The following is a 143,793-nucleotide window of genomic DNA, read 5'->3' as shown; positions in this document are numbered from 1 at the left end:
GATCCCTGGAAGTGTCCAAGGCCAGGTTGGACGGGGCTTGGAGCAACCTGGGCTGGTGGAAGGTGTCCCTGGGTGGCACTGGATGGGCTTTAAGGTCCCTTCCCACCCAAACCATTCTGGGATTTGCTGAACTGCTGCTCCATGTGAAGGTTTCACAGAATCATGGAACGGCTCCGGGATTTCTCTCTCTCATGATAGAAAGAACTGTTCCCATCTCCCAGCAATAGTCCTAATGCAAAACTTGCCTTTTTGCCTGACAAAGCGTGGTGACTGGGGCCTTGTTTGGGATAACTGGTCCCTCTGGGATATCTGTAATTGCACCATTGTAATGACCAGAATATCCCTGGCCAGCTCTGGGAACACTCTGGTCGCTCTCTGGTGACTCAGCTCGGAGCTGCAAGAACAGCTTGGGGATGGTTTTCTGTATTCAGTTGCCAATTTTTTCTATTTTTAGAAATCTGTTATTAAGAATTACCAAATCCAAGCATTTCCCCCCTTCTCCCCCCAAAAAACAGAAATACCTGAATGAGCTGAGGGAGCTGGGGGGGCTCAGCCTGGAGAAAAGGAGGCTCAGGGGGGACCTTCTGGTCTCACAACCCCCTGACAGGAGGGGGGAGCCGGGGGGGGTCGGGCTCTGCTCCCAGGGAACAAGGGACAGGAGGAGAAGGAATGGCCTCAGGCTGTGCCAGGGGAGGCTCAGGTTGGACATCAGGAGGAATTTCACATGGAAAGGGTGATCAGGCCTTGGCAGGGGCTGCCCAGGGAGGTTTGGAGTGCCCAGCCCTGGAGGTGTCCCAGGAAGGCCTGGCTGTGGCACTCAGTGCTCTGGGCTGGGGGACAAGGGGGGCATCAGGCACAGGGGGGACTGGATGAGCTTGGAGGTCTTTTCCAACCTAAATAGTTCTGTAATTCCTTCCTATATGGAAGAAGATCATCTACTAATAATCTTCCCTTGGTCTCTGAGCTCTGCAGTGAGCACTTCATCTTCTCTGTGTTCCCACCCCAAATTTACTCTGTGACTTAAAACTTTACAGATCTATTTTCATTACACTATTTTCTATATTAAAACAACCCTGCAAACGATGCAGGTGGGTGTGAGGGGACACTGTGTACTGCTGTGACATTCCCATTTTGTTCCAGTGGGCATTTACCCACGTGATGCCCAAGGAACCTGGGCACTGCTGAGTGCAAATGTTTTCAGCCCCTGAGCCAGGAAATGTCGGTGTAAGGAGCCTTGTCCTGCCAGACCCCGCAGGAGAGCAGCCCTTCCCTTTCCTGACTGTCCCCACCTGCTCCAAGGTGTGGGATTTCACTAAAAATACTGTGAATTCAGCGTTGCTCTGTGCGTCAGGCGGGGCTGAGTGACAGCCCAGGGGCTGGGGGGGGTCAGGAGCCCCTGTGAGGCCACAGAAGGTGCTGCCAGGACCTGCTCGTGGCTGGGCAGGTGGTGCCCAGCAGTGGGGCATCAAAGCACAGCCATCCGTGTGCTCTGAAGACATTTGCAAAGGGAGGGGGAACATGGAATATTCCCCCTTTGGGCTGGGGGCTGGGCAGGACGGTTTCCCTACCAACCTGGAGTGTGGTGAAGGGCACAGATAGAGGAATGACAGCCCAGATGGAATGACAGCCCAGCAGAACCTGCCCAGACGAGCCCAGTTCACTGCAGTTCCTCACGTTAAGGGAACGCTCAGCACTGTCCTTTCCGTGCAAGGTGGTTTCCATGGCAACCGGAGGGATGGCTGGGACCGGGAGTGTCTCTGCTCCAAGGGTGGGAATTCTGCTCTGCCCCTCTCCCCGGTTAAACAGGCAGGGGTTGCAGTCAGGGCAAGGGATGGGGACAATCCTGGATCTCCAGAACTTTCTCCTTTGCTCTGTCTTTGCTCACTGGAGAATTGCTCGGATTTTGGATGTCAAAACCTGCAGCCTCGTGCTGGGCTGAGGGTCAGTCACGGGTTTGGGGTCTCTGTGGCACCTTGGCAGGCTGTGTCCTATGGACACGGGCTGGGAGAGCTGGGGGGGTTCATCTGGAGAAGAGAAGGCTCCAGGGAGACCTGAGAGCCCCTTCCAGGGCCTAAAGGGGCTCCAGGAGAGCTGGAGAGGGACTGGGGACAAGGCATGGAGGGACAGGACACAGGGAATGGCTTCCCAGTTCCAGAGGGCAGGGAGAGATGGGATATTGGGAAGGAATTGCTGGCTGGGAGGGTGGGGAGGCCCTGGCCCAGGTTGGGCAGAGAAGCTGTGGCTGCCCCTGGATCCCTGGAAGTGTCCAAGGCCAGGTTGGAGCAAGCTGGGCTGGTGGAAGGTGTCCCTGCCCCAGGCAGGGGGTGGAATGAGATGATCCTTAAAGTCCCTTCCAACCCAAACCATTCCAAGATTCATCCATTTTCCCAGTGCCAGAAAGCCCTGCTCCCTCCAGCTGCAGAACCTCAACCCCTCTGCCACCACTGCCCACGACAGCCTTCAAAATGCCCTCAGCTCATCCAACCAGAGCAAGGCCAGAATGCTCCCAGCATCCCTGGGAGTTCCTGCAACGTCCCTGGGAGTTCCTGCAGTGTCCCTCAGTGTTCCCCTCCCTTTGCCAGGTAGTTTTGCCTTTGTTTCCAAAGAACAGGTTGGAAAGGTCTGTTGGCTGCAGGTGACAGGGCTGGATGTGCAGTGGAGGGTCCTCATTTCAGAGGGGCCAGGAGACACACTTATTGTCTGGCAATTAAACTGAACTAATTAGTGCTGGATCCACAGTGGGCAGCAGGCACAAAGCTCTACCCTGTTACTGGCTCTTACAGGAAGGGTATTTAATGAGTTTTTGGGGTTGCAGCAGGGCCACAACGACCCCAACTGCTGCTGTTGTGCCTCTTCACTGCCCTTTTAACAATAATGTGAAACGTGGACACAACAACTCTTTGTTTGCAAAACTTGGCCATGGAAAAAAAAAAAATCCTTCCCTCCTTCCCATTGCTTTTGAAATGCACTTTAATCAGGGTTACTGAGGTGCTGCCTGTGAAATACAGCCCTTCCCTGGCAAGGGATTGCAGATTCGGAGCAGAGCTCTGATAAACGGCTGCTCCCCATCCCCAAAGTGCTGAGGAACATGCAGGGGGTGGGACTGGATCTCCCTGCAGTGGATACTTTATGGGATGTGAATCACCCGCAAATGTCTAACGAGCCTCAGCCCGTGGTCTGAAAAGACAAAACAGGGAAGTAAATCTTGCCCGAGGAGTGTGATTTAAGTGCCTCCTGGAGCAGGGAGCGTTCCCACAGCTGGCCAAGTTCAAGGAGTGTTCCTGCATAACTCAGTTCTGGGCCAGGTTTAGCTCCAAGGATTTGTGGGAACTGCGGGGTGGCAAAGGTGGGGATTGTCTTTGGGTGGGGTTTTCTCTTTGATTCCAGCGGGAATGGCTTCCCACTGCCAGAGGGCAGGGTTAGGTGGGATATTGGGAAGGAATTGCTGGCTGGGAGGGTGGAGAGGCCCTGGCCCAGGTTACCCAGAGAAGCTGTGGCTGCCCCTGGATCCCTGGAAGTGTCCAAGGCCAGGTTGGACGGGGCTTGGAGTAACCTGGGCTGGTGGAAGGTGTCCCTGCTCATGGAAAGGGGTGGGAATGGACAATCCTTAATTTCCCTTCCAACCCAAACCGGTCTGGGATTCTGTGTAGGGGTTTTTGGTGGTCTTCTGTAATTTTTTGGGCAAATGCATTCCACTCAGTGGTCCCAGGCAGTGCTGCTCTCCCAGTCCATCAACCCTCCTCCATCCCTGAGGTGTCCCAGGGGAGCAGCAGGAAGGGGGACATGGGACACTGCCCTGCTCTGCAAATATTTATTCACTAATTAGGCTCATCTGTAAGTGCAAAATCTCTATGGGTTGCAGTTATCCCGAGTGTTTAATCATGGAATAATAGAACCATGGGCTGGGCTGGGTTGGGAGGGATCTTAAGGACCCTCTAGAATTGCTGCCCATTGTCCTCCTGCCTGTCCTTTTTTCCTCCTCTCACAGAGCTCCCCGTGAATCCAGGCAGACCTGTCTCTATAGAAACAGGTCCTGGGGTTTTCTGCACTCAGTTCTCAAGTGGTTCATTTATTAAATGTTCTGAAATTTAAAGGCAGAAGGGAGATAAAACAAGGGGTAAGGAATGATCAGCTGCGGAGATCTCGAATTTATGGATTTAGGGAATGTTTTACCCTAATGCAGGGGGGAAAGGGGAAGAAACATGGTGGGTAATATATATTTAATCAACATTTTAATATACATGAAACAAGTATTTAAATAGCTTTTGAATCAACAACAGCCATATCAAATAACCAACGTTTGTTGGAAAACAAACACAAATTCAAAAGAGTGTCAGTCACTGACAGATTTATCTCCCTGTTATCAGTGTTTTCCCCTCTCTGAAGACAATGGTGAAATGTTTCTTTGGTTAAACCCTCTACTTATTTATATATTTTTATATATTTATTATTCTATAAGGTTTATTATACTGTGTTTTGTTTGGAGTACCCTCAGTCACAGAATTCCTGCTCCATTCCCAGCCAGGGCTGCAGTTTATTTCCATATTGGCTTCACTTCACCACGGGGGGAGGACACAACAAACTCTTATTTCCCTTGGAAAAACTCAGTTAAACCAATCAGCCCTCGATCATCCCCCTGTCTGCAAAGGGAGGCTGGAGGGGAAGGCAGAAACCCAGACATGTCTTTGGTTTAAGTTCCAAGGATATTATTCAAAAGAGCGACTTGACTACGTTTTGGGTGAGATTAATCTTTTTTTAGTGCATAATTTAGCAAGTGATGGAAAAATCTAATAAGTGCTTGTAGAGCCTCTGGTTGAAAATACCCTGAAACAAGAATGGAAGGCAGTGTTGCAGCTCTGCCACGGGCAGGGGCTGTGTGGGCAGCTGTTGTACAGAAACAGCTCCACTCTCTTTAATAGCATGAGGAAAAGAAAAATGAAAATTAGGGCTTTTTTCCTGCTGTAAATGACTGATTTTAAAGAGCCTTTATGTGCAGCATTGTCTACTGCACGAGGCCAGGGCTTCTCCTCAGAAGGTTTTATGTTAGGGGCAGTAATGTCTCAAATAAACCAGGGGAGAAATATTGAAGGTGTTCATACAAAGCTCACTCTGGAGGGTGATTTCACTTGAAAGTTGTGCTGTGTGGCCTGTTTTCTTTGGAGTCACGTGTGTGCCTTGTTCTAGATTCTCCGGGAAGGGGCAGGTCTTGTCCAAAATGCCTCGTGGGGAGCAGAAACACTCCGGCATTCCTGGGGTGAGGAATGAACAGCTCTTTGTGTGTCGTGGGGAGCTGCTGCTGTGGGGGGACATGGGGGGGTCCTGAGAAGGGACTTTCCAAAATTTCTAGGAAATCATAGAACTCCAGAATGCCTTGGGTTGGAAAAGCCCTCCAAGACCATCAGGTCCCCCAGCACTGCCCAGGCCACCTCTAACCTGTGTCCCCAAGTGCCACATCCACACGGCTTGGGGATCCCTCCAGGCATGGGGAATCCACCCCTGCCCTGGGATGGACAACCCTTCCCATGAAGGAATTTTTCCTACTATCTGACCTAAACCTCCCCTGGCACAACTTGAGGCTGTTTCCTCTTGTCCTGTCCCTTCAGAGAACAGCAGACCAGGGAACTCTGAAGGCACAACCTGGAATTAGTCGGGCTGAGCTATTTCTCCAATTACTGTTATTCCCGGGATGTGAGTTGATGATGTGGCCATCAAAGGCTGGTTCTGGGAGGCTGCAGGGCCCCTCTCAGGCCCTTCCTGCCTCCCAAGTGCCAGCCCAGGGAGCCACAGGCTCTTGGGATCCAGCCACATCTCTGCCCAGCTTCACCGCCTCACGTCTTCCCTCCTGGAAGCTGCAATTTCTCCCTGAGTGAGTGAGCTCAGAGAGAATAAACTTTCAGCTTTCACTGAAGTGTCTTCTCTTCAGACAGCTCTGCTTCCATCAGAGTAATTCACCCAGAGAAATTCCCTTTGCTCTCCGACTGGCACCTGCATTTCAGACACAGTCTTTGCTCGGAGCCGTCGCGTTCCTTGGCTTTGTCTGCACAACCAAAGGGCTTTTCTTCTCCTCTGAGCTCTTTACCTTCCCTTGGATGAGATTTTCACAACAAAGACGGGTTTTGTAGGCTTAGAACTCATTCTGGAAGCTTCCTGCTGGCCCCCTTTAGGTACCTCCTCTTTTGTTATCAGGCAAAACACCTGCAAGCTCCTGCACTTCAAACCCTGATCTTATTCTCTGGGAAGGAGAATGGGCCTGGTTTGCTTTGTAACCTCTTTGAGACTCTCTCAGACTTTGGGTGCAAACCTGCTGAGGCACAGCCTGCAGTTGCTTCTGCCCGAAATTCTGTGGTTCTGTGAGTAATTTGGGTCTGTTTCTCACATCTGGAATTTAACAGCAACTTCAGACCACGAGCAGAGTTCTCTCAGCATCTCTCACGGTGGTCAGAGCTTTTATTTCTAAATTAGATTTTCAAAAATACATATTAAAAACTCCATTTTTTTTTTTTGGACACTTTCAGGCTCTGTTAGAATTTGCAAATTAACATTTCCTTCCTCAAGGAGGCACGTTTTGTTTGTGTGCTTCTAATAGAGCTTGAAATGACAAATAAACAGGCTTTGGCCTCGTATACATTGGTACCTTTTAATATTCCAGACATTACCACGTAATAACTTCATAAAATTCTCTCAGTTAGGTGTAATATGTGCAACTGGAGCAGGCAGAGCAAATGCAAATGACCAATCAAGCAGAAGATTTAAGATCATCCTTTGTAGTGATGGATCTCGTGGAGCTGAGCTCAACAATTCATCACTTGTAGGAGGGAAAAACCAAGTGGTTAAAGTCATGGCTCCCTGGAGAGAAGGGAATAGGTAAAGGGAAAATAGAAGGTTAAGTGAGTCTTATAATAGGCTGGTTTTAGTAATTCTTGTTTCAACCAAAAAGCAGATTCTACCAAAATTCTCCCCACCCTGCAATTTGCATTCTTAAGCCCATAAATAAAAAGAGGAGTGATATAAATTACCGTGCCCTGGGACCAGGGGCAGTGGGATTCAGAGCAGAGGTGTGTGCAGTGGCAGCCCAGGCTGTAGATCTCAGTTTAAGTGTTTATTGCAGGTGTGAGTCAGGGCACCTGCAGTGACAAATGTCCCCCCACGCTCAGCCATGTCCCCAAAGGAGGCTGTCACAGGCCCCTTGCAGGAGGCCCAGCTCGTAAAGTATCCATGACAAGACCTTAAGTCTTGAATTTTCCAGGTAACAGACCTGCTTTGAGCAATAAAACTCCTTTAAATGTGTTTTTATTGTGCTCCAGTTCCCCGGGGATGCTCAGCCCGACGCCTGCTCTGCCCCGGAACTGCAGTAATTAAGATGTCCTGGGCAAGTGGTGGAGGGAAACCTTTTAACTTGAAAAAGTACCTGTATTTTTAACAAATGGGTTCTGTTCTGGCCACCAGCATCAATTCCCCGTTGCACCTCCACACTCCAAATACAACTCACATAAAAACTGCAATTAACTCCTCGCTCTGCTCGAACCTCGTGTTCCTGCCCCGGGTCAAGAGCTGTAAATAGGGAGGGAAATCTCTCCTGGAAATGCCTGATGCACAGAAGGCCACGGAGGAGGGAGAGCCAGGTTTGTAAGGGCTCCCTCGGGGCCACGTCTTTGTTTCTGGTGAGGAGGAAACAAATCCTCGGGAAGCTCCCTTAACCTGAACCTTCAGCCACCAAGGCCTGGCTCTGCTCCCGGGCTTGGTTAGTCCTGTCCCAGCACCCAGACCCTCCCCTGGGGCTCCACTTGCTCTGGTGCTCTCCTGGTCACACCGAAAGGATGGTGCTTTCCCTGAGAAATTCCACCCCTGTGTTTGCAGCCTTGCTGGAAAACAGGGAGGGCACAAGTGGGAGCTGCTGCCCTGGCAGGAGGATGGATCCTTCTGCTGCAGGAGACGGGACAAGGGGGGTGGTTTGGAAGGAAAAGAGGAGAGATTTAGGTGGGATACTGGGAAGGAATTCCTGGCTGGGAGGGTGGGAGGCCCTGGCACAGGTTGGGCAGAGAAGCTGTGGCTGCCCCTGGATCCCTGGAAGTGTCCAAGGCCAGGTTGGATGGGGCTTGGAGCAACCTGGGCTGGTGGAAGGTGTCCCTGCCATGGCAGGGGTGGGACTGGATGGGCTTTTAAGGTCCCTTCCCACCCAACCCAGTCTGGGATTCTGGGATGATTCTCTTCAGCATTTTTCAGTGAGAGGCAGTGAAAGCAGGAGGGTCATTTCCCACATGACTGGATTTCAGAAGCAGGTGTCTGAATGCAATATTGGATAATGATGGAAAGGAAAAGTTTTTTCAGCAGCAATGTGACCCCTCCTTCCTGTGCTCAGCCTTGGGTGCAGTTAGCCCCTGTTGTGACCAGTGCTGGCCATGCCTGGGAATATTCAGAGACTGAGCTATTCCAGCTGGACCACATATTCCCTTTGCCTGGGTCCTGCTGCTGAATCCTTACCGGGAATTCCTGTGTGTGTCTGGACATGAAACTCTAGAAATGCTCCTTTGTAGAGCAGGACTGGGACCCAGCCTGGCTGCCTGGGCTGGGCTTGGGGTCCTTCTGAGCCTTGCAGAGCAGATGAACAGCAAACCCCAGACTTCACTGCTGAACTGCTGCACAAAGTGAAGTCCTGACCTCGCTGCAGTCGGTGGCCAGAGCGTTCCCTGGCAACAAGCCTTCACCTCTTCCCTAGGGATATTTCCTGCGGGGGATTTGGAGGAGATTTTGGGTCATGGTTTCCCAGGAACCTTTTCTTCTCCAGGTGAACCCCCCCCAGCTCTCCCAAACTGGCTCCAGAGCAGAGGGGCTCCAGCCCTGGGAGAATCTCCGTGGCCTCCTCTGGACTTGCTCCAGCAGCTCCATGTCATGGAACTGATGTTTTCCTGCTTTTCTCCTTTGCAAAGGATGTTCTGGACACAGGACCCGGGAGCAGGACAGTGAATGTGCACAGGGAATGTGCTTCCTTTGGGAGCCCCAGGAAAGGGAGGGAGGGACCCCTGCAAGCACCAAACCCACAATTTCTGTCCCTCTGATCCCCCCGCTCTGCCATGGAAGGGCCCATCCCGTAGCAGGAGCACTCAGGCTGCAGCTCCAGCAGAGCCCCTAAAAAGCACCATTTCCAGCCCATTGAGCTGAATTAATTTTCCATTATCCCTGCTAAGTCACCTGTTGGATGGAGAACCTCCCTTCTTCGGGAGGGATGGGTTTTCTTTCTGCCCAAGCATTTGCAGCTCAGTGAACAGAGTGAATCTCCAATTTTGGCAGTTCATGTGTCCTCCAGCTCTCAGGGAAGGGAAAAGAAAGCTTATTAAACTTAATGGGGTTTTAGGGTTTTGTTATTTCTGCTCTAATAAACGCAGGGAAGGAGAGGGCAGGAATGCAGGGGCTGGGGAGGGGTTTGCAGGGAGGGTGGAGAGGGCTCTGCCATCCCAAAGGAGGGATGATCCCTGTGGATGGGATGATTTCCCATCATAACTCTGGATACTAAATACCAGACTGACCCCAGTGCAACCCCTGCTGCTATGCACAAACCCATATATCTATGGGTTTATACATATATATAAAAAAATAATCATCAGAGAGTCACGCATTCATTAAGCTTGGAAAAGACCTCCAAGATCATCAAGTCCAACAGAAAACCATCATGCCCATTAAACCATATTGGTTTTAATTACACTTGACATCATTATACTAAATACACAGAGTAGATTTTATCTGTATCTTATATCACATTAATAATATGTAAATACATATATATATATATATATATATAAAAGTTTGGTGCTGTTTATCAGCATCACTCCTTTCCCAGCAGCTGTCGGTATTTGGGATCTTGTTAATTAGTCTCACAGTCAGAGCTGAAGTTAATTGGCACTCAGTCAGATATTTTACATTCTCTCTGCTTCTCTGTTGGTTTTTTTTCCCTCCCTAAGCATCTGATGTGTTGTCCTAAGGTGAGAAATTCGGGACTGTGCCAGGGTTCTGCTGCCCGGCGTGTGGGTGCCAGGGTGGTCCTGAGGGCAGGCAGGGGCTGTGCCAGGGTCATCATTTAGGGTCACTTCTCACACTGACCTTCTGGAGCACGGACTGAGTGTTGTCACCTTGGAGATGGCTGGGATTGATCACCCTCAGGGACCTGCAGCAGGGCCAGGGCAGTGCCCACCCCGTGCTGGCACTGCTGGGGCACCTCCAGGGCTGGGGCAGTTCTGGGACCTCGGACAGGACACGGAGGGGCTGGAGCGTGGGCAGGGAAGGGAAGGGAGCTGGGAAGGGGCTGGAGCAGCAGGAGGGGCTGAGGGAGCTGGGGGGGCTCAGCCTGGAGAAAAGGAGGCTCAGGGGGGACCTTCTGGCTCTGCAACCCCCTGACAGGAGGGGGGAGCCGGGGGGGGTCGGGCTCTGCTCCCAGGGAACAAGGGACAGGAGGAGAGGGAACGGCCTCAGGCTGTGCCAGGGGAGGGACAGGTTGGATACTGGGGAAATTCCTTCATGAAAAGGGTGGTCAGGTCTGGCACAGCTGCCCAGGGCAGTGATGGAGTCCCCATGCCTGGAGGGATTTAAAATCCCTGTGGATGTGGCACTTGGGGACAGGGGTCAGTGGTGGCCTGGGCAGTGCTGGGGAACAGTTGGGTTCTTTCAGAGGTCTTTTCCAACCTAATTCCTGATTCCAGCCTGTCATGATTCCATGATTCTGCAGTCACAGGGTGGGGCTGAACAGGCTTTGCAGCCTCTTCCCCCCCCTCTGTTCCATGTTCTCTTCCCCTGCTGAGTGATTTGTTATCAAACATCTTGGTCTGGATTATTCATCTTTCCCTGTGTCCTGGATCCCTTTGGAACCAGATGAAACAACACCAACGAAAAAAGGCCCTCAGAAAGGCCCAAAAAGTCTCCTTTGTGAGCTCACTGTTTTAAGTGCCACCCAGGATTCTCACAGAATTTGGCTCGTGCATGGAAAGCACTGGTGGAAAATGCATGTAATTCAATTTTTTTTAGGAATTCATATGGGAATTTGATACAAGTATCTGCAGAAAGTTAATAAAGACAAAGCTCCCAGGGTGCCAAGAAAACCCAAAGATTATGGGAACATATGGACACATTTAATTACAGTGAAAAGTTACAATTGCAGTAAAAAATTACTTTTCATACTCGAATGCTTTTGGAAGAGCTTTGGATCCTTTAAGTCCAGAACCTCAGGCTGGATGATTGAGTTGTCATGGTTGGATTGTTTTTATCACTGGCCACTTTCCAAGCCTCTTGTGCAACATCAGCCATGGACACTGGGAATGTCTGCTCCACAGACAGACCCTGATGGCCCCAAATTTTTATTAGTTGGGGGTGGGGTGGATTGTGGAGTATCACCAGGACACCAGGGGGTTTTGAGGAAGTAGGGTGGGTTAGATGGGATATTGGGAAGGAATTCCTGGCTGGGAGGGTGGGGAGGCCCTGGCACAGGTTGGGCAGAGAAGCTGTGGCTGCCCCTGGATCCCTGGAAGTGTCCAAGGCCAGGTTGGAGCAACCTGGGCTGGTGGAAGGTGTCCCTGCTCATGGCAGGGGGTGGAGTGGGATGGGCTTTAAGGTCCCTCCCAACCCAAACCTTTCTGTGATTCCATGATTCACTGGCTGATGGTGTCTGGTGTTACTCAGCCAGGAATATCTTAAACTTCAGTGGGTGGATCTGCGCTGGAAACAGCGAATAAAAACATACTGTGGGCTTTATTGGGGAAAAAATAATTAAAACTAATAATTTCATGTAATGGTTTTGGTCCTCTCTTGGCAGCAAGACCATTGATCTTCCTCCTGTGTGGAGAAAGCAGAGAAAGAATGAGAGAGGAACATCTTTTGCAGCATTCCTGTGAGGAGGGGTGTGATGCTGGAAGGGTCCTGAGCTCAGGAACCGAATTTTCCAGCGTATTTCCCAGCTGTTTTCATTTCTGCTCTTCCCATTGAATCCCTTTCCTGCTGCCCAAAGGCACAGGGACTATGTGTGAGCCCTGTGGCTCATGGAGATAATTCACTGAGGGACGTTGGGCAGCTGCCGATGGTGTTTGGGGTTTCCTGTGGCAGAGAAATGAAATTGTTCGTGTGCAGCAAAGGATGGCAGGGGTTGGAATGGATTTGGGATCCTTCTGCAATTCCCTGGAATTATTCCTTATCAGACACTGCCCTGAAGTCACTGTGCTTTTGGGAAAAGATTAGCAAACAGCTCTTTTAGCTCAGTCACTGTTCCTGTGTCCCAGAGGTTCTCCTTTGCCTGTTCCAGTGGGAATTTTGCATTTGTGAGGAAAGTCAACTCAGGCACTGGATGCTGCTTTATTAAAAATACATTTCTTGTGAATGTTCTTAACTAAAAGAAATATGTTGACCTCAGGGATTCATTTTTTTTTTTTTAGAAAGAACCTCTGTAATGCAAATGCTGAGTCTGAGACCTCTGCAGACCCCACCACCAAAAATGGTTTGTTCTCACGGGAGTTTTGATCAGTGAAATGTCCCCAGAAATGGTGCAAGAGGGTTCTGAGGAAGAGCCTTTTTGTGCAGAGCAGTGTTCTGGTTTCCTATTTCCATCCTCACCTGTCTACCAGGGAAAGCAGGAGCAAATATTCCACATTTGATGACTCATTCCACGTACTTCCCACTTTTTCCTGCTCCCAAGCAGAACTTCTGTTGGGGGCCTCTCTCTGTGCAGCCAGTTTGAAGTGTTGTCTCTATTTGTGCCAGAGCTTTTCCCAGCATTTTGTGGGATTGTGTGGGAGGCTGTGAGTCGGGTTGACATTAATTAGAAGGATGTTAATGCACCAGATGGGTTGTTTAAAAGGCCTCGTGGAGGAGCAATTGTGGAGAAGTAGGAGTAGGACCTGTTAGCTGTGTGTGTGCAGCCCACATGGAACAGCAGAGGGGAGAGCTCCAGGATATATTTGAGAGACTGGGATAATGCACTTTATTAATAGAGCTGAATTTGAGCCCAGATCCCTCCCTTGTGATGGGAATTTCTCCTCCTGTGGCACTGGCACCCTGCCCCTGCCACCCCACAGGCAGAGCCTTCTCTGGGGGCACAGCTGAAGGGGAGGGAGAGGGATTCAGAAGGGAGGATTCCAGTGCCAGCCCTGGGTTCAGTGGATTTGAAGGTGTCTCCAGACTTTTGTGGAGCTCTGGAATTGCGAGGATGATGGATGCAGCACAGCCTGGGCTTATGGTGAGGCACCAGCCAGAGCTGCATCCCACCCATCCAGCCATCCCTGGGAACCTCACCGGGCCTGGGAATGTCATCCAGCCATGGGATGTGCAGCTCCCAGCCCCTCCCAGCCGCTCCTTTCCCCCTGGAAGCCGAGGTCCCTCCTGCCCGGAGCCGGTGCCGGGTGGTGGGAAGGGCCGGAGCCGGCCCATCCCGCGGTGCCATGGAAACGGCTCCCCTCCTTATCCCGGCCTTTCCCTCCCGGCTTTTGGGAGTTCATTATTCAGCAGAGAGCAGGAACAGAAAGGAGATGACCCACCCTGGGCCAGCAGGTGTCAGGGAGGAAAGAGCTTCCCAGGGGAGACTGGGATTAGGGAATGGTTTGTCTGTAGCTGTTCTCCTGACAATCAGCTCTGAGCACCCAGTCACGTCCCTGTGAATCCAGGGATTTAAACACCACACAATTTATCCCGTCTTTACTACGTATTTGTTTTCCCAGACATCTCTGGACCTTTGGGAGTTGGGTTTCCAGGCCCCTGAGGTGCCTGTGATGATCCTCCAGGTGGCTTCCGAGCCCGGCGGGATTTTGGGATGTGCAGGGAGAATTGAACATTGGATTGGTAAGAAGTTTTTGGGGGAGGAGGTTTGCCAGCTTCCCTTTACCCTTTCCTTTTTCCATTCCTTATCCCATCCCTGAGAAATATTTTAGGGAATGGCAGCATAGGAGCCACTGGAAATGAACTTCCCGAAGTGGTTTGGGAAACACTCTATATGGGGTATATATTATACCATGGAATGGCCTGGGCTTGGAAGGGGCCTTAAAAATCATCTTGTTCCACCAATATCCAGAGTAGAGACGTTCTCTTTTGAGGCTTTTGGAATTCCACCAAGGGAATTGTGTAAACCAAGGGAGCAGCCTGTCCCCAGTGGCCCCTGGGGATGGTGAGGTGGCCTCTGCTCCTGCAGCCAATGGCAATTTTAATTTTTTTTTTTAATTTTAAATTTTTTAATTTTTAAATTTTTTTTTAATTTTACTTTTGTAAATGGTCCAAATATTTCAGCCCTTTGCTGTTCTGTAAGTTTGCAACTTGAATGCTTTTTCACTTTTCACTTTGTGTTTCTACCGACGTGCCCATCGAAACTGTTCTTGGATCCACAAACCCTCTTTTAACCAATATTCTTTTACCAAAAATATCACCATTTTTTCAGTTCACTGATATTTCCAGACCTGATTTGACAATAATTTGAAAATATTTCTGATAGATATTTCACTTAAACCACTTTTCTTATTTAAATACATCATTTTGAATAACGGCGGCTTTGCCAAACATTTTGGAGGTTGAATTATTTTAGGAGTGAAAATATTTTTCTCCTGATTATTTTTAAAAAAAAGTAAAGATAATTTGAAGACTTTTAAAAGCAAACTGAGCTTGCCCAGGTGGGAAGGGAGGATCCTCCCTGTCCCTCCCCACCCCCAGCCCCCAGAAGTGACAATGTGGTAATTTTGAGGTATTTAATGGAGAAAAGGTCAAACCTCATTTATATTACTGCAAAAAAAATCAATGACCACTGGGGCTTTCTCTTTTCAGCCTTCAGCCCATGAGCAGGGCAGGAACTCCTTCAGCTGACAGGGTTCATCTTCGTCCCTGACTCCAGGTGAGTGTGGACACTTCACACCCAAATCCTGAATTCTCCATCATTTTCCACTCCATGCCATTATTCCTTCAGGGACTGAATAATCACCCAATTCCTTTTTCCATTATTGATTTCTCATTTCTCCAAGCCAGGCAAGGGCTGAGCCAGCATTTGGGATAGTCCCAGCTCACTTAGATATTCCAACTCTGCCTTAATCCATGGGATGATCCTCCCAAGTGCTGAGCTGGGGCTTCTCCTCTCAGGAGAGAGGGATCTAAACAGGCATTTGGGATATCAAAGATGTAGAGAGGTGTCATGAGACCCTCTGTGGCTGCCAGTTGTGATGGGAACTGTGGGAGGAGAGCAGGATCATCATTTGGTTTTTACTCCAGCAGAATTTATATTCCAGGATTTTAGGTGTTAGGAACGACTTCAGCCCCCAGTGGTGCTCACAGGTAGAAGGATTTGATGATATTCCCATCCAGAAACCTCTCCTGGAGGGTGCAGAGCTCCCACTGGCAGCACTGGCCTCTCCTGTTGATGTGGAAGCCAAACTGGAACCAGCAGATTCCAGATCCAAGGACAAAGGGGGGATATTTTCAGAAATACAGGATTTTTTTGGATAACTCCCCCTCAAATAATGTTACAGCTTTTAAAACTCATGTCTGCCTTGGTTTCCTTTTTTATGACTATGTAAGCACTCATGGTTTTTCCAGTCCCTGATTTGCCCGTGCCAATGGGATATTTCTGGCTCTACAAGCCCCAAATTGAAAAACATCTTTTATTTATTAATTTTTTTCTCTCCCTCCCGGTAATTCCTCCGTCCCTGCCATCAGGATGGGAGATATTATGAACTGCTCTGGTACAGCCTCCAACGTTCACAGGAGGTGCTGCCACAGTGATTTTTCACGGCCACATGCCATGATCTCATCCAGCAGGCAGTGGCTGATCCGGGGGGAATTCGAGGCTGTATTTTTAGTGTTGATAAGGGAGACCTTGCGGAAAAGCAGCAGCTGAAGGCAGCCAGGGCCACACCACGTTTATTCTGCTCCATCTCCATAGAAACAGATAATCCACAAATGGCCCATGGCTACAAACCCAGTTCCCCAGGCAGAGCAGCAGCAGCAGCAGGATCCTCCTGGAACAGCCCTTTGTGCTCTTCGTGGAAAGCACCTCGGGGGGGAAATGTGGGAAAAGGTGTCTGCACACCCAGCTCTCCCCAGAACGTGTGGGTGGGTGGGACAGGGCAGTCCTCTGAGGGACCAGGGGGGTTTTATCAGCCACTGGTGACAAGGGACAAGGAAAATCCCTGGGATAATCCTGGATATGGAATCATGGAATCATTTAGGTTGAAAAACCCCTGTCCCCAAGTGCCACATCCACAGGGATTTTAAATCCCTCCAGGGATGGGGACTTCACCACTGCCCTGGGCAGCTGTGCCAGTGCATGAACACTCTTTCCAGGAAGGAATTTTCCCAATGTCCAACCTGACCCTCCCCTGGCACAGCCTGAGGCCGTTCCCTCTCCTCCTGTCCCTTGTTCCCTGGGAGCAGAGCCCGACCCCCCCCGGCTCCCCCCTCCTGTCAGGGGGTTGCAGAGCCAGAAGGTCCCCCCTGAGCCTCCTTTTCTCCAGGCTGAGCCCCCCCAGCTCCCTCAGCCCCTCCTGCTGCTCCAGCCCCTTCCCAGCTCCCTTCCCTTCCCTGGACATGCTCCAGCCTCTCTGTGTCCTTTCTGAGGTCCCAGAACTGCCCCAGCCCTGGAGGTGGGACGGGCACTGCCCTGGGGCTGGGACACACCAGGGCTGGGACAATATGAATTTCCATGTGGAATCCAGGAAGCTCCCCCAGGAGAGGGGTTGTCCCAGCCCAGGCCGTGCCAGATCCCTGTCCAAGCGTGTCCTGCTCTTCTCCTGCGGGCTCGGGGCTGTCACCCAGAGCTTCACTCCCAATTCACTCCGAGCTTGCAAAGCCTGAGGGCTCCTCCAGGAGGAGAGTTCACTGCGCGGGGATGGAGGGACCTTTGCAGCCTGCCCGGGCTCTCAGCTGGAATAAAGCCACTGGCAACCTTATTAAAAAGTCCAAAAAACAGAAAAAGGCAAGCCTAGAGCAGGCAGAAGGGTCAGAAACGAAGTTACAAAGTCTTTTCCTCAGCCCTGGGGGACTGTCCTGCAGGGAAGGAATAAGATGGAAGAAAGGATGTTCTGCAGGAGCAGGTTTGGCTGCAGGACCAACCCCCCCATCCTGCAGCCCCTGGCCAGGGGATTCCAGAGGGATTGTTTGGAATGAGCTTTTCCCACGAACAAGGTGCTCTGGGCACCTTCTGGCTCCAGCTGAGGCCCTGTCCCAGGTTGCCCAGAGAAGCTGTGGCTGCCCCTGCATCCCTGGAAGTGTCCAAGGCCAGGCTGGACGGGGCTTGGAGCAAGCTGGGCTGGTGGAAGGTGTCCCTGCCCATGGCAGGGGGTGGAACTGGATGGGCTTTAAGGTCCCTCCCAACCCAAACCATCCCAGGATTCCATGGATGGCAGCTCCCAGTGTGTCAGACTGGCCTGGGAGTCAGCAGAGCCCGGCAAACACCGACTGTCTCCCTCTCCAGCCTGAAGAACTGGGATTTTTCCGATTATTTTTTCCTATGCCAGTTCCTAAAAATTTGGAAAGGCAGTTGTGCTCTCATTAAAAATATCCTGTGTGTGTTCCTGCTCCTTCCTGCCTCCTCAGCAGCCCGTGTGCTCCCAGCTACGGAAAACACATGGAAAAAAAGCTGGAAATGGGAGTCAAGTTTCCAGCCCTTCAATCCCTTCCCTTTTAATCCAAAAATCAGATATTTCTGGGAGCAGCAGCAACCTGCCTCTGCTGGCACTTGGCCTGACCAGAATAACTCAGCTTTTTGCCAAGGCAGTAATTACACTTATATTTGCTAATTAATATAAATATAATTTCGACAAATAATATAATACAATAATATAATAATAATAATATAAATTCTACAAATAATTAATATAATATAATAGTAATATAATAATAATAAATGATAATAAATATAAACTCTACAAGTAATTAATATAATATAATAATAATATAATAATATAACATAAAATAATATATAATAATAATAGAAATATTTATATAATATATATAAATTAGTGATAAGCTGCCTCAGAGATGCTCAGACTGGTGTGTCCTGAGAGTGGGGAAGCCCCAGTGGCTCTTTGTCCTGTTCCTGCCATGGGAATATGTTTTCTTTCATTGTAAAAAAATAAAGATTTTAATGAAATCCGGTTTCTTTTGTGCTCTGTGCCTGCCTGGGGTGGCCCAGACAGGACAGAAAATTGACCCCCACCTTTAGGACACACCAACCTGGGTGTCTGAATCCTCGTCACCGAGAAGGTAACAAGGAAAATGTAAAAACGGGGGGTATTTTCACTTAAGAAATTTGGGAATTGGTAATTTCTAGAACAAGAAAAATTAAAAAAAAAAAAAATCCAAAACCAGAAAAACCAAAGAAAAATAAATAAATTTTTACAAAATTAAAAATCAAAACAAAACCCAAACAAAAATGAACAAACAGATCACTAAAACAAAAACAACAAAAAACCCCAAACAAAAAACCAACAAACAAAAACCCAACAAAACCCCAAAACTAAAACAACCCCCCAAAAAAAACCAACATAAAAAAGCCCCAAAACCTTCCCCAAGAAGGTCAAGGGTTCTCTATGGAGGCCTCATGGTCAAATATTCTCTGTGTGTGTGTGCAGGACGGTAAATGAGTGCTTAGAAAATACAAAATAGAAAATAGAAAACATAAGATATAAAATAAAAATTAAAATTTAATAAAAAGCAATGACATAAAAATAAAATATAAAATAAACATAAAGCATGAAACGTAAAATATAAAAAAATAAAATGTAAAATCTAAAATAAAAGTATAAAGATCATAGAAAACATCAACTGTGCAGGAGTGTCAAGGGTACTCTATGGAGGCCTCGTGCTTGGGGCACATTTACCACGTGTGTGTGTGCAGGATGGTAAATGAGTGCTCAGGAAATACAAAATATAAAATAGAAAATATAAGATATAAGATAAAATATAACATTTAATAAAAAATAGTGACAAAAATAAAATATTTAAAAAAGATAAATCATGAAATGTAAAATATAAGATATAAAAGATAAAATGTAAAATTTAAAATAAAAATATAAAGATCATAGAAAACACATCAACTATGCAAGAGTGTCAAGGATTGTCTAGGAAGGCTTCATGGTTGGGGAAAATATCTTTTGTGTGTGTGCAGGATGGTAAATGAGTGCTTGGAAAATAGAAAATAGAAAGCATAAGATAAAATAAAATATAAAATTTAATAAAAAACAATGACATAAAAATAATATATAAAATAAATATAAAACATGAAATGTAAAATATAAGATGTAAAAGATAAAATGTGAAATATAAAATAAAAATATAAAGATCATAGAAAACATCAACTGTGCAAGAGCATCAAGGGTTCTGTATGGAGGCCTCTTGCTTGGGGCACATTTACCATGTGTGTGTGCAGGATGGTAAATGAGTGCTCAGGAAATACAAAATAAAACAGAAACCCAAAGATATAAAATTAAATATGAAATTTAATAAAAAATAGTGACATAAAAATAAAATATAAAATAAATATAAAGCATAAAATCTAAAATAAAAATATAAAGATCATAGAAAACATCAACTGTGCAAGAGTGTCAAGGGTTCTGTATGGAGGCCTCATGTTTGGGTCACATTTTCTGTCTGTGAGTGTGCAGGATGGTAAATGAGTGCTTAGAAAAGACAAAATAAAACAGCAAACCAAAGATATAAAATAAAATATAAAATTTAATAAAAAATAATGACATAAAAATAAAATAAAAAATAAATATAAAGCATGAAACATAAAATATAAGATGTAAAAGATAAAATGTAAAATCTAAAATAAAAATATAAAGATCATAGAAAACACATCAACTGTGCAACAATGTCAAGGGTTCTGTATGGAAGCCTCTTGTTTGGGTCTGTCATGGTTTGAGATAGCCCCAAAATCCAATTCCCTAGCTCCATTCCCTGTGTGTGAGTGTGCAGGATGGTAAATGAGTGCTTAGAAAATACAAAATAAAACAGAAACCCAAAGATATAAAATTAAATATAAAATTTAATAAAAAATGGTAAGGCATAAAAATAAAATAAAAAATACATATAAAGCATGAAACGTAAAATATAAGATGTAAAAGATAAAATGTAAAATCTAAAATAAAAATATAAAGATCATAGAAACCACATCAGCTATGTGAGAGTGTCAAGGGTTCTGTATGGAGGCCTCATGGTTGGGTCAAATATCTTCTGTGTCCGTGTGTGTGTGTGTGCAGGATGGTAAATGAATGCTTAGAAAATACAAAATAAAACAGAAAACATAAGATATAAAATAAAATTTAATAAAAAATAATGACATAAAAATAAAATGTAAAATAAATATAAAGCATGAAATGTAAAATATGAGATGTAAAAAATAAAATGTAAAATCTAAAATAAAAATATAAAGATCATAGAAAACATCAACTGTGTGAGAGCGTCAAGGGTTCTGTATGGAGGCCTCATGGTAGGGTCAAATATCCTCTGTGTGTGTGTGCAGGATGGTAAATGAGTGCTTAGAAAATACAAAATAAAACAGGAAACCAAAGATATAAAATTAAATATAAAATTTAATAAAAAATAGTAAGGCATAAAAATAAAATATAAAATAAATATAAACCTTGAAATGTAAAATATAAGATATTAAGATAAAATGTAAAATCTAAAATAAAAATATAAAGATCATAGAAAACACATCAACTATGTAAAAGTGTAAAGGGTTCTGTATGGAGGCCTCATGGTAGGGTCAAATATCCTCTGTGTGTCTGCAGGATGGTAAATGAGTGCTTAGAAAATACAAAATAAAACAAAAAACATAAGATATAAAATAAAATATAAAATTTAATAAAAAATAGTAAGGCATAAAAATAAAATATAAAATAAATAAAAACCATGAAACATAAAATATTAGATGTAAAAGATAAAATGTAAAATCTAAAATAAAAATATAAAGATCAAGGAAAACACATCAACTGTGCAAGAGTGTCAAGGGTTCTGTATGGAGGCCTCGTGCTTGGGTCACATTTCCTGTGTGTGTGAGTGTGCAGGATGGTAAATGAATGCTCAGGAAATACAAAATATAAACCAGAAAATATAAGATATGTAATAAAATAGAATATTTAATAAAAAATAGTGACACAATAATAAAATATAAAATAAATATAAAGCATAAAATATAAAATAAAAATATAAAGATCATAGAAAACACATCAACTGTGCAAGAGTGTCAAGGGTTCTCTATGGAGGCCTCATGCTTTGGGCACATTTACTGTGTGGGAGCATGAATGATGGTAAATGAGTGCTTAGAAAATAAAAATAAAACAGAAAATATTATATATAAAATAAAATATAAAATTTAATTAAAATAATGACAAAAAGGAAATATAAAATAAATATAAAACATGAAACGTAACATATAAGATGTAAAAGATAAAATGTAAAATCTAAAATAAAAATATAAAGATCATAGAAAATACATCAACTGGGGAAGAACATCAAGGGTTCTCTGTGGAGGCCTCGTGCTTGGAAAAAGGTGTGTGTGGGTGCAGGAGGGCAAATGAATGTTCTGGAAATACAAAATAGAAAATAAAACAGAAGACATAAAATAAAGAATAAGATTTAATCAAAAGTAATAAGACATAAAAATAAAAGATAAAATAAATACAAGGCATAAAGCATAAAATCTAAAATAAAAATAGAAAGATCACAGAAAACATCAACTGTGTGAGAGCTTCAAGGGTTCTGTGTGGAGGCCTCGTGCTTGGGGCACATTTACTGAGTGTGTGTGTGCAGGATGGTAAATGAGTGCTTAGAAAACACAAAATAAAACAGAAAATATAAGACATGAAATAAAATATAAAATTTAATAAAAAGTAATAAGACAAAAATAAAATATAAAATAAGTATAATGCATAAAGCATAAAATATAAAAAATGTAAAATATTAAAAAAAATTATAAAGATCATAGAAAATACATCAAGTGTGCAAGAAAGTCAAGGGTTCTGTATGGAGGCCTCATGGTTGGGTCAAATATCCTCTGTGTGTGTGTGTGTCTGTGCAGGATGGTAAATGGGTGCTTAGAAAATACAAAATAGAAAATAGAAAAAATAAGATATAAAATAGAAAATAAAATTTAATAAAAAGTAATGACATAAAAATAAAATATAAAATAAACATAAAGCATGAAATGTAAAATATAAAATATAAATTGTAAAATATAAAATAAAAATATAAAGATCATAGAAACCACATCAGCTATGTGAGAGTGTTAAGAGTTCTGTACGAAGGCCTCATGGTTGGGTCAAATATCTTCTGTGTCCATGTGTGTGAGTGTGCAGGATGGTAAATGAATGCTTAGAAAACACAAAATAAAACAGAAAACATAAGATATAAAATAAAATTTAATAAAAAATAATGACGTAAAAATAAAATGTAAAATAAATATAAAGCATGACATGTAAAATATGAGATGTAAAAGATAAAATGTAAAATATAACATAAAAATATAAAGATCATAGAAAACGCATCAACTATGGAAGAACATCAAGGGTTCTGTATGGAGGCCTCGTGCTTGGGTCACATTTACTGTGTGTGTGTACAGGATGGTAAATGAATGCTCAGAAAATACAAAATAGAAAAGAAAACAGAAAACCTAAGATCTAAAATAAAAAATAAAATTTAATAAAAAGTAGTAAGACATAACAATAAAATGTAAAATAGATATAAAGCATAAAGCATAAAATATAAAAAAATGTAAAATATTAAAAAAAATATAAAGATCATAGAAAATACATCAAGTGTGCAAGAAAGTCAAGGGTTCTGTATGGAGTCCTCATGGTTGGGTCAAATATCTTCTGTGTCTGTGTGTGTGCAGGATGGTAAATGAATGCTTAGAAAATACAAAATAGAAAAGAAAACAGTAAACATAAGATATAAAATAAAAAATAAAATTTAATAAAATGTAATAAAACAAAAATAAAATGTAAAATAGATATAAAACATAAAGCATAAAATATAAAAAAGTAAAATATAAAATAAAAATATAAAGATCATAGAAAATACATCAATTATGCAAAAGTGTCAAGGGTTCTGTATGGAGGCCTCATGGTTGGGTCAAATATCTTCTGTGTGTATGTGTGCAGGATGGTAAATGAGTGTTTAGAAAATACAAAATGTAAAAGAAAACACAAAACCTAAGATATAAAATAAAAACCAAAATTTAATAAAAAGTAGTAAGACATAAGAATAAAATGTAAAAAAGATATAAAGCATAAAATATAAAAAAAATGTAAAATCTAAAATAAAAATATAAAGATTGTAGAAAATACATCAACTGTGGAAGAGCATCAAGGGTTCTGTATGGAGGCCTCGTGGTTGGGTCAAATACCCTTTGTGTGTGTGTGTGTGTGCAGGATGGTAAATGAATGCTTAGAAAATACAAAATAGAAAAGAAAACAGTAAACATAAGATATAAAATAAAAAATAAAATTTAATGAAAAGTAATAAGACATAAAAATAAAATGTAATATAGATATAAAGCATAAAGTATAAAATACAAAAATTGTAAAATCTAAAATAAAAATATAAGGTTCATTGAAAACACATCAACTGTGCAAGAGTGTTAAGGGTTCTGTATGGAGGACTCATGCATGGGTCAAATATCCTCTGTTTAAGAGAGTGTGTGTGTGTGTGTGCAGGATGGTAAATGAGTGCTTAAAAAATACAAAATACAAAACATAAGACATAAAATAAAAAAAAAAATTAATAAAAAGTAATATGACATAAAAATAAAATATAAAATAAACATAAAGCATAAAATATAAAAGATAAAATGTAAAATCTAAAATAAAAGTATTAAATAAATATAAAACATAAAAATATAAAATGTAGAATACAAAATATAAAATATAAAATATAAAGTATAAAATATAAAAAGTAAAAAGTAAAATGTAAAATAAACATAAAATATAAAATAAAATAAGTTATAAATAAATATAAATTATAAGATATGACATGAAATATACAGATAAAGATAAAAATTGTAAAATATGAAATATTATGATGAAATATAAAATATAAAATAAATATGAAATATAAAATAAATATACAATATAAAATGACTGTAATGGAGCTGACATACGACACCTCAAATTTATGACAGCTACATTCAGAATATTATATAAAAATTAAGAATTGGTCTTGTCAAAGAAAATGTTGTTTCTCGCTTTTTTTCATATTAAATGCTCAATTATGCATTAGGAAGGGGCCACTGGGCTGTCTGAGTGTTTCTCAATAATGTTTGGAAGGCATTTTCAATGGTGACGTTCCCTGTGAGGTGAGAATTCCTTCCAGACCATTCCGTGATCCTGTGGTTATCCAGAATTCCATTCCCGTCCTCCTTGGATGCACAGTTGTGTTTTTGGATTTGATCATCTCAGACCGGAAGGAGGAGCAGATCTGGGGGGAAGCTGGAAGGGACAGACACATTTATGGGGTTTTTGTTCCTGACCCCCCCTCTGCTGGGATTCCTCGTCCCCATTGCTCCCATGTGTCCCTCATTCCCTCATGGAGCCACCATTAAATGGGAATGAGGGCTGGAAAAACCTGTGTTGACTGCAGGCATGCCACATTTATCTTAAATTGCCTCAGTGTACAACCACTGCCACTTCTGCTTATTAGCAGGGACGATTTTGGGACTAAAGGAACGATGGATTATCCAACAAAACATCCGAGTAAACATGTTGGCATTTTCTGCCAATTAGCATGAAAATCAAAGCATGAATTCGTAATGTACTGCCTAGGAGAAGAACAAAACAGTTTGCTTTTATTGTCCTAAACGGGAGCTCGGCTAATTTATTTAAAAAATTAAATTAATTTTGTTTAGAAAGTGTGGATTTATCCACGCTGTAAATGGGTATGAATTATTTGATGCAATTCCTCCCTGCAGTGGGGAGTTTGTGTTCACCCTGACGAGGCTGGGACGGGCATTAATTTGGCTTTTTCACCTTTTTTTCCCGGGAACACTCAAGGAAACGCTGCCCGGAGCCTTCCCGGGCGATGCCAAGGGAAAAGTCTCCGGTTGTTCCGTGCCCGCCTGGCCCTGCTCCGCCCTGGCCCATCTGTCAGCGCTTCCCTTCGCACGCAGCCACCTGGAACCGGGCCAAGGCCCCCCCAGGCTCTGCCCAAAACACTGGAGAAACCCAGAGCCGGGGAGCTGGGGAGAAAAGAGAACTCCAGGAGCCAGAGTTTGGAGAGCGGGAACGGGGAATAAACGGGAATGAGCAGAGCAATGTGCCCAGTGGCAGTGCCCGCCCTGCCCTGCCCTGGGACACACACATGGCACGGGGGGGTCTGTGGGGTCTGGGCACCCCCAGCAGTGCCCCCTGCTCTCCTCTGCTCCAGCTGGGCAATCCCAGTGCCCTCAGCCCCTCCACACCCTTCCCCACCCCTGCATCCCGCCTTGGGACACTCTCCCACAGCTCCATGGCTTTGGGACACGGCGGTGCCCCGGAGATCTGTTGAATCACCCATAAAGTGGGAATCCAGCCCTGGGCAGAAGGAAGCCCTCACACCTCACTTCAGGGTGTTTAAATTCCCCTCCTCCTTTGCCTCAGCACGTGGATAAGAAGAAATTCCCCTTGGAGCTCTTATCCCGGGAATGCTCCTCTTCCCTCCCTGTGTTTCCTACAGGGGCATTTCAAATCTACTCAAAAATCCACTTTCACATCTCCCCCCAACCACAAAAATTCACTTTATTTCAACCACGGCCCCACCACTCTTTGAGTAATATATTATTATTATTATTATTATTATTATTATTATTATTATTATTATTATTATTATTATAGTCACCATTGCTATATTTATATATGATTATATTATATTATATTGTATTATATATTATAATATACTATATAAAATTATATTATATTGTATGTTATAGTGTATATTATATAGACAATATATTATTATATTTTATTGTATTATATATAATTTTATATATATAATTATATATTATATATAATTATATTATATTGTATGTCATAGTGTATATTATATATATATATTTATATATATGCATTATATATATAAAATATATTTATATATATTATATATTTATATATTTTTATTGTATTATATATATATAATATATTATATATATAATTATACATATTATATATAATTATATATAATACAATAAAAATATTATATATATTATATATAATTATATTATATTGTCTGTTATAGTGTATATTATAGATACAATATATTATTATATTATATATAATGTATATAAAATGTATATACATTAAAATATATATAGACACAGTATATATACCTACATAGGCATATACAGAGATATATAAATAGTGTATCTATACACACCAGTATATACTATATACATACATATATTGTTATAAAGTAATAGAAATATTATTTAATAATATTAGTAATGTATATACAGTCTATACATGATACTAATAATAATAGTAATAATAATAATAATAATAATAATAATAATAATAATCACATTTTGCTCCCTGAGTGCTGGTGCCCAGCCACCAAGGGGGAATTTGTACTAAAAGCCAGAGGAAGGGCTGCTCTGCTGCTGGGGTAGCTCTGCCAGCCCCTCTGCATTGGGGCTGGATTGGGGAGACAGGGATAAGAAATCCAAGCTCTCTGTGCCAAGGGAAATGGCCCTTCAGAAATGGGTGTAACCACCCTGAAAACGCAGCTCAACCCCACCCAGCTTTATTTGGGCTCATTCAAGAGCCCGACTCTCAGCACCCACCAAAGGTGAGATCAGGAGCTCGAGCAGCTGGAAGTCCTTTATTAAGGTGCTAAAAAGTGGAGGAACAACAAACCCCTTCCAACCCAGCAGCTGGTGGAAGTTCAGCAGAGCTTTCGATCAAGCTGAGCTGGCAGCACTAACACAGGAGTTCCTTCTTCTGGCTCACCGTGTCCATTGATACAGGGAGAGGCTGCATGCTGAAAAGGCATTTCTTTATTTCTTTATTTGATCTCAATATGTACAATTTCCAGGAGAATTCAAGCGGAAATTCCAGCAGGAGACACAGACCGGCTGTGCAATCAAACAGGAGCTTTAATTAGCAGAAGCGTCAGGACTGGGCTCAAATGCTAATCAGTTAAAGAAAAAGTGGCCACACCAATAAAAACCAAAATATTAACCACAAGTGACTTCCTAAAATAAATAACTAAAGACAGTTTTTGGCCATGTTTGTACTTTACCTCTTATTAAAAACACCTCATTGTCACCTTAATCCAGGCCCCAAACCTCAGGAATTTTATATTCAGAGGGGATGGCTGAGAGTTTTGAGTTAAAAAATCAAATCATAGCTTAGTATTTTCATGGCATTAATTTAATAAAAACGAGGCCCCTTCTCCAGTGTCTCACACACTTCCAGGGATTTTTCAGAGGTTGCTGAGTAGCTCTGGAACTGTCAGGAGTTTTCCAGCTCCAGCTCTGCTCCCTGTCACCAGTTTTCAGTCCAATTTGGGGAGCACATCCCTGTGGCCCCTCCTTCATTCACTCTGTACACACATTCAGCACAAGGTTTCCCAAAGGAAAAGGCCACTTGGCTCTCCTGCTGCAGCCATGGGAACCCATGGATTTGGGCAGGGAGGATGCAGGAGGCCCTGGGACACAGTGGGTTTTCCATAAGGAAAAGCCAAGGGGACCATGAGCCACCACAGGGCATTGGCAGGAGAGCTCAGCAAAGGTGGGACACCCCAGGGGACCCCAAATTGCACCTGAGCTCCTGTACCAGCCACAGAACTGCAGCAGGGCAGGGGTGGAACAGAACAGAACAAACCAGAAGGGAATAAAATGGGATAGAACAGAAAATAAAAGAGACTAGACTAGAACAAACACAGAATTAATATAGAATAGAATAGAATAGAATAGAATAGGAGACATAATTAAAAGGGAATAGACTAGAATGAACATAGAATTAGAATTAATGAGGAATAGAAAATAGACCAAGAATAGAATATAGAATATATTAAGAACAGAACAAGAATAGAATTAATAGAATAAGAATAGAATATAGAATATATTAAGAACAGAACAAGAATAGAATTAATAGAATAAGAATAGAATATAGAATATATTAAGAACAGAACAAGAATAGAATTAATAGAATAAGAATAGAATATAGAATATATTAAGAATAGAATAAGAATAAAAATAGATCAAGGATAAGAACAGAAAACAAAATTGAATAAGAACAAGAATAGGTTAAGAATAAGGATAGAATAGATTAAGAAAAAGAACAGAACAGAATATTTTGTTTGGCAGGGCCCTGCAATGCCCACACAGTCCAGTGGTTGGTTGGGTCATGCTCTGACAGCCCCCAGGAAGGAGCCTCTGCTCCCCACCCACCCCAAATAAACCAAAGGAGCTTTGAGGAGGGGTCAAGCTGCTGGAGACCCTCCTTTCCCAGGCAGAGCCCTGTGCCCAGGTTGCTGGGGGGCTCCCTGGCTGGTTCCCAGGCTGGGCACTGCTCTGGGCTCACTGGGCTGGGTGGTGGATCTGCTGTGGACACCTGGCAACTGGACATGGCTATTCCTGGTGCCAGCCAAGGACTGGGAGAACAGCCACAAAAGTCAGGGGCATTTTACAAGACAACCTGAAGGAGTTTTGGGAAAAGGGGGAGCACAAGCCCAGGTTTTCCCCTGGCTCAGCACGTGTGGAGCACGGCTCAGCCCTGCCCTTCCACAGCAACGTGCAGAGCGCTGAGAGGCAGCCATGGCTGTGAAGAACATGCAGTGCCACTCAAAAAGGGTGAGAAACCGTGAAAGGAACTTTGGAAGTTCATACAAAGTTCACACAAAGTTATTCATACAACTGCCAGGTCACACACTGCAACTTGCAGGGAAAGCGGTGGCTGAGCCAGCCCCCAGCAGTGCTGGGCTTCAGGGGTCTTGCTCCATGCCAACATTTATAACAAACCCCATTTTCCCCTCAAAGACCATCAGATCTGTCACCACTCAGGCAGCACGTGCCAGCATTTGTGCAGGATGGGCCAGGGCCCGTGAGCCAGAAGGGCCCAGCCATTAATGAAGCCGTGGGTGCTCCTCTGACCCTCACCTGGCCATGCCTGGGACCACCTGGATGTGGTCCCCAGGGTTTCACACACAGGACATCCCACAGAGCCCTTCTCCTGGTGCTCTTGGCAGCAGCTTTCCTACCCAGGGCACTGATGGTGCCGCCCATCGCTCCATCCATCCCAGACCTCCTGCTCCGAGAAGGAGACAACGGGAAGGCCCCAAACACAGCCCACAGGATCCACGGGCACCTCAACAGCTGACCTTTGGAATTTTGGGGAGGGTGCTCCCCCAGCAGAAGCCACAATGACGGGGCAACCACACAACACTCAGCCCATCCCACGTCGACTCCGCTGCCGGAGCCAAACAGGATGGGTGAAGGAAACCCAAACACAGAGGACATCAACCCCAACATTTACAAACAAAGTATTACTCATTTTGAAACCCACAGGGTCGACTTCAGTCCAGAACATGGTTAAACATCATTTTCACCTTAGCAAAAGCAGCAAGGAGCCTCCCCGGGCTCGGGACCACCGTGGCCTGCAGGCTGCTGGCCCAGCTGGCCACCACGGCCAGAGGAGGGAAATCCGGGCCCAGTGGGACAGAGGGAATGGTGGCTCTGCCTTTGGGGTGCAGTTCATCCAGCAGAAGAGCCTGCTTGGCTTCGTGGAGACATTCAGCTTGTTTCACGTCCAGCTATTTTATCAACATGAGAAAGCAAGCACATCCTGCTTATTTAAAACAGTTTTCTTGCACATAGATTACAAATCACAGAGGTTTAAAAAGTTTTTACTGATCGTATCTAAAGTGTGAATTTTATTCATTTATTTATTGTCTTGCCTAGACTTATAAATACAAGTTTCTTCTCTAAACAAAGCCTTATGAAATACAGATTTTTTTTTTCCCAGTAGCCTCGACACAGGAAACAAACCCCCCGAGAAAACCTTAAAGCAAACTAGAAACCAGCAGTTAATTTAAGGCCAGCAGAGTCGGTGTCAGGAATTCACTAATACACCTCCCTCGAAGAAGAGAAAAAAAAAAAAAGACATGCACCAGAACTACTCGGTTGAACAAATCATCACGACCCACACCAGGAGAGAAAAGACCCAAATGGAGTTATAACTTACCCTGAAAGCTCCCCGCTCGTGTGTTGGCCCTACTCCTTCAGGGGTACGGGGGGAAGGGCGGCCCCTCCCCGCTTTTGGGGCTGTACAGAGTCACTACAGTGGGAGTCATGCCACAGGACTATATGCAGGGGTTGCACACTGGTACTGCATGCGTGGTGTGATGGTACATGCCAACGGCCCCGGCCCGCCGGCCTCCCGGCGCCGCCCCCGGGGCATCTCCTGCCTCCAGAGCTCAGAGTTCAGCACCCCCCGGTGCCGGGGCCCCTCCCGGCCCCGCTCCCTTCCCGGAGCAGTCGCAGCTCCCCGCGGTCGCCCCCGGCCCCCTGGGTTATGTGAAGCGGTCGGAGTTCATTTTGCGCAGCTTGGGGGGCAGGTTCCCCTCCATCCTCCCACCCCCCGAGAGCTTCTGCAGCTTGGGTGGGAGCTCGGCCACCGACTGGCTCATGGGATCCGACATCATCTTGGTGGTCTTAGAGCCCAGTTTCTCCTCGGAGTTGCCGGGCACCGAGCTGATGCGCTGCAGTTTCATGGGCAGGTCCCCCATGCTGTAGGCCTTCTCCGACGTGGTGGAGCTCATCCTGAGGAGTTTTTTGGGGAAGTCCTCCCTGCCGGTGATTTTCTGCAGTTTGGAGGGCAGCTTGGTGCCCACCTCGTCCAGCCCGTCCAGGCACTCCACCGAGCTGTTCCTCTCCTTGCTGTTGCCGACGGCGGGCGCGATGAGGGGCGAGGACATGAGCAGCATCTCCTCCTGCTCCTTCACGCTGTAGGGCGGGGTGGGCACCTCGAAGGTGGCGTGGAACTGCGAGTAATCCACCTTGAAGAAGCCCTCCTCCAGGGAGATCACGGGGAAGAAGCGATGGCCCCACAGCACCTCGTCCTCCGTGTAGGACGTCCTGGCCTGGCACGTCATCCCTGCAAGGAGCAAGGGACAAACACTGGCACCAGTCACGGATAACTGGGGATGCACAGAGGTACTGGGGTTTTTAACGGGCCAGTGGAACGGGGTTTATGGTTTTAAACGCAGAAAAGAAAAGGCATGGGCCTGCCTTACCACTTCATGGAGTTAAACAGCCCCAAGTTGTACCAGGGGAGGTTTAGGTTGGACTTAAGGGAAAATTCCTTCATGGAAGTGGCTGCCAAGCCCAAGGCAGTGGTGGAGTCCTCATCTCTGGAGGGATTTAAAAGCTGTGTGGATGTGGCACTTGGGGACAAGGGGCAGTGGTGACCATGGTGGTGGTGCCGGGTTGACAGTTGGACCTGATGATCTCAAAGGCCTTTTCCAACCCTAACAATTCCATGATCCTATCATACAGCAGCTATTAAATTGTCATCCTCAAAGTGAAAAGGAGTGAGCAACAGCAAGGACTGGAACTGAATAATTCCCATCTACTATTCCAGACACTTTTGACTCCTGAAGGTGCTGGTGACAAAGGGACAGGGCTACCTGATAACCCTGGTAATTAAACCAGCAAGAGCTGCTAATGGCAATGGACAATTGGACATGGCAGATCTTAAAGTCTTACTAAGTTATTGCATATTTTCATCATATCAATGAATACACACAAAGCCAGACCCCACATGCACAAGCCAAGACGTTGTGTCAACACGTTCCAACCCATCAGCAAGCAATAAGTCATTCAATATACATTTATTCCTCTTTAAAGGCTTCACCAGCACCCTGCTCACAGATCCACCACTGCTGGGATGAGATACAGGCCCCAAAAAATTAGCAGGGGGGAAAAAAAATATGACTAAGAGCACGACACTGCCCTTCCTCTTCCTCCTCCACCTCCCACTGTGGAGAAAAGCCTTTTAGAACACCCAGACTTGGGCACCCCACCCATCCAACCTTGGAAACCAGGGGGAGATGATCATGGTTTGCCGGAGGCTTCTAGAAGAAATCCTGCTGTTTCTTTTTTTGACTATTATTTTTTTTTCTTGTAGCAATCTGTAAATAGAATTACGCTGCCATTTTATACAGCCAAGTGGAAATGTGACATTTGGGTTTCAGGAAGCTAAATCCACCTCTGCAAACACATCCTCTGCCTTGCTCACAAGGATGCCTGCAAGCATCCAGGGGGAAAGGAAAGGAAATTTTGGAAAGCATGAGAAAAACAGCAGTGGGGTTGCAGTGAGGGGGAGAGGGGATGGGATGGGATGGGGCTGGTGACACACAGCCGGGAAAATTCCAGTTTGTTACACTTTATCTGCCTGTTAATGGAATCACAGGGTTAGTTCTGCATCGTGATTGCTGCTGCTGATCCATCAGAACAGATCACAAGACAAAACGCTCCGTTTTCCACTTTATCTCTTTGGAGAAAAACAGGAATCCAGTTTCTTTACCACTGGATGCTGCCCCAGCACCGGGGAGGCCACAGACGTGCAGGATCGTGCCCAGAGCCCCAGACATCCCCCAGCCTCATCCAGGACACTATTTATACTTCCCAGTGTGTTTCCACCCAGACACCACGTGCTCCTGCTCCCTCAGTGAAGCAGAAGCAATCCCATACCTAATGGATTTAGGGAAAAACCTGCAATTCAGAGAAAAAAGGTAATTTGAGCGAGTTCTTGCCCCAGCTGTGCCCTTCACTTCACAGCTGCTCAGCAGCAGCTTCCCCAGTAAAGCCAGACCTGTCCCCTGTGCTGCCTCAGCCCTGACCCCACACAGGGACCTCTTTGGGGACTGGATGTGTCCAATGGGGGATCAGCCTTGGGAAGGGGCTGTGTGCTGCCTGTGGAGCACTCAGCTGGGCAACTCTGCTCACCCCTGCTCCGGGTAACAAACTGCTTCAAATGCAAATCACTCTGTCTGCAAAGGACAATTATTTGTCACCCTGGCTGGTTCTGCTGAGGGGGGAGGCACTGGAGCCCTTCCTGCTGCATCCCATTGTCCTGCAGAGCCCAGGGTCGGGTGGGGATCCCCCCATGGTTCTTTGGGTGTGTGGGGAACATCAAATAAAGAGCTGGGGTTTAGTGGGGAAGGTGTGTCAGCAAAGTGCCTTTGGGGGTGTAACAGGGGCGTGGGGGGACGTGTGGGTGAGGGCTGGGAAGGGGAACTGGGAACAGGACAGGCTGGCATCTGCATCCATAGCCACAGCTGCATCTGTACCCACAGTTGTACCCCCCAACCACATCAGAATCTGCATCCTCATCCTCACGGCATCCCCATCCCCACACCCTTCTGCATCTGCATCCTCATCCATGTCCACACACCCATCCTCATCCCCATTCCAGTCCCATCCACATCTATATCCATATCCCCATCTGCATCCACACCCCCTGTCAGCACCTGCATCCCCATGCACATCCATATCCACATCCCCATCTCCATCCACATCCTCATGGCATCCACATCCTCATCCATGTCCACACGCCCATCCTCATCCCCGTTCCAGTCCCATCCACATCTGCATCCATATCTGCATCCCCATCCTCATGGCATCCCCATCCTCATGGCATCCCCATCCTCATGGCATCTCCATCCTCATGGCATCCCCATCCCCACACCCTTCTGCATCTTCATCCTCATCCCTGTTCCAGTCCCATCCACATCTGTATCCATATCTGCATCCCCATCCTCATGGCATCCCCATCCCCACACCCTTCTGCATCTACATCCTCATCCATGTCCACATGACATCCTCATCCCCGTTCCAGTCCCATCCACATCTATATCCATATCCCCATCCCCATCTGCATCCACACCCCTGTCAGCACCTGCATTCCCATCCACATCCCCATCTGCATCCACATTTCCATCCCCATCCCAGGCATTCCCATGGCCAAGGGAAGGCCTCTCCCCTCCCCACCAGCTGCTGTTCCCCAGGGCTATTCCCGCCTCCCCCTCCCCCATCCTGCCCCCTCCCAGCAGGATTCCAGGGGAGGAATTTTATACCCTCTATTACCAACGAAAAACGTATCAGCTGAATGTCAGGAAAAGCAGCCTCATACTCTGTTCCACTCTTTTGGAAGCTCACTGGAGGGATAAATATTGCAGGAATAGCATTTGTGCTTCCAATCCGTGGATCTCATTCCCTAACAAACCCAAGGGCACAGATGATTTCAGAGCCTCTGCATGAACAGCAGCCACTCGTATTCCCGGGGTTCTTGGGAATACCTGTCAGGGAACAGCTGGTGCTGAGAGGTGCTGACATGATCAGCCCCTGGACAAGAAATCAATTCCTGGGTTTTCTTCCAGTTCTGCTGCGTTTTTCAGCTTTCCCTTCACATCCCATTCCCTCAGCAAAGCCTCAGTGCCCAGCTCGGAGCTCACAGTGCTGTTCTGCTATTCCATTGCTATTCCATGCTTGGAACAGCAGCTCCAACTGCCTGGAACCATCCCCTGGGGAGTATTCCAGCAATAACAGAATCCCAGAATAGTTTGGGGTGGAAGGGACATTAATGATTGTCCCATTCCAGCCCTGCCATGGGCAGGGACACCTTCCACCAGCCCAGCTTGCTCCAAGCCCCGTCCAACCTGGCCTTGGACACTCCCAGGGATCCAGGGGCAGCCACAGCTTCTCTGCCCAACCTGGGCCAGGGCCTCCCCACCCTCCCAGCCAGCAATTCCTTCCCAATATCCCCTCTCTCCCTGCCCTCTGGCAGTGGGAAGCCATTCCCTGTGTCCTGTCCCTCCATCCCTTGTCCCAACTCTCTCTCCAGCTCTCCTGGGGACCCTTTAGGCCCTGGCCCTCCTGGCTGCCAGTTTTCCTTTCCTGCTGTTGCTGTGAGAAGCTTTCCTGGTTTTTTTGTGCCCTCTTGCCCTCAGTTCTCCCCCAGCAGCTCCCACAGCCCTCACACCCTGCGCTGCCTCCATCACATTCATGGGCCTGTTCTGATCTCACCACGTTCTCTGGATTACTAATATTCATTTGCAGTATAAATGTTCAGCTCTGGTTTGGGAGCAAACAGGCTGCAAGCAGAGGAATTATTTATTATGGCATTAACCAGCCATGGTTTGTCAAAGGAAAAGGGTTTGGTGCATTTTGTCCCTCACTCCCAATGAATACCCCCATCCCAGAGCTGTTCCCAACACCAGCAAAGCTCTGCCTGCACACAAATCACCTGAGAGAGGCACAAGAAGGCCTGTATTCCAAAAAAACCCCAAAAACATCTTCATTATGTCAAAACCAGGGAATGCTGGTTTTGTACCGGGGCATCCAGAGAAGCTGTGGCTGCCTCTGGATCCCTGGAAGTGTCCAAGGCCAGGTTGGACAGGGCTTGGAGCAACCTGGGCTGGTGGAAGGTGTCCCTGCCCATGGCAGGGGGTGGAATGGGATGATCCTTAACTTCCTTTCCAATCCAAAGCATTCCATGATTTTACAACTCGCTGTCAGCCCAGCTCAGAGCTGCCTCCCCGGATTAATAAGGGGCAGATGGAGGCCAAAGAAATCTGTAAATAAATGCTTTGACTAATTCTACCCTATAATAACCCTCCAATTATTCCCAAATTTCCAAGTACCCAGATGGAACTGGCTCTTTTCAGGCAATTTCTAGAGCTCATAATAAATTGCCTTGAAAAAAAATATCCCAGCCCTGCTGTTATTTATTCCATTTTATTCCAGAAGTTGCCTGATGGTTGGGAAATCACAGATCACTAATAAGCTTTTAACAGCCCCCCCTCATCTTGTGAGTCTCCAGAACCAATTTTGGCACACAAAGGTTCTGTGGCTCCTTTCCCTCTCCAAAGTAATGCCAGAAAATTCCCCTTAAATCTTTCTGGGTGCCTGGAATGCAGTTTGCTGGCCAAGGGCTGGACACAGGGACACCAGGTGTCCTCTGAACATGGAAGAGTTAATCAGTGGGGAAAGAGATCATTAATTTGGCTTCACCATGATCCAACAGCACATGGTCCCAATGGCCCCAGAAAGGGCATCTTGGAAGGAAGAGGAATCTCTCCAGCATTCCTGGCCAAAATGCACAGATAGGATTATGTTTTGTCAGACTTTCTCCTTTTTCCCTTTGAAGAGCTGCAGGTGAAACCCCTGGAGCTGAGCTGGTCCAAGGGGCTGCTCCTGGTGATTTTGGGGGGTTGACCTCCCTTAAACCTGCAGTTTAACTCTAAATCCCCTTGCTAAAAGTCAATCAGACAGCAATGCTTAACCAAGTGCTATCAATTAAGCTAATTTACAACTGCAATTCCAGGCCCATGAAGGGAGGAGTAAAGCTGGATGTGAGACTTGATATAAAAACACCCCACACTCATCCCCTACCCTGGTGGGACTAAGGCAGGATTTACTGCTGCAGGGAAAAGGAGCTGCATGATTTCCATGGCAATCTCTCCACGTCCAGAGGAAACCACAGAGTCCTGGAATGGTTTGGGTTGGAAGGGAAAATAAGGATCAGCTCATCCCACCCCCTGCCATGGGCAGGGACACCTTCCACCAGCCCAGGTTGCTCCAAGCCCCGTCCAACCTGGCCTTGGACACTTCCAGGGATCCAGGGGCAGCCCCAGCTTCTCTCCAAACACAGGGAAAGCAGCTGGTTTTATCCCATTTAGCCAAGGAATGGGATATCCTGATGGCCACCCTGCACCTGGAATGGGAACTACGCCTGAGTTTTTGGATAAGCCAGAACATGAGGACAGAAATGGGAAGTCAGCACCCAAACTGGGAGGAAAGGAAGTTCTCAGGCTCTTCCTCTCCACCTTCAGTGCCACATTATTTTTCCAGGGAAGTTCAGATGCCAGGCTGGGAAAGGCACAGGGAGGGCTCCTCCCAGACACCGCGTGGTGGCTGAACTCCACCCCCCCAAACTATTTGGAAAGAACAGCTATTTTTAGCATTAACATTTCCCCATCACAATGTCAAGGGCTGTTTATCAAAGTGATGACGGTTTGAAGGGCACCAGAACGTTCTGGCAATCTGTGGTCAGAGAGCTGGGAAGGGAAGGCTCCAGGGAAACCTTGGAGCTCCTTCCGGGGTCTAAAGGGGCTCCAGGAGAGCTGGAGAGGGACTGGGGACAAGGGATGGAGGGACAGGACACAGGGAATGGCTTCCCACTGCCAGAGGGCAGGGAGAGATGGGATATTGGGAAGGAATTCCTGGCTGGGAGGGTGGGGAGGCCCTGGCACAGGTTGCCCAGAGAAGCTGTGGCTGCCCCGGGACCCCTGGAAGTGTCCAAGGCCAGGTTGGACGGGGCTTGGAGCAAGCTGGGCTGGTGGAAGGTGTCTCTGCCCATGGCAGGGGGTGGGATAGGATGAGCTTTAAGGTCCCTTCCCACCCAAACCAGTCTGGGATTCTGGGATTCCATGACTGAATGTTTAAGTTGGAAAAAATCCCCTAAGATCACCAAGTCCACCCATCAGAAGGGAGATGGGGCAGACACCTTGCCATCTGTACATTTAATCCCTTTGATTAAAGTAATTTTTCCATAAAAACCCATTTTGGTTAAAGAGAAAAAAAAAAAAGGCATTTCCTGAAATACAAGAGACAAAAAGAGCCTCCAAGGTACCACCCATAAAAAGGTGCTCCATGAATCATGACAATATCATGGAATCTCAGGCTGGTTTGGGTGGGAAGGGACCTTAAAGCCCATCCAGTGCCATCCTTGGGCAGGGACACCTTCCACCAGCCCAGGTTGTTCCAAGCCCCGTCCAACCTGGCCTTGGACACTTCCAGGGATCCAGGGGCAGCCACAGCTTCTCTGGGCCACCTGTCATTTTAATCCCCACTTCTTCCTGAGACCCAGGAGTCGCCCCAACACCCCGAGGTCAGAGATTTAACAAATTCATCACGTGTGCAGGAGGGACCCAAGGGATGAGATGATCATTAAGGTCCCTTCCAACCCAAACCATTCCCCTATCCCATGATCCTGTGGCTCCAGGAATGCCAGGCACACACTCGTGTCAGTCAAACACCAGCCTTATGCTAAACACTTAAATTTCTGCCCCCCCTGAGTACAAAGCCTGGCTCCTGCTCTGCTCTGAACTCAGCCCCATTGTTTGGGCTCAGCTCTACAAACACTCCTGCTTTATTCCCACTCTTCTCCCAGGAGCTCTCGTGACACTTTAAAAACAGCAGTGACACCAAAGGTATTTCCTTATCAGCCATCCCTCTTCCCAGGGCCATTGCCAATCCCTCAGACATGCACAATTCCCTGGCACCTTGCAGGCAGCTCATCCTGCTGTTTGCCAGGAACACAGGAACACAGCTCCCCTGCTGATCCCAAACTATGGCAGCTTTCAAAAATGCCATGGAAGCAGCATGGAAAGCACATCCCAACTCTGCTCCATGCACAGGGATGCAATGGGTGAGCCAACCTCCCCCCTTCTGGATTGGCCACCAAAACAAGGGGGGAATCACTTAAAGCCTGGCAGCCTTCAGTGCTGCCCTGCCATGGCTGCAGCAGAGTTTTCCATTCTTTGGGAAAAACAGAGCCAGGAGCACAGTTATCTCAACCAAACCATCAAACACACATTTAATGCAGCGATAGAATTTTATACTGAGAATCTGGCCTGGGATTTTTGCTCTCTCTCTGTTTTTTACCCCAAACCCTCAGACCATCCCAGTTCTGCTCCGTCCCTTTTCCCTCCGTGCCGAGTGCGTCAGGGCTCATCCAGCCCCTCCAGCTCCCTCCTTGGAGCAGGTTTTTTTTCCCTGAGCCATCTGCCACATTCCCAGTTTTGCATCATTTCCCTCCTCCCGGGATGTTATTGAATCAGCAGCACCAAACGGGAAGGATTTCATTCCCTGCTCCACGCAGCTCTCTGCCAGGAGGCAATGCTGGCACTGGGAAGGGAGAGGGGGGAAGGGCTGGAGGGAGGAAAGGATGGGAGCAGGGAGAGGCAATGCTTTCCCTCCCCATGGATGGGGATGTTTACAGGGTGAGCCTGGGGAGATGGATAAAGTGGTTTTCTGCCACGAACAGGAGCTGCCCATCCATGCCCTGACAGAGCACAGCTCTGCTCCCCAGGGCTTCCTTCCAGCCTCAAGTATTCCCAGGTTTTTACTGATAGCACAGTCCTTTGAAAAGCTTCCTCATGCTAATTATAGAATCCTAGAATCCAGACTGGTTTGGGTGGGAAGGGACATTAAAGCCCATCCAGTGTCACCCCCTGCCATGGGCAGGGACACCTCCCACCAGCCCAGATTGCTCCAAGCCCTGTCCAACCTGGCCTTGGACACTTCTAGGGATCCAGGGGCAGCCACAGCTTCTCTGGACAACCTGGGCCAGGGCCTCACCACCCTCCCAGCCAGGAATTCCTTCCTAACAGCTGATAATGGTTTAAAACCCTGGAGCAGATACTGAAGGTTTTCCACGGGCAGCACAGGGCAGCAGAGCCCTCCCACCCCGAGGAGCCAGGGAATGCTGGATGTCCTTGTCCAGATCCTCCCCCCTGCCTGGGCAACACACTCTGCAAGGAGTCTCTCCAGGGTAGGTTCAGGTTGGATATTAGGAAAAATTCCTTCCTGGAAAGGTTTGTCCAGCCCTGGCACAGCTGCCCAGGGCAGGGGGGAGTCCCCATCCCTGGGGGGATTTCAATCCCTGTGGATGTGGCACTTGGGGACATGGGGCAGGGGTGGCCTGGGCAGCACTGGGGGAACAGTTGGAGTCAATGGTCTTAAATGGGCTTTCCAACCTAAAAAGGAAGAAATAAAGTTGGTTCTGCTTTTCGTGGAGTTTGGGCTCTGAAGTGCAGCCCAAAATCAGGGGGTTTATCTGCAGCACAATGTCCATTGGGGATGGTGGGGAAGAGACAAGGGGAGAAAGGAATATTCTGTTAAACCAGAGAACACTGAGGTCAGAGGGGGCCTCAGGAACACACAGACAGAGCAAAACCCGAGCAAAGTCCGCAAACCAGTCAGAGAAGGGGGAAAAAAAAGACATTTAAAATAATTTATGCTCTTTGAACGAGAACATTTTAATCATGAGGCAAGAAACACCAACCCAGAGCCCAGCCCTTCCCTCTGAACACACGATTCCCCAGCAGCTCCAAACACCCACCCGGCCATATGCCCTGAGCACCAAAATAGAGCTTTCATCTGCAGGGCTTTGGCAGCCCTAAAAACACCCCATGGAATTCACACTGCCTTCCTGGGATGGAAAAACCAGTTCTCTGCATACTGGGAGGAACAGTTTGCAGGGCTGTACAACACAGCCACACAGCCAGGGTGTTTTTGGGGCTCCAGGATTCATGGATGCTCCAAATGCTGCCTGCAGAGAGTGGAAGGAGCACAGCACCATCAGAGGGAGACCTGCTCCATCCCTGCATCCCTGCCTGCATCCACCCTATGGAAAAGGGCTCTCAGGATGGCTGGGAGACTGATTCAAATATCACATAAACTCAGCAGCACTTTCTGAGCTGCAATAATGTGCTATTTGATATGAACTGTGTCAACAGCAGGATGAGACAGAGAAGGATGAAACATCTCTGACTGCCCAGGGAAGCTGTGGATGGATTCCCCATCCCTGGAAGTGTTCAAGGCCAGGGATTGGAGCAACCTGGTCCAGTGGAAGGTGTCCCCGCCCATGGGACAGGGGGTGGGATGAGATGAGCTTTGAGGTCCCTCAGAGATCACAGAATTCCCTTCTGTGATTCCAAGATTCTGTGAAATACAGCCCAGAGCTGTGTTTGGATATAAACTCTCCTTATGCAGTGTTTGGTTCAACATATGTATTAATTGTTGAATATCTTGGCAACACCAACCACTTGGAGGCCATCAATTCATCCCAGAGCTGCTCCCAACAAACCTGCTCCCAACAAACCTGCCCTGTCCCTCCTGCTCCTGCCCTCCAGCCCCAGGTGGCCCGTGGCCACTCCAGACAGAAAATTCAAGGTGAGACACCCCCATCCCAACCATGAGAGAGGGAAAACGGCCTGGAGCTGTGCCAGGGCAGGGTCAGGTTGGATCTCGGGGAAAGGTTCTTCCCCCAGAGGGTGGTTGGCACTGACCAGGTTCCCCAGGGCAGTGGGCACAGCACCAAGGCTGCCAGAGCTCCAGGAGGGTTTGGACAACGCTCTGAGGGACAGGGTGGGATTGCTGAGGTGTCTGTGCAGGGCCAGGAGTTGGATGGATGATCCTTGTGGGTCCCTTCCAGCCCAGTATATTCTGTGATTCTCTGAAACCCTCATTCACCATCCTCTCCTGGGGTATAATATTTAAAATCCATGGAGGTCACTGACTCCCCTCACGTGTTCCCAGGGGGATCTCAGGGCTGGATCCAGGGCTGACAGAGGGACTCAGCTGCTGGGAACCAGGAGGTGACCCCCAAATAGAGGGGAGATGGACACCAAAGAACCTCCTGCTTTGGGACAGGAGCTGCCCACAGGAACCCAACACCCAAGGAATGTGCCTGCCCACCCCTGGCAGCCCCAACAACCCCAAACCTCCTGTTTTGAGGGGCTGTTCTGTCCCTGTCAGCTGCTGACACTGCATTTAAACCAGCTTTAACAGCTCTTCACCTGCATCCCTCCTGGAGTGCTGCCTTCCCCTTGGAACATCACAGCTCCCAGCTCCATCCCCAGCATCTCCCAGCCCGGAACAGCTCCTGTCATGTATTTAAAATTAATGCACAGCTTAACAGCAGATCCCTGAACTAAACATAGCGTTTGCTGCTCAGGCACCGGCTTCAGCTGACAAACATTCCCTGCAAACACGTCAGGAGCACAGAACTTCCAGGGAAGAGAGGCATCAGTGCTGTCAGTGCTGGGGGGGACAACTGTCAGCCTGGATTTGGGGCTCTGAAAGGCTCTTCAGCAAACCAGACACACCTTATATATAAATATACATAGAGATACCAGAATCACCCAATTATAGAATCCCACAGTGGTTTGGGTGGGAAGGGAAATTAAGGATCATTTTTTCCCACCCCCTGCCATGGGCAGGGACACCTTAGCCCAGGTTGCTCCAAGCCCTGTCCAACCTGGCCTTGGACACTTCCAGGGATGGGGCAGTGCAGGTCTCCCCCTGCCATGCAGTGAGTGAAGCATCTTTGTGGTACCTCCCCAGCCTTCAGAGTTCTGCCTCTGCTCAGCTCGGGCTCTCCCTGGAAAAACTTCTAAACCAGCATCTTCACCCCTCCAGCAGTTCCCTGTTGTGTTTTTCCCCCTGGTAACACATCTCCTGATCTCTCCAGGTGACCCAGGTGGAACCCTGTCACTGGGTGCCCAGCCCAGAGCTGCTCCTTCCTTTGCAGCACCAGAGGAAACTAAAAATCCCCAAATACAACCCACCCAACGTTTCCTGGTGCAAAGGTAGGAGAGGCAGACAGAGCTCAGAGTTCCTGGCTGCTGCTCTCCTCCTCTGGCCCCATTCTGGTTCAGCCCCAAAGCATCCAGGAGATAACACAGAGGCAAATGATTTCCTGCGGCGTGCAGGGGGGAGGCCGTTCCAGCAGCCAGGAAGGTTAATTAGTGACAATGTCTCTGGCAGTGTGATGTCACACAGCACATTCATTATTTCCATGTGCACCCCAGGAGGATAAATAAGCCACAGCTCAGTGCTGAGCTGCACAAACAGCCATATGCCTATGAGGGGTTTCTAATTTTATATACAACCCCCTCTCTCCTTACGTTGCAACCACGCTGATCTGAGCTCTCACCAGGCTGAAAATCCTCGGAGTCTGGAGCATCTTTGCCATTTTAGGGAAAACTGTGACTTTTCTGTCTGAGGATTTGAAGAGCAAGTCAGTATTTTTGACATTCTGAATTTCACTCCAATCCTAAATGTCAGGGCACTGCTTTGCTTCCAGGGAAAAGACCTGTTGGGCTGCAGAGGTGCCTCCCCACCTTCAGGGACTCACAGAATCACGGGATCATTCAGGTTGGAAAAGCCCTCCAAGACCATCAAGTCCAACTTTTGACCTTGTCAGCTAAACCTTCCCACAGGCTGGGACCAGAGGAATCAGTAAGATGTGGTGTTTTGAGCTCTTTAGGTGAAAACCCCCCCCAAACCCCAGGTTCAAACCCAACAATTCACCACTTCCCACCACTTGTTCAGTTTTAGGTTAAATGGGAAAAACGAAACAAATGCAAGAAAAAAGCCCATGCAACAAATACACCCTTTTTCAGAGTGATTTAAAGCCAAGTGAGCCCAGACAAACAGTGCTGGTTGTCAGCCTGGGATCTTCATGGATCAAACTGTAATTGTCCCTGTTTTGGTCCAACAGCCAGAAAACACAGCACGAGGCTCAGCCTAAAAAGCTGATTTTATACTCCCAGCCTGAGTTAGAGCATTTCTCCAGAGGTCTCTGGTTCAAAAGGCGCTGGGAGGAGGGAAGGAGCAGGATGAACACACATCCCCAAGGCCAACTGCTCCCACCCGGCACCACACTTGGAATAATCAATATTTCACCCCAGGCAAAGCTAAAGCCAAAGTATTTACCTGGATTTGGAAGGTTTATGCTCAGCCCCCGGAGGCTGAAGTGGAGAACACCCGACCCTGTAAATAAACACTGAATAATTTTGCCCTTGGCAGAGTTTCCCCCCCCCTCATCCCTCCAAGGACAAACATCCATCCCCACACAAGTGGAACGATATCAGGTGGAACAACTCATGTGTTTATAAAGTCCAATTTGCAGCTCTTTTATTCTAAAAAAAATGCTGCTTTCCGGGTCTAACAGAAAATCCACATTTTACTGAATCACCACTAACCTGAAAAATAACAAAGTAAATGGTGTTTGCACATCTCATTCCCATTTTTCCCCCCTTCCTCTTCCTCCCTGTCATTTCTCCCTGTATTAAAAGGGTACAGAACTCAGGTACAGACACTTTAGGAACAGTCACTTTATTCCCCTTTTACTCACTTCTCTGTGCACTGAGGTGTGAAAAGCCATTTTGGGCATTTCCAAGCTATTGTCCTCCTCTTCCTGGAAGATGGAACATTAGGAAACCAAAGGGAGAGATGGGATTGGCAGCTCTGGGGCTGCTGCTGCTTTTCTGGTGCAGCCCCTGCCCTATACCAGGATGTGTCCATTCTCCACAGTCCCCTTCCCTTCCCTGCATTTTCTCCAGCAAATTATCCACATACACAGTCCCTGTCTCACACAGGGTTCCTGAGAGCCCCTTCCAGGGCCTAAAGGGGCTCCAGGACAGCTGGAAAAGGACTTGGGATAAAGGATGGAGGGACAGGACACAGGGAATGGCTGCTCACTGCCAGAAGGCAGGGTTAGGTGGGATATTGGGAAGGAATTGCTGGCTGGGAGGGTGGGGAGGCCCTGGCACAGGTTGGGCAGAGAAGCTGTGGCTGTCCCTGGATCCCTGGGAGTGTCCAAGGCCAGGTTGGACGGGGCTTGGAGCAACCTGGGCTGGTGGAAGGTGTCCCTGCCCATGGCAGGGGGTGGCACTGGATGGGCTTTAAGGTCCCTTCCAGCCCACCCAAACCGTTCCAGGATTCTGTGATCCTAAGATTTATATTTTTACATCTTTCTGGGTAGCAGCCACTGCTGCTCATTTCACATGTTCTTACCCAAAATCCACCTTAACCCCATGGACCTGCTTTGGGTCGGAGAGGAAGGAGGCACCAAAGGAGGAGGCCACAACCACCCCATCCCATCCCATCTCATCTCATCCCATCCCATCCCCTTAGCCCTCCCAGAGCCCCAGGGGCAGCAGCACAGCCAGAGCCCCCCAGTCCCTCTGTCCCAGCCCAGACCCACCTCTGAGCTCACGAGGAACCGGCACAGACCCTGAACAGAGATCCCACTGTGGAACAGGAATCCTACTGTGGAATAGGAGACCCCACTGCCTGCAGGTCCTTCCTGACCGTGTCTGTGTGGGTGCTGCTCTCAGGGGGATGTGCCCAACACTAACGAGCCATTAACTCCAATTAGAAGCCCCTGTGGGAGCAGAGCCCCGAGCCCAGGCAGCTGTGCTGATGAATTAATTCCTCCCCTCAGAGCCAGGTCCCCTGAGCCACAGCTCCCAGGGAACAGTATTTACCTTCATCTTACTCCTGGAGATGCATTCCTGGGGGGATATATACACCCCAACATGGAATTCCATGGTCTGGGTGGGAAGGGACCTCAAAGTCCATCCCATTCCATCCCCTGCCATGGGCAGGGACACCTTCCACCAGCACAGGTTGCTCCAACCTGGCCTTGGACACTTCCAGGGATCCAGGGGCAGCCACAGCTTCTCTGCCCAACCTGTGCCAGGGCCTCCCCATCTCAAGCCACAAATGTCCCCCGATATCCAGTCTGGAGTGGAAAGATGGGATGGTTTCACTGGCATCACGGATCAAACAACATCCCCAGGCGTGTTTTTTTGGGGAAGGTTTTAAAGTCTTAAGCTCTTCCAGGTGAAAAATAAATGAAAAATCCACTTTTGTTATGTATGAGGTGCTCGGTACAAAGCACTATATGAATTTTTCAGAGCTTTAAAGACCTGCCCAGGTCTGGCTGCTGAGCAAAACTGCACAAAACAGCCACGAGCAGGGAAATCTTGCAGGGCTTGAAAGGAAATATTAAATATAAATCTGTGCTACTTCATCACATTAAGCACTGAACATTAAGTCAGCAGCATTAAGTCAGCAATGTTCCACTGTGGGAAATTTCCTCCCCATTACTGGGGGAATTTAAAGCATCTGCAGCATAATGAGGAGGAGGGAAGGAGCTGGAATGCTGGGAATGTGCTCAGGTCTGTGTCCTGCTGGATGACTGCAGGGAAAATATGGGAAGTGTCACGGTATGAAATCAAAGGGCAAAAAAAATGAATCATTAACAGGGCTCTGAAGGGAAGTTTGGGAGTTTGGTACATTTGGAGAGCTCTATCTGGTACCTGATGGAGCAGCTGGAACCAAGCACACTAGTCAGGAACTTGATCCTGGAATCCCAGGGTCATTTAGGTTGGAAAAGCCCCCCAGACCATCGAGTCCAACCTGTGACCCATCCCCACCTTGTCACCCAGCCCCGAGCACTGAGAGCCATGGCCAGTCCTTCCTTGGACACAACTTGCTCAATCCATTTATGACAGAAGCTGTGGCTGCCCCTGGATCCCTGGAAGTGTCCAAGACCAGGCTGGACAGGGCTTGGAGCAACCTGGGCTGGTGGGAGGTGTCCCTGCCCATGGCAGAAGGTGGCACTGGATGGGTTTTAAAGTCCCTTCCCACCCAAACTGTTCTGTGATTCCATGATCTTTATCATCTTTGCACTCCAAGGACACAAATTTAACTTCCAAGTTGTTCCAGTTCTTGGTTACTCCAATCCCAAAAACACTCCAGAAGCCAAAATCAGCCCAATCCCCACATCCAGCCCCCGTTAAAGCACCGTGGGCTCCCTGGAGAAACCCAATGCAAGGCCCTGACCCAGCCAAAGCCATGGACAGGAGGGAGACAGAGAGACCCCCCAGCCCAGCCCTGGCCTGACACGTGTCCTTAGTCCCCAGCAATTAATCCTGCCGTGTCCTGGGTTATTCCTGCAGGAGCTGGGAGCCTCTGCTTTGTCCTGACTGATCCTGCTGCACACACAGGTCGATACCTTAACGAGGAGCCCAGGAAATCTCATTAGAAAAATCACTGCTCCAAGAGGCCACCTCATTTTGGCCCCATCCATCTCTGCATTTCCCTGCTCTCCCTCCTGAGATCTGTCCAAAGGAAACAGGGGGTGATTCCTCATGGGACTGGAGTCCCTGACTGACACCTCACAGCACCCCAAAGTCATCACCCCAAAAAATCTCAGCATGGTTTGGGTTGGAAGGGAAATTAAGGATCATCCAGTGCCACCCCCTGCCATGGGCAGGGACACCTTCCACCAGCCCAGGTTGCTCCAAGCCCCATCCAACCTGGCCTTGGACACTTCCAGAAATCCAGGGGCAGCCACAGCTTCTCTGGGCAACCTGGGCCAGGGCCTCCCCACCCTCCCAGGGAAGGATTTCTCCATAATCTCCACTGTAAATCAACCCTCCTGCAGTTTGAAGCTGTTCCCCTTGTCTTTGTCACTCTCCCTGAATCCTCATAATTTCTGACCAAACCTGAGCAGGAAGAATCTTCCCAGGAAATAAATGGAATAAATCTCCAACAGCAGGAAGGGTCTGAACCCAACAGGCAGGGCAGGAGCAAACCCAGGGGGTGATTCCCAGCCCTGCCACAGCCTCAGCCAGACAAGGGCTGAGCCAGCTCCCACCCCACAGCCAGTAACTCTGCACAAATCCACTTCATGCACCATTTTACTGTCTGGGGGCAGAATTGGCTGGTTCTTTGCTGGGGTTTTTTTTGTCCTGCCAGTTCTAATGTGCTTGGAAAATTTGTGTATTGGCAGGAAGTCAACTCCTTGGCATAGGTAGGATAAAAAAATAGAAGAGAACACGATATGCAGTAACAAAAAATATTTAAACTGACCATGATATGAATCAAAAAAAAAAGAAAACTGCCCAAGATATGCATTAAATATCAGTGGCAATTCCAGGGATGCACGTGCTGCTGACAGGGAATTAATCAGGGGGGTGATGTGTGTGCTAAGATTCTGCAGCCCAGTGTGAGCACAGGGAACATCCCGAGGGATGCAGATCCACAGGCAGCAGCACCTCAGGTCCCTGTGCCCACTCAGGGGGTGATCCTAAAACTCCCTGGCAGGAGGGGGGGGTCGGGCTCTGCTCCCAGGGAACAAGGGACAGGAGGAGAGGGAATGGCTTCCAGCTGTGCCAGGGGAGGCTCAGGTTGGACATCAGGAGGAATTTCCTCCTGGAAAGGGTGGTGAGGCCTTGGCAGGGGCTGCCCAGGGAGGTTTGGAGTGCCCAGCCCTGGAGGTGTCCAAGGCCAGGTTGGACAGGGCTTGGAGCAACTTGGACTAGTGGAAGGTGCTGGCAGGATGGGCTGAAGCAGCCTGGGCAGGGGATGCAAAGGTGCCACGTTGGAGTTTCTTTCCATAAGGAATCCAAAATAACAACTCCTATCAAAACCCTTCCACACCATGGCCACTGGATGCTGAACAAGCACAGCTCCTCCTAACTTTCACTAATAAATTCACTGTTAGATCCCAGACAATTTTTTTTTTTTTAAAAACTCAAACTTTCTGGGACTTCTGAGGCGAATTCCATGAGCTCCTCAACATCTTTCCATGGAAATACACAGAAATTGTGCTAAATGCCTCTCAGTATTTCGGGATCCTCAGCCCATTAAGAGACACTTCAGCAAGTCATACGTGAGAGGAGATGGAAATCTGGTAGGACTAAGGAAAAAACGTTCTTTTTGCAATGTTAATTCCCCTTCTTTTGCTTGGATTTCTCTCCCCCCCTCCCAGGAGGGCCGGGAATGCACAGCTGGGGACCAGGAAAGCAGCAGCCACAAAAAGCAAAGGGATTTTTTTTTTTTGTCTACCAACTTGCCAAAATATATTTTCCTCCAAGCAAAGACCAAGCATGAAAAAATTGCAGTCTTAGGAGTTAATTGACTGGAAAGTTATAAATAACTGGAAGGGGAGAATTAGAGCTGAAGTGCAGAACTGACCCTGTCAGCGGGAACAGTCGGGAGTGAGAACCTCCTGACAGGAATAACAGAGCCAGCCCTGATCCTGAACTGCACAGGGCACTGAACAGGGTAAAAACCAGGGAATCATGGAATCACAGCAGGGGTTGGGTTGGAAGGGACCTCAAAGCTCATCCAGCCACCCCCTGCCACGGGCAGGGACACCTTCCACCAGCCCAGGTTGCTCCAAGCCCCGTCCAACCTGGCCTTGGACACTCCCAGGGATCCAGGGGCAGCCACAGCTTCTCTGGGCAACCTGGGCCAGGGCCTCCCCACCCTCCCAGCCAGCAATTCCTTCCCAATTTCCCATCTCTTCCTGCCCTCTGGCAGTGGGAAGCCATTCCCTGTGTCCTGTCCCTCCATGCCTTGTCCCCAGTCCCTCTCCAGCTCTCCTGGAGCCCCTTTAGGCCCTGCAAGGGGCTCTCAGCTCTCCCTGGAGCCTTCCCTTCTCCAGGTGAACCCCCCCAGCTCTCCCAGCCTGGCTCCAGAGCAGAGGGGCTCCAGACCTGGAGCAGCTCCGGGGCCTCCTCTGGACTCTCTCCAGCAGCTCCATGTCCTTGTGCTGCTGTTCCCAGGGCTGGGGCAGCTCTGCAGGGGGGTCTCACCTGAGGGGGCAGAGGGGCAGGATCCCCCCTGCCCTGCTGGTCACACTGAGTCCAGAGGCACCTGACACTGATCCAGAGCCCTGCTCTTGGCAATCACACCCTACCCCCCTCACATCAACTCCCCAGGATCTGGTCTGAAATCATGGAGGTTCAGACCCCACCACTCGAACCAGGAGGGCTGAGTTTCTCTGCAGTGAGGTTTGGGATTTGTTAATGTGCTGCACAATATGTTCAAGGGCTGCAGAGAGTCAGTAAGGACGAGAAAAAAAGACAATGAGCCTCTGATAAATCCTGCAATTGGAGGAGGAAGAGCTGCTCCAGCATCCCCAGCACCCTCTCCCAGTGCTGTGATGACACACACAGATAAAAACCCTTTGAACCCCGTCACGGTCACTAATGAGCTTATTTTTGACTTCAAGATTAACTCAGTGCAGCGAGCCAAGATGATGATCTGAACTGGATGCCTCCAATAGCAGATCAGTCCTAAATAACTTGGACCTTGTCCAGTGGGATGAGTCCTGAGTGCAGGCAGGAGCTGGGACCGGGCAGGGGCTGCAGCCCCCAGCCCCAGGAGCATCGTGCCCACAGGGCTCAGCCCCACCCTGGGGGCACACAGCCCATCCTCCTCACCCCTTCCTGCTCCACCTGCTCCCCCCAGACCCCACAGAACCAACCCAGCCAGGGAAGGGAGGTGGGAGGACGAGCCCCCCCCAGGGAGGGTGTCACAGCCTCCTGCACTGCAGGAGCCTCCAGGCTGTTCCCAGCCCGGGCACAGTTTCTCCTCCCTAAAATCCTGAACTCCTGATGACATTTTGGATGGCTCCCCTGAAACATCACAGCGTTTTACCCACGACTTCTTCCCCTTCTCCTGCCAAAGGATTTTATCGTCATTTAGTTGGTTGGAAGGAGCACTAAGTGGAGGTTTGATTGTGTAACACACAAAGAGCTAAAGCAGCCCTTTGCTTCAGCTTCAATCTCACCTCAAAAAAAAAAAAAAACCCAAAGAAACAGCAGCAGACACACAACAAGGCTCTGAACAGAAACCACCACTATTTTATGTCACCCATAAAACCCCTGAGCCCCCAGTTGGTACCAAAACCTTCAACAACCCCCCCGTGTTACAGTGCTGTAAATAAAGAACAGGGAGCACAAAGGTATCCAGGACAAGGGCCAGGTATCCATGGAAAAGACAGCTGGGCATTTTCTGGCAGCTTTTAACAGCCAGCACATCTGCCAGAGGCAGGTACCCTGCTGAAGAGTATTTAAACAAAAGATAAATAACACTTCAGAGCCATCAGTTGGCTGCTGACAGAATCGACAGCACCAGCAATAATTCATGGAGGGGAAGTGGCCAGGGAAAGGCTGGATTTCCAGGTGATCCAGGGTGTTAAATAAGGAGTGGAAATAGGCTGCTACATAAAAATAATGGCTCAGGCTTCAATACAATAAACAAAACGGGCTGGTTTGGGTTGGAAGGGGCCTCAGAGATCAGCTCCAACCCCCCAACACTCTCCCCCCCAGCACAAGCCAAGGGCTGGGCCAGGCTGGAGATCCCCAGTGGAGACAAGTCCATGATTAATAAACCCCAGCCCTCCAAGAGACAGAGTCAGCAGGTCATTCCTCATCTTCCCAGAGCTTAATGGCTGTAATTCCATTGTTCCTGCCTTCTCCCCTGGTTCAGCATTGTTCCTGCTGCCCTCCATCCCCTCCTCCCTCATCCCAGAGGACTCTTCCCTCCACCCTTCCACCAGGAAGGCCACATTCCCTTTTTGATGTTTCATTTACAGACCCACACGGGGAGGATTTAGTCTGAATTTCCAAAGGGTGAAGTGCAGCTACTTATTTCCATTTTTTTCCCCCCAGAATTAAACAATTTCCAGCTACTGGCCACCCATTTCCCCACCAAACAACCTGTTTCTCTGTACCTAAAGCAGAAATTGAGATACATCCACATAATATCATAAAATTCTGGAATGGTTTGGGTTGGAAGGGTCCTTAAAGCTCATTTTTTTCCAACCCCCTGCTCTGAGCAGGGACATTTCTCCTGGAATGCTTAATGCTCCAGCTCAGGATGAGCATTTGGTGTCTTCCCAGCCAAATTCTCAGGCAAAAGAGTAAAAACCTTTGGGTCTGTGACAGATGAGACTGAAGAGCAAGAAAACCACCTGAAAACTGAAGGAGGCTGATGCTCAGCAGTGACTGCCCAGAATTTCCAAGTAATGAAAAGGTAGAAGGAATTTTTTAATTTTGAAGACAATGAACATTTCTGATCGTGTGGAAGAAAGGAACAAAGTACAAACTGCTCTAACCCCTTGTTTTCATCAATGCAATACGAATTAATCCTGATTTACAAACTGAAGTCAAGCCAGAAGGGCTTCACTGAGCTGCTCAGCAGCTGCAAGCCCTTCCCAGGAATTACCAGTATTTCCAACTTCAATTTTTGACCCTTGATGTTAAAAATATTTGCTGATTTCCCCCCCCCATCACTCCCCTGCTGCCTCAGAAAGGGACAACACCGACACTCCCATCACATGGAGCAGCTCCTGGATCCAGGGATGCTCCAGTGAGGACAAAGAGGAAGGGGACAGGTCATTACACCCCATCAGGTTCACTCCACGTCCCAAAAAAAACCACTGCACAAAGCAAGAAAACAATTTTCATCAGCCAGAAGAGAGCAGGGTTGAAGCAAGGGCCAAAATGGATTTGTCAGAGCAAATCAGGTCAAATGGGCCTCACTTCCTTCCCAGGCAGAGGGACAGGGCTGCTGAGGGGACAGAGCTGGGCTGCTGCAGGGATCCAGGGTGTTTAAAGTGTATTTTGCAGTAAAATTGAAAAACTGGAGGAAAAAAAATGAGAGATATGCAAAATATCAGGAAATTATACAAGTGCAGCTCTTGGAAGTAGGAATTTATTTGCTGCACTAATAGAAAAGGGAAGATTTTCCTTTTATCTCCCAGTTAGTTCCATTTAAAGCAACAGCCTTGCTGGGAACCTCAGCCTGGTCTCCATAGGATCATGGAATGGTTCAGTTGGAAAAGCCCTCCAAGATCACAAAGTCCAACCATCCCCCAGCACTGCCCAGGCCACCACTGACCCCTGTCCCCAAGGGCCACATCCACAGGGCTTGGAAATCCCTCCAGGCATGGGGACTCCACCCCAATTCCATGAAGGAATTGTCCCTGACACCCAACCTGCCCCTCTCCTGGCCATTTCCAGGCCATGAGCCCCCAGGTGAGTGAGGGTGTGAGGAACCCACTGGGAGCTCAAATATTTAGGAACATGCAAAACCCATCACTCAAATTGCACCAGCAATTAAAATGCTTCCTGAATTCAGCCCAAATCAGCCATCAACAGAGGAGTATTTTCATCCTTGGTCCAAAGTATTCTGCAGGACCTGTTCATTTAGGATGTGCAGTGCCCCACTTCCACATGTGGGAATTAAAATGCCCCTCAGGTTCCTGCTGGCTCAAACTCAGATTCTGGCACAACCCACAGGGGTTGAGCAGGGCTTTAAGCTGATGTTGTCCAACACCATTGTCCTGTCTCCAGCACTGGGGCCATTGCAGACAAAGAAATATGAAAAATCCCTAAATCATTTATCCAGCTCGGCAGAGAGGCAGCAACGGTGAGAGGACAAGAAAAAAAATGAAGATCTCCAATTTATGGTTATTAACAGAAAAAACAAGTGGCAAGAAACTGGCCCAGGCTGCCAAGAGAAGCCTCTGAATCCCTGGAAGTGTCCAAGGCCAGGCTGGACAGGGCTTGGAGCAACCTGGGCTGGTGGAAGGTGTCCCTGCCCATGGCAGGGGGTGGGACTGGATGATCCTTATTTTCCCTTCCAAACCATTCCCTGATTCTAAGAAACAGCACAAGCTGAGCACTGCAGAGTTTTCTTTGCTCCTGGATTTCTCCAGGAGGAGCTGTCTGGGTCTATATTTAGGCAGCAGCCCCCCCCATCCAGCAGAACCCCCACAGTCTCACCCCCAGGAGATACTCAAGCCCTTTGCCTTCACATTTCCAGCTCCACCAGTGACATCCCACTCCTGTCCCCCCACCCCAACCCCACACATTCCAGCTGCAGGACACAGGGAACACTCACAGGAACTGGATATTCCTATTTCCCCTCCTATCCCACTCCAGTTCCTGCAGCACCCTGGATGGCTGCACATGGCACTGACCTGGAGATCAGCTCCTGCTCAGCCCTCCAGCACTTATCCATGGAAAAAAATGGAGCTACACGTGAGGACTGCTGGTCCAAGGTCCCCCTGTGGCAGCACAGGATCAGCACAGGGAGCTCGTTCGAGCAGAAGGAATTCTGGTTGATCAGGTGTGAAGAAGGATTCCTTGCACAGACATGACTCCTGAGGAATCACCTGTTCCTGGGATTATCCCTGGTGAAAGGAGAGCTCCTGCACAGCTCCAGGTTGAACCACTGTGGATTTGCTCTCCTAGATCTCCAGAGAGATCTCAGGGAAAAAAGGGAGAGAGCCAGGAAGGCCACGGGCAGGGACACCTTCCACCAGCCCAGGTTGCTCCAAACCCTGTCCAACCTGGCCTTGGACACTTCCAGGGATCCAGGGGCAGCCACAGCTTCTCTGCCCAACCTGGGCCAGTGCCACTCCACCCTCCCAGCCAGCAATTCCTTCCCAATATCCCATCTATCCCTGCCCTCTGGCAGTGGGAAGCCATTCTCAACTTGTCTTTTGTAAATTGTCCCTCTCCATCCACGAAAAGATGAAAAGTTCTGGGAAAATGCAGGGGAAGTGCCTGGGTTTGTGTGTTGGCTCTGAGGAGGCACAGCTGGGAGAGAAGAGTTTTGGTAACAACATCCCAGAGAAGCTGTGGCTGCCCCTGGATCCCTGGAAGTGTCCAAGGCCAGGTTGGACAGGGCTTGGAGCAAGCTGGGCTGGTGGAAGGTGACCCTGCCCATGGCAGGGGGTGGGACTGGATGGGCTTTAAGGTCCCTCCCAACCCAAACCATTCCAGGATCATGATTCATTAGCATTAAAAATGCTTTTTTCCCCTTTTCTGGCCCAGCTGATGGTGGCTGTGCTGCCCCTGAGCAGCAGCTGCAGGAGGGCAGGGGGAAGCTGGTGCTGAAGGTCCCAGACCCAGCTCATGGCCTCTGGCTGTGCCAAACCTCTGACTTTGCCCACACCACCAACCCAGATTGGTTTTTCCACTGAGGGATTTTACGTAACAGCAGCACTGGAAAAAGAGCTGCTGAACTGCCAAGTCGTGGGATTTTTAATTGCTATCTTATCATGTTTAGATTATGCCTAAAAAAATATTAAAAATATAAATAAATAGAGAGAGAAAAAAGCCACTTTGGTGATGTGAAATTGCTGAGTTGTTCTTTTCCTGTCACCTTCCCCTTACCACGGTCTCAGCACCCAGAGGTGCTCCTGGGGCAACTGAGTCAAGGTGGCCCTGCTGGAGCAGTGGGGCTGGGCCATGGGACCTCCAAAAGTCCCACCCAACTTCAGGCACCTGTCAGTCTGTGGGATTTGGCAGAGGAGTGGTTTGGAAAGGTGGATTCCAGGAGATTCAGCCACCGAGTCACCCCTGGGGAACCACCCCGGTCCCGTCCCACCAAGGCAGGACACAAGGACACCCTCACCAAAGACCTCGACCTACAGGTGACTCCACACTCCAGATCCCTGCTCCTGACAGATTCCTGCCATTCCCAGGCCAACAGAGGCCTCCAGAGTGATCCAAGGCAAGGCATCCCCCATCCCTGGGGGAGCAGCACCAGCACAGGGGATGCTGCTCTGGACTGGGAGCTCCTGAGCCACCTCTCCACCCAAACTGCTGCCCTGTCCACACAATGAGATGGGTGATTCCTTAGGAACACCGAGACCTGGTCACAAAAACTGCTGTCAGACAGTGGGGAAGGAGAGGATGGACAACCCAGCAGCTCTCAAGTGATGCAGTATTTGGACACCACTCAGCTCCTCCACCATCTCCAGAGGGTTTTCCCTCTTCCATCCTTTGCCCATATTTGTACAAAAAAAACCCAACAAACAACCCAGAATCTGAATGGCAAGACAAAACCAAAATAAGTATACTGACCTTTAAAGGTCCCTCCCAACCCAAACCAATCTATAATTCCATGACACTTTACACTCCACATTTAAAGCTGTGCATTTGTATCGAGGTTCCTTCAAGGCAAAGCAACCCTGAGAACAGCACATGAGAAGAACACTTTGAAATGGTTGTAGAAATGATCTAAATGCTGTTAGTTCTCAGATCTGTGTCACAGCTCTTTGTTCCCTCCAGTTGTTGAGTTCTGCCATCACCCCCCTGTATCTGTTGCTGAGGGAAACCTTCCTGTGGAGACCCGTGGCTCCATAATTCAAATTACTCATGTTTTTAAAAGTAAAACCAGTGGAATAAGCCTTTGATGCCATCTCTATTTATTTAATTAAAAAGCCTGGCAGGCTGTTTGATTTCTTTAATCAGAAAATGATGTTAAAAGGTTTCCGAAGTAGCATTTAATGAGTTTGGAGAAGGGATGCACATCCCATTCCTGCCAGGTTTTGTACAACCCAGGTTCTTATTCAGTGCTCATTTTTTAGCAATTTTAGAGGCCTGCTGATAAGTCACAGGATAATACAGGAATTGTAAAGGGCTGTGTAATCCTAAACACATCCAGAAGGAGAATCCAAGGGGAAAGTCAAAGCTTGTTGTCCCCATGAGCACCCCCAGGAAGGTTTGACAGCAGAGCTTCACCTTCCCCATCGCAATAATGTGAGATGAGGACAATGGGTTGGAAAATAAACACTCTGTCCTTCAAAATTACATGTTATCAGAATAACAGAGGGGTTGAAGATCTATCAAAATAAATCCCAAATGATCAGCAATTACCCTTGTGAATCACAACCATCCTTGGGTCCTGAAAAGCCACTGGAACACAGCTGGGAAACGCTCCAAAAATGGGAACAAACCCAATGGTAGAGCCAGCACTGAGCATCCTCCAGTATTCCCAGGGAAAGCTCCTGGACCTGGTGCTGGGATGACCTCAGAGCACTCCCCATACAGGAGTTTTAGGTCACAGAATCCCAGACTGGTTTGGGTGGGAAGGGACCTTAAAGCCCATCCAGTGCCACCCTCTGCCATGGGCAGGGACACCTTCCACCAGCCCAGGTTGCTCCAAGCCCCATCCAACCTGGCCTTGGACACTTCCAGGGATCCAGGGGCAGCCACAGCTTCTCTGGGCAACCTGGGCCAGGGCCTCCCCACCCTGCCAGCCAGGAATTTCCCCCTGATACCCAACCTAAATCTTCCCTCTTTCAGTTAAACCCCCTTGTCCTGTCACGAGGAGAGGCAGGAGCCCCCTTCAGTCACCTCAGGCATCCTGGGCTGAGACCCCTCCTGTGACCTCACAAAAAATCTGTCTGCTGAGATATTTTGCCAAAAGAAAGGGCTGGTTGGAAAGGGCCAAGTCCCCCTGGGAGGGGAAGGAGAGCTTGGCTTTGCCCAGCACAGCCCTGATGCCCCAGGGAGGTCCAGGAGGGGTCAGAGGCCCCAGGTTCCTTCCCTCCCTCCCTCCAGGGATGTGCTGCCTCTGCTCCCCACTTTCCACATCTTATTATCCAAACAACCTAAAACCTGTAATTAAGGAGGGTAAGGAAAGCATAAAGAAATGTTTATATATCCAGAAATTAAAATTTCAGTGATGAGGCAGTAAATTAACTTAATCAAGTTGGGAGGCATCTATGAGAAATCATTTTTATATGGTTTAATGAGAGAAGGCATTGGAAATGGTGATTTTAATCAGCCAACTGGGATTTATAAGCAAGAAGATCCTGCTTAAACAACTCATTAGACAGCTACAAAAAAATCTTTACTGCCTCTGCAGACAGTCAAAACAAAATTTATTGTGTGTATTTACTAATTCCCTAAACCCCTCGGCGGTGTCGCAGATCAAAAGTCAACGGATTAAAGCAGGAAAGAAAGAGGGGAAAAAATCTCCATAAGCACCTGCTGGAGCAAAGCAAGAAGCTCCAAGTCCCGATGAAAAGACAGACATGGCTCAAACCAACGATATCTGGCTCCTAAATCCCTGTTTATTACAAATATAGAGAGGGAGAAACACTGGACACCTTCTAATCTGTGTTGTAATTTGTGAGGGACTTGCACCCTGGTGATAGTGCAGGACTGGAATGAGAATAACATGGAAAACAGGAAGTTAATGGGATCCTTCATCCTGGGATTCTGCTATTCCCTGATTTATCAGCCCCTCTGCCTGGCTGTCCAGCCAGGAGTGGTGGCACAGGAGCCAAGGGGCACATCCAGTGCTGGGGAAAACTAAAACTGCTGCTCTGCTCAGCAACATTCCCTGCTTGGGAAGGCAGATCCAAGAGGAATTAACTGGTTTTATAAGGAAACATTAGAGCTGAGTCCAATTCTAAACACAAAAGGTAGTTTCCTAGGCACCATTTCACAGAATCACAGAACAGTTTGGGTCAGAAGGGTCCCTGAGGATCACCCCACTCTGAGTCTCAAAATCCAGCACAATTTCAATTCAACTCAATGACACAGAATGATGAGGATTTTTTTCCTGCAGTAACTCATTTGAGGGGATTGAAAACCACTACAAAGGCAGCTGTACAGGTTGAAAGGTAAAAGTCCTTCCCTCTGCACTAAACACCTGGTTTCCTCGTGGGATGCAAGAGAAAACCCCAGTAGGAGCAGGGGTTGGAGCAGACTCCCCCTCCAGGGGCTGCTCTGAGACCTGCACAGCTTTCACTCCCAATTAAATTCATTCTGCTCCCAGTAGGACCAACAGAACGTTGTGATTGTACCTCAAAACTCAAAATCAAAGGCAACACAGCGAGGTCTGGGACAGCAGCAGCGGGAAGGGACCTCTGTGGGCAGCTGGGAGGGCTGGGAGGCAGCAGGAGCATCTCCTGAGGAACCAGCTGGGCTGATCTGCAGCACAGACACCCCACACAACCCCACCTTCCTCTGCTCAGCCTGGCCTTTGACCTCAGGCTGCTCCTGCTGGGCTCGACCGGACCAGACACAACAGGACCCCTCAAACCCTCCTCCCACCCTCTTCCCATCGGTCCCCACCTCAGACACTCCCAGCTGGAACTTCAGCTGCAAAACAACCACAGTTTATCAAATCTTCCTCCAACCTGCTCCCCACAGGAGCCTCCTGATCCCCCGGGGTGGTCCCTGGTGGGACCCAGGGGTGCCCCCAGCCCTCTCCCACCCCTCAGAGCCCACCAGAAAAGCCTTCCCACATGCACGACCTACTCACTGACTTCCCAAGGTAAAAAAAACCACCAAACAAGCCCTGTTTTCACACCAACCCAAAAATAGCTCCCTGGTTCCCAAACGACTGCAAGTTATTTCTGTTCCTTCCACGCCAGCAGAGACTGGAGGCTCGTGTGGCACCGCTGGCACCACGGGACATGGGGCAGGGGGACAGACAGCCAGGACAAGGACACACAGCCCTGGTCTCCCAGCAGCTCCACCTCCAAAACCTCCCCCAGAGCCAGGTGCAAACTGTTGATCCTATTCCCAATAATCCCAGACCAGAATCACCCTCAGCAGGTCAGAAGGGGCCTCGAGGACAATCTGGTCCAACCTCTCCTGGCAAGAGCCCAGCCTGGATGAGACAGCCCAGCTGAACCCCCCCAGCTCCCTGCTCTGGCTGTTCCACAAAGAGAAGAATCCTGGGGGTTGTGACTTTTTAAAAACACTGTCAGTGCTGAGGCTGATGTGCCTGGACCTCCAGCCCAGCTCCAGGGCTCACACTGCCAGCACCACACTGACCCCACAGACAGCTCGGAGTTAAACCCCTCCTTCCTTTGGCAGAGGTGTCCAGGGACACAATCCATGGCAAGTGTTTCCCACATTTACAAACACGGATTGCCCACGGATTACTGGCTGTTCCCAGAGCACAACCTCTGCCTTGCCAGATGTTTGGGCTTTAAGGTGACTGACAGGAGAGGTGGGAAGTGAAATAAGGAATGTGCTGGGAGAGCACCAGGATAGAGGTGGGTCCTGCCTTCCTGCAGGTTTTAACCCTCCTGAAGTGTCCACTTCTCCTCTCTTACAAAAACCCAGCATCCTCAGATGGGATTGTCCCTTCCCTCACGTCCTTCTCTTCCACACCCAAGCCAGGCTCAGCACAAGGGGCTGCTGGAACCACCCATGGAAGGCAGAGCCCTGGAGGAAGGATTTTCCCCTCCTCTCCATCATCTTCACCCTCTGACCCCCTCCTGCCATCCCTGGTCCTCCTCCAGCCCTGTCCTCTCCTCCTCCCTCATTTTCTCCCACTGAAAGGTTTTTTTTCTAACTTTAAAACCCTTTCATCCCTTCATGTTTTATCAAGATAGAGCACATTTTGCTCTATTTTGCCCAATATTCAGCTCATCTCACAAAACTAGGTCACGAAATTTGCAGCTTATACGAATTAGGCTTTAAAGACCCAGAAAATCCCTCTTTTGGGCTTTTTTTTTTCCCTCCTTTCTCTGTACAATTTCCAGGTCTAAAATATTTACCCAAACAAACCCAAACACACCACTTTGTTTTAAAATTCCAAGAGTTATTTACAAAATAACTTGTCCTCCGTTATTTTGTTTGAAAACTATTCTGCAAAGAATGAAAACAAGCCACGAGCATGTTCTGGGCTGCAGGTGAGCCCTGTAAAGCTTCCACCCCAGCAGGGAGGTTTTATGGAAATATCAGGGAATTTTTGTGGAAATATCAGGAGGGTTTTGTGGAAATATCAGGGAGTTTTTATGGAAATATCAGGGAGTTTTTATGGAAATATCAAGGAATTTTTATGGAAATATGAAAGTTTTTATGGAAATATCAGGATGGAAGAGCACAGAGGATTCCCCTGTGCTGTCCCAGCCTCCCTGGGACCAGGCTGAGCTGCAGCCTGAGGCTCTTGGATGGGCAAGGAAAAGAGGATGGAAACACTGGAACACCAACATATGGACCCAAAAATGATCAAAGCTATTCTGAACATTCCCTGGGGCAGGAAGCAGGCTGGGAAATGAAGGCATGGACTTGCTGGCTGCAGGAGCATCACAGCCCAGCCTGGGCTGAGCTGGGGGCACCGTGTTCCCAATCCCCCCCCAGAGCATCACCACAGCACCAGAACATCCAGGGAGCACCAAAACCCACCACCTTGGTAACACCCACACTGCCAAAAACCCTCCAGGGGCCACAGTTTGGAGGGAAACACAACTTTGGCTGCCCTTCAAAATTCTGTGCTACGCTGAATTACTCCAAACTTCATCTTTTTTTTTTTTTTAAAAAAAAACAGGATTAATGAAATTTTGGACCCTATTTTCTTGTTACTAGACCTCGTAGGAGCCTGATACACCAACTCATCCATGCACAGCAACTTTGGTCCAGATAATCCAACAGAATTAATTATCTGAAAAAACAGCCTTCAAAGATCAGGTGTCCATAAATCACCCAGGACAAAGCTCAGAGTCAGGTGTGATGTTCACCTGCTCACCTGTTATTCTGATGGATAGGTGATTGCTAGTTGCACATTTTATTCCATTTCTAACCACACTTTCTCATGTTCCACCATTTATTGCACAACTGAACACGTATATTCCAAAAGGGATGTTAATGGCAGTGACTTGCCACAGAAATGTGGGGTTGGAGTCTTTCAGTAATTGGAACAATCAGCTCAGCTCTTCCAGCAGTGCTAGTGCTGAGGTGACAAACAAATGGCACTTTTTCACTCTCTGAATTTGGGACAGGCTGGCTCCTCTCCAGTTTGGACACTTTCAGAGTATTGCTTTGGGAACATCATTAAATAAAACCTCCTTTTGGGTAAAATCCAACCACCCCTTGAACTTTTTTAAAAGAACAAGTGATGTCCATGAGGTCCTGGGGGATGTTTCCTGCTTTAGCTCCACACAGTCCCAGAACATGCTGAGCTGGAAGGACCCACAAGAGCCCAACCCTTAACCCTGCATGGGCCCATCCCAAGAGTCACCATGTGCTGAGAGGATCATCCAACTCGTAACTCCCGTGGTTGTGTCACCACACAAATGCTGAAAAGCATTTCAGAAGGATATCTGTGAGCACCCAGGTGTGCAACACCTGCACAGGTGAGATGGGAACCAGGACAGGAACACTGAGCCAGGAATTCCCCCCCATCCCTGTTTCCTGCCAGCTGGGAACAGTGTCCAGGCCCAGCAGTACCTGGGAAGAGGGGCTGGATTGTTCTCCCTTCTGCAATCCTTGGGGTTTTTATTTTGTTTCCTTCCCCCTGCTTTTTGCTCCTTCTATTTGCCTTTCGTTTCCTCTTTCTTCTCCCATTTTTTTTCCCTTTCCATTTTCCCTTTCCCCCCCCCTTTTTAATTTATTTTTTTTCCTTTCCTTTTCTCTCTTTTTATTTTCCTCCTGCTGGCACACAGCCAGCGTCCCACCCAGGCAGTCCCCCTCCCTGCCCCCGGGCCCTGGAGCCCCCCTTTCCCAGCCCAGCCCCGGGGGCTGTGCCCCCCACACTCACTCACCCGTGGTCTCCACGATGCCCTCGAGGATGACGACGATCTCGAACTGCTCTGTCTGCATGCTGCGCTGGGACAGGTCGTAGAAGGGGCTCTTGGAGTCTATCACGTGGCAGATGGTGAGGGGGGACACCAGGAACAGCTGGTCAGCCCCGGTGCTGAAGCCCACGTCCAGCTCCAGCTGATCCAGAGGCAGGAACTCGCCCTCCGGGGTCTGCCGGGACTGGGGAGGGAGAGGCAGAGGCAGGGAAGGGGGTCAGGAGCAGGCTGGGAGTGGGAATGGGCTGCCCAGAGGGGTTGGGGACATCCCTGGAAGCGTCCAAGGCCAGGCTGGAGCAACCTGGGGTAGGGGAAGGTCTCAGGGGGTGGGACAGGATGGGCTTTAAGGTCCCTTCCCACCCAAACCAGTCTGGGATTCTGGGATCACTGCTGGGATGACCATCACAGAGACACCCCTGCAGCATCCCACATCCCATACCCCATATCCCACACCCCACACCATCCCACACCCCACACCCCACACCCCATACCATCCCACACCCCACACCCCACATCCTAGTGCTCTGCAGCACCCACCTCACCAGGTAAACCCCGCTCCAGCCACGGGGCCGTGCCAGAGGTGGGAGCCCAGCACTGGCAGAGGAGAGGGGGATTATTTCCAACACATATTTTACTGCAATCACAGATCCAGGCCCTGGAAAACCACTGGCCACCCACAGGAATGGTGGCTGTGCCACCAACCCACAGCATCACCCACCAGGAGAGGGAGAAGCTGGAGGGACCTTAAAGCCCATCCAGTGCCACCCCTGCCATGGGCAGGGACACCTTCCACTAGCCCAGGTTGCTCCAAACCCTGTCCAACCTGGCCTTGGACACTTCCAGGGATTCAGGGGCAGAGCTGGGTGGACAGTTCTGGGTGTCCCTGATACCCCAGTGTCACCCACAGTGTCCCACCATTCACAGCCACGTAACAAAGCCATAAAATGCCACCTAGAGCTGAACCCTCCAATCCCAGCTCACAGTGCCACACTTGGCATCCCTAATCCATAAGGAGCCCTGCTCAAACACCCCCTCTCCAGCTTTTATTCCTTCTCCCTGAGTTATGAATAGGCAGGAACAGAACATTACAGCCCATCCTGGTCATTACTTTTATTGCAGAATTTCCCATTATTTCCGTTCAGATTTTAAAAAGGAGCTTTAGGAACTGCTGTGGTTGTCGTGCAGAGCCAAACCCAGCATTAAATCACTGCCTGGGATGCCTTTCCATCCTTCCCCACATCTGGAGCCGAGGTGAAAATTCCCACATTGAGCAACTCCACTGACTTAAAAGGGATTTTTTACAATCTCAAGGCATCAGACAGAGCCAACAGGATTATGAGCCTCGCTCAGGACTCGGGTTCTATTTTTAAACCTTCCCCTGAGTGGTGCTGGGCTGGGAGCAGATCAACCCCCAGACAAGCAATTGGGTGTCTCCCTCAACTTTGGGCTCCCATTTTTGGGTGTCAAAGTGCAGGTTGGCCAGCCCTGCCCCCGTTATCCCATCCCAGCTCCCACAGCCCTAAAGGAGCCCAGCCACAGCCAGGGCACAGCTGCACAAACATCCACCTGCAGGGCTGGGCTCCTTCCCTCCCCACAGAGGAGGTTTCAGTAAAAAGGCAAAAATCCCATGGGAAAAGCAGCAAATAATTCCTGGGAGCTGAGCAAGGAGCAGCTCCAGGGAGGGAACTGCTCCCATGGACAACGCTGACACAGTACGGGGAGGGAGGGCTGGGGTGCTGTGGGTGACACTGTGACACTGGGGACACCCAGAACTGTCACCCAGCACTGCCCCTGGATCTCTAGGAATGTCCAAGGCCAGGCTGGACAGGGATTGGAACAGCCTGGGATAGGGGAAGGTGTCCCTGCCCGTGGCAGGGGGTGGGACGGGATGAGCTTTAAGGTCCCTTCCCACCCAAACCATTCCATGATTCCATGATCTCAACAGGTGAAACAGTGATGGAAAAGGAGAGTTAAAGACAATGTGGGGCTTGAGGGACTCAGCACAGTCCAGGGAAATGGGATGAGCTCCAGAGGGGGGAAGGAAATCCCAGAACCACCGATTCCTGCAGGCTGGAAAAGCCTCCAAGAGCATCAGGTCCAACCATCCCCCGGCACTGCCCCTGTCCCCAAGTGCCACATCCCCAGGGATTTTACATCCCTCCAGGAATGGGGACTGCCCCCCTGCCCTGGGCAGCTATTCCAGTGCCTGACCACCCTTTCCATGGACAAATCTCTCCTAATATCCAATCCAACCCCAGATCAGATTCCCAGGGCACCACCCCTGCCCCCTCATCCTGGAGCTTGTGGGATTCCCAGGGAATCCAGCACATCCATCCCAAACCCTCCTGGGTGGCACTGCAGGGAAATCAGGTGTTCCATGAGCCAGCTGGGATGTCACACACTCCAAGTCCCACTCTGCTCCCAGGGATTTGAGATGGAGTTAGGAAGTTAAAATACAGATAAATCAAGTATTATTTTTACACCTCCCCTGAATCCCAGGAAATATCCGCCCCCAGCCAGGCTGGAAGAATTCCTAAAGGGACTATTGAGCTATTCAAGCCCATAATTTGTCCAAGAAATGACCTTGAGTGACTCGTTTGCCCCAAGAAACGAGGGAGGAAAGCTTAGGAATTCTGAAGGTCATTTGAGTTCTTTACAATCCTAAAAATCTGTTACAAAATCAATAATTTACAATTAATATTACAGCAAACAAGGCTTTGCACTGATTTGTCACTGTTGAGGCTTTGGGTTTGGTTTCTCTCTGGTGTGGTTGGAGCTCACCAGGAAAAACAAAGAAACATTAAACAGAGTGTACTGGGATTTCCAATTCCACACGGTTTTGCAAGGAAAAGAACCTTTTAGGGGGAAAAAATAGCATTTCAGAAGGATATCTGTGAGCACCCAGGTGTGCAACACTGGCACAGGTGAGATGGGAACCAAGATGGGAACACTGAGCCAGGAATTCCCCCCCATCCCTGTTTCCTGCCAGCTGGGAACAGTGTCCAGGCCTGGCAGTACCTGGGAAGAGGGGCTGGATTGTTCTCCCTTCTGCAATCCTTGGGGGTTTTATTTTGTTTCCTTCCCCCCTGCTTTTTGTTCCTTCTATTTGCCTTTCGTTTCCTGTTTTTTTCTCCCATTTTTTCCTGTCTATTTTCCCTTTTTTCCCCCCTTTTTTATTTTTCCTTTTATTTTCTCTTTTTTATTTTCCCTTTTAATTTTTTCCTTCCCCATTTTCCCTTTCTATTTTCCCTTTATTATTTTCCTTTTTTCTTTGTATTTTCCCCTTTTTCCCTCTCTCACCTTTTTCCTTATTTCCCTTTTCCCCTTCTATTTTCTTTTTTTCCTTATTTCCCTTTTCCCCTTCTATTTTCCTTTTTTCTTTTCATGTTCCTTTTATTTTTCCTTTCTCTTTTTATTTTCCTCTCTTTTATTTTTTTCCCTTTCTCCCTTTTGTTTTCCCTTTCCCCCCATTTTCCTTATTTTCCTTTTTTCCTTTTATTTATTTCCTTTTTTGTTCCTTTTCTGTTTTTCCCTTTTTCCCCCCAGGAAGGCTGGCCAAGCACTGCTTCCCCCCTCCCAGCCAAGGAAAGCTCCATGCATGGACATTTTATAGGGAATATGCAGAGCCAGCTCCACCTGTATCCCTGGAAAAGCCACATTTTACCCTTTATTCCCTTCTCCCTCCCCTTTCCCAGCTGCTCCCACACCCAGAGTTGATTCCTCTGAACCTGCTCATTCACATTTCAAACCCAGGGAATTTTTTTGGAGCCACACTAAGTTTTAAGCTCCAACTTTTAAAATTCCTCCTGAGGCACTTCAAGACACACGAAAAAAGGGCCATTTTCAAATCTTATAATGGACATGACTCGTTTTTGCTCTTTATTATCTTTAAATATATTTTGAAAAGCTTTAAAGCTCTTAAAGAGCTTTAATAGTTCTATCACATATATAATATTATATATCAAGTGGCTCTCTATATAAGAGTTAAACTATATTTAGGGAGAGCCCCTCAGCTCGGCAGCAAAGGGCACTGCTGGATGCTCCTTATTATATTTATATATTATATAAATGCATATTTACACATCACTATTAAATATTGTTAAATATATGGAGTAAAACACATCAATATTATTAAATATAGAGTAAAGGTATGTTTTTATGTTATATAAATAAATGATATTATGCTGCAATGTTATTTTCTATATATTTATACATCTTTGATGTGATATTTCACAGTGTTAAAGCCATCACAGGGCTGTTTTGGGGGTTCTTTAGGAACCTTTGGGCACAGGATTTAGGGGCTCTGGGGGGGTTCTGCAACCCCCAGCCCTGACATCCTGACTGCCAAATCCCACTGGAAACATGGATTTGGGGCAAAACAGGGCAACTTCAGGAGCCCCCGCTGGGGGATGAGCTTCTGCTGCCAGGGCAGAGGGGAGAGAGGTGGGGGGATTCAAGGGGGATCACCCCGGGCAAGGGGACCCTGCCCAGCTCTGCATGGCACCCACACCCCGGGGAGAGCACCCACACCCCGGGGAGAGCACCCACATCCCGGGGAGAGCACCCACATCCCGGGGAGAGCACCCAAATCCCGGGGAGAGCACCCACACCCCGGGGAGAGCACCCACATCCCAGAGAGAGCACCCACACCCCGGGGAGAGCACCCACACCCCAGAGAGAGCACCCACACCCCGGGGAGAGCACCCACATCCCGGGGAGAGAACCCACACCCCGGGGAGAGCACCCACACCCCGGGGAGAGCACCCACACCCCGGGGAGAGCACCCACAGCCCGGGGAGAGCACCCACACCCCGGGGAGAGCACCCACACCCCGGGGAGAGCACCCACATCCCGGGAGAGCACCCACACCCCGGGGAGAGCACCCACACCCCAGAGAGAGCACCCACACCCCGGGGAGAGCACCCACAGCCCGGGAGAGCACCCACACCCCCAGGGAGAGCACCCACACCCCGGAAGAGCACCCACAATCCCTGCCCAGCATCCATCAGATGGCAGGACACCCACCGCGAGGGCAGGGCACCCACATTCCCTGCAAAGCACCCCAGATTCCCTTCCCAGCACCCACCCCGAGGGCAGGATACCCACATTCCCTGCAGGACACCCACCCCAAGGGCAGAGCATCCATCCGAGGGCAGGGTACCGACATTCCCTTCCCAGCACCCATCCCGAGGGCAGGGCGCCCGTATCCCTGCCAGGACACCCACATTCCCTGCCCAGCACCCATCCTGAGTGCGGGACACCCATCCCCAGGGCAGGGCACCCATCCCCTGCCCAGCACCCACCTGAGGGCCGGGGCACCCCGCGGGATGCTCTGCCTGCGGCAAACGTCACCCGAGCCGGCCCCTTCCACCCCCTCCATCCTGCCGCCCTCTCCCCTATGGATCAGATGGATCCGCGGCCCCTGGAGCGACGCTCAAACAAACACTCGATTTTTCCAGGGCCACTGGCAGGGTTTTCCACGCCTAACCCCGGCACTGAGCTTCCCACGGAGTTCGCGCTCCGCACAAACAAAAGTTCCGCCTGGCTGGGCTCGGGGTTGCCCAAAAGCTCAGGATTACGCCCGGAAGGCAGAGAGCTTTCTCCTCACCGGCTCGCCCAGGAATTTGAGCTACAAAGGATTTACTTGTCAGGGAAACGGAGTGTTTTATAGGAATCTATAAATATGCATTTAAATCCTGTGCTGAAGAGCTGAATTATCTCCAAGGAAGTTGAGACTCCCGGTGGCTCAGCCCGCAGCCTGAGGCTCTCGGAGGTGGTCCCTGCTTCCAGGATGGGAAGGCTGGGATAGCAGCAGAAGGACCCAAAAATGATCTAAGATCATCTCGTTCCAAATCTTGGCCCTGGGCAGGGCCACCTTCCACTAGACCAGGTTGCTCCAAACCCAGGGACAAGGGGGCAGCCCTGGCAGGAGGGAGGGATGGCACAGCTCTGGGACACGGAGGGGGTGGTGGGATGGGGTGGTGGGATGTCCCCAAGGGACCAGTAGTGGGTCCACAGGGCCACAGCTCTTTCACAGAATCATTAAGGCTGGAAAAGCCCTCTAAGACCATCGAGTCCAACCATCCCCCAGCACTGCCAAAGCCACCGCTGACCCCTGTCCCCAAGTGCCGCATCTGCACGGCTTGGAAATCCCTCCAGGGACGGGGACTCCAGCTGGGACTCCCTGGGCAGGACAACCCTTCCCATGAAGGAATTTTCCCTAATACCCAACCCTTCCTTTTCCCCCCCGGGGCCGCGTCCCTCACCTTGAGCAGCTTGCAGCGGATCTGCGCCGAGACCATGTGGCTGTTGCGGAGGTTTCCCACGCGGAACATGAGGGTGAGCTTCCCGTCCCGCATGGAGATGGCGGCGTGCTCGCTGAACATCAGCGTCTCGGCCCTCTTCTTGGGCTGGGACATCTTGATGAACATGCAGCCGATGAGGAAGGCGTCCACGATGGAGCCCAGGATGGACTGGAAGAGGAAGAGGATGATGCCCTCGGGGCACTTGTCGGTGATGTAGCGGTAGCCGTAGCCGATGGTGGCCTCGGTCTCGATGAAGAAGAGGAAGGCGGAGGGGAAGTTGTACACGTTGGCCACGCAGGGGGTGTAGCTGTCGTCGTGCGCCTTGTTGAGGTCGCCCCGCATGTAGGCGATGACCCACCACATGGAGGCCATGAAGAGCCAGGCCACCGTGTAGGTGAGGATGAAGATGAAGAGGTTCCAGCGCCACTTGAGGTCCACGAGGGTGGTGAAGAGGTCGGACAGGTAGCGGCTGGTCTCGCCGCCCAGGTTGCCGTGCTGGACGTTGCAGCGGCCGTTCTTGTCCACGAAGCGCTGGCGCTTCCCGCGGGGGGCGGCCCTGGGGGGCGGCAGCCCCGCTCCGCTGGCCGAGGTGCTCACCACCTGGTAGTCGTCCCCCAGCTTGCGCCGCAGCGCCGACATGCTCCGCGCCCCCCGCAAAGCCCCGCCGAGCCCCCGCAGCCCGGCCCGGCCCCGCGGAGCCTCCGCTCGGCGCCGCCGCCGCCGCCGCCACCCACGCGGAGCCGCCGGCAGCGGCCGCGGCAGCGGCACCGCCCCGGGCCCGCAGCGACCGCCCCTCCCGCACCGCCCCCCGGTACCGCTCACCCTGCACTGCCCTCCGCACCGCCCCTGGCACTGCCCACCCTGCACCGCCCCTCCCGCACCGCCCCCCGGGTACCGCTCACCCCGCACCGCCCCTCCCGCACCGCCCCTCGGGTACCGCTCACCCTGCACTGCCCACCGCACCGCCCCGGGCCCGCAGCGACCGCCCCTCCCGCACCGCCCCTCGGGTACTGCCCAGCCCGCACCGCCCCTCGGGTACAGCTCACCCCGCACCGCCCCTCCCGCACCGCCCCTCGGGTACAGCTCACCCCGCACCGCCCCTCCCGCACCGCCCCTCGGGTACTGCCCACCCTGCACTGCCCTCCGCACCGCCCCGGGCCCGCAGCGACCGCCCCTCCCGCACCGCCCCTCGGGTACCGCTCACCCTGCACTGCCCCGCGATCCGCCCCCCGCACCTCACCGCCCCTCCCGCACCGCCTCCTGGGCACTGCCCACCCTGCACTGCCCGCCGTGCACTGCCCCTCGATCCGCCCCGCACACCGCCCCCCGCACACCGCCCCCCGCGCAACACCGCCCGTGTGACGCCCCTCGCGATGCTCCGCACACCGCCCCTCGCACCGCCCGCACCCGCAACGCACCGCCCCCCGCGCACTGCCCCTCGAACCGCCCCGCTATCCCCCACCCCGCACAACGCCCCCCGTGATGCCCCACACACCACACCCCCCGCACCACTGCCCCTCCTTCCCCATCCCGCAGAACCGGCTGGGAGGGTGCCAGGGGTGAGAGGAGATCAGGCACCCCCACTCCTTCCTGCTATTTTATTATTTTATTTTATTTTAATTTTATTTTTTTTTTTTTTTTTTTTTTTTTTTTTTTTTTTTTTTTATTATTCATTTCCCGCTCACGGGCATTCCACGGGGTCACGGGAACCAGCATCAAAGGGGTTAAAATTGGTGGCTTTAGGGGTGGTGAGGGACTGGCACATTCCCATCCCACTCCCTGCCATGGGCAGGGACACCTTCCACCAGCCCAGGTTGCTCCAAGCTCCATCCAACCTGGCCTTGGACACTTCCAGGGATCCAGGGGCAGCCACAGCTTCTCTGGGCAGCCTGAGCCAGGGCCTCCCCACCCTCCCAGCAAGGAATTCCTTCCCAATATCCCATCTATCTAAGAAGTCCATGAAAATGATGCAGTCAGAAAGTCCCACAGGGTGGATATTTGCAAACCAAAGCGGAGCAGAAGCAGGTCCAGGACTGTGTCATCACCCCTGTGCTTGGCACACGAGTGCCAGTGGGACACTGGGGCCAGTCCTTGTATCCATCATTCAAAAGAGAAGGGCACGAGCAGGATTTTGGAGAGCAGCCCAAGATGAGAACAAGCAAACAGCAGCAAGATCCTTCCACGCAGCACAGCCACAAAGCTCAGCCCCGGCTGGGACTGGTGGGCAGTGGAAAATCAGTCCAAAAATTCCGATAAATACTCATGGAATCACGGAGCCGTTTGGGCCGAAGGGACCTGGCGATGCTCCGAAGGGTCACACTGATCCCAGGGCCCTTCACCCCTCACCTGCTCCTCCTCCTGCTGCTCCAGGGCCGCTGCCCACCCGTGCCACCCTCGACCATGTGCCAAGGGGTGCGCAGGGAAAATGGGGATTGTCGGCTTTCACTTGTGCAATAAACCCAAGCACACCTCGTTTTCTCACCATTATCCCTTCACCTTCCTCAGAGTTGGTTTCTGAGGATTTTTCCTGCCACTGCATTTCTGCTTCACGCTATTTTTTAATTTTGTTGGAGAATGAATTCAGTTTTCCCAAGATGAGTCTCACTTTGCTGTTTTCTATTCCCATCCAATCTCTCGTATTCCCTACCTCACTTTCCTCGCTGCAACACGAAAGTAACCATGTCTGTTACTTTTCCCACTCAATTCAAAGAAATTCCAGGTGGAATTCATCCCAAACTCTGGGTAAGCAGCTATAGAACCCTCTTGGCTCAGAGGCCATCCAACCTCGCCAGCTTCCACTCTCCTTTTTCTTCCCAGTCTTTCTCCTCCCTCCATCCCTCCGGATTTCCCAGAGGCCTCTCTTGACCCTTTCCCATCTCCAGGCTGGAGTTGGGCAAAGAATTCATATTATTCATCTCATTGTGGTTGCAGAGCAACAACAGTCCAAGGGGAGCCATTCCCTGCTAATTAGTGACATTAAAATCAACACTGTAATTGCTTTCGGGGAGACAAGCACATTCCCAGTGTCCATGTTCTGCGGTGAGGTGAGGGAATAACGGGAGTGGAAAGGGAAATGATGGACATGAGAAAATGTCCTTTGCCATGGGAAGGCTCTTGGTGACAGGAACACGCTGCCCCAGAAGGCCCTGGGGGAGCTCTGTCCCCCCAGCCAGAAGCCCCGGAGCCAGGGAAGCCCCTGCTCATCCCATTGCTCCGGAGCCTCAGGACAAAGTGGGAACACCCAGGAATTCACTGTGCCTTCACCTCTAAGTCCTGCTGATGGCCCTGACCCTGTTCCTCCGTGCTGCTTCTCAGCCAACCCAGCTCTCCTCAGGGTGAGGAAGGAAGAGCCCAGAACAGTCTTTCCCCACCCAAACCACGAGCTGATGGATCTTCTCCTCAGGAATTAGCTGTGCCATTGACTCCAGGAGTCCTTCCCCCGGGGTGGGAGGAGGGGATGGTGCCCGGCAGAGCAAGGGAAGGGCTGATTTGGATGCAAAGCCACCCAGGAAACCCATGTGGGGATTTCCAATTCAGATGCATGTGGAGATGCTGAATGTTCCTGGGATGCAGAACAGAAAATTCCACTGTGAATCATCAAATTAGTTCAGGAGCAAACGGACCCCAAAGGCAGACACGGGGCTGAGGAACCACCTTCTGCATCCTGAGCAGCTCCCTGGGACACCTCAGGGTGACCATGGATGGGCTGGGCTCAGGTGGGACATCAGGAGGAATTTCTCATGGAAAGGGTGGTCAGGCCTTGGCAGGGGCTGCCCAGGGAGGTTTGGAGTGCCCAGCCCTGGAGGTGTCCCAGGAAGGCCTGGCCGTGGCACTCAGTGCTCTGGGCTGGGGGACAAGGTGGGGAATGATCACAGGGGGGATCCATGGGCTGGGAGGGCTTTTCCACCCTCAGTGATTCTGGGATTCTGACATTTTCCTGTCCCCTGGCCCTGGCTCTGGCAGGGAGCAGCAATGGTTGTGTCAGAGGCCAGCAGGAATTCCACAACCATGGAAGGCAGACACTCCTGGCTGGCAAATGGATAATGCAGGAGCCCGGGGCAGCAGCAGAGCTGGGGCAGCCTTTGCTGGAGCCCCTGGAGAATCCTCAAATCATGGAATCATTTGGGTTGGAAAAGCCTTCCAAGACCATCGAGTCCAACCATCCCCCAGCACTGCCAAGGCCACCACTGACCATGTCCCCCAGTGCCAGAGGTGTCCCACAGCTCTCCCAGCCAGCCCCCAGCATGGCCCACGTTCATGTCTCATATCCAGTACCCCCTCTTACCCACTTTTAATATGAAAAATACCCTAAAAATTTGTCTCGACCCATATGGTAAAAATATCACTCAAAATAGCCTTAATCAAAAGAGCACTTTTCCCAGCATGTTTTTCCCCATCCAGGGTGTTTTCCTGCACTTTTGCAGTTTAGAAGAGACATGCCAAGGCTCTCCCCAGCCTCCTCCAGGCCCAGGGCACAGTTATCCCATGGAAGAGCCCCTGGGTGCCCCAAATTGACACCCATTGATCTCCTGCAGCCCCCGGGTTTGCGTCAGCACCGGGAACAGACGCTGTGGGATCGATCCCTGTTCCCTGCTCTGCTCTGTGAGGTCACAGCAACCAACCTCCTCAGGGGGAAATAAGGTCAGTAATGGGTTCAATAAGAATCAGCACAGAATCCCAGACTGGTTTGGCACAGGTTGCCCAGAGAAGCTGTGGCTGCCCCTGGATCCCTGGAATGTCCAAGGCCAGGTTGGAGCAACCTGGGCTGGTGGAAGGTGTCCCTGCCCATGGCAGAGGGTGGCACTGGATGGGCTTTAAGGTCCCTTCCAACCCAAACCAGTCTGGTTTGGTCCTTGTCCTCAGTCGCTCTCCTGGAGCCCCTTTAGGCCCTGCCAGGGGCTCTCAGCTCTCCCTGGATCCTTCTCTTCTCCAGGTGAGCCCCCCCAGCTCTCCCAGCCTGGCTCCAGAGTAGGGGGGCTCCAGCCCTGGGAGCATCTCTGTGGCCTCCTCTGGATTCTCTCCAGCAGCTCCACATCCTTCCTGTGCTTTTGAGCTCACAAATCCAAACCTCCAGGACGTACCTGACTTCATTCCTGAACATTCCAGGTGAGGTTTCCCACCCAGGACACAGAAGTTGGTGTTTGCTTCCATTTAAACTCCCCTGGGCAATTGTTACCTCTGGAGGTATTTTGCCCGTTTCCATTTATTCCCTGCAATTCCCTAATTTCAGCACCTGGAAGCTTTTCCAGGCTTCATCTGATCCAGTACGTGAGAGGAAGCAGGAGGAGCTGATGAGAAATAAAATGATCAAACTGATTATTTACGACCTGAATTAACAGAGACAGTCCCCAGACACGTGTCATCCAGTCCCACTGCTTGGAGGCTGCCTGGATATGGATTTTAGGGCAGATCCTGCCATTTTCCTTTGCAAAAACCTCCCAGTTTGAAGAGGGAGTTGGAGTGGGTGGTCGTGGCACCGGTGCCAGGATTTTCCTGACCTCCGGTGATGCCTCATGGAGCTTAACCAGGGATTGGCTTCCTAAATCCCTTAAACAGACCTCAAAACTAGACATAAACCCAGTTTTTAAGGGAAATGAGCTGTGGGTTGTTTCCCTTCTGCAATTTAACTCCACCATCAGTCCTAATCAGAAACACTTCTGAGAAATCCCAAAAAAAAGGAAAATACCTCTGTGTCTGCATTCATCGCTTATAAATGGATTATTTTATGATCCATATAAATGATTCTCATCCCTAATTAACCAGCTCAGCAGTTAATTGCATCTTTGTGCAGAACAGTTCAATAATCAATGCAGAAAGTTGGGAGTCGGGTGTGACCTGATGTTTGGGATCCACTGCAGCACAACCACACCAACACCTGCTCCTGCAAAGACAACCTGAAACAGGGAAATCTTGATAAAAAAGAGTCAATTTGGGGGTTTTCTCTGTATTTTTATGAGCCAGGATACTCCTCTGGATGAGGGAATCTCATTAAATGAGGTATTAATTAGTCCTTTTTTGATTGAGTTGATCAAAGTGCACTGCAGCAGCGGAGGAGGATGAATTATAAAACTACATATAAATACATAAACTATATACATAAAGTCATAAAATTATAACATTTATCAAACTCTAAACCCTAAAAAATAGTTATTAAAAATCTTTAGAATTTGTTAGATATATGATTACATATACGTGTATATATAATTATATACATAATTTGTTATAATTACCATTTCTTATACACAGATAAAGGGCACATCATTTTCTCTCACAACACTTACCTCTGTCACTTTTTGTACCAAAAAGGCTTAATTTTGTCCAGCAATTAAGAGTAAAATCTGAAATAATTCACACTTACATATCAATATTTGGGCTAAAGGTTCTCAGAAATCACTTCCACTTCAGTGAGGACACGAACTGGTCTCTCCCTCTTGGTCTCCTGAGGATTAATTTTCATTTATGTTTATAAATCCTTTAAGATGTTCTGGAAAACTGAGCTTTAACCTCCACCTGGGGACAGCTGAAGCTCCTGTGCTGACTTGCCATGTCCTGTCCCCTCTCAGCCCTCACTCCCAACAGCTCTGCTGCCCCATTTCCACCCCTCAACGTGGAAATAAAGCCCTAAAAATGCAGTTATTGGGTGGAAGTTTGAGGGGTTTTAGCAGATAACCCCCTTACCAGATAAAAGTAATCTAGAAAAAGATGAGTGCACCCAAAGAAAACTAAACCAGCAGGTTTTAATTCTACAAAACTGTATAAATATTGAGCTGTACAGCACAGGGGGGCAGGAAGCAAAATAATCTCTCTTAGGACATTTACAGTGTGTTGTCCATTAGCCACAATATACTGGTTTAAATTTGATCACTTTATAATAAAATTTACCTTCACAGCAATCCTGAGGAGAAAAATACTCTTTTCTCCTTGTTTTTGGGGTTTCCCCCAAGCCCAAAGCCCTGGGGAAGAAGATGAACTAATAATTTATTTGTCTTTTTCTGTGTAGAAATGACTATTTAAATTGGATCACGGGGCTTTCATGCTCTTTCTGTGGAGCAGAACAACAGCCTGCCCCTTTCTCGGTGCTTTTAAGCCACATTCTCTACTTTTGTGGGGATTTGGAGACAAGGACTGGATGAGTTTGACCCTACTTGGAGCAGGGAGGCTGAAGAGGAGCCTTCAATCCCAGTTATTCCATGACACTCCAGTTCCATGCAGGCACAGTCATCACTTTCCCAATTAACACCCTCCTGCTTTCCATTGAATGATGCTTATCAAGAAAATATGAGCTATAAATTTATATTACATCCATATCTGACACAATTAATCCAGACCAACCAGAGCATTATACAGAAAATACTGTCCTTTTTAATGACCCAGTGCATTTACAGACCTTTGGAGGAACTGGGAGTGAAATCCTGGGAAACATTTCACCCCTTCCCCGTGCTGGGATCAGGCTGCCCTGGGATTTCAGTCTCTTGAGCCCTCTGAGCAATAAGAAGCCAGACTATTGCCAAAAACCCAGCCTGGAGTGCAACAGATGGATTTTGGGTGGTCACCAAAGGAAATGTCCCTGGTATAGATGGGAAATGTCACCTGTATGGGCAGGACCTGTCCCCACACCCCACCAGGGACCATCAGGAATGACCACACCAACAAAGGGGCTGAGCCACAGAATCACCAGGACACAGAAATCAGCCTCTGGCACGGCTCTGGAAGCAGAACTGGGAGCGGATCCAGCTCCGTGCAGGGGATCCAGGGCTGAAGCTCTGCCTGGACAGGGGTACACTACTGGGGGAGGGCAGCCAGGGCTGGGGGCTCTCCAGGCTCTGCTGGGCCCAGAGGGGCAGTTTTGGTCCCTCCATCTGCTCCCTGCAGCCCCTGGTCCAGCCCCAGCCCGTTCCATTCCTATGGAGAGGACAGTTCCATTCCCATGGAGAGGACAGCTCCATTCCCATGGAGAGGACAGCTCCAGTCCCATGGAAAGGACAGTTCCATTCCCATGGAGAGGACAGTTCCCTCAGTGCTGGTCTGAAGGACCACACGTGTCCCTCCTTCCTCTCCACATTCCCGTGTCTTCTGTTGTCACCTCCTTTTTTAAGTGCAGCCTTGGCCCAGTCTTCCAAACACCAGATCCCATTTTTTCCCAGCACAAACCACGAGGCTTTGGCTCTGCCTGGTGCCTTTTTCTGCTCAGTTTGGTGCTGTCAGATCCCAGTGGCCATGAGAGATCAGCAAACATCCTCCAGGCCTCGCCAGGGGAGCCCAGCACCATCACCCCCAGCTCGGGACACACCGGCCAGGGTGGCTCCCAGTGCCAACTGGTGTCACAAGGCCTTTTACACTGGGCCACCTCCCTGTGGGGGTGTGTGACACACAGCAACACCTCTCTGCTGCAGGCTGGTGTCTCTGGAACCATCTCTGAGCACGTTTGTGCGGCCCCAGCACGTGCTTTATCCTTCGCAGGCTTGGAGGAGCTTCTCGGAGCAGCCAAAGAGAGAGACCTGCAGCGCCGAGGCTCTGCTGGGGTTGGGAGAGGGCTGGGCTCTGCAGGAGGAGGGCAGGAGGAGGAGGAGGAGGAGGAGGAGATGCCATGCCCAGCTCAGGGCCCCAGGGTCATGTTGCGCAGCAGCCACTGCTGGGAGCGGCCGGCCCCGCACTCCCGCATGGTGGGCACCAGCCTGTCCTCCTCCGACGGCTCTGCCAGGCACTGGTTGCTGTTCACGTGCCTCAGGGTGAGCTTCTGCAAGGGAGGAGACACAGGGAATTACTGCTGGGAATCGTAAAGGCATCGGGGGGTTTATTTCAGCCCCATTTGAGTCGCTGCACCGGCCGCGGGATCCTTGGGGAGCTCCAGGACAGCTCCAGCACACTGCTGCCACTCACCTCCTCACAGAGAGCCAGGACACCCTGCCCCCTGTGCTGCACCAGCCAGGGAAAACGGGACAGGGAAGGGCAAAAGAAGTGCCAGAAAATACTATTCCAAAGCAACAGCACTTCGGATGAAGGAGTTGAGTCTCCAGCGACACGGAAACATTTCAGAGCAGAGCTCTGCCAGTGCAGAAGTTACTGCTGGGGGAAATACATTCCATGAAAACTCTTGTGTTTTAACACATTTCTCCTCCTTTGGGACACCCACCCCCTTCTGCTCCCACCAGGTTGTATTTCTGAGGGATGGGGACATTAGAAGGAGACAGAACTTATTCTGAAGGAATAAATCATCTGTTTGTAAGCATTGGAAGAACAAATTCCTGGAGAGATGCAGGGAAGTTAAACATCAAGTTGCGTATTTAAATGAAAAAAGACAGGTCCAGTCCCAGCTCAGCTCAGGGTGTTCCCTCCATCACTCCTTGGATTGATCCAGGGGTTTCACACAGAGAATCCCAGCAATTAACACCTTCCTGGAGCCTTTTGCTAAGAAATGCTGCATTTCCCAGTTTAATATTTCAGAAAAGGTCTTGCAGTTCCTAAAAACCACGGAAAGCTCTGTCAGGTGCAAAGGAAATGCTCTTCCACACATGGCAGGTCAGCAGCTGCACATCTGGACACAGCTGGGGAGGCCACACCCTGGAACACCCCTGGGAGCACAGCAGCGTCCCAGCTGGGGGTTGGGAATGAGCTGGATGGTGCTGGAGGGCTGGTTTGGCTTGGAAGGCACCTTAAAGCCCATCCAGTGCCACCCCCTGCCATGGGCAGGGACACCTTCCACCAGCCCAGGTTGTTCCAAGCCCCGTCCAACCCGGACTTGGACACTTCCAGGGATCCAGGGGCAGCCACAGCTTCTCTGCCCAACCTGGGCCAGGGCCTCCCCACCCTCCCAGCCAGCAATTCCTTCCCAATATCCCATCTCTCTCTGCCCTCTGGCAGTGGGAAGCCATTCCCTGTGTCCTGTCCCTCCATCCCTTGTCCCCAGTCCCTCTCCAGCTCTCCTGGAGCCCCTTTAGGCCCTGCAAGGGGCTCTCAGCTCTCCTTGGATCCTTCTCTTCTCCAGGGCAACCCCCCCAGCTCTCCCAGCCTGGCTCCAGAGCAGAGGGGCTCCAGCCCTGGGAGCATCTCCATGGCCTCCTCTGGACTGGCTCCAGCAGGTGCACAAGGATTGTGACCCTGCCCCAACACCAACAACCACGGGAACAGGCAATTCCAGGACTGAAACCTTGTCTGAGATCATCCACTGGATAATCAAACACAGCAAAGGAACAAACAGGGGAACAAGGATGAGCAGGAAAATCCTGGAGCCTCCCAGACAGGGGAGAAAAGGTGAATTAACACCAAAACAGCCCAACCTGACCCAGGTTATCTATTGATGGCTTGAAATTCTCTGTCACCAACATCTCTAGGATTCAGTTACTGGAAATCAGGAATTTCACTGTCGAAATCAGGAAATTTCAAACTCATATGAAAATTCTATGAAAAATTCTATGAAATTCTGTGAAAATTCTATGAAAAAGTCTATACAAATTCTACGAAACTGCTACAAAAAAATTCTATAACAAATCTTAAAAAAATTCCACGAAATTCTATGGAAAAGCCTACAAAAAATTCTACGAAAACTTCTGTGAAAAATTCTATGAAAAGATCTACAAAAAATTCTACGAAAACTTCTGTGAAAAATTCTATGAAAATGCCATCAAAGTTCTACAAAATTCTACAAAAGTGCTATGAAAATTCTATTAAAAATCTATGAATTACGTGAAAAACGAATGTTTTTGAAAACTATGATGCAACTGGCCTTATTTTTCTGTCTTGGAAGAGGGGCCGAATCTTCAGCTCCTGCAGATAGTAACAGGAGACCCAGGCACTTGAATTCATCTAAAATTATTTATAACTAATAATAACTAAGACTAAAACTACTAATAACTAATGGTAACTACTAAGAACTAATAAGGGCTGAGCAGAACCAGCATTAAACATCTATTCTATGCTATTCTGGAACAATCTGCTGTCTTGGTTTGTGTAGCACTAAAACAAGACAGAGATGCAGTTTTTTGGGAAGAGCACCAAGCACTGAGTCCTGTATTTGCTGCTGTACCAACCTCCCCCTGGGAGCTACAGGAAATAGTCGGTGGGGCTGTAGTAAACCTTCCTAAAGACTTCCAGGCGGGAGTAGTTCCTGAGGATCCAGGTCTGCAGGGGGCTCCCGTTGCAGGCCTCCACCGTGGGGCCGTGGGAGCCGTCCTCGATCCTGCTCAGGGTCAGGCACGACTGGGTGATCACGTGCAGGAAGGTGTGGGTCTGCAGGGCACACACACGGGCAACAGTCAACAGAACCCAAGGACAAGCAGGGCCAAAGGCAGGGAGGGGGTCGGTGCCACCCTCAGCGGGCAGCGGGAACAGCAAAGGGACAAACAGGGGAACAAACAAACGACTGCTGGATAACGGGCTGGGAATGCTGCAGGCACACACAGGGGGATCCACAGGGATATGCATGAACCAGCCTTCAGCTTCACACAAGACTCCTCCACTTCACATCCCATGGTCTGAAGCCAAGGCTGCCTCTGGATCCGCCTCCCCCGTTGTTGCCTCACCCCAATCCCCAATTCCCAGTGCCCAGCAGGATCTGGGGAGAGATGAACTTCCTCCTGCACTAATACCCTGCACCAACCACCATTCCCTGTGTCCTGTCCCTCCATCTCTTGTCCCCAGTCCCTCTCCAGCTCTCCTGGAGCCCCTTTAGACTGTGGAAGGGGCTCTCAGCTCTCCCTGGAGCCTTCTCTTCTCCAGATGAATCCCCCCAGCTCTCCCAGCCTGGCTCCAGAGCAGAGGGGCTCCAGCCCTGGGAGCATTTCTGTGACCTCCTCTGGAGGCCATTTGAGAGTCATCAAATTAAAAATATAGTGAATTAAACATTCACATATGAGATAAGGATTTTTTTCCTCAACTACAATTCCAGCTTTTCCTTCCTGGTGCCAACACCACCGAGTGGGTTGGGATGGAGGGGAGCTTCTACTCCCCTAAATTCTGCCCATCACTGCAGGTTCCCGAGGGCTGGTGCTGCCAGGGCAGCTGGAGATGCTCCTTCTGCCCGTTCCCTCTCCATGTTTTTGGCTTGTTAAGGGAAAAAGTGGTGTGAGTATAAAGAGGCCACTAAAAATATCAAGGACAAGTGTCCTTATAATGCCACTTCGAGTGAACATCACTGTTGGGTTTGTTCCATTATGTATCACTGCTCCCTGTGCCTTCTGTCTGGGATTCTTTTCAGGGAAAACAGAGGCACATAAATAAATTCCTTGGGAATCTCTGTGTTGCATGTTTGTATTATATTAAATCCCTAAAGTCAGTGGATTGTTCAGGGGTAAAAACAAGGCCAAGCATCATCTTGGTAATCTGAGGAGACTTTGCTACATGGAATGCTTTGGGTGGGAAGGGACCTTAAATCCCATCCAGTGCCACCCCCTGCCATGGACAGGGACACCTTCCACCAGCCCAGGTTGCTCCAAGCCCCGTCCAACCAGCCCTTGGACACTCCCAGGGATCCAGGGGCAGCCACAGTTTCTCTGCCCAACCTGTGCCAGGGCCTCCCCACCCTCCCAGCCAGCAATTCCTTCCCAATATCCCATCTCTCCCTGCCCTCTGGCAGTGGGAAGCCATTCCCTGTGTCCCGTCCCTCCACACCTTGTCCCCAGTCCCTCTCCAGCTCTCCTGGAGCCTCTTTAGGCTCTCAGGTCTCCCTGGAATCTTCTCCTCTCCCCCAGGTCTCCCAGCCTGGCTCCAGAGCAGCTGGTCAAGAAGGTCTGGCACGCTGGAGCATCTATGGGAAGGCACTAAGAGGTGTCACTTCTACAGGCACTGCTGGAGGAGGAGGGAGACACTATTCCAGGGTTTGGGATTTGGCACAGGGGTTGGAGTTGGTACCAAACTTACCTCAAAGCTATATTCCCATTTCCCAAAGTACTGATGGAAGGGGAAACAAAAGGAAATTGGAGTCAGCAAGTCAACAAACATTTTGTGTGAGGCCCCTCGACTCTCCAGGAATGGAAATTCCACAGCCTGGCACAGACACAGTGTTTGGGGACAAACAGGGGTGCTCATGCAGGATCAAATCATGGAATATCTGAGTTGGAAGGGACCCACAAGGATCATCCAGTCCAATTCCAGGCCGTGCACAGACACCCCAACAATCCCACCCTGTCCCTGAGAGCGTTGTCCAAACCCTCCTGGAGCTCTGGCAGCCTTGCAATAAATCCTGAGGAATCCATCAGGAATAAATCCTGAGGAATCCATCAGGAACAAATCCTGGTGTTTCCCATCAGCTGTGACACATTCACAGCATTATTTTTCCCTGGGTTCATTGGTGTGTGCTGTGTCCCAATCCTGAGGTGTCCCTGGATGTCACAGGGAGACACAACTTGGGAATCACCAGGAATGGCAGCACAGACCAGGACATGCTCCACGTGCTTCCACCTCAGCCCCATGGATTCATCTGGAGCCAAACACCAGCTGCTCCTGCAGGAATATCTGCACCCAGACCAAGGTCCCATAATGGGGTAAAACAACCAAAACCCCAAATTCCCAAGATGAGCAAGGTCGGGCACCGATGGGGCAACTCTGGCTCTAGCCTGAACAGAATTCCCAGATCTTTTCTGCTGATCCCCCTCCTCATTTCCCACCCCATTCCAAAGCAAACACATTCCTCCATTATAAATATGATGTAAAAATGCTGACAGGGAGCCTTTGGATGAATCCTGCTTGGCACATCCCACTGCCAGAGGTGAGGGATGGAGCTGCCCTTGGGAGGGACGGGCAGCTTGGGAAAGGGCAGGAATCATGTCATGGAATCCTGGAATGACACAATTGTTTGGGTGGGAAGGGACCTCAAAGCTCATGAAGTTCCACCCCCTGCCCTGAGCAGGGGCACCTTCCACTGGCTCAGGCTGCTCCAAGCTGGCCTGGAATGTGTTATACATTTAAATATCACACATTAAACTAAACTAGAACGTTATCAAACATTTAACAACAGCAAGAAATCAATACAAATTGCCTGAAAATCGGTACTGAGAAATCCATTTTAATGGTTATTCACATTCCCAGCCCTGTTGTCCATTTTACTCCTGAATACCTTCAGCAGGAGGAGGGAAATGGTCTGAAACCACAGAATAACCACCCAAAATCCCCTCCAGCCAAGTCCTGAATAGGCAAACAAAGGTAATAATTAATTTCACTAAAAAAACCAAGTTAATGGATACGAGGGATTCAGGCAATGCCTTGTAACTATTTGGGAAAAAATATTAAAATATCACAAGCTGGTTGTTTTCTCCGGAAAAAATCCTGAATATTAGGTATGTTTGGAGCCTAAAAATACACCAATAAACAGCCATACTGAAATGAAAGGGAAGAAGGGAAGCTGAAGTCTGAATATTGAGAGTAAAACTGACAACGAAAATATTTGGTTAATAAATACAGAGGTACAGAAATCAATGGGCTGTTCCACAGCAGAACAAGCAGCAAACCCTGGGAGATCCTTCTGTAAAAACCCGGAGTATTTCTGTTTTGTGAGCTCCATCTCATGGCTGAGCTGGGTTTTACACAGCTCCTGAGGAACTCTCCACTGTGAGGCTGAAACACTCAATTTAAGAGAAAAACCAGCCTGTTTCCTGCATTAAAAGGGCTATTTGGTTGGCAAAATTCCAGTTTTCCAGGCAGAAAAAGGTGAAAGAGCCATTGCTGGGAAATGCTGGAAATACTTTTTAAAAGACTGTATATCTCAAATCCATCAGTATGGTTCTACCTTTGCAGCCATGGAGAGATGCCAGGATAATGTATTTTTTAAATCAACATTTTTTTTTCAGTTTATCCCTCGAGGTATCAACTGAGCTGAACTTGGAATCTCCCAACTTCAGTGTGTGAAAACCTGGAATTTTAAGGTAGGGATGGGTCTGGAATCTGCGACCTCAATTCCACGTCCTCAGCCTCTGGGCAGGCCCTTAATGTCTATTAAACCAATTAAAAACTGGCTAAAAATCAATTATTGCAGGGGCTTCTGTGCCAGGGCCAGATAACCCTTTCCATGAAGAAATTTTGATTTTAATCTGCTGTCTCCTGTCTAATTTAAAAAGAAGGATTATTTGGACATAAAATCCTGATAAATTTACACATATTTTGTATCAATTTTTCAACCTCACCATAGCCCACCACCTTTCTTATCTCATTATCTTAAAGAGTCAACAGAAATAAGCTGAAAAGACTTTAACTAAAAAAGAAAAATAGATCTTGTTCAATAAAATATAACTAAAAAATAGATCTTGTTTAATAAAATGTAACTAAAAAAATAGATTTTGTTTAATGAAATATAACTAAAAAAAGGAACTTGTTTAATACAATACAACTAAAAAAATAGATCTTGTTTGATGAAATATAACTAAAAGAAATAGATCTTGTTTAACGAAATATAACTAAAAAAAGGAACTTGTTTATTAAAATACAATTAAAAAAATAGATCTCGTTTAATGAAATATAACTAAAAAAATAAATCTTGTTTAATGAAATATGACTAAAAAAATGAACTTGTTTAATAAAACACAACTAAAAAAATAGATCTCGTTTGATGAAATATAACTAAAAAAATAGATCTTGTTTAATGAAATATAACTAAAAAAATAGATCTTGTTTAATGAAATATAACTAAAAATATAGATCTTGTTTAACGAAATATAACTAAAAAAAAGGAACTTGTTTAATACAATACAACTAAGAAAATAGATCTTGTTTAATGAAATTTAACTAAAAAAAGATCTTGTGTAATAAAACATAATAAATATTATGAATATGAATATATGCTTTTCATTTATTTAAAACCTGCAAAATACTTCTTTGATTTGGTAAGAAAGCACAACACCAGCTGCCAGAAACGAGCCTTTTTAAGCAATAACTGGCTTTTTTACCCCTCTGAGAAAGAAAATTTACGGAATTATTATATGGAAAATTAAAAAGCAGCTTAAAAGCTGGTTGCTGGCTGCCCTGCCAAGGCTGTGCTGTGGCAGGAGACACCCCCAAGACCCTGTGCCAGGTCAGGGGACACGGTTGTGCCCCAGGAGGAGAGGGAACCGCCTCAGGCTGTGCCAGGGGAGGCTCAGGTTGGACAGGAGGAGGAATTTCTCCCTGGAAAGGGTGGTGAGGCCTTGGCAGGGGCTGCCCAGGGAGGTTTGGAGTGCCCACCCTGGAGGTGTCCCAGGAAGGCCTGGCCGTGGCACTCAGTGACAAGGGGGGCATTGGGCACAGGGGGGACTGGATGAGCTTGGAGGTCTTTTCCAACCTAAATAGTTCTGTAATTCCTTCCTATATGGAAGAAGATCATCTACTAATAATCTTCCCTTGGACTCCAAACCTCCCTGGGCAGGGGACTACCTGACCCCCCTAAGGGAGAAATTCCTCCTGATGTCCAACCTGAGCCTCCCCTGGCACAGCCTGAGGCCGTTCCCTCTCCTCCTGTCCCTTGTTCCCTGGGAGCAGAGCCCGACCCCCCCCGGCTCCCCCCTCCTGGCAGGTCCAAAGGTGGGTGAGGAAGAGGAGGGTCCCCCCAGCCTGGCCTTGGACACTTCCAGGGACGGGGCAGTCACAGCTTCTGTCATAAATGGATTGAGCAAGTTGTGCCCCAGGAAGGCCTGGCCGTGGCACTCAGTGACACGGGGGCATCGGGCACAGGGGGGACTCTGCGACCTTGGAGGGCTTTTCCAGCCTAAACAATCCCGGGATTCTGCCAAGGACACCCCCATCCCTCAGGGGCTGTCCCCGACCCCCCGGTACCTCGGCGTCGTACTCCCAGAGCTGGTTGCCCCTCATGTGGTGGCACTTGAGCATGAGGACGGGCCCGTTGAGCCGCGACACGTCCAGGCACAGGTCGTCCGTGCGGATCTCCTTGTCGGCAGTGTAGGAAAACACCTGGAACACACGGGTGGAGGGTCACAGAACTCCAGGCTGCTCCTGGGGGGCTGCTCCTGGAACCCTGCAGTGTCCAAGGCCAGGCTGGATGGGGCTTGGAGAAACCCGGGATAGTGGGAGGTGTCAGGGTTGGGATGGGATGAGCTTTAAGGGCCCTTCCGACCCGACCATTCTGGGATTCTCTGGTTCCACGGATAACTGACCATGAAGGAAGCTGGGTTTGGGAAAGTCACCACGTTAAGAAGAAAAGCGAATGCTAATTAAGCTGGTGTAAAACTCCCACCGATACTAATTACAGAGACGATGATATTAATGTCACCTAAAAATAGAAGGTGAGGACAGAATGCATTTTATAGCTAATTAAAGAATGCATTTCACACATCCCAGTGTGACAGGTAAAACATTCCTCCAGGGATGGGGGTTCCAGCCCCTGCCAGGGCTGCACAACCTTCACATTTTGTAAAATTCCTATAAAACCTGTTCTGCTGTTGCCTCAACCTCCAACCACCAGTGCCAGGAATTCCCTTGGCCTGGTGCTCAGCACCAAGGAGGGAAACTGGGAGAGATCCACTGCAACCCACAGAAACACTCCAGACATCAGAGAGAGAACTCAAGAGTTGGAATTACATGAAATGGCCAATATAACAAAATAAAATAGAATAAGACAAAATAAAAGGTTCAAAGAAATGGCTGAGTCCTCCTAAAATTCTTCTGACTCAAATGCAAAATATTTTGTTCATTGATTCTTTTATATTATTTGCATATAAAATAGAATTCAAATAGATATTTTTAAATTTAAAAATGTGTCCATAAAATATAGTATTTTATAGAAAACAATGTTTTCTATAAAATAGTATGTTTTAATATAAAAATTATACAGCTATTTTTCACTAATATTTTTTATCATGAACCAAGGACCAGTGAGGTTCCCCAGGACAAGCCCCCAGCCCTACCTGGGTGACATTTCAGCTCTCACAGCACTCTGAACCAATTATTTCACAAAAACCACACCTTTCCTCTTTTTTTCCCTGCTTTACCTGATTTCCTCCCATTCCATGGCAGTTGAAAAATCCCACTTTCTCGTTTTCCTTGCGGCCCATGTTGTCCAAACACTGGTTGGTTTCAACGTTCCTGATCTGGAGGAAGGAAAGAGGTGAAATATTCCTTGAAAGGAATGTCTGTAAATGCCACCTTTCTGCAGAAAAAAAATCGTGTTTCTATCAGCAGAAAGTACATTTTCTGTGCATTCAAATATAGGTATTGATTTATTTTAATGTATTTATTTGTTGAAAATTGTAAATATATCACCCTCCCAAAAGAAGGTGACAATAAATACAATAATTACAAGGAGTATAATGAGATTCTAAACTATATATTAAGTGTAAGTGTGAAAAGCATTTGAGGGAAATCTCATTCAATCCTCCTTATATTGAGATTGCCCTGTACTCCAGAGTGAGTTTGGAGCATCATTTTTCCTTGGATTTGAGCTGAGGAGGAGCCTGGTCACCCCCCTGCTGCCCTGCCAGGTGGGATGGTTCAAATCCTGCCTAAATCTCCACTGAAAAGGAAAAAAAAAATGACTGAAAAATGCACTTCTGATGGCTTAAAAATTGCCCATTTCTGCTGCTTTGGGGCTCAAAATCCCCTTTCCTCCTCCACCGGCAGCAGCTGGAACAGCCAAGCAGGAATTTGAATTCCCAGCCCCTGAACTGCTGTTGCCATAGAAACTGAGGCCACCTTGGCAAAAATCAGGTGTTTTAATAACTGTTTTCTGACTTTCTCATAGCTCTGTTTTGCAGCCTGACAATGTGGCACAAACCCACGTTATTTGACACTTGTTAGACGAGTTCTTTCCTTGCTGTAAACCCACTCTTCACTTTATTTTGCCATAATTTAACTGGGAACCCAACAGTGCCTTTTATTTCTCGCTACAATGGCAAGTTTCAATGGGAAATTACTTTCCTGGGCGTTAAAAAAAAAAAAAAAAGCCATTTTTTTTTCATTTGACTGTTATTCTATCCTTAAATCAACCCATTCAAGAGCTTTGAAAAGTCAGCGTAGGTACAACTCAATAGAGTATTTTTAACAGTTGAATTTTAAAGAGATTTCAGCTCCTGGTGGCACAAAACCATGGCATTATTAGGAATGTCTGTGATCCTCAGCTCCAGGCAGCCTGGCTGGAAAACACTCAGTGAACAAACACGTTTCTTTTTTTAAAAAAGCCCAAAAAAAGCATTTTTTTTTTTTAGCCTGTTTTTGAGCGATAAGGGATGATGGAAAGCCCCCTTCAACTGCTGCATATTCATTATGTCAAAATATTAGTCCCAAACCTCACTTTTCCCATCCACTGCCCCATTTCAAAGATAAATCTGGACGGTGAGCATTTGGAATGTACACTCAGCTTACAGATGAATTTTTAACGGTGCAATTTAGCAACTCCCCCTTAAAAGAGGCTTGGAGAAAGTACCCCCAGCCCAGAATAATCAAGATAAATATCCAGGAGTGACCAGCAGCACTTCAGCCCTTCTCCAAAGCCTCCTCACTCCTCGGGGATGGCTCTGTTTGCTCAGGGCACTCACTGGGTGGTCAAACTGGTCTTCTGGACTTACTGGTTTGTTGGACTTACTGGTTTGTTGGACTTACTGGTTTCCTGCACTTCCTCATTTGCTGCATTTACTGGTTTATTGCACTTACTGGTTTCTGTGCTACTGGTTTGCTGCATTTACTGGTTTCCTTTACTCAGTGGTTTCCTGTACTACTGGTTTCCCTTATTTAATGGTTTCCTTTGCTTACTGGTTTCCTGCACTTACTGGTTTGTTGTACTCACTGGTTTCCTGCACTTCTGTTTCCCTGCATTCCTTGTTTCCTGCACTCCTGGTTCCCTTCATTCCTTGTTTCCTGCTCTCCTGGTTCCTTGCATTCCTTGTTTCCTGCACTCCTGGTTCCCTGCATCCCTGGTTTCCTGCTCTCCTGGCTCCCTGCATCCCTGATTTCCTGCAATCCTGGCTCCCTGCATTCCTTGTTTCCTGCACTCCTGGTTCCCTGCATCCCTGGTTTCCTGCTCTCCTGGCTCCCTGCATTCCTTGTTTCCTGCAATCCTGGCTCCCTGCATTCCTTGTTTCCTGCACTCCTGGTTCCCTGCATTCCTTGTTTCCTGCTCTCCTGGCTCCCTGCATCCCTTGTTTCCTGCACTCCTGGTTCACTGCATTCCAGGTTTCCTGCACTCCTGGTTCACTGCATTCCAGGTTTCTTGCACTCCTAGGTCCCTGCATCCCTGGTTTCCTGCACTCCTGATTCCCTGCATTCCCTGTTTCCTGCACTCCTGGTTCCCTGCAACCCTTGTTCCCTGCACTCCTGGTTCCCTGCATCCCTGGTGTCCTCCACTCCTGGTTCCCTGCATCCCTGGTTCCCTGCATTCCTTGTTTCCTGCACTCACCTGTTCCCTGCATCCCTGGTGTCCTGCACTCCTGGTTCCCTGCATCCCTGGTTCCCTGCATTCTTCGTTTCCTGCACTCCTGGCTCCCTACATCCCTGGTTTCCTGCACTTCTGGTTCCCTGCATTCCTTGTTTCCTGCATCCCTGGTTCCCTGCATCCCTTGTTTCCTGCACTCCTGGTTCCCTGCATCTCTGGCTCCCTTCATTCCTTGTTTCCTGCACTCACCTGTTCCCTGCATCCCTTGTTTCCTGCACTCCTGGTTCACTGCATTCCAGGTTTCTTGCACTCCTAGGTCCCTGCATCCCTGGTTTCCTGCACTCCTGATTCCCTGCATCCCTTGTTTCCTGCACTCCTGGTTCACTGCATTCCATGTTTCCTGCACTCCTGGTTCACTGCATTCCAGGTTTCCTGCACTCCTAGGTCCCTGCATCCCTGGTTTCCTGCTCTCCTGGCTCCCTGCATTCCTTGTTTCCTGCACTCCTGATTCCCTGCATTCCTTGTTTCCTGCACTCCTGATTCCCTGCATTCCTTGTTTCATGCACTCACTTGTTCCCTGCATTCCTTGTTTCCTGCACTCCTGGCTCCCTGCATTCCTTGTTTCCTGCACTCTTGGCTCGCTGTATCCCTGTTTTCCTGCACTCCTGGCTCCCTGCATCCCTGGTTCCCTGCACTCCTGGTTCCCTGTATCCCTGGTTCCCTGCATTCCCAGTTTCCCGTACCCCCGTGCCCATCCCGTACCTCTCCCAGGGAGTAGTAGCGCCGCGGGATCTGGGAGTCGGGGTAGATGTTCTCCAGGTACCAGGAGAAGGGTTTGCACTTGAGGCTTTCCCTCAGGGCCTTCCTGATGGACACATCTCCATAATCCACCTTCACCACACCTGGAATGGGGAGAGAAGAGCTGAGCAAAATCCCCTTTGGACTCATCCCAGAGCCACCTCCAGCCGGCACCAGCTCCCAGTTATCCATGTCCACGTGCTGGGATTGGGGTGCAGTGGGATGGGAGGGTTGTCAGCCTCACTGAGGATTATATCCAATTAAATCATTATATAAAATTAAATCATCCCACAATCATGGAATGGTTTGGGTTGGGAGCAACCTTAAAGCTCATCTTGTTCCATCTCCCTGCCATGGGTAGGGACACCTTCCCCTAGCCCAGGTTGCTCCAAGGCCCATCCAACCTGGCCTTGGACACTTCCAAGTGAACCAAAAGCAAGTCAAAAATTCCCTGTAGCCCAGTTAAATCTCATTTTGGACAAGAGCTGTGGTCCAACCAGGGCTGGCAAAGCAGCAGCAACTCCCAGCCCTCATCTGGAACAGTTTGGACAACACTCCCAGATTTATCTCTGAAATCCATCCTGCATTTCCTTCATCTTCTACTTCCCATTATTTATGGGATCTCACTTTGAAACTGTCACACAAGTGAAGCTCCAAGGGTAGCAGAATATTCTGTCAGGAAATCATACCTTAAAGAACAAGGTGATGGCAATTTTTAGAGAAATTCAGTACAAACCCCAGTAAAACTGTCCATTACTACCCAAAACACTTATTTGGGATCCCTCCTCATGCCCACATTTCAAATATTTGCTGGTTACATCTCTGACAAACCAGGTTTATGTATCACTGTGTAATTGTAGGAGATGATGTAATTCTGGATAATTGACTGAAATAGAGCTGCCAACTCTTGCTCCAGGCTAAATCCAAGTGCTCCTGGAAGCACTTTATCCTGCTGACAATGGCCAGGAGTGACTGATGCTCCACCAGCAAAAACTCCCCAGGAGCCCCACCTTCTTGCCTGGTGCCAGGGAATTTAGGTGGCACCTGCTCAGGCTCTGGGGAAGCATGAAATGATAAACTCCAGCGAGTGGAAATACTCCAATAAAACACTCAAGCATAACTCAGAGAGAGAAATTAAATCACAAGGACTTCTGGGGTGGTGGAGGAGCGAAGGGAGATCAAATCCAGGTGAAATCCAGGTGCTGTCCTCTAGCAGAGCTGCTGGAGGTGCTGAACAGGAGTGGAATCTGCAGCTCCCAGGGCATCTTCTGAGCAGGACATTCAGGAAGGGTTTGGGGAGGTTTTATCCAGGTCTCAAAGGATTCCAGGGTTTTCATACTTTTCCCCCCAAACAGAGGTAATTTATCAGCCGCTCTGCAAGCAAGGGGATTGATCCCAGAGTTCCACTGGACTGTTCAGGGGAAAAAAGCATCTAAAGGTCAGCTCTTAGTTAATATTTTAGTTTTCCCAATGGCAATTACACTGTCACTGATTTAATTTATGTGAACTGAACCCCCTCAGCACCAAACCTGGGCTCCCATGGAGTGGCAACATCCCAGGGCTGTCCCCTTGCTTTGTGTGTCCTTCTTTATTCACCCCAAAAGGACCCAAAGGTTCCAGTTCCAAACCAGCCCAGAACCACCAGCTCTCAGGGAAAACACCCCTGGGAAAACACCCTGTTTCTGTTCCACTTCCCAATCCTCCCAGGAATTTCCATTCCCACCTTTCGCTTCAGCCCTGAAATTCCTGGCTAGAAAAAGCAACAAACCTTTTCCCATTCAATCCCACTCACCTTCACACTGAAATTTCTGTAATTAAACAAACTCCAGCAAAATAAAATCTGGTTTTCCATCCTAACAGATGTTGAGATGGGGAGATTTTGGGGTGTTTGGCACTGGGCATCAGCCCCCTTTCCCTTCCAGGTGTCTTCCCTTTCTTTCCTAAACTCACATTCCCTGATCCCAAAGCTCTTTTATTTTATATATTTATCTATATATATTTATATATATCTATATTTATTTATATTTTATATATAAATATTTATTTATGTATTTATCTATATGTCTATATTATATCTATAAATATTTATATATTTATCTATATATATCTATATATATTCTCCTCATCTTGCACCAACTTGCACACACCCCCTGCTCTGTCTCCAAGCAAGGACCTCATCTATATGGATCCCAGCAACCCTCTCTATTCCCTCCTGTTCCATTTAAAGCCAGGCCACTATAAATCAATCCCTATTTATTGTCCCCACTCGCTGAATAATCGATGGGACTCACAGGAAACATAAAAATAAGGAATGACTCAAGTCTGCTCCCACTTAAATAAGGAAACGCAAGGAAGACGTCCTTGGGTGCAACAAAGGAATGAAACACCAGGGGAAGCTGCAGAAAGAACGGATTTAAAATATCTCAGGGAGGCAGCAGATTGTTTCCAGGGAGCAGCAGATGTGTTTGCAGCACAAATTAAATGGTTGCTGGCTCGTGTTACACCTGATTTTTTTCCTCCCCTAATAGGCATATCCTGAAAATGGGCAGACAAGGGCACAGCTCCAAATTTGGCAAAATGTGCCACTGCTGAGCAAGGAGATGTTAATTCATGTTGGTAAAGATGGAGGAAAATAACCCATCTGGAATGAAACAGAAGAACTGAGAATAGTTTCATTTATGTAAGAGTTACACCTGGAAAACTTAATCCATATGCGAGGTTTGCCACAGTCCGGGGGCTGGAAAAGCCTGGGAGAAAGTGGTTGTTTTCCTGAGGGGATTTTCAGTGGATTCAAAGGGAAAACAATGTGAGCAGAAAAGTGCACATCTGGCTGGAGCTCAGCTCTGAACACCTGGATCACCAGCTCCTGATCCGAGGAGTCAAGGGAGAGAGCTAATCCTGGAATCATGGAATGGGTTGGGCTGGAAGGGACCTTAAAGTCCATCCACTCCCACCCCTGCCATGGGCAGGGACACCTTCCACCAGCCCAGGTTGCTCCAAGCCCCGTCCAACCTGGCCTTGGACACTTCCAGGGATCCAGGGGCAGCCACAGCTTCTCTGCCCAACCTGTGCCAGGGCCTCCCCACCCTCCCAGCCAGCAATTCCTTCCCAATATCCCCTCTCTCCCAGCCCTCTGGCAGTGGGAAGCCATTCCCTGTGTCCTGTCCCTCCATCCCTTGTCCCCAGTCCCTCTCCAGCTCTCCTGGAGCCCCTTTAGGTCCTGGAAGGGGCTCTCAGGTCTCCCTGGAGCCTTCTCTTCTCCAGGGGAACCCCCCCAGCTCTCCCAGCCTGGCTCCAGAGCAGAGGGGCTCCAGCCCTGGAGCATCTCCGTGGAAAGTTGGGATAAGAGCAAAGAAGCACCTGGAATGTGACCCTGGGCTGTGGATCCCCATCATTTCCACTGATCATTTGATGACTTAAAGTCAAATCAGTGGCAGGCTGACTGCTAATTACGCAGGTTAGCTGCTGTTAATGAAAGAAATGAACCCCTTGCTAGAGGTGCCAATAACAGCCGGGTATGGGGGGAAGGAGAGAGAATTGCTGAAAATAAAGGAATATGTTCTTTTGTGGCTCCAAGGTTTCCACTCCCCTCTGGGCATGGAGCCTTCCCAAGCAGGCAGGGAAAAAACCCTTTTTGCAGTCAGACAATTGCAACGGGTTGTCCTGTTTAGGAGGGAAATCCCTCCCATTCCCACCTCCCAGGACCGTTTTAATCTCATCCCAAATATGGCTCCAACCACTGACTCCAGCTGGGACAGGGCCACACACCAGCTCCTGTTTTACAGAGCAAATTCCTCCATTGCCTTTCTTTCCTCCTTTAATCCCATTCGAGTGTATCCAGGGTTTCTGAGGGGTTTTTAAGCCCTCCTGAATTGTTTGGCTCGTGGCTGGAGCTGCAGCTCTGAGCCAGGCTCCAAGGAAAACCCAAAGCTCCCTGTCAGTGCAGTGTTACCCTAAACCAAACAGACAAGTGTTCCTCAGCACTGCAGGGACATTTGGGGATTTTTTTTCCCTTTTTTTTTGTCAATCTAGGTTGGATTTATTAAAAATTCTAGTTCCTGACTCATCTCAGCACATGGCAACAAACAGGCAGCACATCCATGGCCACATTCAAGGCTCCCAGAAATAAAGAGGTTTCTCTTACCCACACACAAGGATAAGGGAAGGCACCAGTTTAAAATATGTGCAAGACTCCCAAAAATTTCAGATGGGCTCTTCTTCAGCACTGTTCTGTTTTTACAGGCAACTCTATGGATCAGATTTTAATTTGGAATACAATTATTGGGCGTGCACCCTAATTATGCTGAGAGAGATATTTAATGCCCTTCACTGGGAAGAACCATTGGCTCCTCTCTCTCCTGGGATATCCACTGAGGAATCCAATTAATCAGGTCCCAGGGGAGGAGTGGGAAGATGAGTCTGTGCTGATGGATAACAGCTTCAGAGACCTAATTACTAACATGCAACTTGCTTTGTTCTCAAGCAGAATTAGGCAGAGATCTCCCCTTTTTTTTTTTTGAATAATAAATGAAGGGAAAAGAGTAAAAAAGCAGATTAAAAACATTGGGAACAATTTCTGATCTTTAGGAATGACCTATTTTAAAAAAAAAATCTACTATTTCCTGTGCATTTTTATGGAGAGTTTTCAGTTAAAATGATAATTTTGTTTTCGAAATCTTTTGTCCTCCCTTTGCTTCTTAATCCTGGGCAACATCATTATCTCATTTTAACACTCAATTAATACAGCATATTAATAAATACCTTCAAAAGAGAGCAGAAAATTCCAGGACCACCTATACCAAAGCTTTTTCCTGTGCCACAGGCAGGAAATTTTGAATTCCACAAACCTTGTCCTGCCAACACCACTTTTATTGACCTGATTTCACCCTTTTCTTTCAATGAAATCATGTCCAGGGGTTCTCTGTTGGAATTTTGTACCAAAACCTTGGGCAAACATGGGAATGTGTGACTGTAAAGATGAGAGGGCACTTTCAGAAGCACCAAATTTCAGCTGATTTGGGCTCGTTTCAGAAGGGAATGCTGGTTTTTCTTCACAGAAAGACCAGGCCCCTGTCCCAAGTCCCTCTCCAGCTCTATATTTAATATATATCTAAGGTATAGACACATAAATACCTTTTTTACACCACTAACAGGGCACTTAAGATGTGCAGAGTTATTTTTATGGTGCTTTAATTTTTTGTCCCCTTCCTAAGGGTTTTCCAGGATGGATCCAAAATGTTTTCTGAGCAGCCACAGGACATGTGGGATAACAGGAGCACAAACCCAGAGTGATTCCCAGCTTGGAATTAAATCCTGGCACTTGAACACTGACTGAGATGTCCTGAACCCCTGGAAAAATCCAAACCCCAAAACAGCCTGTGGAAAAAAAGCAGGAGTGCAGCTGGAATGAGCTGAGCTGCAACAGAGGAGATGAAATTAAAAACTCCCACAGGTATTATTTACTTCTTGGTGACACTGAAAATTTAAACTGACTCTGCTGCGACAGAATTTCAATTGGAAGGAGCTTTAAAGATGGAAAAACGAGGAAATTATCTCAGAGCACACAATAAAACAGCAACAATCACTTCCACATTCCATGGCTGCCCTCCACCACCTGTGAGGAAGGGAATTCCTGAAGGGAATTCCTGTCACTGAGGATTGAGCTCCCAAGGGCTCCTGCTTTCCATGACCCAGAGCATCTCTGCTGCCTCTCCCACTGACATCCTGCCCAGGGACCTTCAGGGATTTTAGGGATAACCTGGTCAAATTCTGGGTTCAGAGACCTTCCCTGCTTGGCTGCAAATGAACATTATGGGAATAATGTTCCAAAAAAACCCCTGGGAACTGCAGGAGAGGAGGGGCCTTAAGGTGGTTTTCCTTGGGAACAGAACACAGAGGGTTTGGCACGGAGGGGCTGGAGCGTGTCCAGGGAAGGGGCTGGAGCAGCAGGAGGGGCTGAGGGAGCTGGAGGGGCTCAGCCTGGAGAAAAGGAGGCTCAGGGGGGACCTTCTGGCTCTGCAACCCCCTGACAGGAGGGGGGAGCCGGGGGGGGTCGGGCTCTGCTCCCAGGGAACAAGGGACAGGAGGAGAGGGAACGGCCTCAGGCTGTGCCAGGGGAGGCTCAGGTGGGATATTGGGAGAATTCCTCATGGAAACGGTCATCAAATCCCGGAAGAGGTGGAGTCCCCGTCCCTGGAGGGATTTAAAATCCATGTGGATGTGGCACTCGGGGACAGGGGTCAGTGGTGGCCTTGGCAGTGCTGGGGGAATGGTTGGTCTCGACAATCTAATAGGGCTTTTCCCACCCAAACCATTCCATGGCTCCACGACACGTCCACACCTCCCCATGTGCTCCTCACACCTCCCCTTCCCAGCTCCCCAGACCGGAACACCGAGGGAAAAGCGCTGAGGGAACAATGCTGAGGGAACGATGTCGAGGGAACGATGCTGAGGGAACAACGCTGAGGGAACAAAGCTGAGGGAACAATGCTGAGGGAACAAAGCTGAGGGAACAATGCTGAGGGAACAAAGCTGAGGGAACGATGCTGAGGGAACAATGCTGAGGGAATGCTGCCGAGGGAACGCTGCCCTACCCGGGGAGATGATGTAGAAGAAGTCCTTGAAGTCGTCCATCCAGACCTCGGCCAGCCTGCGGTTGTTCTTGTTGATGACGTGGCCGGTGCCCCCCGGGAAGGTGTAGGGGGTGGCCTTGCGGAAGACGTGGCCCACGTGGGAGCAGGTGACGATCTCCAGGGAGCCCCCGCACTGCCAGACCTGCGGGGGAACGGCACAGCCCCGCTCAGAGGGACCCTGGCACGGGGGCACCCACAGCGAGGGCAGCACGTGGGTCCCACTTATCCCCCCGGGAATTTGAAGGGCAGGTTTTGTGGGAACTTCAGGGATACAGCTCTGGATGGCAGCGAAAGGGGGGAGACTTTAACTGCGGGGGGGAGCTGGTGGGAAAGGGTCACTTGGCTCTCTGACCTCATCCCACTGAGAAAGGGGTCACCCCTAAGGGGGTAGTGCAGGGTATGGATTTTCTGGGATTTTGTGTTTAAGGAAACAGGGAAGAACTTTTACAGATACAAAAATTTTATATATATTTATATATAGTTATATATATAATTATATATATTAGATATAATTATATATACTATACATATATTTATATATAATTGTATATATATTATATATAATTATATATTATATATAAATATATATAATATATATAATATATTATATATAACAAATATATATAATATATTATATACATAACATATATAATTCTATATATAATAATATATATTATATATTATTATATATATTATATATAATTATATATATTTCTATAATATATATTTTATATAAAATTATATATATTTACATATACTATATATTTATATAGTACATATATTTTATATAAAATTACATATATCTACATATTATATAAAATTATATATTATATATACTATATATAATTTCATTATATATTTTTATACATAATATAATTACATGCTATATGTAATTATATTATATATATTATATGTAATTATATATAATATTCATATAATTATATTATATGCTATATATAATCATATATATTATATTATGTTACATATATTATACATATATTACACATATGCAATAATATATAATATTTGTTATATACTATATATAAATATAGTATATATATAATATATATAGAGTATATATATATTATATATATTATATATAAAATACATGATGTTACCTTGTATTTAATATTTATATTATATATATTATACATACACACACATTTTTATATATAAATATATATATGTAAGTATAATTTAATTCTTTATTACCAGGCCCCTCCTGGTGCTAAACCACCAAGTTTAGGAGCCATTGGGTGGTTTGCACAGGAACACTGGTGAAGTCTTGTAATCAGAGCTCCTTGACACAGCCCTGAGTTACCACGGCAACCTAATGCAGATTTGATTTAATTAGGGCTGCCTCCTTTCCCCTAATGTCATTAGCATGAGCAATGCTGTGGCTCTGTGGGATCAGCAAGGACAACATCCCAGGATCCCTGTTTTTAACCCCCCGGGTTTGGCTGCTCAGAGACAACTCGGGCAGCTCAGGGGGGACCTCGGGCTGATGGATCCCAAACAACACAAACAGCCCCCAAGGGAGCAGGGAAGAAACCCAAAATGCACACAACTGGTGTGCTCACAAAGCAACTGGGAGGAGCTGGGCACAACTTCCTCACCAGTTCTGCTGCTCTCCCCGGCAGGTAATTCCTGCCACGCCACCATTGGTAAAAATACCTGTTCCTGGACACTTGGAAAGCCCATTTTTGGCTCCCCTGGGTGCAACCTGCTCCCTGTGACAGCTGGAACAGGAGTGGGAATGAACCTGCACCCTCCTCTCATAAAAAAGACTTTTTTCAATATTATTTAAGGAACCCGAACAAATCAACCTTCCTGGATGCTCCCATGTAAAAGGGCCTAAAAGGGCTGCAAATCCTTTCAATGCTGATGTTTGGGATAATGGCATTTGTTTGGGATAATGTCACTGCTGCTGGAGGATGGGATGGTCCAGGGGGTGGAACCCTGGACAGGATCCAGGGAGGGAAAGGCACTTTGGAGGATTCAGGGATTCCCAAAACAGGGGGTTTTGGGGATCTGGACCAACATCAAAACTCCCCCCTCCCATTTGATGATAAATCCCCCAATATAAAAACAGCTCCAGGAACACCCTGACTGCCTTCCACAAGTTCCTATCCTGGCAAAGGACTGTGGGATTTCAGGGATCTGTTCTACACACAGGCTCTGGAATGCATGATGTGTAAGTAATAAACAGGAGAAAAACACTCTCAGAAACCTAATACCATAAATCTCTCTAATGAAATCAACTGAACTGGTATATCTGGAATATTTTCCCTATGGAATCCTAAAAACCCTGACGTAGAGCAAATTAATGCAGCCCAAAGAAAGGGAAAAATGCAACCACACAAATACATTTTAAGTACAATTTTTGAGCAATCTCTGCTCCTCCAATGAGTTCATGCACTCACACAGCTGAGGAATCCTGAAAAGCACAGAGAGCTTTTCCATCTGCTTGCCAGGTGATTACGGATTTATACTCCCCAAATTCCACTCCCCAACATGCAGAATTAATTTCAATGTCACCCTGTACTTCCAAAATAACCTTCCAGGCACGAATCAGCCCCCGGACCCAAATAAGCCCACACAGCCCTGGGATTCCAAAGTCCAGAGGAGGGATTGGGATAAAACTGTTCATTTCCATGTGTTCCAATGCTCTGCTCCACCTGGGATTCTGCAGCTGGAGGTGAGACCTCCCACACGGGCAGGGGGAGGTTGCTGTTAATGATCTGCTGTCCCTGGGAAAGCACCCACAGAATTCCAGGATGGTTTGGGTTGGAAGGAACCTTAAATCCCATCCAATCCACCCCCTGCCATGGGCAGGGACACCTTCCACCAGCCCAGGTTGCTCCAAGCCCCCTCCAACCTGGCCTTGGACACTTCCAGGGATCCAGGGGCAGCCACAGCTTCTCTGCCCAACCTGGGCCAGGGTCTCATCCTGATTCACAGCAGGAATTCCTTCCTAATATCCCATCTAAACCAGTTTAAACACATTCCCCCTTGTCCTGTCCCTCCCTGCCTTGTCCCCAGTCCCTCTCCAGCTCTCCTGGAGCCCCTTTAGGCCCTGCAAGGGGCTCTCAGCTCTCCCTGGAGCCTTCTCTTCTTCAGGTGAACATTCCCAGCTCTCCCAAACTGGCTCCAGAGCAGAGGGGCTCCAGCCCAGCAGTTTTTTCCATCAAGAAAGATTTTTAATTGGAACCACACTAAGATACAAGAGAATTAACCCTCCCTGCCCCTGACTCATCTCCAGTAAGAACTCCCACAACAGTCAAACACAAACTTCAGAGCCCAAGAAGAACTTGTCACGTCCCTGAGGAAATCCCCATTTCTGTGTCCTCTTCTGCACTTCCAACAGCTGCCAGAAATCCCAAATAAGCATCATCTTACCCCTGTCAGAGCACATACTTCCTTCCTCGGCCCTGCTTTGGCCTACTTGGACTATTCTAAAGAATAATCTTTTTTTTCCTGCTGCAGAGATTATTTTTAATACCCTTTCCAAAAGCCACATGAGCTCCTTTCTGAGTAGCAAGTTTTCAGGGCATTCTCCAACTGGGAAAAAAAACATTTAGAGAATACAACAGCAAATTAAAAATGCTTAAGGAATTCTATAAACAAAAATAAGGCTTAAGAATAAATGAGGTTTTCATTATTAAATCAGACTCTTAGAGCTGGAAGAGATTCCTGCCAGGACTATTATTATTTTTTTCCAATTGCCTTTATTAAAAGACATCCCATAAAGGAGTCATTACAGGGCAATCAGCAGCGAGCAGCAGCACAGTAAAAAGACAAAATATTGATTTGCCCAGAAATAACCAAATTATACCCCGTGGATGCTGCTCCAGAGCCCCCCCCAAAATTTCTGGGGGCTTAAAAGGGCTGCAAATCCTTTCAATGCTGATGCTTGGGATAATGGCATTTGTTTGGGATAATGTCACTGCTGCTGGAGGATGGGATGGTCCAGGGGGTGGAACCCTGGACGGGATCCAGGGAGGGAAAGGCACTTTGGAGCACTTTGGAGGATTCAGGGATTCCCAAAACAGGGGGTTTTGGGGATCTGGACCAACACCAAAACTCCCCCCTCTCATTTGATGATAAGTCCCCCAATATAAAAACAGCTCCAGGAACATCCTGATGGCTCAACCCTATTATTTTCCAAACCACAGCGGAGTCTCCTGTTTTCCATGAGATATTCCAGAGATATCCTGCTGGATAATGGCAGGTTTGGAGCTGGAGGAACCTCCCCAAACCCTTGGCTCTCTCTGCTCCCAATTTCCTGCAGATGTGTCACATTAGGTGGGTCTTAAACCCCTTTTCTGTCCTTGACCCAGTGGGACTCAATGCACCTGAATATTTGACTGGCCTTTACAGAACAATTAATTCCAATAAATAATTCCAATAAACAGCACCAGGAAGTTCCCTGGCCCTCCCATGGCAACATCCCAGGGCTGGAAATTCATCATTTTATTCATTTTATTTCTATTCTTAACACCAAGCCCTCTCTTAGGCCATGCACATATTCCAGGCTGGCAATGGTTCTTTAAATTTAAGTGGGAAAATCTTCTGAAAACAAACAAATCATGTTCTCTAATATGAAATTCATGCCCCCAAATCCACGTGTCTCCTCTCCTTGCTGCCCTCCCCTCGGCCTTAAAAAGTATTTTATATTCTGATTATGTTCATATTATAGTCTTATATTCTTCTATTCTGATGATATTCTTCTATTCTGATGATGTTCTTCTATTCTGATTATATTCTTCTATTCTGATTCTCAGAGCAAGGGCAGAGCTGCTGCCCTGCCTTTATCCCCTGGGATTTCTGTGGAGAGCACGGATATTGCTGGTCTTTGTCCCTCCACGCATTTGGGACCAAGATTTATAATTCAAAGCTGAAATGAAGATCTTATGCTGGTATTCTCACTAAATTTATAGAAGCTAAGCCCATCTCTGGCTTACTGAGAGAAATATGGAATAGAATTCAAGCTGCCAAGAGCCAGAGCAGAACAGCACCAGGGGAAGACAAAATAACACCACTGAACTGCTCAGCTCCTCAGGAAAAGCTTCCAAAAACATGTGAACATTATTCAAGCAAGAGCAGGAATTAGGAATATCCCATTTAGGGCATTTCTATACCCTTTGCTGGAAGCTGGATAAATGATCACAGGCTGCTCTGTGTCATATCAGGTATTTATGGAATCCCAAAATCCCAAAATGGTTTGGAGTGGAAGGGACCTTAAACCTCATCTTGTTCCACCCCCTGCCATGTCCATAGTCTCCAACACAGACCCTTAAACAAAACCCCCTTGTTTATCCCTTTGTGTTGGAGTTGGGTTTTCAGGGATTATCTTTTTCAGGATGAAAACTCACTGTTCTTCCCAAAAGAGAGTTCAGGATTTCAGATTTCCCTGACAAGAACAAGCCCTTTCCATAGGAATGACCCAAAATCTGTCCCACAAAAGCCTCTGTAAGGGACAAATTCCAGCAGTAACAAATGGCCTCGAGGTTCCCCCTGCCAGGGCTTGATGTGCATCAGCAATTCTCATCTTCAAATGCCAGGGAACTTTCCAGGAATCCCGAGGAACAGCAAGAACACACTGATTTAATCTGGGACAGGCACATTTTTGATGCTTTAAAGCAGTGCCAGTCACTCTGTGCTCCAGGGAGCTGCTCTAAAACGTGGGAAAGCAGCCTCCTCACAGGCTGCAGGGAAAACAACCTCCTATACAGGAGTATTTTAGGGGTGTACACATCCAAAAAATGTTGAAATGACTCATTTCAAACACTCAGGCTCAGCAGAAGTAACTCAACCCTTTGATTTTACTGCAAAGCCAACGAATAAAGTCGATAGAAACGGCCTGAAAATGCTTTTAAATTCTCAGTCGGTCCTCTCTAGAAATACCTCCCTCATAAAAACCTTCAAAGGGGTTTCTGTCGTGGAAAATGGTCCTGGTTGAACAGGAAAGACAGAAAAAAGGGACAAAGGGACTCTCCAGGCCGTGCTGTGGGTGCCACACAGGAATCCTGGGGGTTATTGCCCGGAATTCCTGCAAACTGTGCCCCCTCAGAGCAGTTCAAAGCCATTTCCAACATCCCTTCCAACCAGCACTCATCAAAGCCTCCATTTTCCAGCTTTAGGGCAGTTATTAAATGCATTTCCCTCAGAGATGTTATCCATGCCATGGGAACACACCTATTCCAGCAGGAACACAGGGATTTTCTGCAGGAATGGGAATTTCCCTCACACAACCCCAAAATCCCAGCCAGAACTTGGAAGTTCATGATGTCATAACCTCCAAAACTTCTGTTGAAACACATATTTATATTGCTTTATATATAAATTTACATCAATATTTGTCATCAACATCAGCTCACAGGAAGCCTCGTTTCTCGTAAGGAGGGATTACTAAAATACACAGAATTTTGAAATCAGAAAAACCCCCAAAGAGCATTAAAATATTTCATGCAGTAAAAAGGGTGGAAATATTGCAGGGAGGTGGTTCCCAAATCCTTGGAAATTCAAATTAAGCCACCTAAGAGCGCCCTGAGCGTGGGGTAGGAACTGGTACAGCACAACTGTGGGGTTTTGGACAGAAAATGAAGGAAAACAGCAATTACCCTAAAAGACATTTCAAGATTCTCGCCACCCCAGATATCCATTCCTGCATCGTAAGTTCCTATCTCTTCAAAGTAGTTTCTGTCAATAGAAAATAGGCCACCAGCCATAGTAGGGGTCCTAGTTGAAAACAAACAGAAAAAAAAAAAACAAACGAAAACAAAAACAAGAAAACAAAACAAAAACAAAAAAAAAAAAAAGAAAAGGGAAAAAGAAAAGAAAAAAGAAAAAATACCTTTTGAGAGACGCTGTGGAATTGAGCAGCCACACTACAGCACATTTCACTACCTCACAGGTGCACTACACAGCATTTCTAGGCACACAGCTGGAACAGAAGCCACGAGGAATAAAAGGACAATTTGACTGTACTGGCTGTGCTCTCCCCCAAAATCCATGGGAGCCCCGTCCCAGCCACAGCTCCGGGTCCTTCCCTACCCGTCAAACTGCATTTCCAGGGATTATTTGGGAGCATTGTGGTGGTGAAGTGGGTGGAATCCTGGCCCTCTGCGTGCAGAGCAGCAGCTCCAATCCCATCTGGAATGCTCAGTGAGGAGTTTAATGCCTCGGCTTTGCCTCAGAGGAGACTAAATGTGCATAAAATTACCAGGCCTAATCTCTCCTAACAGGATTATAAATCCTTACAAGCAGCAAATCCACCCGAGTGCAGCTCCCTTTGTGTGAGGGTGTCCCAATTCCCTGTCCAGGCTGCTCCCTGTTTTCCCAAATGCCATGAGGAATGCCCACCCCAGCTGGCAGGAGCACAGCTCTGAGGGAGGGAACAACACCCCCCAAATCCCAGCTCTCCTACAAAATACCCACACACGGACTCGGGGGTGCAGATAAAGAGGGTGGAGGTTCAGCCCAAATTTGTCCCAGCCCTGTTTGCTGAGCTCTCAGCATTCCTGAGGGAATTGTGGGAAACCTGTGGGATTTGGTGGGGAGGACCTCCAGGCACATCGAGGTGTCATGGAATCATGGAATGGTTTGGGCTGGAAGGGACCTTAAAGCTCATCCCCTGCCATGGGCAGGGACACCTCCCACCAGCCCAGGTGGCTCCAACCCGGCCTTGGGCACTTCCAGGGATCCAGGGGCAGCCACAGCTTCTCTGGGCAACCTGGGCCAGGGCCTCCCCACCCTCCCAGGGAAGGATCAAGGATCCTTGATCAGGAATCAAGGATCAGCCACATTTCCATCCTCAGCTTCAAACCCAACAGCCCAGTGGGTGACACTGGATTTTGGGGTGGGTGATGTGACACCAGCTCAGCCCATCCCTGCACAGCCCCTGCACCACCAGCAGCAATAATGAGGGTTCCTACAGCTTCCTCTCAGAGTTATTTTACCTCCTGGAGTCACTCCAGTGATGGGTTCAGGTCAACTCTGATCCCCAGTTGAACCCAGTTTGATTTTTGGATACAGCCTCAGCTTCCCATTTGTGCAGTTCCTGGCAGCCAACAGGATTCCCACCCTGGCCCTGCACCACACAAACCCCAGGTTTGCTGCATCCCACTGATGCCTCAGCCCAGCCCAGCATGCCCAGATGGCAAGAGAGACATCCAAGGGACCCCACTCCTGCCATGGGATACTCCCTAATTCCAGGCAACAGCACCTCACCCTGCATCCCACAAGGAATCCCATCCTGGGCATCCACCACTCCAACGGCTCCCACAGTCACAACATCACTAATAAACAAGACCACTATTTATTTATCTTGGAATAAGGTTTTTACACCTTTTACACAGTCTCAATCCCTGCTGTGCATCACCTAGGCAGGATTAATTGCAATCAACTCTGAGTTTAATAATTAAGTTCTAATTATTAATAATGAGAAGATATACACAATATCAAGAGTTCAAGGAGCATTTGGACAATGCTCTCAGGCACATGGTGGGATTTTTGGGGTGTCCTGTGCAGGACCAGGAGTTGGACTTGATGGTCCTTGTGGGTCCCTTCCAACTCAGGATATTCTGTGATTCTAATACACTCCTAATATTTAATCTTGTATTTTTCCTCCTCATATCTAATTTATACTCGAGAAAAGATTTTCCAGAACAAATCTATATTTTTAGTATTTCTAATACTTGCCTGGAGTGCCTTCAGCTCAAAAAACTGAAGGGCAGGCATGGAAATATCCATAAAAATGGGCTGAGCAGGGACTGCAAAAGCCCAGCACAGAAACACTTCATGTTTTTAATCCTTGTCAGACGAGATGTTTGGGAGCTGATCTTTAGCACAGACAAGGTTTCTGTTGCTGCAGGAAAAAACGAGTTCCCTCAAAGGCAAAGGATGCTCTGCAGAGTACAAATACTGTACAAGGGTCTCCCAGTGGAAAAAGGAGGAGGAAAGGTTTAGCAGGGCTGGGTTTAGCCCAGTGAGCACTGCCCTGCCTGAGGAGCAGCTGCTCTGCTCCCGGAATTCCCAGACCTTCCTGCAGCCACTGGACCATCCCCAGGGAGACTCAGCTTCAAGCTCCACCTCTGCCCACGGCAACCACCCAGGTTTTGCTCCCTGAGCAGCAAAAACGGGCTTTGCACTTAAAATAACCCCTTTTGACAAGGTCTGCTCGTTTCCAAGCGTGACGGAGCCGGAGGTTACTCCGGTGACAGTGGAATTACAGCATTTACATGGAAACAGAGAAAATCCTCAGGACCAGCCAAACAGCAGCAAATAGTCTTTGTTATCCAAACAAAAAAAATACCTCTAAACCCACTGTAATGAGTCCCTGGGGGCTGCTGGACCTTCAGAGTGAGACACAAACCCCTGCACCAACCCCTGCCCGCTCCAAGGCTCAGGCAATGTGTGCTCCCAAAGCCACAGCTCCTATTTCATTCCTGCAAATAAACGTGTTCCAACTGATCCCAACACGTGTCAGAGAATGAAAGATTTGTCTCCAGAATAACCTGTAATTCAGGTTTTTTTCCTGAATGGTCCTTGGCCTCAGTTTGGTTTCAGTCCTTGCAGAGACACCTCGGGAGCTGAAAGGTCCCCGTGGTCATCCTGCTTCTGAGCATTGTAAGGAATCAAGGAATCATGGAATGATTTGGGTTGGAAGGAACCTTAAAGCTCATCTGTCCATGGGCAGGGACACCTTCCACCAGCCCAGGTTGCTCCAAGCCCCTTCCAGCCTGGCCTTGGACACTTCCAGGGATCCAGGGGCAGCCACAACTACTGTACATGACACAAAATTGGAAAGTACAAAAACCCCCCAAGAAATGCCAAAATCTGACCAGCACCAACTGCCAGCCCCTCATCCCCCAGGGTGGGGGGCACTGAGGGGGGGAGGTGGCCTGACCTGCTGCCAGTGCCCTGCTCAGCCCCCAGCCCTGGCACTGCCCACGCCCATCCATCACCTTGGAACATCTGCCAGCAGGAAAGGCTTTCCCTGCCTTCCCAAAACCTGGGATTCCTTAGGCTGGAGGTACCATTTCAGGCTGTTTTGGGGCAAGGTCCTGCCCTGTGGTGTTAATTAACTGACCTGAGCAATGGATGGGTAAGGGAGGAGAAAAGGGCTGTTAGACCAGGGGTGAAGAACCAGGAGGAGAAACAAGGGGCAGAGGTGGCAGAGATGGGTGTGTGAAGAGCAGGAATAGCATCCAGGAACAGATCCTGGAGGAGAATGGAGCTGTCCAAGGTATCCCTGAGCAGCACAAGCAGCACCTGTGGATCCCCACGTTCCCAGTGCTAAAAATAAGGCAAAGAATCCCATTTTTCTGAGCAATGTCAGGAGCTCCCTCCCTGCTGTGCCACATGACAAGGAGCTGTGGGCTTTGAATGGCAGAGCCATGGAATTCATTAACCTTTCCCAGCAAATCCAGAGATTCCAAGAAGATGTTTGACTCCAATACGGGACTGAGAACTGCTCAACTCCTGTAACTCCCTCAGCAAATCCACCAGCACTGATCAGATCCATGGACTGGGAAGAGTCAGGGACCCTTTTCCAGAGGTTCAGCACCTTCTGCCCTTAATTCCATAGGGGTTAATGAGTTAATTTAGGGAATGTAATGGCTCAGCTCTGTCCAGACTCATCAGCCAGCTCTTCTCACTAAGCTTTCCTCATTTTTTCCAAAAAACCACTTCTGCAGCAATACAAATTACACATAAATAATAAATTGTATGTAAAATAACCCCTGGTGTGATGATGCCTGTGTTATGACTTTAAATCTAGAGAGCAAAGGTAGGAATTTATCCCTGTAATTATGGAAGATAAATTCTTTAGAGTGAAACCTGTGCAGATCACAGGGATTTTAAATTACCAAAGAGCAGAGTCTGAGGGCAGCAATGGTGTTACAGACATGACAAGGGTCACCCAAGGAGGTTTGTGTTTTCTGCCTGTTCCACTGATTACAGAGAAAAATAGGAATAAAAACACGAGGCTGAAATGATGTGAGAGAACAGGGAAAGCAACATGGAATTAAAAAAATGAACTCACCAATTTGCTTCTACACTTTTGGCCTGGCTTAGGCTGGTGGTGATTTCCCCCCCCCCCCCCCCCCCCCGTTTTTTGAATATCCAGCTTCCAAAACTATTTGTAACTGAGCTCAAATGTGATTTTTTTCACAGAATCATGGAATCCCTGAGGCTGGAAAAGCCCTCCCAGCCCATGGATACCCTCTGTGCCCAATGCCCCCCTTGTCCCCCAGCCCAGAGCACTGAGTGCCACGGCCAGTCCAGGGCTGGGGACTCCAAACCTCCCTGGGCAGCCTTTTCCAGTGCCTGACCACCCTTTCCATGAGAAAATTCCTCCTGAAGTCCAACCTGACCCCTGGCACAGCTGGAGGGTAGAACTGAGCTCCTTGGATGTGGAATTTCTGGTGGATTCTGATGTGCTGGTGAACACAGTGGAGGTGCTGGTTGGACTCAATGGTCTTAAGAGGCCTTTTCCAATCTAAATGATCCCATGATTCTGGCATTCTTCTGGCACCAAAGAGCCTGGAATGCCTAAACTAAACCCCAGCACTTTGATCTTAATCCAGCACAAAGAGCCTCCTCTTCACTCCACAGCTCTTGTGTAAGGGACAATTATGGCACATGTGGCACTTGGCCCCCTGACCCCCTCACCCACACTCTGCTCACCAACACCCCTCTGAGGGGAGAATCCCACAAAATCCCACCTAAAAGCTGGTGTGGGGAAAAAAAAAAAGAAATACAAAACCCCCCATTTTTACATTTTAACAATTTGCAGAGTCGATGACTTGTCTGAGTCAGGGTTAATTTTGAGCCCTGCTCCATCCCAAGGGAAGGAAATAAGAACTGGGAATTGCCTTTCTTTGGAAACTCCCTGTGATAAAGGGAAATTTCCAGTTTCTCTTTAGAAATTCCCTTTCCCTCCTCTGGAAAATATCTGTGGATTTGGGAGACTTGGGATAGATAGAGTACAGAGAGGCTCTGCAGCTCGTTAGGGTAATTAATTAACTCTCCCAACTTCCACCCACACCTGAGCTTTAATGAAGGAGCTGCTGCCTGAATTCACAGCCCAGAGAGAACATTTTAGATCCTGAGAAAAACAGTTCTCCTGACTCCAAAATAGCTTCACCCCCTCCCTCCATTAAGGACTTCCTGGCAACCCTCCTTGCTTTTCCTGGGAATAAAACCTAAAACACCCAGCCCTTCCCTCATTCCAGGCTTTGAAGGACAAGCAATGACAGATTTTGGCCATTTTCTGGCAAAATTAATGGTAAAAGGCTTTTTCTGGCCTCTCCATCCCTGCCCTACCTGGACACACCATCCCCTGAGCTGCCTCTCCTTCTCCCTCCCTGCTCCAGGGATGTGCAGCATTGGAATTCTGCCCACTCCATCCCACCTTCCACGGGTTGGAAACCATTACATCCACTCAGAAAAAACCTTTTTTTCATCTATTTTTGAACTTCCCCTGAAGCCACGGAAGCCGTTAGAGCTGAGCAAATAACCCCTCACCAGTAATTTATTCAATTTGTTCCCTTTCAGCTTCATTTAGAATTTGGGAAGAGGTTTTGTTACACTCTGTGGTTCCAGCAATTAAATGGAAGAGGTCAGGACAGGCTCTTCCATCATCTCTCACTCAGGGTGCAGACTCATCAATCCTATGGGCACATGTGGCACTTGGTCCCCTGACCCCTCCACCCTCACTCTGCTCATTAACACCCCTCTGACTGGGAGAATCCCCCAAAATCCCAGCTAAAAGCTGGTGGGGGAAAAAAAAAACAATTAAAAAATGCTCTTAGATCATTTTTGACTCAGGGTGCACAGTCATCAGTTCTATGGGCACATGTGGCACTTGGTCCCCTGACCCCTTCACCCTCGCTCTGCTCACTAACACCCCTCTGATTGGGAGAATCCCCCAAAATCCCAGCTAAAAGCTGGGGGGGGGGGGGGGGAAGAAATTAAAAAATGCTTTTAGATCATTTTTGACTCAGGGTGTACAGTCATCAGTTCTATTTCCTAAGAAAACAAGAGCTTCAAGTGCAAAAATCATCACAGCTGAATGTTGGGGTTCAGCGTCCAAAATGCTCAGAAACACCTTCTGATATTTGGTTAAAAAAACAGAATAAAAAGGCTGTTTGCAGAAAACTAAGGGAGGGAGCTGAGCAAGCAGAAAGATTGGTGAGGAGGAGATGAAATGGGTTTTCTCAGCTCTGCTGCAGCACTAAGGACAGGGCAGGATTTGGCCTTCGCTCCCCACAACTCCCCGACGGGATCTCGGGAGAACTTTGGGAATTGGGAGTTACTGCCTAGGGAAGCACACAGAGAGCAGGCCTGGGGCAGTGCCTCACCTGACAGGGAGGGTCCTGTCCCCTTTCCTCCTGTCCATCTCCCTCTGGGGCACGGGGGTACCAGCGGAAGTTGAGTTTCCAGTTGAAGCCCCCGTAGGTCATGTCGGAGCCCGCCATGTACTCGAACGTGTCGTCGCTGATCACGTCGATGATGGGACACACCACGGTTTTCCTGCGGGAAAAGGCACCTGGAGCTCAGCAGGGGATTGATAATGGTGTTTTTAGGGTCAGCAGGGGGGATATTGCATGGATTTGGGGGGTTGTGTGTGGGGAAAAGGGGGAAAAGGGGGGAGAAAAGGAGGGAAAGAAAAAGTGATGAAAATGGGGGTAAAAAGGAGGGAGAAGACAGGGGAGAAAAGGGGGTAAAAGAGGGGAGAAAAGAGGAGGAGAAAAAGGGGCCAAAAGGGGGAGAAAGAGGGAAGAAAAGGGGAGAGAAAAGGGGAGAGAAAAGGGGGAGGAAAGGGGGAAGAAAAGAGGGAGGAACAGGGAGAGAAAGAGGAGAGAAAGGGGAGAGAAAGGGGGGGAAGGGGAGGAGAAAAGGGGGGGAGGAAAAGGGGGGAGGAAAAGGGGGGAGGAAAAGGGGGGAGGAAAAGGGGGGAGGAAAAGGGGGGAGGAAAAGGGGGGAGGAAAAGGGGGGAGGAAAAGGGGGGAGGAAAAGGGGGGAGGAAAAGGGGGGAGGAAAAGGGGGGAGGAAAAGGGGGGAGGAAAAGGGGGGAGGAAAAGGGGGGAGGAAAAGGGGGGAGGAAAAGGGGGGAGGAAAAGGGGGGAGGAAAAGGGGGGAGGAAAAGGGGGGAGGAAAAGGGGGGAGGAAAAGGGGGGAGGAAAAGGGGGGAGGAAAAGGGGGGAGGAAAAGGGGGGAGGAAAAGGGGGGAGGAAAAGGGGGGAGGAAAAGGGGGGAGGAAAAGGGGGGAGGAAAAGGGGGGAGGAAAAGGGGGGAGGAAAAGGGGGGAGGAAAAGGGGGGAGGAAAAGGGGGGAGGAAAAGGGGGGAGGAAAAGGGGGGAGGAAAAGGGGGGAGGAAAAGGGGGGAGGAAAAGGGGGGGAGGAAAAGGGGGGGAGGAAAAGGGGGGAGGAAAAGGGGGGGAGGAAAAGGGGGGGAGGAAAAGGGGGGAGGAAAAGGGGGGAGGAAAAGGGGGGGAGGAAAAGGGGGGGAGGAAAAGGGGGGGAGGAAAAGGGGGGGAGGAAAAGGGGGGGAGGAAAAGGGGGGAGGAAAAGGGGGGAGGAAAAGGGGGGAGGAAAAGGGGGGAGGAAAAGGGGGGAGGAAAAGGGGGGAGGAAAAGGGGGGAGGAAAAGGGGGGAGGAAAAGGGGGGAGGAAAAGGGGGGAGGAAAAGGGGGGAGGAAAAGGGGGGAGGAAAAGGGGGGAGGAAAAGGGGGGAGGAAAAGGGGGGAGGAAAAGGGGGGGAGGAAAAGGGGGGGAGGAAAAAGGGGGGGAGGAAAAGGGGGGGAGGAAAAGGGGGGGAGGAAAAGGGGGGAGGAAAAGGGGGGGAGGAAAAGGGGGGAGGAAAAGGGGGGAGGAAAAGGGGGGGAGGAAAAGGGGGGGAGGAAAAGGGGGGGAGGAAAAGGGGGGGAGGAAAAGGGGGGGAGGAAAAGGGGGGGAGGAAAAGGGGGGGAGGAAAAGGGGGGGAGGAAAAGGGGGGAGGAAAAGGGGGGAGGAAAAGGGGGGAGGAAAGGGGGGAGGAAAGGGGGAGGAAAAGGGGGGAGGAAAAGGGGGGAGGAAAAGGGGGGAGGAAAAGGGGGGAGGAAAAAGGGGGGAGGAAAAGGGGGGAGGAAAAGGGGGGAGGAAAAGGGGGGAGGAAAAGGGGGAGGAAAAGGGGAGGAAAAGGGGAGAGGAAAAGGGGGGGGGAAAAGGGGGGTGAAAAAGGGAGGGTGAAAAAGGGCGAGTGAAAAAGGGGGGGTGAAAAAGGGGGGGGTGAAAAAGGGGGGGTGAAAATGGGGGGAGGAAAAAGGGGGGGTGAAAATGGGAGAAAAAGGGGAGAAAAGGGGGAAAAATAGAGGAAAGGGGAGAGGGGGGGAACAATGGGAGAAAGGAGGGGAAGAAAGAAAAAAGGAGGGAAAAAGAGAGAAAAAAGAGGGAATGGGAAAAAAAAGAAAGATATGGGAAAAAGGGGGGGAGAAGGGGAAAAATAAAAGAGAAGGAAAAAAGGTGCAAATTGCAGTGAGTTTTGGGGGGTCAGACAGGCAAGAAGCTGTCGCTGGTAACGAGCAGGGGAAAGCTGCCACTGGGGTGGGAACATCCAGACCTTGGGAATATTATCACATCTTTATTTAGAAATCAGATTCTGATACCAGTATCAGAGAACAATGTGATGGATTAAAACCCAACTCTCAAGTGTCTGAACCCCAATTTTCTGGCACGGTGAGGCCCGGGAAGAGCCTGGAGCTGATCCCCTGCCCCTGGAGCCAGGATTCCCTCACCTGTCCTCCTTGATCCTGGCCAGCAGAGGCTCCAGCCAGCCCAGGGTGCACTCACAGTGGGCATCCAGGAAGGTGATCACCTGGCCTTTGGAAGCAGCGGCCCCGCGGAGCCGCGCCCGGATCAGCCCCGAGCGCTGCTCCATCCGCAGGATCCTCACGGGCACCTCAGGGTCCTCACGTAGTTCTCCAAGGAGGCCTTCAGAAACTCTGCCAAACAGAATTGGGGGAGGAAACAGAGAGAAAATGTGGGGTTTAGAGAGGTTCAGCAGCTGTTGAAGACTCCAAAGGACACACAACTGCCCCCCCGCTTGTTGGAGAAACTCAGGGGGGTTGGACAAGATAAGGTCCCTTCCAACCAAACCCAACCCAACCCAACCCATTCTCGGGTTCTCTGATAAAATCACAGGAATTTTAAATAAATCACAATCAATTATTTCCTGAAATAAGCCAGCAAAGAGTGAGTGCAAAACAAGACCCTTTGGCCGATTTGCCAACGGTTCGATCCAAAAAGGGCCGTTTTGGATGAATTTAAACATTTGAGCTCTTCGGCTCCTCTTAGGAAAAACTGGAGTTACTTGGCTAAAATCTTCCTCCACCTTCTGGAACAGAGAACCATTAAGCCACTTAATGAACAGGGAAAATGCAGGGAGAGTAATTAGAGTTAAGTTAATGCTCCATGAGGCAGAACTAAAGGACGGAGTCGCTGCATCCTCTGTCCCTGGAGCAGCTGCAGCTCCAGGTTGTATTTGCCATTAGGCACATTTGGCTACTCCAGGATAATTTATCATTCCATTGACTCCATTTAAAGAATGTTGTGTGATTCCTTTTGCAGGTAATATGAGTTTCACATGGAGACACTTTTCTTTCTAAAGCCTGAGTTTAAAAAAAGAACAGGGAAAAAAGAAACCAAGAGCAAAAGAAATGAACCTCAAATAGGAGCAGTACAGGCAGGAGTTGGAATGAGATGGTCTTTAAGGGTCCCTTCCAACCCAAACCATCCTGGGATTCCATGAAATTGGCTCAGTGTGGAAATTCAGGAAAATCTGAATCACAGAATGAGGAGGTGGAGAGACAGGGAGAGATGTGGAAAAGGACTGACCTTTAGAGGAACGTGAAACATTAAACTGCAGGGCAAAAAAAGCACTGATGGAATTCTGGATACAACCTCAGAGCCCCTTCCAGGGCCTAAAGGGCTCCAGGAGAGCTGGAGAGGGACTGGGACAAGGATGGAGGGACAGGACACAGGGAATGGCTTTAAACCGACAAGGGCAGGGTTAGATGGATATTGGGAAGGAATTCCTGGCTGGGAGGGTGGGGAGGCCTGGCCCAGGTTGGGCAGAGAAGCTGTGGCTGCCCCTGGATCCCCTGGAAGTGTCCAAGGCCAGGTCAGACCAACCTGGGCTGGTGGAAGGTGTCCTGCTGGACTGGATGACCTTTAAACATCTCTTCCAACCCAAACCAGTCTGGGATTTTATGAGTTACACCCTGACAACCCACCTGTACCCCCCTGTCACTCCCTGTCAGCATCTCCACCTCTGCCCACACTTCTGCTTCTGATCATTGCATGGAATCATGGAAAGGTCTGGGTTGGAGGGGACCTTAAAGCTCATCTGTCCATGGGCAGGGACACCTTCCACTAGCCCAGGTTGCTCCAAGCCCTGTCCAACCTGCCCTTGGATGTTTCCAGGGACGGGGCAGCCACAGCTACTGGACATGATAAAAAACTGGAAGCACATTCAAAAAAAAACCCCAAGAAAGGCCAAAACCTGAGCAGCACCAACCCCCAGCCACCCTCCATCCCCTGCTCAGGAGGGGACCCTCAGACTGCACTGAGAGAAGCCCTGGGATGGGAATTGCTGTGTCCCATGAGACAGAGCAAGGCCTGAAGAGTTAAGTCAGAATGCAGGCTCTAAGCAAAAATTAAAGAACCATCACTCAAGGACTAACAGAAGGTAACACTTTACCGAAGAATGCTGACACACTGACACAAAAGAATAAAAAGTAAGAGCACAGGGAAATAAGGAGCACCAAAAATGTATGTAACACACATACATAAATAGACAAAAGGAAGGAACATGGAGAGATAAGGGGAAAGAGAAGGGCCAGAGCCCAGAAACTCCTGCCAAATACATGTTGGAGTCAGCAAAACTAAGGGAAGTTCAAGAGTTTACCTGAGGGAGAAGAGCAAAAAGGTGACCCCTGAGGCCAAGGTAACGGGAAGTACCACCGAGATTCTCCCAGAATGATGACCCTGCCCCTGATCCCACCCTAACTCCACATGCTATGAATATTATAACTAGATGTTGCAATAATATGAATATGCATGTAAAGACGACGTAATCTCTCGCAAAAATTGTATAAATAGTCTAACTCCTCACTGATTACTTCAAAACTCTTTGTCCAGCATGAGCTGGGAGTTCCCCAACGTTGCCTGTGATGCCTTAAGACCCTTTTAGTTTCTTGATTTTCCTGATTTTATAAGCTTTATAGGCAGTTATATAATTAGAAGTAGATTTTAGAAGCAGCAGCCCCTTATTCACTTACCTTTAGCACAATAGTTTACACATTCCCTGCCCCATCACCCCATTCTATGTTCCCCACATCAATTCCAGCCCTGAATTCCAGTAGAAAGTGTTTAGTCTTTTGTCAAGGCAAGGCCTATGCTGTTTAGAGAACACTCATATCTTGGCCTGAACCACAGAACACAGTCAAGAACTGGGTGACCTTGTACCCTTTGTGCTCTGAAGAAGATGAAGATGATGAAGAAAAGCCCCCAGACCCAATTCCCAAGGGGTGGACCAGGGCAAAAGCTACGGGATGGACAAAACTTGGATTGGTGGGGCAGTGTTATAAATTGTAACACCTGAACACGGCCTTGTGACCTTTATGCCTGGGCACAGATTAAACCCTTTTCTTATCTCAACTCCAATTAACTGCTCCGGAGGGTTTTTTTTTCCCTCAGGTCCTATCAGGCATCACCTGCAATAAATCCCTCGCTGCTTAAAGACTCAAAGATTGAGCGGTTCCACGGCGCCTTTTGGGGCGCGAAATGGGCATCACCTGCAATAAATCCCTCGTTGCTTAAAGACTCAAAGACTGAGCAGTTCCACCGTGCCTTTTGGGGCGCAAAATGGGCATCACCTGAAATAAATCCCTCGCTGCTTAAAGACCCAAAGATTGTCTCTGAGCGGTCCCACCGCGCCTTTTGGGGTGCAAAATGGGCATCACCTGCATTAAATCTCTCACTGCTTAAAGACTCAAAGATTGAGCAGTTCCACCGCACCTTTTGGGGCACAAAATGGGTGTCACCTGCAATAAATCCCTCACTGCTTAAAGACTCAAAGATTGTCTCTGAGCGGTTCCAACACGCCTTTTGGGGCGCGAAATGGGCATCCCAGTCAGCCCCACCTCTCTCGCTGGCGTCGTCCACCAGGATGATCTCGCGGAGCAGGCGCGGGGGCGAGCGGTTGATGACGCTGGCCACGGTGCGCAGCAGGGTGCTCCAGGCCTCGTTGTGGAACACGATCACCACGCTGGTGTTGGGCAGCTCCTCGGGGTACACCTTCGTCTTGCACCTGCCCCGGACGCAGGGAAAGGGAGGTCAGTGTGTAAAATATCCCTGTGGGAGGCTGAAACGGTTCGTGGTTTATGCATTCTAGGACTGCCGAGGGACTCTCGCAGGCTTCTGCAGGGCTTTTGCATCAGACCTCTGATGGCCCATCAAAGCCCATCCCCAGCCCCCTCTGCCAATCTTGAAAGGTGGGAAAAACCCTTTGGCCAGGCCCCTCACAGGAACGCAGCACAGACCCAGGAGAGGTTGGGGGTTCCTGGCGTGGCCTGTGACGCTAACCATGGATATAATAACTCATCACTTCTTGGAGTGTGGGGGCTTCCCTCCTTCACCCCCAACAGATCAAGGCCACCACTTCAACTGACAGACATGGAAGCTGCAACTCCCAAGTTCCATCGCTGGACCCCGTGGGCAGTGACCATAGACATCTGTCCACTCTCAGCTTTTCTTTCCCTTACTCTCCCTTACCCTTATCCTGTCTTTCCTTTCTCTCCATTATGCATTTTCCCCCAGGGGTTATCCCTGTGATAGATGATATAGATGACAACAGCCAAAATGCTGACATACCTGTTCAAACTTAATTGTTAAAATGAACCCTACCTATATGCATCTAAAATAAACCCTACCCAGATATGTTTAAAATAAACCCTACCTAGATATGTTTAAAATGAACCCTACCTATATGCATTTAAAATAAACTCTACCTATCTGTGTTTTCAAACACCGATTATTCAGTGTTGTTTCACTCTAATCCACCCCAGGGGAATTATTGATAAGAACCTGGGTTACCACCCTCCCCCTTTTTTCTGGGGTGCGTTGTAACAATCCCCAAAGGGCTCTACTGAACGGGATGAGGTTCAACCAGGCCAAGTGCCGGGTCCTGCCCTTTGGCCACAACAACCCCCGGCAGCTCCAGGCTGGGACAGAGGGGCTGGAGAGCAGCCAGGCAGGAAGGGAGCTGGGAGTGGGGATGGACAGGGAGCTGAACAGGAGCCAGAGTGTGCCCAGGGGGACAAGAGGGCCAATGGATCCTGGCCTGGCTCAGGAACAGGGTGGCCAACAGGGCCAGAGAAGGGATTCTGCCCCTGGACTCAGCACTGGTGAGGCCACCCCTGGAGTGCTGTGTCCAGTTCTGGGCCCTCAGCTCAGGAAGGACATGGAGGGGCTGGAGCAGGTCCAGAGGAGAGCAACGAGGCTGGAGAAGGGACTGGAGCACAAGTGCTGTGAGGAGAGGCTGAGGGAGCTGGGGGGGCTCAGCCTGGAGAAGAGGAGGCTCAGGGGAGACCTCCTCACTCTCTGCAACTCCCTGACAGGAGGGGGGAGCCAGGGGGGGGTTGGTCTCTTTTCCCAGGAACCATCAGCAAGACAAGAGGGCTGGGTCTTCAGCTGTGCCAGGGGAGGGTTAGGTTGGATATCAGGAAGAATTTCTTTGCAGAGAGGGTGCTCAGCCATTGGAATGGGCTGCCCAGGGAAGTGGTGGATTCTCTGTCCCTGGAGGTTTTTAAGATGAGACTGGATGTGGCACTTAGTGCCATGGTCTAGTAACCATGGTGGTAGTGGATCAAGGGTTGGACTTGATGATCTCGGAGGTGCCTTCCAACCCAGCTGATCCTGTGATTCTGTGATTCCATGAAAAGGGCTGGGAAGCAGCCATGGCACCGCCCGGGGGAACCTGCCGTGTCCAGGTGGTTGAAGGGGATAGAGAGGAAGGGAGGAGGCAAACTGGAGATACAGGCACCAAAACATGAATTGCTGTGAGGGGAGGCTGCTCTGCATGGGAAGGTTTGGCTTTTAGCAACCCTCTGGAGGAAGTGAGACATCAATTAGTTTTCACTGAACTCCCTCACAACAATTTTCCCGAGTCTCTGATTCACTTCAAAGGTTAAGCAGCAAAGCTCAGCAAGAACACAATCACACAGTGGAGGTACCATCACTATTCCTGCTCTCAAAGCCATTCCCATTTGCAGGAAGTGGGATGGAAAACAAGCACAACCCCAGCCAAAGGTGACTGATCTGTACCCTGAGCTCCACCTCGCTCCTGGCTGGGCACGGTCACGCTCTGCCCCTGGTGCTCATCCACCTCTTTGGGCTTGACACCTCTTTCTCTGAAGGAATTTCCCCAGTATCCAACCTGAGCCTCCCCTGGCACAGCCTGAGGCCGTTCCCTCTCCTCCTGTCCCTTGTTCCCTGGGAGCAGAGCCCGACCCCCCCCGGCTCCCCCCTCCTCTCAGGGATCTGCAGAGCCAGAAGGTCCCCCCTGAGCCTCCTTTTCTCCAGGCTGAGCCCCCCCAGCTCCCTCAGCCCCTCCTGCTGCTCCAGCCCCTTCCCGGCTCCATGACACAGCTTCCCACAGTCTGTACTCCCACTGAGCCCAGGGACTGTGAGCACACAACAGATAAAACCCTTCACTGAAACCAAACAGTGACTCACAGGCTCATTTTTCCAATTCAGAAATCCAGCCCATGCTGAAGAATTGATGGATCAGTCTCCTGCTCCTCACAGGCTCCCAGACACTCAGGCTCCCTCCCCCCCTGCACTGTACAATACTCACTGATTGTTAACTCACACAACACTGGAATCCCTGTCCCACAATCCCTGTTTTCCTTCCTGCAGCCACCAGCTGTCACCTTATGAATACACATGAAGTCAGTGCAGCTGTTTGTACGGCAGAAAAACACGTTTCCCCGTGATCAGTGACGTGGAAACAGAGCAAAACTCTCCCCGTTCCCCGCTCTTCCCACGGGACGTGGGCAAATTGTGGGAGCAGCAAGGTTTGCACCAGGATTTTCACAGAACTGCAGAATTTCAGACTGGTTTGGGTTGGAAGGACCTTAAAGCCCATCCAGTGTCATGGGCAGGGACACCTTCCACCAGCCCAGGTTGCTCCAAGCCCCGTCCAACCTGGCCTTGGACACTTCCAGGGATCCAGGGGCAGCCACAGCTTCTCTGGGCAACCTGTGCCAGGGCCTCCCCACCCTCCCAGCCGGGAATTCTTTTCCAGTATCCCACCTAACCTGCCCTCTGGCAGTGGGAAGCCATTCCCTGTGTCCCCCCATCCCTCCAGGCCCTGCTAAAACATGATCTCACACAGGGAATATTTCCAATTTTTGAGGCAGCCCTGCCCCTTGCAATTCCCAGTGACTGCTGGGGTGGGAAGGACTCTGCTCCAGAGGGGCTGGAGCAGCCTGGGGGGACACAGGGACTGGCCTGGGATGAGCTGCTGAGGAAAAGCAGAGCTGATACAACACTGGGCTCCCTTAAATGTGTCAATCCCACGTGTTTTCCTGAAGTGCATCCCACGGGACAAATGGATTAGACATGAATGCCACAAAATAAACCCATTTACCCTCCTTTATCTGGGCTGAATTGCAGGAACAGCAAATACTGGTCTCACCTAAAAAATCTAGGCAAGGCTTCCTGCCCTGAGCAGGGATTTGGGGCACGGAAGAATTTTCATAGATGTTTCACCCAGGAAATTCTCACAGACATTGGTTGCCAGTCCTGAACTGCTCCTTCCTGAGCCTTTCCCCCCACCCTGGGACCACCTCTCAAGGGTTTTGCTTCACAGAATCCACCACTAAACTGTAGCACCACATTCAAGCCATGATTCCTCTCTAAAAAATCACATTTCTGCTCAGAAGTGGATGCTTCTAAGCACAAATACTCACACAGGAGCTACTTTCAACCTACATTTCAGTAAGAAAATCCAATTATAACGGTCTAGCAATTTGGAGACAAGCACTTGCAACCTTACTCAGCCAGAAAAGATTGAAGATGGATTTCTTCCCTTGCTGCAGAAAATACTTGGAAATAGAATTAAGCATTTCTCTGTTGAATTAACCTGGTTTAAGGTTTAATCAATAGCCTCTTCAAATCAGAGCTGGCACTGATTAAAATCTTCAAGCTGGCCATTCCCAACAGGATTCAGGCAGCCAAGGGACATTCTTTGGGAGTCAATTCTGGACATAATGGGAGGCAAAATAAACTGTTTGTGTGACATCACACTCAGGAGATGGCATTGAAATACCAACTCCGGAGCCACATTGCTCCCAGAGAGCTCCTGGGAGGGGGATTTTGGGGGGTCCTCAGGGGGGAACTCCTTCCCACACAAACCAGAGCAAACTCTCACTGACTCTGGAGCCAGGCTGGGAGAGCTGGGGGGGTTCCCCTGGAGAAGAGAAGGATCCAGGGAGAGCTGAGAGCCCCTTGCAGGGCCTAAAGGGGCTCCAGGAGAGCTGGAGAGGGACTGGGGACAAGGGATGGAGGGACAGGACACAGGGAATGGCTTCCCACTGCCAGAGGGCAGGGAGAGATGGGATAGTGGGAAGGAATTGCTGGCTGGGAGGGTGGGGAGGGAACAGGATGGAATTCTCAAAGGAGCTGTGGCTGCCCCTGGATCCCTGGAAGTGTCCAAGGACAGGCTGGATGAGCAACCTGGGGTAGAATCCACCACTTCCCTGGGGAGGTCATTCCACAGGCTGAGTATTCCAGCACTGAAACACTTTCCTGTCACTTGTTACCTGACCCCACCTTCCAGATCACTTCAGATCCCTCTGGCCTCGAGTTTTCTGCTGCATTTGGTGCAGCTTCACCACAACCAGACACAAACTGAACCCATTTCCACCTCGATGACACCCATCTGATTTATCACCTTTACACCCCAGTAACACCCATCTGATTTATCACCTTCACACCCCAACAACACCCATCTGATTTATCACCTTTACACCCCAACAACACCCATCTGATTTATCACCTTTACACCCCAACAACACCCATCTGATTTATCACCTTTACACCCCAATAACACCCATCTGATTTATCACCTTCACACCCCAATAACACCCATCTGATTTATCACCTTTACACCCCAACAACACCCATCTGGATTTATCACCTTCACCCCTGGGTCCCATCCCTCCCTCCCCCAGCTCAGGATCCCCCCTGACACAGCAGCACCCACACACTACACAGCTCATCACAAATTCCCCACCAGACACATCCAGCAGGAGCATTTTTTTTTGGATTTTATTTCCTTCTCCTCACCTTCTTTTGCTACAAAAAACCATCCCAAACCCTGCATTGACAAAGGGAAAATCACAGCCAGTGCAAACCTGGGCCCTCTGTGCCCGTGTCAATAAAAATCAGTCTCTCTGTCACACACTAAACATATTAAACCATAAAATCATATTCTTCCTTAAGAGCAAACCATTATAAATTGGCTTTTGGAACAATTTGATACTCCCCAAAGACAGAGGATGTACAGAAAGCTTCTGTCTGAGGAGGAAAATGGGGAAATTATTTTTCTCAATGCTTTCTGTCCTTTCACCAGAGAAGACAAAACTTCTTTTCATCAGGAAAATGCATTTAGACACATTTCCCTCAGTGTTAAACAGCCCTTCTCCCTCCAGCTGAGCACAACCAGTCACTGAGGTGAATATTCCCGTTCTCCTTCTGTTCTTTGGGGGCATTTGGGAACAAAATCCAAGCAAAAAAGCATTAATTTCATTTAAAATCTCATGGGAACCTGAAGGATTTCATTTCAATCAAAGCTTAATAAGCTTGAACCAAGTGACAATTCAGTTCAAAAAGCCAAAGTAATGGGACATTTTACAAGACCTGATCACTTGTGTGTAAGTGATTCATTTTGCTTTTATTTATCACAATTTTTGTTGGTTATAAACTGCTGTACCTATAAATCAGATCAGGGGATTTACAGAACAGGGGAAAAAAGGAAAACAGGGTAAAAAATGAACTGGAAAAAGGTAAAATCCAATAAACACAAGGTTTCTATAACAGTTCTGTAAGGAAGAAAATCCCACCTCTAAAAATCTACTTCCAAAAGCAGGAAGTTTGGATAATGCTCCACACATGAAATTCCAGTTGGAGATTCTCTGGAAAACGTCCTGTTATGCAAAAGTTTTCCTCTGCAAATTCCACTAAAAATAATTCAATGGACTTGGGGAAACTCCCCCTCAAGCTCTGCCACAGCCCCCAAGTCACCACACACAAACTTCAGGCTTCCCTCACAAATTATAAGGTACTAAAATTAAAAATCAAAATAAAAAACCCTCCAAGCCCCCTTCAGTTTTTCAATCATTGCAAAAATCCTTCATAGATGTTCCAGAAAATGTCTATGGACAAAAGGAAAGGAAAGGAAAGCCACATCCTGCAGGTAGATTCTGGCGTTGGCAGCATTTTCTCTTTATCAGCTGTAAAATGTCAATTTTTAACGGCTGACAGCAGAGCTCTGGAAATTTGTAAAGCAAACATTGATGTTTTTATCTTTTCAAAGCCTCGGGAATAAAGTTTTCCCTGAAGATCAAAATATTTAAATTATTCCAGGTGATAAGAGGCACAAGAGGGTGTTTTGTTACGGAGAAGTGAAGGTTCCAGGGAGAGCTCAGAGCCTAAAGGGGCTCCAGGAGAGCTGGAGAGGGACTGGGGACAAGGCATGGAGGGACAGGACATGGGAAGGGGAGGGAAGGGAAGGTTTGGGAAGGGAAGGTTTGGGAAGGGAAGGTTTGGGAAGGGAAGGGAAGGTTTGGGAAGGGAAGGGAAGGTTTGGGAAGGGAAGGGAAGGTTTGGGAAGGGAAGGTTTGGGAAGGTTTGGGAAGGTTTGGGAAGGTTTGGGAAGGTTTGGGAAGGGAAGGGAAGGTTTGGGAAGGTTTGGGAAGGTTTGGGAAGGGAAGGGAAGGGAAGGGAAGGGAAGGGAAGGGAAGGGGAGGGAAAAGGGAAGGGAAAAGGGAAGGGAAAAGGGAAGGGAAAAGGGAAGGGAAAAGGGAAGGGAAGGTTTGGGAAGGGAAGGTTTGGGAAGGGAAGGTTTGGGAAGGGAAGGTTTGGGAAGGGAAGGTTTGGGAAGGGAAGGTTTGGGAAGAGAATGAAAGGGACAGGAAGGTTTGGGAAGGGAAAGGAAGGTTTGGGAAGGGAAAGGAAGGGGAAGGAAGGGGAAGGAAGGGGAAGGAAGGGGAAGGAAGGGGAAGGAAGGGGAAGGAAGGGGAAGATGAAGAGGAAGAGGAGAAAGAGAAAGATGAGAAAGAGAAAGAGAAACACTGTGGAAAACAGATATATGTTCACAGACACATGTTCCCACTACCAGAGAGCAGGGAGAGATGGGATATTGGGAAGGAATTCCTGGCTGAGAGGGTGGGGAGGCCCTGGCCCAGGTTGCCCAGAGAAGCTGTGGCTGCCCCTGGATCCCTGGAAGTGTCCAAGGCCAGGCTGGACGGGGCTTGGAGCAACCTGGGCTGGTGGAAGGTGGCCCTGCCCATGGCAGGGGGTTGGAATGGGATGATTCCCAACGTCCCTTCCCTCCCAGCCCATTCCATGCCCCCAGACTCACCCGTCCAGCCGCACGTCGGGCAGGCTGCGGTTCAGGGCGATCAGGTCACTGGCCATCAGGTTGAACTGGTTGATCTTAAACAGCTCCTTCATCTTCTCCTGCTCGTCCTTGGGAATGAGCACAGCCTTTCCCATCTCTCCTGGCCCTTCCTGGTTCCGGGAAATAACGGCTGCAACACAAACAGCAAAAAGCCACTTCCAGCTGGGCGGTGTCGGATTTATCCGGCGGGGTTTGGTGTTCAACAAGGAATGCTAAAACCCAATAAACCCACATATTTTCCCTGCTCCACTGGGAGGTTTTCTCTCCCTCCAGATCCAACAGCTGGTTTTACTCTGAGATGATTAAGCCCCCCAGATTTGTTCACCTGCAGCTCTTGGCCGTAATCACAACAACAATAAATGACAATTCCCAAGAGATTTCCAGCAGGATCGCAGAGCCCAGCACCAGAAGCTGTGCTGTGAGAACCTGCAGACAGAAAACGTTTGGAAATCACTTCTATGGACCCTGAAAACACCTAAAGAACATGTATATTAATCGAATTTTAACCAATCCCTTCTGGTTTTTATTCAGTTTTAATTCCCAGGCATGTAATAGCACAAGCCCATCCTGGTAAATAATTAAACAATCTTCAGTGGCAGAGAGGAAATTATAATATTCCAACCCTACTGAGGGTCTTTTACATCTTATTAGAGATTATTTTGGGGAAATATTTGTATTTTGAATTTTAAGGAAAACCACAGTATCACCTCCTATAAGCACAGGAAAATAAACAAGATACATTCTGCCTTTTTAGGGAACAGCAGAGGGAAAGAAAGGAAAAATCCCATGTGCAGAAATAATTATAATATTCCCTCCCAGCGGCACTTCCAAATGGTTTGGGCTGTGAGATGAATTCTCTGAGATAAAATTCTGTCTGGTTTGTTAAAATAAATAAATTTTAATAAATTTAATAAAATAAATTTTAATATTATTCTATTAATGTTATATAGAATTTTATATACTTATGTTGATTGTATTAATAAATAACCAGTTAATTATTTAATATTTATATATATATATATACACATAATTTTTTAAAAATGACATTAAGTAGCAGTGCAGTCACAAATTCCAGTCCCAACTCCAGGTGAGAGGGATCACCAGCTCTGCTCAGACATGGAAAGAGGGATGCTGCCAACCCCAACCCATGTTAACCCCCGAGCCCCTCATCCCAAGGGAATCCCATCGAAAACAACAGTCCCTGGAGTCCCCAGCGTTAAGATTCCGGGTCTATCCCAAAGCAGTTCCATCTTTGCTGTAATCACAGCAGAAGTGAGGAATTCCTTGCTGTTGCAGCACATCCAGGTGCTGCTCCTGATCCAGGGGAAGGATAAAATCCATGAATGAGTGTGGAATGACTTCCTGACCGCCCCAGGTTCCCGGGGTGTTCCCATCCTGGCTCAGGGATGCACAGGGATGGAAACCCAGCCCTGCCCTCTGTGCCCCATTCCATGTGCAGGGTTATCGGGGTTATTCCCGGCTCACAACCAAAGGGCAGCTCCTGCAGGAGAAGGATAAGGGAGAAAAACCAACATTTGGGGTGAAAAAGCAACAAAAACCCAGCAAGGACCGTAAATCCTTGGATCTGCCGGCGATGCCGGGCGTGTTTGGGCAGCAGCCCCCGGGCAGTGCCTGTGCTGAATTGTTAAACAAATTGAAGGCTTTGAAACCTATCGAGCTTGGCTTTTTTTCCCCTCTCTTTATCTCGAATTCCGTGCTCTCTATTCCCCACTGCCCCGCAGACCCGGAGCTTGCACCGAGCCCTTGGGAGGGGCTGTTTGCATTTCCAAAGGAGCTCCATCGGTGCTGACAGATGATGAAAAATGGCTGCAGGCAGAAAGCTGGAAAACCAGCATTTCCATTCCTCGTGGGCACCCCTGGAATCAGCTCCCTGCTCCCCTGTGCTCCGGGATGGGCAGCAGGAGAGGAGCTGCTCGGCCCTGGCCTTGCAGGTAAAGCTGCTTCAGGGGGATGGATTTGCTTTTAAATAATAAAAACAGGCACTCTTCCAAAATATTTGCAATTCCCTTCAGCACTTTAAAGAGGAGAAGTGCTGAATCACTGCTCCCTGGTGCAACTAGTGCATGGAATTAAGGGAGATGTCTCCTTGGAAAAGTGGGAAGTGTGTGCAGCTCCCCCTGGAATTGCACAGGGGGTACAAGGTGTACAGCTCCTTGCAGGGGTTACTTTGGTTTCAAAACCATGAAAAATCAGCCCAGAAGAAGAGTTTGCCTGCAAAGTAAAACAGCCTTGTTTGCTTTGCTAGGAATTTATGGATTTCCCAGGATCCCAGACTGGTTTGGGTGGGAAGGGACCTTAAAGCCCATCCAGTGCCACCCCCTGTCATGGGCAGGGACGCCTTCCACCAACCCAGGTTGCTCCAAGCCCCGTCCAACCTGGCCTTGGACACTTCCAGGGATCCAGGGGCAGCCACAGCTTCTCTGCCCAACCTGTGCCAGGGCCTCCCCACCCTCACCATCAACAATTCCTTCCTCAATAATTTGTTGCCATAAACTCCACACAGAATCCAATAAAGTCAAGGATCGATTTGCCATTTCCATGATGGATCTCTGCTGCTCAGAACTCCACACGGCCTCATCTTAATCCAGAACATAAAGAATTCTAGTTTTAATTATACAGCAGTGATAAATCCTGTAAAGTTGTCATAAACATCATTAAATAGATCATTTACTTCACAGTGTTTCTCAACACAAGAGTGCCAGGATTCCACAAAAAGAGTTGTTTTTCAATACTAAAGCATCAGCACTCGTAACTTCTGCCAGAAATAAGACATTTTTAGCATTTCTGGTACACATGTTGTCTGGAGACAGCCCAGCCCACGCTGCCTCTGCTCCCAGTAGCCTCGAGGCAGAACAGCTGAAGAGGTGCAAGGAGGTCTGGAGTGAGAGAATAAACTGAGCTGCAGAGTTCCAAAAAGCCACCCTTTGGGAGGGATGGGAAATTTTTTTAAGGGATAGTGGCTGGTGTTTCTGAGAGAAGATCTGAAAGGAGGCACCTTCTCATCCAAAGAATGCAGCAGCTCTTATGTTTTTGTAGGAAAACCAGCATGTCACAGCCCCAGGGCAGTGCCTGTCACACCTCCAGGGCTGGGGCAGGGAAGAGAAGGAGCTGGGAAGGGGCTGGAGCAGCAGGAGGGGCTGAGGGAGCTGGGGGGGCTCGGCCTGGAGAAAAGGAGGCTCAGGGGGGACCTTCTGGCTCTGCAACCCCCTGACAGGAGGGGGGAGCCGGGGGGGGTCGGACTCTGCTCCAGGGAACAAGGGACAGGAGGAGAGGGAACGGCCTCAGGCTGTGCCAGGGGAGGGTCAGGTGGGACACCAGGAGGAATTTCTCATGGAAAGGGTGGTCAGGCACTGGCAGGGGCTGCCCAGGGAGGTTTGGAGTGCCCAGCCCTGGAGGTGCCCAAGGCACTCAGTGCTCTGGGCACAGCCAGCTCTGCACAACGTTGGAACTTTAAATCCTTCAGGTTTTCCTGTTTGCACCCAAAGGGAACCATCAGCCCCAGGGCACACACAGCCCCTCAACCCTCCCAGCCAGAGCAATCCCAGGGGAGCAAAGGGAACACCTCATCCTTTCCACAACAGTCACACCCCAGCACTGGCCCACCTAACACCTGATTTCCCAGTTACACACAGCAGCCAAGGGACAGGAGTGACAGGGGGAGTAAAGCAACACAGATTCCATCCTGGAAGTGCACTAGGAAGAAAAAAAGGGAAAAGGAGAGAGAAACGGAAAAAAATGGGGGGGGGAAAGGAAAGGGGAGAAGGGGGAGGAAAGGGGGGAAATTGCAGCAGGGGAGGCTCAGGTTGGACATCAGGAGGAATTTCTCATGGACAGGGTGGTCAGGCCTTGGCAGGGGCTGCCCAGGGAGGTTTGGAGTGCCCAGCCCTGGAGGTGTCCCAGGAAGGCCTGGCCGTGGCACTCAGTGCTCTGGGCTGGGGGACAAGGGGGGCATCGGGCACAGGGGGGACTGGATGATCCTGGAGGGCTTTTCCAACCCCAGTGATTCTGGGATTCTAAAGCTCAGTAAAACCTCTTTCCAGCCCAGCACGAGGTCTGTGGGCAAACAGACGCCTGTGCTGGGGGGATCCATAAATCTGTTTGTTCCTGGGAGAGGTGCTGTGGGGGTGGGACGTCTCCTCTGCTCCACAGCAGCTCCACGAGGCTGCCACGGATGAGAGAATTGGCAATTTGGGAAAGCATTAACTAAATTAATGGATGTGTTCTCATCATCATTATGGCACCAGGGCTAAAGATTAAAAGACTTTAAATTAAACAAATTTGAAGGTATCAGCTCCACAAAGTGCAGCAGCAAGGAACTGCCACACAGCAAGGAGAGTCATTACTCCTGGTCCCCGAAAGGAACACATTTAAGAACAAACATTTGCAACACAAGGGCTGAAATACTGCCTGGAGCTGTGATATCCAGGGAATTCCACACAGGGATATAGAAATCACGCACTAACAGGTTCAAATTCCTCCCACAGCACAACAGAGCCATGGACACTGGGGTTGGAAGGTTTCAGAATAGCAATAAAACACAGAAGTTGTCAATTAAATTCAAATTAATTTAGATATTTGTTTCATCAGGAGGGTAGCATTTTCCTCCTCACAAGAGCCAGGAAGATTCCCAAGCATTCCTTAAACTGCTCCCTAATTTACCAGATTCTCACAGCTCCTCTTGCAGTGCTCGACCCAAACCAGGGGAACAGCAAAATGCAAACTGGAATGGTGTTCCCTGGATCCCAGTCCTTCCCAGCTGCAGCCATGGACACCACACATGTGGCTGCCTTTCTTTCTGGGGAAAAAAAATAAGTTTAATCCCATTCATAAATCCCAAAATCATGGAATGGTTTGGGTGGGAAGGGATGATAAAGATCAGCTCATCCCGCCCCCTGCCATGGGGAGGGACACCTCCCACTAGCCCAGGTTGCTCCAGCCTGGCCTTGGACACTTCCAGGGATCCAGGGGCAGCCACAGCTTCTCTGCCCAACCTGTGCCAGGGCCCCACCACCCTCCCAGCCAGCAATTCCTTCCCAATATCCCATCTCTCCCTGCCCTCTGGCAGTGGGAAGCCATTCCCTGTGTCCTGTCCCTCCATCCCTTGTCCCCAGTCCCTCTCCAGCTCTCCTGGAGCCCCTTTAGGCCCTGGAAGGGGCTCTCAGCTCTCCCTGGAGCCTTTTCTTCTCCAGGGGAACCCCCCCAGCTCTCCCAGCCTGGCTCCAGAGCAGAGGGGCTCCAGCCCTGGGAGCATCTCCAGGACCTCCTCTGGATTCTCTCCAGCAGCTCCACATCCTTCCTGCCACAAGAACAATGTGGAGGTTTAAATACCACAGTGGTCTGATGAGAACATGATGATAACCAAAGACATCAGGACTTCTCTTGCTGGAGACTCTCAGGTGCCTTTTGCAAACAATGGCCATTCCTGAAATAAAACCATGGAAAAGGCAGCAATTTGGGAGTGGAGTTAATAGCTGAGTTCTTTGTAATATTGCAAGGTCAAGTTAAAACCTGCTGCCAGCATGGAGTGTAATTGCTGCTGGGAATTATTGTACCAAGGAGACCTGCAAGGAGGGGCAGGATCAGGCACTCAGGGACAGTCTGGAGCTCCCAGCTCTGTGTTCTCAGCTTCCTACTGCTTTTTATAGTCCGAATTTTTATACCACAGCCGTGGAAAAGGAAGGGAAAAACCTTCCTAAAGGATCCCACCTGGTTCCGTCATTTTTGATGGGGAATCAACTCATGAATTTCTCTGAAAATCCCCCCAGACAAGCAGGTGACCCCCCACTGGTGGCTCTAAATGTGTGCCCAGGAACTCAGAAATAAACCTTCAACCTGCAGCCTCAGACAACCAACCAGAAGAGTTTAAGTCAATCTCCAGACCGAGTTCATCTTCCAAAATACCCAGGAATTAAGGTTTTGCAGGATCAGTTTCCCATCTGAAAGGATCCATGTTTATCACCCTCACTGGTGTCCCTGCCCACGGCAGGGGCTGGAATGAGATGGGCTTAGAGGTCCCTTCCCACCCAAACCACCCTGGGATTTGGGCATTTTAGAACATTTAAAGGATATTTTTATTATTTTTCATTATTCCTTGTACCCTGGAGCAGCACAAACAAACAATAAACCAAGGGAGGTTTAGCTCAGAGTTAATTTGAGGGGCACAACCTCCTTGTGGGGAAGGAGTTTTTTTCCCTGAGACTGATCCTGCCCTCATCCCATAAAATTTAACACCAGATAAATCACATTTCTGTTGCATCCTCTGCCTTGTCTTATTTGTGGTTCACAACTCTGAAGGGTTTTTTTTGTTTTATCTTTTTTTTTTAATACACCCTCAGAGTGTCACAGCAACTTCTGTATCTACAGAAAGTCCCAAACATTCCCTAAAGAAAATTATTTCAGAAATAACCATTTAATTAAAGCTGACACAAGCAGCAGTTTAAAGGCAGTTGAAGAAATCCCCATTGTAGCAGTGGCATAACACTTTCCTTAAACACAATCATCTTCAAAACTCCCCAAAAGTAACAATTAACATATAAAAAAAACACTTTGTGCATTTTCTGTAAGGAATATTTTACCTACAGGTAGGCTCAGGAGTCCTAGAAATTGTCAACACACAGTGAAAAAATTAAAAATACTTGAACTACTGAAACAAAAGGAAAAAAAAAAGAATATTTAAAATTCTGACCAAACAGAATTGTCACTCTGGAGGTTTTTTTTGGGATGTATAGAAATGCCTCCAGCACCCTTGAAATGAAAGAACAAAGGGATTCTTGAAGTATAGCAAATACAATATATAAATATCAAGGCTTTTTACACAGCACATCTCTCAATTCCATTGTCTTGTCATGTCACATTTAAGGATTAAAGTGCCAACCCCTCTGGAATGCTCAGATCCCTCCACAGTGGACACCCTGGATACAGGATCCTGGAGGAAATTCAACTCACTGCTCGACTGAAATGTTTCTCCAGGATCCACATCTTCCCCCTCCGAAGGGAACCAGAGCTCTGAGAAGTCAGAACACCCCAAAAAAAAGCCACCAAAAGCCTCTTCCCACCCCAGTTTTGCCCAGTGGAGCTACTGGGGGGCTTCTCCTTCACGGAGCCAACTCCAAAACTCTCCAGGGATGACATCAGCCCCAACAGGAGGGCAGGTTCGGGTTGGATAGTAGGGAATGTTTTTCATGGGAAGGGTTGTAAGGCTTGGAAGGGGCTGCCCAGGGCAGAGGTGGAGTCCCCATCCCTGGAGATGTCCAAAAACCTGTGGATGTGGCACCTGGGAAGGTGGTTCAGTGGAGATTGCAGGGTTGGATTTGATGAGCTGAAAGGTCTTTTCCAACCTCAACAATTCCCTGGTTCCATAACTCAGTGAAAGAAACATTTCCCAGTGCCACCACACGTGTCCCAGCAGGGAGAACCACCCAGGTCCCCACGGTTTGACAGAACAAGCTCCACAAAAACACCTCAAGCACGGGACAAAAAAAACACCTCGGGATGAGCAGGAGACTCAAACCCCCCCACCAAACCAGCCCCTGCCAAAGTCACAGCACATCCCCCCTGGAATCACAGCTTCCACCAAGGAGCAAAATGAGGCAAATTGCCATTTTTATGAAGCTTTAAAACTGGAAAAATTCAACGCAGTTAAATTTTAAGACCGTCAGAAGCGGAACAAACTGCTGAGCCCACGAGGACCAGGCCCCAAAAAGCCCTGTTTAAACTCCTGATTTCCACTGGAGGAGCAGAGAAGGGAGATTGGAGCTCCATAAAGGCCAAAACAAGAGAATTTAACACGGTTCAGTTATTCCTAAACCGTGAAAGACTGACAAGTTTTTATTACAAAGGGCTCTTATCACTTAATGGGGAAAAGGCTTTGCTGGCTGAATTTCTATTTGGTTTTCAGATCTCAGAGTTACACAGAGAACACTGTGCTGGTAATTCAGCAGGATTGTCTTGGTGCCTGGGACACCTCCAGCTGAATTCCCTGGGATAATTCCACAGGATGTGCTGCCCGTGGGCTGTAAGGTCCCTTCCAAGCCAAGCCATGCCATGGTTCTGTGGTTATGGAGATCTCCCTGGTTTGGGGTTTGGGGGGTGGTTGGTGGGTCTTTTATGGTTTTGGGCTTCATTTCAGTTCCTTGTCAGTCCCCAAACACTTTTATTGCCCTCAGAGGAGCCAGGACCACCCATCCCAAGCAGAGAACCTGATCCCCTGAGCAGCTCCATGAGACAAACATGGACAAAACAGCTGGAGAGGGACTGGGGACAAGGGATGGAGGGACAGGACACAGGGAGTGGCTTTAAACCAACAAGGGCAGGGATAGATGGGATATTGGGAAGGAATTCCTGCCTGGGAGAGTGGCAAGGGGCTGAATGGAATTCCCAGAGAAGCTGTGGTTGCCCCTGGATCCCTGGAAGTGTCCAAGGCCAGGTTGGAGCAAGCTGGGTTGGTGGAAGGTGTCCCTGCCCATGGCAGGGGTTTGGAATGGGATGATCCTGAATGTCCCTCCCAACCCAAACCATGCTGGGATTCCACAATTTCTCAATTTATCCACTTCCACCAGAATTGCCAAACTAGTTTATATTGGGATTCCTTTCAAGAAATGAATTTGGGTAACTTTTTGTGGATCTGAAGTGGCCACTCCTCTGTGCTGCTGAGAGAACGGGGCACCCCAGGCTCCTCTGGGGGGGTCACTTCTGCAGAACTCTGGGGAAAAGTCACTTTTCTCCTACTCAGCCAAAAATATTCCTTTTCCAAAGCACTCCTGCAGCTTTTTTTTTTTTGCACAGGCCTGGACTGAGGAATGAGCAGCTGGAGGGAGGAAATTCCTGTCACAGCCTCCCACCAGGATCGATCCTCTCAAGATTCCAACCAGCCCAACACAGACCTGAACTCACTCCAAACACAGAGGGGGAACAGGGGCTGGGACAGTCATGGAATTATGGAATGGTTTGGGTTCAAAGGGACCTTAAAGCCCATCTTGTCCCACCCCCTTCCTTCCCAACACCTTCCACCAGAGCAGGTTGGGTCTAGAACAGAACCTGCTGCACAAAAAACCCTCTGATTTCATCTCAAAAAATTTACAAGGGAAGAGAAGGAAAGAAAACTTTGGGAAGACAATCTTGGAATTGTAAGGGCAGGAATGGAGCGATTCAGGAGTTAAACACTTCCAGCATTTCGAGCTTTGATCCAGTCCTGGCAATAAAGTCACGAAATACAATGCAAAAGGATGGATTTTCACACTACAAAATTGTATTATGCTTTAATTAAACTGAGACTGAGAGTGAAAAAAGCTTCAGATAAGGCAAGACAGACAATTAGGGAAGGGACCCATACACAAGGAATAATTAATGGCATGTGTGAAATGAACTTGTGTTCAATCTGCAGGTGCTGATCCCTCAGTGTGGGGGTAAAACAGGGAAGGATATAAAGGATACCAATCTCCCCAGCTGCAGCATAGCAAAGCACTCTACTCTTAAATTAAAAAAAAAAAACAGGAATTTAACATAAAACATACAAAAACTTCGTCCATGTGACAGTATTTTGTCTCACAGAAGGGTGGGGGATGCTCAAGAGAAAAAGTAAAATTAAATAAGTAACAAACCCCAACTGCTTATGCCCTTCTCCCTTCAAATGTGACCTGTTGGCCAAAATTAACAATATTTTGTTCATACCTTCAGGACAGACCCACACGAGTTTCTCACACAACAATTTATTCCAAAACATCAACCAAAAAGCTAAAAAAAATCATTATAAAGTCCTCAACGTACCGAGTAGGGGGGAAAAAAAAATCATATTTCAACAACTAATCTGACAGCTGGAAGTTTCCAGCCACCTTTAAAAGCCAGTCCTACCACACTCTGCACTGAAGGGAGCCCATTGCTGGCAACATAATCTGAATTTAGTCAGCACTGTGTCATTTTTCTGTCCCCCTCTGCAGCTGAAAAGCCCTGCTGATGCCTCCCAATATTCCTGTGGCTGTGCCAGCAAGGTTTAAAACACCCTCGAGCCCAAACCCACAGCCCAGCTCAGCTCAGAATGCTGGGCCCAGGTACAAAACTATATAAAAATATAAAAATAACCCTGAAATGAGCTATAAAAAAAATAATTTAAAAAGCTGAAATTAATTTTCATGCTTCAAACCTGAATTTTTTTTTATTGCAACCACTTGTTAGAACAAGAACCTTGTGCTTTGCACTTGTAAGTTTAAAAGATTTCCTCAATATTAATGGGAATTTAGGAAACAATATTGCTCCAGGAAGGAATATCTGTGTGTGCTGGAAAAACAGGACATTTTCTGGCTGGAGCTTTTTTTTTTATTTTTTTATTTACTTTTTCTACTCAAAATTCTCTATTTCCTTTTTCTACTCAAAATTCTCTATTTCCTTTTCCTACTCAAAATTCTCTATTTCCTTTTCCTACTCAAAATTCTCTATTTCCTTTTTCTACTCAAAATTCTCTATTTCCTTTTTCTACTCAAAATTCTCTATTTCCTTTTTCTACTCAAAATTCTCTATTTCCTTTTTCTACTCAAAATTCTCTATTTCCTTTTTCTACTCAAAATTCTCTATTTCCTTTTTCTACTCAAAATTCTCTATTTCCTTTTTCTACTCAAAATTCTCTATTTCCTTTTTCTACTCAAAATTCTCTATTTCCTTTTTCTACTCAAAATTCTCTATTTCCTTTTTCTACTCAAAATTCTCTATTTCCTTTTTCTACTCAAAATTCTCTATTTCCTTTTTCTACTCAAAATTCTCTATTTCCTTTTTCTACTCAAAATTCTCTATTTCCTTTTTCTACTCAAAATTCTCTATTTACTTTTTCTACTCAAAATTTTCTATTTACTTTTTCTACTCAAAATTCTCTATTTACTTTTTCTATTCAAAATTTTCTATTTACTTTTTCTATTTACATTTCTATATTTACTTTTCTATTTACTTTTTATATTTATTTTTTGTATTTCAAATTTTCTATTTGCTTTTTATATTAATTTTTTTATATTTACATTTCTGTATTTACTTTTCTATTTACTTTTTATATTTATTTTTTCTCTTCAACATTTTATATTTACTTTTTACGTTTACATTTCCATATTTACTTTTCTGTTTCCTTTTTATATTTATTTTTTTATATATTCCAAATTTTCTCACTGGGTTCAAACCAGTGAGCCCACAAGGGCCAGGATGTGATCCCCTCCATATTATCAACATGTAAATATATTATAATATATATATATTATAACATCCATTGATTATATTGAAATTTGCCCTCAGGGAATGACTCTGCCACAGCAATTTTCCCTCAATTTAAGAGCTGTGGGATGAAAATCCACAAATCAACGGGATGTGTTGCCACAACATCCAAAACACTCTTTACATTTGATTTCCCAACAAACTGGTGCCAGGACTCCAGGCAATAACCACTATTAAAGCTTCCTGGGCTGTTAATAATAATAATAATAATAATAATAATAATAATAATAATAATAATAATAATAATAATAATAAATTAAGGATATTTGCTCATGTTGGTGCAGATGACACAGGGCCTACAGGGCTGGAGGGACAAACACCCCCATGGAAACCCCCAAAAAATCCAAGCCTCCTTTCCTAAACTTGGCCAGAACCCCAAAATTTTTATTCCAGCACCCAAATATTTCCTTCACTTGCTCCCCGCCACCATAACACCGATATTTTATCTTTAAAAACACATAAATATATTAAATAAGTGGATTTCCTCCCACACTGAGCTTCCTTCACGAGAGCACTTCAATAATTTTAACTAATTTCTGCCTAAAAGGCACCAAAATAACACTAAATATTTGTCACCACTTCATTACAATCCAGAGCACCCTCTGCCACCACAAAGAGAATTATTCAGGTTGCAAAGACCAGCACTCAAGATCCCAATGTCACCTCCTTGCTCACACTAATTAATTAATTAATCACATTTTCTTTACAATTAGTGGTTCAATCACGGCCCACACTCCTCATAGGATTATTCAGAGAGCAAGATTTTACTTCCCCCCAGCTTAATATTTTATATAATATTTTCTATTATAAATATAACATTTTCTATTTTCAATTATAAATATAATATTTTCTATTTTCTATTATAAATATAATATTTTCTATTTTCTATTATAAATATAATATTTTCTATTCTAAATGTTATATTTTCTATTTTCTATTCTAAATATAAATAATTTTTTTTGCAAAAAACTGCCAAAATCTGCCAAAACCCCCCAGTTTTCCAAACAGAAAACACTTGGTTTAACCAGCATTTTGAATTTGAAATTCAAGTTTTCTGTCACCAAGTCGATGCCACTTCAAATTCCTCAGTCGGGAATGAATCCTTCCTCCCTAATTATTAATTAAATGGCTTCAAATTACCTCGAGAATTTAAATTTCTATTCCTGTATCGATTCTTTTCGTGTCTCCTTTAACACCCCATAATTTTCTGTTTCCAGCTCCTCCGCACCCTCAGTTAGGGCCATTCTGAGCCCATAAATGAACTATTAATGAGACAAAGGGGACGGTTCTTTGTCTGCGGGTGCTTTAAAACAACAACTTAAATTTAAACCACATTTTTAACTCCTGAAGTAAAGCACAAAATGTTTCTCCGGGAGAAAGAAACGAAGGCATTTTGGAAAATCTCTGTTAAACAAAATGAAAAATTACTCTGGATTTTTTAAATTTCCAGTGACCACTTAATATTTATATTCACAATTTTTTATTTACTTTTTCTATCCACAATTTTATATTTACTTTTTTTATTTACTTTTTATATTTACGTTTTTATATTTACTTTTTCTATCCACATTTCTGTCTTTACGTTTTTCTATTTGCTTTTTCTATTTACATTTTTCTATTTACGTTTTTCTATATATTTTTTCTATTTACTTTTTATATCCACAATTTTTTATTTACTTTTTACATCCACCATTCTATATTTACTTTTTCTATTTACGTTTTTATATATACTTTTTATATTTACTTTTTATATTCACGGTTTTATATTTGCTTTTTATATCCACGATTTTATATTTACTTTTTAAATTCACAATTTTTTATTTACTATTTATATCCACCATCCTATATTCACTTTTTCTATTTACATTTTTATATATACTTCCTATATTCACTTTTTCTATTTACATTTTTATATATACTTCCTATATTCACTTTTTCTATTTACATTTTTATATTTGCTTTTTATATCCACGATTTTATATTTCCTTTTTAAATTCACAATTTTTTATTTACTATTTATATTCACCATTCTATATTTACTTTTTCTATTTACATTCTTATATATACTTTTTATATTTACTTTTTATATCCACCATTTTATATTTCCTTTTTAAATTCACAATTTTTTATTTACTTTTTATATCCACAACTTTATATTTACTTTTTCTATTTACATTTTTATATTCACGTTTTTATATTTACTTTTTATATTCGCATATTTATAATCACTTTTTCTATTCACGTATTTATATTTACTTTTTCTATTCACCATTTTATATTCACGTTTTTATATTTACTTTTTCTATTCACGTATTTATATTTACTTTTTATATTCACGTTTTTTTATTTACTTTTTCTATTCACGTTTTTATATTTACTTTTTGTATTCACGTATTTATATTTACTTTTTATATTCACTTTTTATATTCACGTTTTTATATTTACTTTTTGTATTCACGTATTTATATTTACTTTTTGTATTCACGTATTTATATTTACTTTTTGTATTCACCATTTTATATTCACGTTTTTCTATTTACTTTTTCTATTCACGTATTTATATTTACTTTTTCTATTCACGTATTTATATTTACTTTTTATATTCACTTTTTATATTCACGTTTTTCTATTTACTTTTTCTATTCACGTATTTATATTTACTTTTTCTATTCACGTATTTATATTTACTTTTTATATTCACTTTTTATATTCACGTTTTTCTATTTACTTTTTCTATTCACGTATTTATATTTACTTTTTATATTCACTTTTTATATTCACGTTTTTCTATTTACTTTTTCTATTCACATATTTATATTTACTTTTTATATTCACTTTTTATATTCACGGTTTTATATTTACTTTTTATATTCATGTATTTATATTTACTTCTTACATTCACCATTTTATATTCACGTTTTTATATTTATTTTTACCTTTACATTTCACAGAAACAAACCCAGTAACATTTCAATACATGACTGAACTGGCCATTTCAGCCCCTCCCCACCCAAACCATCCCACCACACACCAAGACAACCCAAGCTGCTGAGAAACCACCGAGGCAGCACAGAAAGCACTTCAAGCCCTGGGGTTTTTTTGACTTGAAAACTCATTCAGACAAACATCCCCAAAGCCAAATGCTTCGAGGAAACGAATATCTTGAATTTCCGAGGTGCTGGAGGTGGCACTCACCCCTGAGGGCGGGCAGCAGGGACCTCTCCTTCTTGTCATCGCACTTGTTGCACTCGCTGAAGTAGAGCAGCAGGAACACGTCCAGCAGCACCCACAGCAGGGACGTGGCCAGAACCACCTTGCAGTAAATGAACCTCCTCATCCTCTGCCGGGATCAGGCTCCGGAGCCGGGAAAACACCGGGGAAGGGGAGGGCTGAGGGATCACAGAGCCACGGAGAAAACCCGCCCCGGGAGCGGGGATGGGGTTCCCTCTGCAAGGGGAATAAAACCAACACCCGGTTACAACCACTGCTCATCGCTTTAGTGGACATCAGGTTATATCAGCACATGAATTGGCAGTTCCCTCGGTGTATTTATAATGCTATTTTAGATCTCTGAACACCACAAGCAAGCTCATTTTTATCTTGCCATAAAACATTTTGGCCACCGCCTGGCCATGACCTCGTAAAGGGACAGTGAGTCACTCACAGACACAACCTGGCTCTTGCCTGAAATAGGAAATTGGGGCAAAGAAAGGGAGGGGTGAGGCCTCCATGTCTGATTCTCCCAGGGCTGGAGACCCCCTGGAGCCAGGTGGGTTCACCTGGAGAAGAGAAGGCTCCAGGGAAACCTGAGAGCCCCTTGCAGGGCCTAAAGGGGCTCCAGGAGAGCTGGAGAGGGACTGGGGACAAGGGATGGAGGGACAGGACACAGGGAATGGCTTCCCACTGCCAGAGGGCAGGGAGAGATGGGATGTTGGGAAGGAATTGCTGGCTGGGAGGGTGGGGAGGCCCTGGCCCAGGTTGCCCAGAGAAGCTGTGGCTGCCCCTGGATCCCTGGAAGTGTCCAAGGCCAGGTTGGACAGGGCTTGGAGCAACCTGGGCTGGTGGAAGGTGTCCCTGCCCGTGGCAGGGGGTGGCACTGGATGGGCTTTAAGGTCCCTTCCAACTCAAACCAGTCTGGGATTTTCTGCTCTCTACCCTGGCGGCAATTTGTGCTCAGTAATAACATTTAATTAATGATTCTAATCAAACCTCCCACTCACCATCACAACCTGCACTCCAGGCCAGCACTGGGAGTCCTGCCCCGGCCATGCTCCCAGAGCACCCCCTCAGCACTCAACTGCTGGATGATTTTCCAAGTGCCTATAAAAGAAAACATTAAATGCAATTTTCATGGACCCCTGAGGCTGGAAAAGCCCTCCCAGCCCATGGATCCCCCCTGTGCCCGATGCCCCCCTTGTCCCCCAGCCCAGAGCACTGAGTGCCACGGCCAGGCCTTCCTGGGACACCTCCAGGGTGGGCACTCCAAACCTCCCTGGGCAGCCCCTGCCAAGGCCTGAACACCCTTTCCAGGAAGGAATCTTTTACCCATTACAGTTTTCCATCCTGCCTCTGAACCCCTCAGCTCTCCAACCCAGCAGTATCACAACTGGCAGATTTACATTTTACATTACTTTGTAATTCCAGTTCATCTGAGCCAGTGGGGTGGAAGAGCTGGAATGATTTAAATGAAGTTTTTAAAATTATTCTCGAAGCATTATTGTGCTGTGTCCTCATTAATAACATTTTCCATCTGTCCTCAATATCAACACAACCAATGCCTCTCCCTGCTAAGAGATTCCCAGCAGTTGATTTAGAATTTCAGGGCACAGGAAAAGCTGCCCCTGGATCCCTGGAAATGTCCAAGGCCAGGTTGGAGCAACCTGGGTTGGTGGAAGGTGTCCCTGCCCATGGCAGGGGGTGGCACTGGATGGGCTTTAATGTCCCTTCCCACCCAAACCATCCCAGGATTTTGTGGTTCTATAACAAAATCCCCCTTCCAGACCTCAGAAGAGATGAAGCTTCTCAAAGACCACGTTTAGTATAAGTAAAATACAGAATAACAAGGTTCCCAGGAAGAGGAGGAAGGCAAAAATGCTGAGGTTTTCAGCCACCACTTCCAAGAATAAAGCTAATTTTCCAAACATTATCTTGCAGCAGAGCAGCGAGGGAAACTCCTGCCCCCAACCCCTGCAGTCTGGCAGTGCTAGAAGCAGTAAAAGCAGGTTTTTATAGCAGAAAACAGGATGCAAATTTTAGAAATCATCTGCACTGCCAGCCTTTCCCAAAACTGCCACAATAAACTGCTGTGGTAGGACAATGTTATGGAGGCTGCGAATGCAAGGTCTGAATAAGGAGCAGAGCTGGAGATGTAAAACCTTGACTTGCTTTTCTCATTTACTAAAGAAAAAAAAAAACAAAAACACTTCTCTGCAGTTACAATTTGGTAAAACAAAGCAATTGTTCAGCATTTCTTGTGGTGAGTCCCCACATGGCCCCTGCTCATTCCCCACCAGCCGGGCCAGGCACGGAATGAACAATATTTAATTTTCCCAGGGGCTCGAAGCCACAACATTCATCACCACTCCATCCAGCCGCCTCCAAAGCTCTTAATTCACTTTCACGGCACCTCTGAGAGACAAAATAAACATTGATCCGACAAAAACCCCTCAATTCCTGAGCCAGAATTTTCCTACCAGGGCTGCCAGTCTCACTTTATTTTAGTGAAATCTTGGGTAATTCCAGGCTCTTTTCCAGACTGATGGGGTGTCACCCCAAAGCCTTCCCTTCTCCAGGCTGAACAATCCCAGTTCTCCCAGCAGAGCAGCTCCAGCCCTCAGACCATCTCTGTGGCCTCCCCTGGACTCCAACAGGTCAAAGTCCCTCCCTTCCCAAATGGCCACTTTCTGTAAATCAGGATCAGCACATCCTTGAACAGCCCCTTAATCTCTTGCCACTTAGGACTCGACAGGAATTAAGTGTCCTAATCCCTGAGCCAGCCAGAAATAAACTGTTTGCAGAAATTCCTCACGGAAAACCAGGAGAACTGCCCAATTTCTCACCCAGCTCTTCCTCATTCAGCACAGCAGCACAGTTGGAGTCCGAGTCCAGCTGCATCCTACAACTGAGATTACATCTTCCAAATTAATATCAAAACTATTTCATCTGATCTCCAAAAACCTGTGAGACTGAAACCTGTGCTGGCCATTTGTGCTCCCAGGGACACCAAACTCACTGATGGCATCTGGATGCCTGGATAAGGAAGGATCCAAAGCCCAAACTGTTAGTATGGGAGGATGGTTTCAAACCTAAATAGGCCAATTTTTTTATGGAATGAAACCTAAAACAGAGTTGAACATCACTTTTCAAGCCAACATTGCTCTTAATGCCACCTTAAAAGCTTAATGAAAGACTTCCAGAAGCTGGGCCTGATAAAAACATGGCTTAATATAACATTTGTGATAGGCAAACGTGGGGAGGAATTCCACACCTCCTTCCTCTGCCAGATGTGGCCACATCTGCCTGCATCAGCTGCTGCCAGTAGGCTGCTGTGCAGCATCAGCCAGCAGTTGCCTGGCAACCGAGGGGCTGCTCCTGTGGGGACCAGACTCCCAAAATCCCTCCCAGGCTGCTCCCCTGGGGACCAGGCTCCCCAAAATCCCTCCCAGGCTGCTCCCCTGGGGACCAGGCTCCCCAAAATCCCTCCCAGACTGTTCCTCTGGGGACCAGGCTGCCCAAAATCCCTCCCAGGCTGCTCCCCTGGGGACCAGGCTGCCCAAAATCCCTCCCAGGCTGCTCCTCTGGGGACCAGGCTGCCCAAAATCCCTCCCAGGCTGCCCCTCTGGGGACCAGGCTGCCCAAAATCTCTCCCAGGCTCTTCTCCTGTGAACCAGGCTGCCCAAAATCCCTCCCAGGTCGTTCCTCTGGGGACCAGGCTCCCCAAAATCCCTCCCAGGCTGCTCCCCTAGGGGCCAGGCTCCCCAGGATCCCTCCCAGGCTGTTCCTCTGGGGACCAGGCTCCCCAGAATCCCTCCCAGGCTGCTCCCCTGGCGACCAGGCTCCCAAAAATCCCTCCCAGGCTGCCCAGTGGCTCCCCAGTTTCCCCATCAGTCACCAGAGGCAGAGTGGAACTGGGGACCCCAGCCTGGCTTTCCCAGCTGCAGGCAAGTTTGGGAATTGCTCTCAGGGAGGGGAGGGGAGTTGTTTTTCCTGCTGTTCCAGGCTCCTCCAGCCTCTCCCAGAGCTGAGCCTGCAGGTCCCAACAGCCCCCTGGGACCAGCTGGATGTGCTGGGCAGTGCCAAGGGGGATCACAGGGCACCAGGAATCCTGCAGCATTCCAAAGCCTCTCAAAGGACAAGGAGACCCAGTCACGCTTAAAAGTTTCACTCCAACCACCAGGATGGTGACAGTGGAAGAGGAGGTGAAGACAACCCAAAATACGTCCCGGTGACACCTGTGCCAGCTTTCTCAGGGGACAAGAGACACAGCTGTGACCCAAAGCACAGCAGGGCTCTCCCTGCAGCTCAGCAGCACCTCATGGAAAGCAAATCAAAGACGTTCCTGGAAATCTGTTGTTATTTGTACCGCTGGTTTCCAAAACAGGTTTGGTGAAACATCACATTAAACATCATCTGCAGCTCCACGGAGACTTTCCCCAGGACCTCTGCACGGCACCAACCACAGAGAGAACAACTCCTGCTCCTCCTCTCGGCCTTTACATCCCTCGAGAGGTATCGAGGGGAAAAATTACACAGCGGGAGGGGGCAGAAAACTGCCTTGGCTGAGGTTTTGGGGGCACATTTTCAGCACTGTCCGCAGCCTTCGGTTCATGGAATGGATTTTCCAGAGGAAATTTCCTGCCTTTTCATTATTTAACTGAGGCGTGCTGCGCTGTCCAAGGAATCTCCTATTTGTCATGCGGACCATTCTTTTACTGGATGTGACTTAACACCTCCTTCGGCGCTGAAATCCATCCCGCCTGACGCGTCCGGGCGGTACGAGCGCCTCACTCACAGCCTCGAGCGCTCCTTTCGCACTCCCTCCGAGGGATTTAGGAACAGGAACCTCGGGATGGCCGCAGCCACTGCTCTGGCACAGACCACGAGAGCCCTGGGGATGAGAATTACAGCCCGTTTTGTGAGCCGGTTAATCGGACATTAAAATTCCAGCTGATGCAGCGCTGGGTGTTAATGAACCCCCAGCTCGGGGCAGCGGCAGAACACTGGATTTTTAAGGAATAAATGCAACTGAGGAGGGAGAGCCTCCCCAAAACCCCCCAACGAGGAGTGCTGGAGGCTTTCGGAGCTGAGCCTGGAGCTCATCTGCTCGGCCACAGCCGTTCCATCAGCCCGGGACACAGAGGGGTCGGGAGCTGAGCACCCACTGCGGGACTTTGCTGGAAGAAATTCCCATCGGGAAAGAGAAGCGATCACAAATGTATTTTTTGCCACTCAAGGGAGGCAGAGCAGAGCTCAGCTCGCCTGAATTCCAAGGTTCCCAGCCTTCACCTCTGATAAATCAAAGGATGAGCGTGGCTGCTCCTCGTGGTTGTCCCTGTGATTCACTGCAGCTCCCCGACAACAACAACATCATCCAAGTGTCAGTCACAGAGAGATCTGGCCAGGAAGGTTTGCAGCTCTCTCTTTTTAAACACACCTCAATTTTTAAATAGTGCATTTAAAGCTGTGTCCTGCCTACAGAAATCTTCTGACCAGCTGGGTCTAACCAAAGCTGACTACACACCACACCTCCAAAAACCACATTTAATACCATGAGCAGCTTATTAATTCATGTACAGCTGTCAGAAGAACTTCCAGTGTTAGAACTGTCAAACTCCAAGATCGACACGGGAACTCTTTCAGTAAGGAAAAAAAAAAGAAGGAGAAAATAGAAATGAGGCACCTCTAGTCAGAGCCACCCAGTGTTTTGTGCTTTAAGAATTAGTTTCTCTCCCTCTCTCCTTTCCTGAAATAGGCTGCTTGACATTTGATAACAGACCTATTCTTCGCTTCAAAATGCATTTCCGTGACTCAGAAATTAAAGTGGAAAAGACTAATTAATTCATCCAAGCCGAGTGCTCTGCGATGAAAGCCCCCCCTGTGCTTTGTGCTGCTTTGTTCAGGCGATGCCAAGCACCAGCTTCTCCCCCAAACAGAGCCCTCGAAGCACCACATCCCCCCGAGGCAGACAGGAAGAGCTTTTGTGTTCAGAACCACCTCCCAGTCACTTATCCTGCACAGGATGGCCAATTTGGGAAGAACTGCTCTGGGTTTACCCCTCCTTTAAGTCCTTGCCTTCAGGCACCAACCTTGTCCTAAAGCAGGTTGTTCTACCAATATGTTGGCACAAAGCACCAAAAACCTGATATCAACTAAAAATAAAGACTGAAAAAGCCCCACAAACCTTAAAAGAACGTTGTAGGCTCATGGAATGGTTTGGCTTGGAAGAGATATTAAGGTTTGTCCTGTTCCAGCCCCCCTGCCATGGGCAGGGACACCTTCCACTAGCCCAGGTTGCTCCAAGCCCCGTCCAACCTGGCCTTGGACACTTCCAGGGATCCAGGGGCAGCCACAGCTTCTCTGCAACAACTTAAGTGTTGGCAATTCACTCTGATATCCCCAGGGGCTATAACATATTAGCAGCTCAAAGGCCTCCTCCCATCCCTTTTTCCAGGTTCTTCCCCAAGGCACAGCCCACCTGACGAGGGACACAAGCACACTGGAGACCTTTGGTCACCAACCTCCCAGATTTTTCCCTGCCAGCCAGACTTGGCACGTCCTCCAACCTCTCTCTCCTCCCCCTCCCCAGGTGAGGCAGGTATTTATCCCCCTCCAAGCTGCTGCAGGGCCTCCTCACAGGTAATTAGCAGCTGAACCTGACTGTAATTATCTGCTTTCAGATGGTGGGTGCTCTCCCACATACCCGGGAAATTAAAAGAAAGGAGTGTTGAGTGGTACTGACAGCCTGACAAGTCCCACCCAGGAGGAGTTTTCCAGCTCATCAAACAGGAAGAAAATGCTGGAGCAAGCCAGGCAGTGATCCAAGGACTGGGAAACACTACAGGGCAGTGGGCAAG

At 48.1% G+C, this 143,793-nt stretch overlaps 2 protein-coding genes and 3 long non-coding RNA genes across 6 annotated transcripts; 3 read left to right on the top strand and 2 right to left on the bottom strand.

Moving 5' to 3' along the window:
- Window positions 1-26,953: 26,953 nt before the first annotated feature.
- Window positions 26,954-68,689, bottom strand: KCNJ3 (potassium inwardly rectifying channel subfamily J member 3). Its single transcript, XM_051810196.1, has 3 exons — window positions 67,970-68,689; window positions 61,671-61,887; window positions 26,954-31,073 (listed from the first exon to the last, which is right to left on the bottom strand). Exons 1-3 carry the CDS (start codon window positions 68,645-68,647, stop codon window positions 30,490-30,492), a joined length of 1,479 nt encoding a protein of 492 aa, XP_051666156.1. The 5' UTR covers window positions 68,648-68,689; the 3' UTR covers window positions 26,954-30,489.
- A 3,974-nt stretch (window positions 68,690-72,663) lies between these two features.
- LOC127481216 (uncharacterized) lies at window positions 72,664-73,338 on the top strand. The gene is made up of 3 exons (XR_007908150.1): window positions 72,664-72,757; window positions 72,942-73,114; window positions 73,239-73,338. It is a non-coding gene; the product is annotated as an uncharacterized LOC127481216 (long non-coding RNA).
- A 3,245-nt stretch (window positions 73,339-76,583) lies between these two features.
- Window positions 76,584-138,126, bottom strand: GALNT13 (polypeptide N-acetylgalactosaminyltransferase 13). The gene is given in 14 exon segments (XM_051810176.1): window positions 76,584-76,745; window positions 84,743-84,877; window positions 85,915-86,013; window positions 89,052-89,191; window positions 95,681-95,861; window positions 102,343-102,460; window positions 109,087-109,142; window positions 109,144-109,258; window positions 111,501-111,666; window positions 111,669-111,707; window positions 114,909-115,075; window positions 122,414-122,582; window positions 136,916-137,167; window positions 137,941-138,126. Coding segments are annotated over 13 exon segments (1,668 nt in total). The 5' UTR covers window positions 137,058-137,167; window positions 137,941-138,126; the 3' UTR covers window positions 76,584-76,604.
- On the top strand, window positions 83,781-126,439 carry LOC127481225 (uncharacterized). Of its 2 annotated transcripts, none has more exons than XR_007908159.1 (3): window positions 83,781-84,072; window positions 125,780-125,868; window positions 126,365-126,439. It is a non-coding gene; the product is annotated as an uncharacterized LOC127481225 (long non-coding RNA). The 2 variants fall into 2 exon arrangements; XR_007908160.1 differs by lacking the exon at window positions 83,781-84,072 and adding an exon at window positions 95,063-95,212.
- Window positions 137,375-139,140, top strand: LOC127481219 (uncharacterized). Its single transcript, XR_007908153.1, has 2 exons — window positions 137,375-137,489; window positions 138,721-139,140. It is a non-coding gene; the product is annotated as an uncharacterized LOC127481219 (long non-coding RNA).
- The last annotated feature ends 4,653 nt before the right edge of the window (window positions 139,141-143,793 follow it).

This window comes from Manacus candei, unplaced genomic scaffold (assembly GCF_025592945.1).
Source record: "Manacus candei isolate 608988 ecotype Guabito, Panama unplaced genomic scaffold, ASM2559294v1 h1tg000077l, whole genome shotgun sequence".
Classification (NCBI taxonomy): Eukaryota; Metazoa; Chordata; class Aves; order Passeriformes; family Pipridae; genus Manacus; species Manacus candei.
Note: the sequence above shows the minus strand (reverse complement) of the source record. Positions and strands in the feature narration are given on the sequence as shown.

What these genes read in the sequence shown, in the direction of transcription:
- KCNJ3 (XM_051810196.1), bottom strand. Translation starts at nt 68,647, where the DNA reads ATGTCGGCGCTGCGGCGCAAGCTGGGGGACGACTACCAGGTGGTGAGC. An exon ending in TCCGCTGCAAGCTGCTCAAG is followed by an intron (nt 61,888 to 67,969) that starts GTGAGGGACGCG and finishes CTCCCTCCCCAG; the next exon opens with TCCCGGCAGACCCCGGAGGG. An exon ending in GGGCATCGTGGAGACCACGG is followed by an intron (nt 31,074 to 61,670) that starts GTGAGTGAGTGT and finishes TGCTCCTTGCAG; the next exon opens with GGATGACGTGCCAGGCCAGG.